Consider the following 143140-nt stretch of genomic DNA (forward strand, 5'->3'; position numbering starts at 1 on the left):
CATATAATGCATTTTCATATACTTGTAACAGAACTTGCAACAAAGAATGAGCTTCGTTTCCAAAGTATGATTAGCAAGTGTCCATTCTATTCTTTCTTTCTTTTTTTTTTTGCAAAGCAACTGTAAATAAAATGGCTTTTCCAGGGGGAAAAAACAAAATATCCAGATGAGTTGTGATGTGTACTCAGTCTTAGATGGGCTTCCATTCTAAAGCTTTATGTCCTACACACACATTCTTATGGCCTTATTTATTATTTTGGAATAAGGAAAGGTATGCAAATCCTCCTTAAATAAGTGTTTTACTTTTTTTTTAGTTTACAGTTGTTTACAGCTTTTTCCACCGCTCCGACTCCACCTCTTCTTTATTTACTGTGAAGCTTTTTGTATCTAAAATCTATTCAAATACATAAAAGCTGTCCTGGAATTGGGTCATAGGGGGATTTTGAAACAGACTAGGGGCTCTGAATTGGAAATATCAACTGATTCCATTAGGGGAAAAGGTGTTACGCTTTTTTTTCATTATCTGGCTGAAAATTTGGGCTCTTTTCTGTGTTGCCCAACCGAGATAGGTTTAATAACAACACTTCTCTCTCTCTCTTATCCAGCCAACTTTCCTACGACCGCCTCGTTATCAGCATTCCCAACTGAGGGCGGAAGCGGGGCAAAAAAAGTACCCGCGAACAGCTACCGAGGCAGTTCTCGTTTAAACGTCGCGAGAATCTTTCGCCGAGTTACTGGGCAACTGGGGAGAGCGAAAGTGGGGTGGACGGCCGGCGCAAGGATTACGTAATCGCTACGCGCCGGCTGGAGGGCAGGTTCAAGATGGCGGCGGGTCCACTCCGAGGTTTTGTCCGGTGTGTGTGGCGGCTGGAAGCCGGCCGGTTGTCGGCACCTCCACAACGAGGCTTCCGGTCGTCTGGGCCTGCTGCTGTTCAGGTACGGGAGGTCGAGCGAATTGTTAAGGAAAGATTAAAACACCTTTAAAACCTGCGGAAGCAAAGGTCAGTTTCTCCGCAAATTAAGGGAGACCCGAAAAGATGCTTGTCTGGATGGAGGCGATCTAATTGGGCTTTACTTGGTTGACCTAAAGGGAGAGCAGATGCGAATGGGAGCATTTGCTGAGTTTAATTTTTCAGACAAGGTTAGTTTAGCATCCTATATTTCTCCAGTTTAAATCTGGCACCTAATAACACCTATTTTGTTGGGTTGGAATATTGGAAACGTCCTGGGAGAAGTGAGATAATAACTCCTGAGTAATTTGTTAAAAAATGTTCACCCCAAATCAGATGAATTGGACACTGCCACTAAAAAGGTTAACATGAATCTTAACCCTCCATCTTAGAAATAATATAATTAATAGAATATAACGTTAAGGAATGGGTATTGGCACCCAAATTGCTAATATAGGTAGTTCTTGGTTAACAAGCACTTAGTGACTGCCCCTGTAGCTGTTTGTGGGCATTGATTGCACATACTTGCAATTGTGGCTGTTGCTTGTTGTTTGGCTTGAGTTAGGACATAGCAGCACTCCATCTCAGAAGTAGAAAGGAGTAACTTTATTTTCACTTTGAATGTACATTAATCGGCATGCATTAAAATAAAATTTTGTTGCATACAGTTCTCAAAGGGTCACCTCCAATATACATTACATAACCATCACAAAATACATGAATACGAAATTATACATATACCCACATATATGACACATTCCATTTCATTGAACATTTGCAATTTTTGTGGCTGGCTTTCTATAAGCAATGAGGGAGCTGGCAGGAAGTTGCAAATAGTGGCCATGTGACATAGGATTCACTTAACAACAGCAATTGGGACTGAAATTTCCACTGCTAAGTGGTGTGGTCCTGTGATGTACTATGTTGCTTAATGACAGAACAGAATAGAATAGAATAGAATAGAATAGAATACTTTATTGGCCAAGTGTAATTGGACACACAAGGAATTTGTCTTGGTGTAAATACTCTCAGTATACATAAAGAAAAGGTACATTCATTAAGAATCAAGAATCATAATGTACAACACTTAATAGGGTACAATCAACAATCAAATCATACTAGGAAACAGTCAATATAAATCATAAGGATACAAACAACAAAATTACAGTCCTACAATCACAAGTGGGAGGAGATGGGTGATAAGGAGTGATGAGAAGATTAACAGTAAAGTAGTATACACTTTGTAAATAGTTGAACAGTGTTGAGGGAATTATTTGTTTAGCAGAGTGATAGCTTTCGGGGGGAAATCTGTTCTTGTGTCTAGTTGTTCTGGTGTGCAATGCTCTATAGCGTAGTTTTGAGGGAAGGAGTTGAAACAGTTTATGTCCAGGATGTGAGGGGTCAGTAAATATTTTCACAGCCCTCTTTTTAACTCGTGCAGTATACAGGTCCTCAGTTGAAGGCAGGTGGGTAGTAATTCTTTTTTCTGCACTCCTAATTATCCTCTGAAGTCTGTGTCTGTCCTGTTGGGCTGCAGAACCAAACCAGACAGTTATAGAAGTGCAGATGATAGACTCAATAATTCCTCTGTAGAACTGTATCAGCAGTTCCCTGGACAGTTTGAGCTTTCTGAGTTGACGGAGAAAGAACATTCTTTGTTGTGCTTTTTTGATGATGTTTTTGATGTTAGGTGTCCATTTTAGGTCATGTGATATAGTAGAACGGTTTTGAGTGTGTTCAGTTCCAGATTGTTCTGGTTATACCACGAGGCAAGTTGTATAACCTGTCTGTATGCAGATTCATCGTTGTCTCAAACGAGACCAATCACTGTTGTGTCATCAGCAAACTTCAGTATTTTAACAGATGGATCGTTTGAGATGCAGTCATTGGTATATAGGGAGAAGAAAAATGGAGATAGCACACAGCCTTGGGGGGCCCCTGTGCTGATTGTACAGGTATCGGATGTGATTCCGCCTAGCTTCACCTGCTGCTTCCTGTCTGTTAAGAAACTTATGATCCACTTACAAGTGTGTTCAGGTACCGCTAGTTGGTTTAATTTACTTAGAGGAGTGTCTGGAATGATGGTATTGAATGCTGAACTGAAGTCTACAAAGAGGACCCTTGCGTAGTTATTTGGAGATTCAAGGTGTTGTAGGATGTAGTGCAGAGCCATATTAACAGCATCATCTGTCAATCTATTTGCTCAGTATGCAAATTGCATGGGATCTAACTGGATCCGTGATGGTTTTCAGGTGGGACAGCACAAGCCTTTCAAAGATTTTCATAACTACAGATATTAGAGCAACTGGTCTGTAGTCATTCAGTTCCTTGATGGAAGGCTTCTTTGGCACTGTGATGATGATAGAACATTTGAAGCAGGAAGGAACATAGCATATCTCTAGTGATCTATTGAAGATTCAGGTGAAGATGGGGGCCAATTGGTCAGCACAGACTTTTAAGCAAGAAGGAGTTATCTTGTCTGGCCCTGGTGCTTTTCCTGGCTTCTGTCTGTGTAATAGATCTTGCACTTCTTTTTCTGTGATCACCAGAGGTTGTGAACCCAATGGATTGGGGCCAGTTGTAGGAGGCTTGGCCGTTATTGGTGTGTTTGAGATGTGGGTTGTGGAGATAGGTTGCTGTAGTTCCTTTTCAAACCTGCAATAAAACACATTCAGGTCATCTGCTAGTTGTTGATTTCCTTCTGCCTGGGAAGGAGGTTTGCTGAAGCCAGTGATATTTTTAAGAGTTTTCCACAAGTTTGCTGGTTCATTTGTTGAGAATTGATTCTTTAACTTTTCAGAGTAGCTTCTTTTTGCTGCTCTGATCTCTCTTGTTAATATGTTTCTGGCCTGGTTGTATAGCAATCTGTCACCTTTTCTGTAGGCTTTCTCTTTGGAATGACGTAACTGCTTAAGTTTAGCTGTGAACCAAAGTTTATTGTTACTATATATTTGCAGGTTCCTTGTTGGTACACATAAGTCTTTGCAGAAGCTAACGTATGATGTTACAGTAACTGTGAGCTTATCTAGGTCTGCAGAGGCATCTTCAAAAACATTCCAATCAGTACAATCAAGGCAGGCCTGGAGTTTCAGCTTTGCCTCATCCTACCAAATCTTCACTGATTTAATTGTTGGTTTAATGGTTTTAAGTCTTTGTCTGTAGGCAGGTATATGCAGTGGTCAGAGTGTCCCACAACTGCTCGTGGTAAAGACCTATAAGCCTCTTTTACTGTTGTGTAGCAGTGGTCTACTCTAAAGTATTTTTGCCTCTGGTGGGACAATTTACATGCTGGAAATATTTTGGGAGCTCTTTCCTTAAATTTGCTTGATTGAAATCTCCTAAAATGATGGGAAGGGAACCTGGGTGTTTGGCTTCATCCTCCAAATTCCAATCCCAGTTGCCATTATTAACCAAGGACTACCTGTACGACCAATCTAACCATTTAGTTTAAAAAGATTATATGGTAATTAAAATAACAGTTTTAAGCAAGTATACCAAACAGGAATTGAAAAAAGTTGTTTATTGTATGTACCCCAGTTATGTTTGGGTGTGTGTGAAAGCATATGTACTTTTGTATGCAGACAATCATGTTAATGGTCAAGAACCTGAATAATTTGCAGCAAAGTTTAGATTGTGTGATACTACAAGGAAAGCGGACATGGCAGTTAATATGGAAAAGAGGTATGTAGTTGTGCTTGACTGGAAAAAATGAAGTAAATGATTATAAGTGAATAGAAGTAAAAGCAATTTATGCATCTTGTTAGAATATTCATTGACGGAAAAAGGTTGGTGACATTGCAAAATGTGCAAATACAGATAGAGATGCTACAATAATTCACAAAAGTTTATGGGAGCTATTTCAGTTTTAGCAGGCCAGAGATGTGACCATGAACTTCCTAGTCTCTAAACATTTATCAATGCCTTCAGAAAGGAGCTAGTTATGTGGCTAGTTCCTCTAGGTCAGGGGTGTCCAACCTTGGCAACTTTAAGACTTGTGGACTTCAACTCCCAGAATTCCTCAGCCAGCAAAGCTGGCTGAGGAATTCTGGGAGTTGAAGTCCACAAGTCTTAAAGTTGCCAAGGTTGGACACCCCTGCTCTAGGTGAAGGAGTTACAGCCATCAAAATAAAGGAAGTAATGGTATTACTTGTCTGAGATTTTGATCAGCTGGTATTCCGTTAGAAATATTTTCTATACTAATAAAGGAAAATATTTGCAGTTGGGGTTAACATGAGGGGTCTTTGGTGTTCTCTGACCTTGCTTGTTTTCTTGCAAACATTTCATTACCCAAACTAGGTAACAACAGTGCTAGTAAGGAGTGCCATTTATATTCTAGTGGCTTACCTTTCAGTGTTGGTGGGAGCCATCTTAGAGACTCTTTGGTTGGATTGTTTGCTGTTGGCTTTGGCAGTTTGATTGGGGTATTGTATGCTGGATTGATGATCTGATATTAACCTTGAATTTAATCTGTGCTGATCTGGGTGCTGATTGCTGGTGGAGATATGCTTGGGTCTTTTTGTTCCTTTTTGGGTAGGATAATAGTCTCTTTTCATTTTCTATAGATGTTGTTACTGTCTAAGTGTCTAGTGATGGCTGAATTGTTAGAGTGCCAGGCTTCTAGAAATTCCCTAGCATTTTTGGACTTGGCTTGGTTTAGGATAGCCACAGTTTCCCAATTGAAACTATGGTTAAATTTGTCTATATGTTGTGTAATTAAAGAATTTTCATCATGTCTTCTGACTGCTTCTGCCTGTTTGTCCTACGTAGTGGTTATTACACTTCTTACCTTGTATGTTGTAGATGACTCCTGTTTTTTCTTCTGGGGTTGTTGGGTCTTTTTATCTGCTTGGGATGTTTTGAAGGACTTTAGTTTGTTAAAGAAACTGCCAAAGAAGTCAACAGCAAACAGCCCAATTAAATAATCTCTTAGACCATCCCTACCAACACTGACAGACAAGCCAGTAGAAAATAAACTGACAGCAAGCTGCACTCCTTACTAGCACTAATGATGTTACATAGTTTGGGTAATAAAATGTCTGCAAGAAAACAAGCTCAGAGAGCACCAAAGACCCCTCATATTTTCTGCAACATGGTAGTTTAGTGAGGGGTGGCTATCCAATTGTAAATGTGCTAGGAAGGAACCTATTACCGTATTTATATCCATTCAATCTATCTTTAAACCTAGAAGTTACATGGAAATAGCCTAGGTAAGGAATGCTAGCATAATGATCCTTCTGGATTTTTCAGATTTTTGACACCACTGATTATTTGTGGAGCAGCTGAGCAGTTGTAAATTAAAGGCATGGTATTACTGGTGTCTTATTTATAGGACCACCACTAAACATTAACATGGGAGAAATACTAGTTTAACCGCAGTACAATGTGTATTCTGAGGTTGTGATTAAAAAAATAAACACAATTTTTAAACTTTGCATACCACATAGTTTTAGTGCTTATAGAAGTGGAAATTTTTGCACACTGAGACCCAGCTGCTGGCTTGCCATTTTGCTGTTATGGTAACAATTGTAAAAGGTGCGTTGTAAAAATTGTGTAGGTTAGAAGTGAATTGTATTGCAAAGTTTTTACATTTTTTTACAAAGGTTCCTTGAGGCCTAAACAAATATTTAAGGGTTTCTCCTGGGTAAAAAGCTTGAGGAACGTTCTAGAGCAGGGGTGTCAAACTGGTGGCCCGCGGGCAGGATGCGTCACACGCAGGCCACGCCCACCCCAGCTCTACGAAGGGAAAAATGTTGTGAAACATCATGTGACGGCACTGTGATGCCACGAGTTTGACTCCCGTGTTCTACAGTGTGTTTTGAGTGGTCTTAACTATTCAGAGAATAGATGCTATTAATGCCCAGGAGAAAATTATTAATGATCATGCTGTCTCAAAATGTGATTTGCTTAGTCTTAATTTAGCACGTTTTTTGAATCCGGATTGTGATTTGTAAACCATTATTTTTACCTAAGTTTAATGTATAAATCCAAAGAGCTGCGATTTATTGAATCAGTAATAGCAATCAGGATTTAACATGAAAATGCACAAAAGAATGTTAACATACATTAAAAATACAGATAGCCCTTGCTTTAAGATTATGACCGACCTCTTCAAAGCTACTTATAACCCAGTTCCAGAGTTCCGATTGCTACACACATCGCTCCCCCTGTGTACATGTGATCACATTTTGGGTGCTTGGCAACTGGCTTGCCTATACAACCATTTGCAGTATTCTGTGATCATGTGACTGGTTTTCTGCGATTTTTGCCAGTTTCTGGCATTTGCTTCCAGTTTCTGGCAAAAACACCCATTTAGTAAAATGAGTTTGCTTAACAACTGCAATTTTATGGTAGTAAAATCGGGCAATCATGTGGTGACCTGCTTAATGACCAACATAACTTACAAGGACTAATTGTAGTACAGAATAATTCAGAAAGTTCTACAATAATCACATAATCTTTTCCCCTGTACAGAACTGAGACAGATACCCTTTACCTGTTCAGTACATTCTTCTCCAGGGCGGAGTTCTTTCTAATCCTTTGGTAGGATACCAATAGCAATAGCACTTAGACTTATATACCGCTTCACAGTACTTTACAATCCTCTCTAAGTGGTTTTACAGAATCAGCCTATTGCCCCCAACAATCTGGGTCTTCATTTTACCAACTTCGGAAGGATGGAAGGCTGAGTCAACCTTGAGCCTGGTGAGATTCGATCTGCCAAATTGCACGCAGCCAGCAGTCAGCAGAAGTAGCCTGCAGTACTGCACTCTTAACCGTTGCGCCACCATGGCTCTTTCATGTCAGATTGGTGTAAAACACTTACTCTCAACTATTGAAATTTTAATCCAAATTCCAGTTAAAATATTGCAGTTCTCCCTCCTCTCTTGGGACAGTAACTACTAGAAGCAACGGTTTCTGGATTTTGACTTAGATATCTTATCATCACAGGTCACTGTCCGTGATGCTTTAAACCAGGCCTTAGATGAGGAAATAGAGAGGGATGAGAAAGTTTTCTTGCTCGGAGAGGAAGTCGCGCAGTATGATGGTGCATACAAGGTAAGATACCTATCAAGGCATTCTAATTATTAGTATAATTATTTAAAAGGATATTATTTGCAGCAATTTGACCTCCTTTTCCAAATCTACAGATTAGCAGAGGACTTTGGAAGAAATATGGAGATAAAAGGATAATAGATACTCCTATATCAGAGGTAGGAATTCAGAAAATATTTTTAATCTTTTTATTTTAGTCCTTGGCTTTAAACAAATTGGCTTGCAAGTTAGTTCATTGATATCTGTAAATCTTATTTCATAAAGTGATAGTTTACGTGTTTGTGAATTCCTTAATTTGCTTGTTTTCCTTTCCTAGATGGGATTTACTGGAATTGCTGTTGGTGCTGCCATGGTATGTATCTCCCATATGTTATGAAGGAAAGTATTTTCAGTAGCTTTAAAGGACACCTTAGTTTTTGTTTACATACCCACCAGATTCATTAAAAGAAACAAGATTTCTAAAGAAACTGTTCTTTAAAAAAGAATAAGCACGACACTTCTGTATTTGAAGGGCTGGCAGTTCCAATTAGATATAGGAAATGAATAGAGGAGTATATGGAAGAAGGGTTAAGCCAGAATAAAGTGTGTGAATTTGTATCTTAATATTAATCCAGTTGGTTTGTTTTACCAGGCCGGCTTGCGACCCGTTTGTGAATTCATGACCTTCAATTTCTCCATGCAAGCTATTGATCAGATTGTAAACTCAGCTGCTAAAACCTACTATATGTCTTCTGGGTTGGTATCCGTCCCTATTGTCTTCAGGGGTCCCAATGGTGCCTCAGCAGGAGTAGGAGCCCAGCATTCACAGTGTTTTGCAGCCTGGTATGGGCATTGCCCTGGATTGAAAGTAGTTAGTCCCTGGAGTGCCGAGGATGCAAGAGGTCTCCTTAAAGCATCAATCAGGGATGATAACCCAGGTAAACAAATCCCCAAAACTGCTATGTAATATGAATACCCTGCCTTCTTATATTTTATCTGCATCAAACCTTTTCTGTACTTTCTTATGAAACCTAAAATACAGGTGAAACTTGAAAAATTAGAATATCGTGCAAAAGTTCATTTATTTCAGTAATGCAACTTAAAAGGTGAAACTAATATATGAGATAGACTCATTACATGAAAAGCAAGATAGTTCAAGCCGTGATGTGTCATAATTGCGATGATTATGGCTTACAGCTCATGAAAACCCCAAATCCACAATCTCAGAAAATTAGAATATTACATGTAATCAATAAAACAAGGATTGTACATAGAACAATATTGGACCTCTGAAAAGTATAAGCCTGCATATGTACTCAGTACTTGGTTTGGGCCCCTTTTGCAACAATTACTGCCTCAGTACGTTGTGGCATGGAAGCTATCAGCCTGTGGCACTGCTGAGGTGTTATGGAAGACCAGGATGCTTCAGTAGCAGCCTTCAGCTCTTCAGCATTGTTCAGTGTCATGTCTCTCATCTTTCTCTTGGCAATGCCCTATAGGTTCTCCATGGGGTTCAGGTCAGGTGTGTTTGCTGGCCAATCAAGCACAGTAATCCCACGGTCATTGAACCAGGTTTTGGTGCTTTTGGCAGTGTGGGCAGGTGCCAAGTCCTGCTGGAAAATGAAGTCAGCATCCCCATAAAGCTTGTCTGTGGAAGGAAGCATGAAGTGCTCCAAAATCTGGTAGACGTCTGTGTTGACCCTGGACTTAATGAAGCACAGTGGACCAACACCAGCAGATGACATGGCTCCCCAAATCAACACAGACTGTGGAAACTTCACACTGTACTTCAAGCACCTTGCAGTGTGTGCCTTTCCATTCTTCCTCCAGATTCTGGGTCCTTGGTTTCCAAATGAGATGCAAAAGTTGCTCTCATCAAAAAAGAGGACTTTGGACCACTGAGCAACAGACTAGTTCTGTTTTTCTTTAGCCCAGGTAAGACGCTTCTGATGCTGTTTGTTGTTCAGGAGCAGCTTGACAAGAGGAATACGACATTTGAAGCCCATGTCCAGGATCTGTCTGTGTATGGTGGCTCTTGATGCACTGACTCCAGCCTCAGTCCACTCCTTGTGAAAGTCCCCAACACTTTTGAATGGCCTTTTCCTGACAATCCTCTCCAGGCTGCGGTCATCCCTGCTACTTGTGCACCTTTTTCTTCCACACTTTTCCCTTCCACATAACTTTCTATTGATGTGCTTTGATACAGCACTTTGGGAACATCCAACTTCTTTTGCAATTACCTTTTGAGGCTTTCCCTCCTTATGGAGGGTGTCAATGATGGTTTTCTGCACAACTGTCAGGTCAGCAGTCTTTCCCATGATTGTGATTCCTACTGAACCAGACTGAGAGACCATTTAAAGGCTCAGGAACCCTTTGCAGGTGTTATGGCTTAATTAGCTGATTAGAGTGGGACACTTTGAGCCTAGAATATTGAACCTTTTCACAATATTCTAATTTTCTGAGATTGTGGATTTGCGGTTTTCATGAGCTGTAAGCCATAATCATCGCAATTATACCATATCACGGCTTGAACTATCTTGCTTTGCATGTAATGAGTCTATCTCATATATTAGTTTCACCTTTTAAGTTGCATTACTGAAATAAATGAACTTTTGCACAATATTCTAATTTTTCGAGTTTCACCTGTACAGTCCTTGTTTAGCAACCACAATTGGGACCAGAAACTTGACTAAGGGAAACCACAATTGTGCTGTCAATCTTCAGCTGTCCTTTGCTTTACAGACCTGCGTGGATTGGTTGCAAAGTTATTTTTTCATCATTCAGCAAGTCATTCTCTACAAAAGGACTGTCTGTATGAATTGCTGGATTTTTATTAGAAAGCTTCCACCTGTGTATTAGAAATCTCAACATCTTATAATCATTTTCCAGATTCAGGAAGTTTGTCTTGGGCTATCATATGCTTTTGTGAAAGTTTTCAAATCCAGGTGGTTTATAATTGTGTGGACCTAAGCTACTGTACTGCCCAATAAGTGCATTTTTTTCTTATGATACAATTAGAATTTTGAAGATTGGAGGATGGTTGGAAGAGACCTGATGGTTTTCAAAGGCAAACTTTTATGGGTAGAGGGATGAAATATCCGGAAAATCCCCACAAAATACCGTATTTGCCGGCGTATAAGACGACTTTTTGCCCTGAAAAACATGCCTCCAAGTGGGGGTCGCCTTATACGCCGGGAGGACTCGACTCCCACTTCGAGCTTGAGTTGCAGCCGGGAGGAGGCTGGGGGAGCTGTGTGTGTGTGTGTGTGTGTGTGTGGCGGTGTCACTCGCCACGCGCTGCGCAACCTTTCCCCCTCTTCCTTCCTTAGCGGTGTGGGGAGGAGAGGATTCAAGATCCTCACGTGCGGCGTACTTTTCTTTTTCTTTTTTTCTTTTGCACGCAGGTTTTGCATGCGGGCGGCTGTAGGTTAAGGATGGGGAGCCCCGGTGGGTTATCAGGTTTTACGGTGCTTCCAACATGTGCGAACGGTGGGAGAGCGGAGAAGAGAGCCAGCGAGCGCCCGCTGTGTGAAATCCTGCCGTCAAAGCAACACTGGGGAGGCAGGGTATAAATTTACCAGGTTAATGTAGCAATGGTGATTAATGCCCAGAACATTGTTTGCGGGTATTGGGGTGTTTGTGTGTGTGTGGTGGTGGTGAGGAGAGGTTGTCCTTTGAATGCGGAAATGTAGGTGTGACCTTGTGTAGGAAAATAAAGAGATCCTTTTAGCGTGTTTGGCTTCTTTGCCTCCCCTCGCTCGCTTTGACGTGGAGATAATGGCCTTCGGGCGGGAGGGGAAGAAAACGGTAGCTGGATCATTTCAAATTTCACTTACTCTCCTGCCTCACTTCAATATGTCTGAGCGACTCCAGATACTGGAAGACTTTTTGAATGAAAGTGTTACCTCCATTTTTTTTTTTTTAAAGAGGGCCACTTGGGGAAAAAAAAAGATTCTAAGGAATTCCTTGTTTCTTGATTAAAGAGAAGGCATTGAATATACTGTTCCTTGGCAGCCTTTTCAGTGTCCGGGTTTTGGGTGTGTGTGTGTGTGTGAGAGAGAGAGAGAGAGAGAGATCAGCTGTATTGAGAAGAGAACGTTTCCTGTGTTCTCATTTTATTTACAACATATTTTACGCTTAATGGTAAGCAATGAAAAATATTTTTAAAACTCATTTCTAAACTCCATAGCTATTTGCATATTCTTGGTTCAAAATTGGATTAGCTCATTTCAAAATTGTCCAAAGCAGAAAAGTGCGTCAAAAAAAAAAAAGTGCAAAAGTGGAAGGTGTGTGGAAGAGGGGTAGTCTTATACGGGAGTATATAACAAACTCTATATTTTGAGTGGAAATGTTGGGGGTCGTCTTATACGCCCAGTCGTCTTATACGCCGGCAAATACGGTATACCCTTATCAAAGGAACCATTTCAGGAAAGTTGCTATTAACCCTTTGATTTTGGATTTAAGCGAACATTGTCTGAAAGTTTCAGGAGTATTCTGTTCTCCTGAAGGATTAATAACCTGTAAAATCTTTTGCATATGCGATGCATAATTAATTCATTATTTGCATAGATTTAGTTGAAAAACTAGCAATGTTTACTTGGCTATTTTAAAATTAAAACTAAAAATCTAATTTGAATTAAATAACCAAGTTCCACTTGTGATATGTAAGGAGGTGTTTCATGGTAGAGAGGCACAGATCAATTATTTTAGGCTTGAAATATTTAACATGGGAGCTTCTAATACACTCTGATTCCCATTTGACTATTTCTGATATTCGATATTAAAAACATCCTAAGAATCTTGCTTTGCATGAATGCACACAAGCTGCAGAATTTTGACTTTTGGAACTAACATGAACTCTTGGCACTTGGGTTTCATCAGATATTTCTTTGTATTTTAGGTTTCACTCCAAGGTATCAAGCTTGTAAGGTGCAGGCTCTATTGTGTTTTAAGAATATTTCATTGTAAAAGTACTCTGTGATGAGCACAAGAATTTGACTGTGATTAAAGTAGCACTCCTTTTTTATTCCTCATAGTTGTCATGTTGGAAAATGAGTTAATGTACGGCGTGTCCTTTGAGTTGTCTGAGGAAGTACTTTCAAAAGATTTTATCGTTCCTATTGGAAAGGCCAAGATAGAAAAGCAAGGTAAGCAAGCATACTATTTGCATTTAGCCTTCCCAACTTCTCTGGGTGCTCTAGAGCAAGGGTGTCAAACTCAAGGCCCGTGGGGCGGATCCGGCCCATGGGATGCTTAGGTCTGGCACACAGGCCCACCCTGGAATCAGCAAAGAACCGGCCCACAGTGCCTCTGCCAGCAAAAACGGAACTTGGGGAGGCTACGTGAAGCCCATCCGTGCTCTGTTTTTGCTGGCAGAGAACTGCAGGAGACTGTCATGGCCGAAAATGGAGTCTCGATGAGTGACATCACGCTGGCCACTCCCCCCCCCGGGTCAAACACTACCCTGATGTGTCCCTCAATCGGGTTCCCCCTGCTCTGTAGAGTGTTTAAACAATTTGCTTTATTCTGCAAGTATTATTTTTTTTAAAGAGAGATTCTGAAGTAGTTTTTAAAATCAGCCGGGTTTTCTTTTTCTTTCTTTTTTTTAAAGTAGCTTCCTTTCATCATCAAACTTATTGAATTTATATACGGCCTGGCTCCCAAAGCAAAAAGAAAATAGACGGTAGAATTACTAAAGTCAGATAGAAACAGAGAAAAAGAAAAGGGGGGCTTTAAAGGCCTGGGCGAAGAATAGAACAAACTGAATTTGCAAGCTTCCAGAATTCATCCTACCCCTAATGGTCACCCATTATTTCAAGTCTTAAAAGATAACATTATTCCTCGTGTAGAAGTATGTTTACAAACTCATTGAGAATGGAAACAATCCAAAACCTTGGGCATTCATTGATTTTAATTTTTGAGAGGTAGCTTTTGAGGGTGCATGATTAATCCTACGTTGGCTAGCCTTGTCCAATGTATACACTCCTATATTGTTAAGTATGCTTCCCATTGATCCATCATCTGCTTTTTTTTACTTTGGCGATAGAAGTATACATAAACATTCATTGATCTTTTTCAAATTGATTTTTCCCTTTTCATTTCTAGATGGTTCTAAAATATTCACACATATAGAAATTCTTCTAATTTGCTGAGTTAGGAGAATTTCAACTCCTATGTTTGACAGTTCCTGTAGTCCTCAGATTACAACCGTTCATTCAGCAACCATTCAGCGTTACAGTGGTGAAGGGGATTTATGACTAATCCTCAAAATGTTACAGCATCCCTGCAGTCATGTGATCACCATTTGCAATCTTTACTGCCAGCTTCTCATAAGCAAAGTCAATGGGGAAACCAGCAAGTTGCATGTTGCTCTTGCTGCTTTTTTTAAAACCTAGCTACATGCTGTATAGCATCCACCCAAAGTGCCTGGCCACCTGCCCGTAGCTTACAACCACCAGCCCACTTGCCATTCCCGCGGCTTCCTAATTCAATTTTCTCATTTATTTTATTTCACTTATTTTATTCACAAACATTTCACTAAATTACACTATTTTATCCCTCATTTTAATCATACGTTGTTTCCAATTTTCTATTTCTATTACTAATCTAACAATACAATCTTATGTACCTTTACAGAATCCTTTTTTCAGTTAGATTTTCACCCATTATCTCTAAATAGGTCCTATTTCTCTATATCTTGCTCCGGTCCTTTGTAACTTCCTTTCCTTTCTTTCTTCCCTGTCTTCTTCTCTCCCCCCTTTTTACCCCCTTGTCTCTCTACCTCTATTTCTCTCTTCTGTATTCCCCTTTTCTGTTGCTTTCCAGTATTATACTTATTTTTCGAATTATTTTTCTTTTCTTTGGTTGTTTTTTTAAGTCTTAAATTCTCCATTCTCTTTCCCCCCTTTCCTTTTTCTTCCCCACATAGAATTACTTGTTCATTAAAGATGGCTTCTTCTTTGTCCCAGTCTTGTTTTGCAGTCGTTTCTTCTTGTTTCTCATAGTTCCAAATCTCCATTTCTAAGAATTGAAAAACGAAGCCAAAAGAACCCTGCCCTTCTTGTGCATCTTCTTTGAATTGAAAATGGAACTTAAAAAGTACATTCAGAAGTGGTGCCATTGTATAATTTTTTAAACAACCACCCGATTGATTTTAGTCATTCAAATATAATAACCAAAAATTCAAAGATCACCAAGTAATCCAAATGCACGCAAGCTGTTTCTTTTTGCTCTTTTTTTCACTTTCTCTTCCTGGGGTTACTATTTAGTTGCAAAGTTTCAGTTAAAATGTATCTTTTAGAAGTCTTGTTGAAGTTTTATTTTAGATTCTTTTTAATTCCAGGCAGTCTCTTCCCTCTTCCAGATCCTGCCCTTATTCTTTTTCTCTCCCTTCCTGCTTATGAAAAAGAAAGTTTTTAATGTCCAGAAATCTTTATTATCCCTTTGGCATTTTGTTTTATTTTCAGCTTAATTGCCTATTGATGCCAAAGCGGATTTTTCCGATTTCTTATTTAAGTCTCTTAGTTGTCAGTATAGGGAAGGAGAGAAATAAAAAAAAAGCCAAACCTTTCCCTTTTCACTTTCCTTCGCTGCTTCCGACTCTTCTTTGGGAGCGATGTTATTTTTTGTAAGTTTAAATTCCAGGGTACCTTGGTTGTTGCTTTTACAATTTAACCCGGTCAGCCAAAACTTTCACTTCTTATCTTCCTCCTGCACGTTCTTTTCCAGTCGAGTTCTTTGTGGTGGCCATTTCTGACCACCGCTGCAACCGCCTTCGGGAAAGGGAGTAATGGCCAGCTGAGGAGGAGAGATGCGTCTCTCCTCAACCCTGCTGGCGGTCTCCCCCCTCTTCACCACCTCTACGGGGTGGCTTAGCCCTGAAACCAGCTGGCTCGGGGCGCTCCAGCGGCGAGCCGACAGAAACCGCGCACGATCACGGATTTCTGTCTGTCGCCGAAGCCCTTCAAACCGGAAGCCAAAAACATTATACATTTTTGAGATAAGTTCAACTTCAAGGTTTTAAAAGTTGACGTGATGGTGACTATTGGATAATCCTTCTTTAAAAAATTTGAATTTAGAACAGATCTCTGCCCACGTTACAACTCTCAGTCACCAATTTTGTGTTTCAGGAACCCATATAACCTTAGCGGCTCACTCAAGATCTGTTGGCCACTGTCTCGAAGCAGCTGCTGTCCTTGCCAAAGATGGAGTGGAATGTGAGGTACAAATGATTTTGTTGGGATACAATTCATGAAAAATATAACTTCAAAACTTGTTTCCTACTTTTCAAATGTGTTAAAGAGTTCTGCTGGTTCCTACTTCCCCAAGCAACAGCAGCAGCCTTATCAAACCAGCTTTGATGAAAATCTCCCATCATTCACATATTTGCAGGTAACATATTAACAACTAGTCAAGGTAGATACTTAGAAGGAGAACAGTTATCTACCATGGCTAAATAATTTCCAAGATTTCCCAAAGTAAAAAAAAAAAAAGGTACACAAGTGTGGTGCACAAGTGTGGAACTGTGCCATTCTGTGAATTTTCTCTATTTACTGAGAAAAAGTTATGAGCTTAATTTATTTTCCAGACTATAATGGAACTGACAACTGGTCAATTTCTTAAATCTTTCTCATAGGTTATAAACCTTCGTAGTATTCGGCCGTTGGATATTGAAACTATTGAAACTAGCATCATGAAGACCAATAATTTTGTAACGGTAGAAGGTGGCTGGCCCCAGTTTGGGGTGGGAGCTGAAATCTGTGCCAGAATTATGGAAGGTATTTGAAGAGTCATGCTTATGATGGTTGTTCTTAACATCAGGACGTTGGTGCTCTCTTCTTTGAAGCTTCCAATGAAAGTTCAGTTGCCCTCATCTTTCATTAGAGTGAGTTTCTCTTTAGACTGCAAAGGCCATCCAATCTGCAAAGAGCCAGTTAGGTCAAGTGGTTAAGCACCAGGCTAGAACCCCGGAGACTTGAGTTCTAGACTGGCCTTAGGTTGAAAGTTGGCTGGGTGACTTTAGGCCAATGACCTGGAGACTTGTGAGTTCTAGTCCCATTTAGGTATGAAAACCGGCTGGGTGCCTTTGGACCAATCACTCACTCTCAGCCCCTCACACCTCATAGGGTGGTTGTTGTGGGGAAAATTGGAGGAAGGAGTATTAGATATGTTTGCTGCCTTATTTATAAAAATAATAATAAAGGGATAAAATAAAATCTGAATGGATAATAGAACTTTCAAACTTACAAACCCCTATTTGACATATCTTCAACCTAAATAAATGACTTTAGTTCCCCCCCCCCATTAACTCTGTTCTAGTGGCCACAGTACCTCTTTCTATCCTCTTGTTTTCTGAGGTAAATGATAGTTTAAATTTGAGGGTGCAGATTCTTGGTTCTATAAACTTTCACAAGCAGTTTCTTAGACATACCAGGCAACTGGCTGAAAATATCCAGCTTAAACTTGAAGGATGAATTTCAACCCATTCTTCTGATTTCAGGTCCTGCTTTCAATCATCTGGATGCACCCGTGGTTCGTGTCACAGGTGCCGATGTGCCAATGCCTTATGCAAAGATCTTGGAGGAAAACTGCATACCCCAAGTAAAGGACATAATAGTTGCTGTGAAAAAGACGCTCAATGTCTAGATCTTGTGTGAAAATTCTGTTCGGGAATTTATCTTTAAAAAAATATTATTTATGGAGCATACTGCAAGCCACTGTATCCAGAGTGGCACCTTATATTGCACGTGGATTGGGATAAGGCATTACAAAAGGAATAATAGAAACCATGTTTGTTACAGACCATGTTATCTCTGTGTGTCTCTCTCAAGAAGCCAATGCAAAGGGAGATGAATTAAGGAACTTTCATTATATGGTAAAATGTCTTGTTATTGCCTACAACAGGGGTCTTCAAACTTGACAGCTTTAAGATTTATGGACTTCAACTCCCAGAATTCCTCCAGTCTTGTTAGCTCAGGAATTCTGGCAGTTGAAGTCCACAAGTCTTAAACTTGCCAAGTTTGAAGACTCTTGGCCTACAAGGTCAGGTTTGTTCTGATGAGCAGCCTATTATATTGAGAATTAGCTTGTGCTTATTTTGTAACTTATATAGCTTGTAATAAAGATAATAACTAAATTATGTGTTGTATTTCTTCCTTTCTCCCTTTTTATCACAGAGAGCACAATCATTCCCCCTGCTATTCTTTCTTGCAGACCAGCTAGGAGAGGGGAGGGGGAAGAAGAGGGGATGGTTTTGCATGTGAGCACAACTCTATATGTGCAAACAACATTCACGTGCGCCTGCTGTTCACGCAATTGTTGCATGCATGCATGAATGAATGTAAGCTCACCCACTGCTCACATAAGTGGGGATGCATGTGTGTGCTCACCTGTTTCAATGACCTGATTCCAAACACCTCATGGCCACTTGTGGGCCACGGCCCAGAGGTTGGGGACCTCTGCTGTAAGCTACTGATGTTGAACCTTTGGGGCTGGCATGTCAAAAATTTGGAAAATGCCTAATGACTTTTCTGGCGTGTCTCACACACACCTCCCCAAACAAAAGAGAAACAATTCTCTTCTTCCACCATCACCCCAATCTAGGCCAATTTGGACCATGGCATTCAGTGGCAGTATGGAGGGTGGGCCTGTTTTTTAAGTAATTTTGGAGAATGCTCTTCCACGGCTATGCAGCTGCCTAAAACCACACAAAAGCATATCCATTCTCATGCAATTTGCAGAGGCTGCGCAAGAGAACACCCTGTTTCTGTGTGGCATCTGCAGCCTTCAAAAATCGTATGAGAATGAGAAGTAGTTTCAAGAATAGATGTTGAATGTTGGTGAATGCCGGCATGCCACCCAAAAAAATGGCACGTCACCTTTGACACACATGATAGGTTCACCATCACTGCTCTAAGCTGAAGATCATTTTAGGTACATTAGCTGTAACCAAGATCTTTCCCCATCTTAGCTTAATGGATATAGGGTTGCTACGCTCAGCAACTGGACTTTCAGATTTTCAAGGCATTTATGTTTTACCATGTGTAGCAGTACTACTGAAAGATTAAGCAGATTTATTTTCTTCCAACATCAATGAAATTCTATTGACCGTTTAATAAAAATATGAGTATATTTCAGACTACATGAACTCTTCTACACAATGACATTGTCTGTATAGGAACAAACACTGACACATATTTGACTTTAAAAATGGATTACTAATAATCCTTAAAGTGCAATTTAAGATTTTCAACAAATCAGAAAAATGACATTTTTTCACTAAAACATTAAAGTTATGTAGGTTTTTTTAAACACCCAGCCCAATAATAAATCATACATTGAGGTTAAATTTGAAATAATGGAAACTCTGCATATATAAGTAGCTTGATACCCAATTTAACCCCAAGTCTAATGGCATCATAATTTAATGCCCTCTGTTCTTTCTAAATTGAGTTGTATTGGGAGCTGTACTTCTGAATGTTGAATAATCCATGGATTACCTGCATTTTGCAGGACAAAAATAAATAAATAAAATCTCAGCATTGCCATATTTCTCAACATAGCTGAAGTAACTTGGTATTTAGTACAGCTAACGCCAATGGGCCAGGGTTTATAGTTCAATCTATTTGGAAAGCAAGCCTCAGAATATAAATGGTCACTATCAGAAAAAAAAATATCTGCCCCAAGGAAGATTCCACAAAAGAAATCTCTAAATGGGATCTTTTCACCCTTCAACACAGCCAAAGACACTCTGATCATAGTTATTCAATTATATTACTTCAGGGGGAAAAGTTTGAAACGACTCTAAACAAAAGAGTGGCTAGATCAAATTGTTAGTGGAAAAGACTGGTTCTGAGAACAGAAATAGAAAATATATCCAATTTGATTTGTAAACAACTTCAGCTGATTCTGGGAGTACTGTGGTCACAGGTTTCTGTTTTTTTCAAAGCTGCTTTCTGGAAATTCTGAATGGAACTGAGCAAGGTGCTCCTGCTTGTGCTGTTGACAGGCTGCAGCTGAGGGGGGGTTGGCACATCCAAGTTAGGAGGAGGACCAGGAGCTGCTGGTGGTGAAGGAATTGCTGAGGCACCTGCCAGAAAGAAAGAAAGTTAAAGAGTTGAACTAGAAGGAAATGCTGCTGGCAAAATGAGGGATAACAAGTATGATCTGGAGAAGCTCAATACACACACACAGAGGTAGAAAATCATACAATGTAAAAGTAAAGAAGGTTTAAAATAAGGAGTAATGACATAATGCAAAAAAGTGCAGGTATTTTTTTAAAAAAATCAACATTCTGTACAATTAAGGACTGACAACCCTTAATATGGTGAAAGTTTTGTGAACTCTTTAGAACCATCTGTAATCATGCAGTAGTATAATCTACAATGTTGTCAAAAGCTGCTTCTGAGCCCTATTAAGAGAGAAAATATTCTGGTTAAGCAATACCCAAAACTCTGTCCAGTCTTTGGTGGCATCTTCTTTAGCAATGTTCAATGCAAACATTTCTGTACCTGTTGATCAATCCACATATTTCTTGGAAGTATTTTAGTAGTCCATCCCTTTTTTTTTTTAAGCGGTCAACTAATCGGTATTATTTGACTGTCAGGCATGAATTGTTCACTTCACTTGTCCTACATTTCAACTGAGTTAAGTTCAGGGCTTTGACCACCCATTCAAATATATGAATGGCTTCAGCCATTCTATTGTAGATGTATTTATTTAGGATATGTGTCCTGTTTTTTTAAATCTTCACCTCATAGACAGTTATTTTGACATTCTCCTGTAAAATTTGCTACCACAATTCAGAATTCCTTATTCTCTCACTAGTTTCTGACTGATCATATGTAGATTACAGTATTGTTTGATTATAGATCTCAAAAAGTGTTCATAAACTTTCATCACTGAAGGAGGAATTTCACACCTGATCCCATTCTTAGGCAGAAAAGCTAAGCTATAAGATGGTTTACATTATAGATACCAAGTTTTAGGGTACTTTAATACTATTTGATAAGCTAACTTATTCAGTTTCCAATTTTAAGTAGATATTTGCTTAAGGCTAAGTAAACTACTATTAACTGTATTTATAACTTATCTGATTAATAAAAGCACATATTCCTGTATTAAAATTGGCATTTTTTTCTCCATAAACCCATTAGTCAGTTCTTACAAAAATTAAATTAAATTGAATTGCCACCAATCTCACTATCAAGTGACTCTTTCCTTGTTGTAAGGAAAAATATGAACATTATATATGATTTATATCTGATTCAGGGCAGTGTTTTTCAACTGCAACACAATTCTTTTAAGAATTCTACAAATTGATACATCTTAAAGTTATTCAAGTTGAGAAATACTGAGAGGATTTATTCCAAAATAATTTTTATAGAAAACTGTTTCCCATGTGTAACATGTTCAAATCTATGAATCTTTGTCTCAGTTTGGGAATATGGGCCTAGTAATTTTCAGAATGAACTTTAAAATGCAGTTCCATTGCTCAGAAAAGCAATATTATTCAAGTATAATATCAAAGCTTTAGGACTTTTAATGAATGAAAGATTAATTACCTTCACGAGAAAATAAAAAAAATGTTTTTATTTTCTCATGTACAGTAAGTCCGTATTATTTATTAACAATAGAAATCTGGGGAGAAAATCTATCAGTTATATTCTCCTAAACATGAGAATAGAAAAATATTCCAGGGTGGACAGATTAAGTAAAGGAGTTTCCTATAGATCCACTCTTTATCAAAGTGGCTCTTTCTAAGGCATTATAATGGCAGGCTCAAGTGCTTAAGACATCAGGCTAGAAACCAGGAGTCTGAGTTCTAGTCTCACCTTTTGCACGAAAGCTGCCTGGGTAACTTGGGGAAATCTCTCTCTCTCTCTCTCAGCCAAACACACTTTACAGGGTTGTTGTTATAGGGAAAATAGGTAGAGGAAGGAATATTAGGCATGTTTGCAGCCTTGAGTTATTTATAAAAATAAATAAAAGCAGGATAAAATATCTTTTAAAATGTTCCTCAGTAGAGAGGCTAACTCCTGCCAATAGACTTTGAAGCAGGCCTGGTAAATCAGCACTGTATTTAGGTGCTCATCATCCCAACTGCAGTAACTCTTCTGTTACATGAGCCTAATTTGATGAACCTGCTGAGAATGGTCAGTGACTCCATCTTTTTAAAAAGAGGATTTTGAAGTGCAACCTCAGGTAAATAAGCTTTATCAATGTGAAGCTCTTGCTGATAATTATTAGTGTGTGAATTCTGTGTTGTTAGGACAAACTAAATAGGAAGAAGTAAATGCTGCAGTAAAAGTTGACTGGTGTATAGGATGCTCAGGGTAGAAATCCAAAAGAATATGAATTGGAACTCAGCGCCAAGTTATACTGGTTACAAATAACAGTCCAATGAATTTTCCATCACTTTCCAGTTATATGATGAAGTTATTGGGGCAACTACAGTTTTTAACTTTGGTCTTACACAGATGTTTCCTTTACTAACCCTGATTTTATTCCAAGGACAGTTTTTTCCCAGCCCAAAACCTGAGTGGCCTTTTTCAAGTGAAAAATCAAAACAGCTGAGGGACCCCAAGCTATTACCTCTAGTGACATTCTGTTGCTATGCTTCCCGTTAGCAAATTTGACCATTTCACTAGTAAACTGTGCATGGAGTTCCTGTCAGAAACAAAAGTTGCCATGGCTTCACCAGCACTGAGCAGCACAACCTTATCACATGTGATATTTTTTATAAAAGCACCCCCTGCAAAACAAAAACTCCCAAAAGCTAACAGTGCTCCATTGTCCCTAACATATCATCCCAGAAACTATGTTTGATGTTTAGCTCCTTTAAATCTATGCCCTTCTTTCCTTAACAAAAGAGCACCTCTCTTGTTTTCAAAGATGTAAATTGCCTTCCTGTGGAAACCCAGCCCTACAGCAAAAATATTCCCCCAAGTATCTTACATAACTCCTGCAATACCAGCAAACAGTATGTTTACATGAACATGGCAGCTGGAAGTACCTGGATGTTCTCTCGTTACATAATGCTCATGTAAATAAATGAATTGCTCAGGCTGCTAAATAGGTTGTGTCATCTGCTATTCCTAGCTACCATTTCATCTAAAATATTTTTCTAGACACAGAGAGAATGTACTTAAGCAGCATTTTCAATTATTTATTAGCCCAGTTATTTCATAAAGACATTAAAAACATCAATAATTCAGCCTAGATCTATTTAAAAAAGGTTTAAAACTGCAAATCGTTATTTGCTACATAGTTGGTAGGGCTAAAATAGATGGGCATACTTCCAATGTCCCTATATCCCTTCATTAGTGAATATTTTGTATTCCTTCAAGAAGTAACTTACGTAGCCCAAATGTCACTCTGCTATTGGTACATTCACTAAAATTTATTAACTTCTATGGAAGAATCAGACATACTCTGATGGGTTAAATTAGGTTAAAATGACCTAGTACAGTTAAGGCAGCTTTTTACCCAGCATTGCTTACTCATTTCACTACACTATGGAAAGTTCTTAATCATTTACAGACCTTTTTACTATAGTGTGGTACGATTTACCTTTTCTCTGTAAAACACCAAAATATACTGAGTTATCCCTGAAACCTGGTCCTCCATCTTTATTTCTGACATTTTATAATTTTATAATATTGGATTAATCTTTTTAAAAGTTTAACAACTTAGAGCAGAGGTCTCCAAACTTGACAACTTTAAGACTTGTGGACTTCAACTCCCAAAATTCTCCAGCCAGCTATTCTGGGAGTTGAAGCCCACAAATCTTAAAGTTGCCAAGTTTGGAGACCCCTGACTTAGATGAAAGGCTTCTTGGATGGTTTCTTCCAGTTTCTTTTTTGCTGTAATTTCCTCAGCTCCTCTTTTGTTTTACAATTGGCTAGGGAAAAACATTTTTAAAATGTTAGCAGTGTATACGTATTGTTTGCTTATATATTTATTTGAAGAAAGCATCTCCTTCAAATTGATTGAATATTGGATAATCCTAATACTGACAAACCTAAGGAGGAGTTAATAAAATGTTTTCTCCAAAGAAAAAAAAATTGTTTAAAAATGCAGGTGCAACTTTGATTCAGGGAAGTTAGTAGGGAAAATGTTCTGGCTTTTAACATAATTCAAAAAATTATTTAAATCAATGTTTCATATTTTTCCTTTCAGCATTAATATTCTCATACTCTGAAATATCGTTTTTTTAAAAAGGACATCAATATCGGATTACTTTACCGAGAATTCATGTTCAAAATGGCGCATGCTCTACTGAAGACAGAAGAAAGGAAGAAGAAAGGAAAAAAAGAGCACAACAGTCAGTATTCCAGCATTCAGTTATATCCATTCAACAACAACAAGAGGAGAGAAATACAGATATAAGTAGCTTGATATACAGGACCCAATGCACATAACTGCATTAACTGGTCTGCTGATGTGTTTGCCTTATCCATAGGTACAAACAGGTGCTTGTAAGAAATAAGTGTAACCTTGGGACGCATTCGAAACATTTCCATCTTTTTTAAACATTAAAAATTGCAGTGAACATATGAGGCCACTTAATATGATTAACTATGCGCCAACACTGCCCTGATTTGTCCATTCTGATTGGCAGAAATTTTCCACAATCTCCAGAAAATGGAGTTTTCCTCAGCCTTTCTAACTGGAGATGCTAAGAACTGAATCTAGAAAAAGAACATAGTTTATGAACTACAGTTTCTATATTACCAGAACGACTATAAAAATATGGAGGTACAATGGCTCAGTGGTTAAAGATGCTAAGCCTGTCAGCTGGAAGGCTGACAACCCAGGTTCAAAACTTGAGTGCCACGCAATGAGGTGAGCTCCAGTTACTTGCCGCAACTCCTGCCCACCTAGCAGTTCAAAAACATGGAAATTTGAGTAGATAAATAGGTATCACTTTGGTGGGAAGATAACAATGCTCCGTGTGCCTTGGCCTACAGCTATGATGGCTACATGACCACGGAAGTGTCTTCAGACAATGCTGGTTCCCTTGGCTAAGAAATAGATTTGAGCACCACCCCCTCAAGTCAGATTTGACTGGAAAGGGGAAACCTTTACCTTTACTATAGAAATACTCTGCCAAACTTAATTGTATAAAATTACATCCCTTATAGCCTGTTTTGTCCGATTCAGTCCTGGAAACAAGATGCCTTGAGGAGGTATCATGAATAAACAACCTTGACATTGGAAAATAAGGTGAAAAAGTACATAAATACAGGTAGCCCTGGATTATATGTTTTGTAGCGTTTTTTTGTCTTGATTGGCTGGCAACATTATGTTTCCTGTATTGGAGGCTTTTAGTGCAGCTTGGCTTCAAGTAAACGGACGGCTATCATTTATTAGGAAGCTAGGTTTCATTTGGGTGCCTGGTTGGGGTGTGTTTGAGCTGGAGGTATCTAGGGGGGGGTCTGTTTGTGCCCAGGTGTTTGCTTGGCTTGTGGTGAGGAGATTTTTTTGTTTGTGAGTGCAGGCTTCCAGATAATTGACTCTGGTGGAGTCATCTCTTGTATTCATGCTTTCTTCCAGAAAAACAGACAGAAGCTACTAAACAGACAGAAGATATTAGAAACACCAATCAAGCAGAACACAGCAAACTCCAAGACCAATAAACACAGACCAAGACTCCCAACCAATCAGGATGAAGAAAAAAACCATTCTAACACAGCAATAGGCTAGCACCAAATTTAAAACAGAAACGGCTGTGAAAGCCTGACTCACAGACGAACACAATACAGAAGCCTGATGATGGCAGATGAGATTCTGCCGAAACGTCGCTACAACTTTAAAAGCACAACTATAATGACGTGGGAAAATACCCGAACAAAGCTGAATACCATACATATACTCGCAAAAACTTAAGAAAACATACATACACACACATACACACACACAGAGAAACCTATTTTCACACAGTTGTTGTCTCCGACTAAATCAGCAAGTGTCTGTAACAAAATTATCTAAGATATGGCACTACTGATCTCCATCACTAGATGTCAAGGTAAATTTACAATGCAAACAGCCTCAAAAAAATTTAAGACAGGCAATAGGTCCATGTTACTATCACCAAATGTGGAACTTAAGAATTGTAACTAAGTCAGAATAGATATCATAGGTTAGTCATATGGGAGCTTTCTCTCATTTATTCTCCAATTTGTCTCTCCTTAATGCTTTTGGCAACCCCACTTGATTAGGAAAGTAGGAGAGAAAAGGAACAGTTTTGCAACCAAGATCAAAAACCATGTAGTATAATAACATGAATATTGTATAATTTCTATGTTGGGTTCAATGGGATTTATTCTTGAAGATTGCAGCTAAGTTTCAGCTTATCTGATTTAAGGAAGATAGACATTTGTGAAAAGTTCTTTTTTATATTGCAGAACTACTCACCTACTAGGATCAATGACAAACAAGCAATGTTCATATGTCTCCTCCCCTTGAAAAATATGAAACTAATCACCTAAACTAAATGTATTGCAAACATATAACCATAAACACTCACATATCACTATCGATATTGCGATCACAGAAATTAATTAAGAACAGGGTTTAAGAACATCCAAAATAGCATATTTTCCCAAAATCTTGGTTAAAGGTATACAATCTTATAAGAAAGACCAAGAATACTTTAGATCAGTGGTCGCCAACCAGTGGGCCGGGGACCACTGGTGGTCTGGGAGAAAATTTTGGTGGTCCGTAGAGAAATGTCACTGCCAAAGCAACCCCCAAAGCAATTAATCCAGGCTGAGAGGGAACACAAGGCTGTGCCGCCCACATGGCCCGTGGGAACACAAGGCTTGTGTCACTTGCATTGCGAACAACATGAGGTGGGGAGGGGGTAAAGGGCAGAGGGGGGGAACTTGCCCCACTCACCCCATGTGTCTGGCCTGGCCACTGGGCTGCTTCTTTCAACTTCTTTTCACTTCTTTCTTCTTTTGCTTTTGGCTGCACACAAGGAAAGCAGCAAAAGTCTTTCTCTCCCCCAAACTCGCCAGAAATGAGTCTTTGGGACCCTGCAAGGCATCCTGCTCCAAGAGGCTCATTTCTGGCAGAGTTTGGGGGAGAGAAAGAAAGCTTCTGCTGCTTTCCTTGCATGAAGCCAAAAGTCAGTCAGTCAGTCAGTCAGTCAGTCTCTCTCTCTCTCTCTCCCCCGAGAATGGAGCTGGAGACAGTATCCTGTGATCCCAAATAAAGAAGATCGATCAGTAGGAAAACGGGGTGGGGAATTTTCCTGCAGACTTTTGGGGGGGATTTTCCCAGGGTCTCTGGTCCACGGGGTTTAAAATTATGAGGTCCAAAAGGTTGGCAACCCCTGCTTTAGATAAACAAATTGAGATTAAAGCCGATCGCAGACCAGAGAAGGACCCTACCTTCCAATGTACATAGTTCCCAAATTTTTTAAAAAAAGTTATTTTAAAAAGTAGCTGAAATCTCAGCAATGTTGCATAAGATCTTTGGATGACATCTCCAAAAATCTTATGAGAAGGCAACTTTTTAAACAAATGTATACATATATTATGTGATCAAGCCACAGTGCAAGATGAAATGACATGGCACAACCCTGTAACTTCAAACTATAATTTGTCTTGAAGTAGACTATGTCAACAGTCTTAGCCAACACGTTACCTATTGAAGTTTTTTAGGCAGAACAATGGTCAGACATGCCCAGGCATATTGTGTTAGTTTTTTAATCACCAGTTTAAAATACAGCTTTACAGAGAAATGATATTCCATAGTTGAAGGATTTAGAGATTACTGCTTACAGTTTCCAGGATGGCTGCATGGGCTGGATCTGACCTCATTATGGGCCAGATCCAGCCCACGGGCCTTGGATTTGACACCTCTAGCTTAGAAGTACATAGCACCATGTACTGTGTTCTGTCTTTCATTTAAATTAGTTTTGTTTTTATTTGTATACACAACTTCAGTATTATGGCACAGAGGGTGGTTTTAAAAGCCTAAATACACACACATCATAAGGGCACACAAATTCTGTACAATTCAGACAAAATACAGCTGCAATAGCAATAGCAATTAGACTTAGCCCTCTCTAAGCAGTTTACAGAATCAGCATATTGCCCCCAACACTCCGGGTCCTAATTTTACTGACCTTGGAAGGATAGAAGGCTGAGTCAACCTTGAGTCGGTCAGAATCGAACTCCTGGAGTGAGCAGTGAGTTAGCCCTGCGGTACTGTCTTCTAACTACAGTGCTACTTACTTTCAATCAGCTTTTCCTTCAAACAAAAGTTCTAGTATTCTCTTTGCTATGACTAGCCGAGGGACAACTTCTCTCAAACTCAATTTCTTAGAATTCAATAACACTAACATGAATTGATATAGACAAGATCATACAGTTCCCAGGCAGGAAGAATAAATATTTATTGGGTGAATTAAAACATACATTTCACCACAGGTTTAAATTTAGTGAGTGAATTTAAAGCAACTCATCCGTGGCTTAACAAGACAAGTAAGCGCTTGCTTCAAAGTCTGTAGAGATTCTCAGTCATCCAGATCATGGTCGTCCCTTTTTTCAAGAAGCAACTGCACTTCCTTGTTTTTTCTTTTGAAGACATTTCGCTTCTCATCCAAGAAGCTTCTTCAGCTCTGACTGGATGGTGGGGAATGGGAGGATTTGATAACCATGGGATAACCATGACCTGGATGACTGAGAATCTCTATAGACTTTAGCTATGCAATTTGGGATAAACACCCTTTCGAATGGTGTGGGAACATGAATGGATTTCCAGAAAAATTGCAGACTACAGGAACCTTTAGCACTAAACTTCCAAGGGCTTAAATGATCTTCAATGATCTTCAAAAAGGATGCAAATGACCAGTTGTCTGCAAGGAATATAAGCTTCAGAAGCTTTCTGGATGAGAAGCTAAACGTCTTCAAAAGAAAAAAACAAGAAATTGCAGTTGCCTCCTGAAAAAGCACTTTTGGGGCTTGCTTCAAAGCTTCTGTGCTTTGGGAAATAATAAAAGGATACAGTATTTCAGAGAAGGCTATCTCTACCTCTCCCCATTTTCTGTTATACGATTGGAGGTTTTTTCAATGAGCAAAAGAAAAGAAAAAATTTAAATTCTTATATCTAATTCCTTCAGTAATCATTTTCATATAATGGATAAAGATATTAAAACTCAGCACTATGCAAATCTGGAATACTATGGTGTAATACAGTGGCCCCCAACCTTTTTTGAACCAAGGACCGGTTTCACGATTATTTATTCTTCCACGAACTGGTACCTGAGTAACGCGAGACTCCACCGCCATCGGGACGGCTCTTCGTTCAAAGACGCCCCCCCCCTTCGACGAAACTAAGGCGCGAGCACCCAAACGCCGCTTTCCAACTGAAAACCCGGAAGCAACCGAAAACCCGGAAGCAACCGAAAACCCGGAAGCGCCTTCAAAACAAGATGGTGGCGCCCAAGCTTTGCGGCCCGGTAAAAAATGATCCACGGACCGGTACCGGTCCAGGGACCGGTGGTTGGGGACCCCGGTGTAATAGATTAATCTTTAAACTACAAAAAAATTAATAGTTTTTCGCTATAACACACTAATTATGGCAACTATTAGAAAGACAATGTAATGTGATTCATATACCACATTATTATTATTGATAATTGACTTGCAAACATTTTCTAAGCCAGCTTTCTCTGATCTTTCTGTGATCATTCTACTATTTATCACCAGTCCCTTCATTAAACATATCTATTAATTTAAATTTTGGATGTTTCCACTCCACTGTTTATTCCTCAAACTGGCAGCAGCAGTTTGAAAGAATTCTACTATTATTAATTTTTATCAGTCTGAACTGAAAGAGAACAAAGGACAAAGACAATCTGGCGATAACGAAAAGCGTCTTGCCCCACAGAAGAAACAGGACAGATATCAGCATTCTCCTTTAATGAAGAGAAGGGGAAATTAAAACAAAAACTCTTCTCAATATAATTTATTGACATTTCATCTGGGCTATTGAGGAGGAAACTGATGTAGGTTAGCATGCTGGCCAGATTTTATGGGCTTTAGTTTTTGGTAATGTTTTTATTGTTGTTTTTCACTTGCTTCTCCCCCTCTCCCCAGTTCTACATCCAGTATTTCTTTGACAGGCCCCGGCACTCATACTCTGCGAAGACAGGCAAGACAGATGCTCTGTCCACTTTGCAACTACATTTGAGTTTAAAACAAATAGCTCCGCCTTCCGATGTTGCTATTACTGTGGTCTTCAGCTGCTTTCAAAGGGCTCTAGAATCTTAGTAGATTCCTCAGTTCATTACTGCAAGATGCATAACTGCTCTTTTACACCTATGCAAGAAGCAACTCCTTTTTTCAGTCTTTGCTACTTTTCCAAAAAACATATCCTGGCAATTGCTGAGATAGCACATACAATCCAATAGCATCTCAGACAGGCAGTGAGATGCTAAAGAATGAAAACCGGATTTTTACTCAGATACACTTGTGTTCTATACAGATGTCAAAGCTTTAAAGGGCCTCAAACATCTTTTCTACTTCTTGAAACTATTCTGTGTAACAGTTCAGAACTGTGATCCTCAAATTACAAAGGAAGAACAGAAGGTGGCTTACTAAAGCTACCTTATGGCACAGACAAGGTTTTCTGATTTATAGTTCAGTTTCTTAATCGCTATATTGTGTAACTATTGAACTAGAACCAGCTATTGCCACTGCAGGAAAAAGCAGCTTCAAACTCCCTTTCCTCTTGCTAGAAACCAACTCCCCAAGTTTCTGGATTTATTTCTTTTCCATGATGATCTTCTGTTGATATGCCAAACAAGAGGCGTGTGTACTATTGACACAAAGGGAATAAATTATCAGTCTTATTGCACACAAAGGACAAAAGCAGAGCACCCAGATACATGGCACTACATATTACTCATTTTGATCAACCCAGTTTGATACATATGGATTCTTCCTAAAACTTACAAGGAAAACAGATTAGGTTAACACAAATTATGCAGCAAGGACACTTCCCCCCAAAAAGGAAGTTGGAAAACTAGAATGTGGAAATATTTTCCTTCATTATGAGAGAGAAAAAAACTTATTTAGTTTCATTTTTACAGAAGCCAAAAGCCACCACATTTCATGACCCATGAAGGACAAGGTTAGAAGCCAAACCATGTTAGATGAGCATGCAGGGTACTGATTCTTCAACTCACCTGCTGTAGGAGGAGGAACAGGAGAGGAAGGTGATGTTAGAGGGGAACTTGTGCCAGACCCTGCTGGATAAGAAATATTCACAATTAGCATGAAGGTAATTTCAGTTTCAACATCTATTTTTTTTAGTGAGAAAGAGACTTCCAAACTAAGGGGCACACTCCAAAGTAGTAATATAAAAGGGGCTTTTGGCCAAACTGTATGTACATATATATGGTCAATTTGCTGAATTTATATACCATTGAAATCACAAATAGTTTCTCCCTTAACGCTCTTGTAAATTGGGTCAATTCAGGTCAGAGGCGATTGCTTTGCAGGTATGATAGAATCTGGAGCTGGCTTGCAAGAAGAAGGGGGCTCTTTCTCAAAGAACTAAAAGATATATCACCCTTGAGTCATTGGAATGTAGCAAGAGGCTCGAAAGGGATCCTCCCTAAAACTTTCATAGGATTTAGCGGATTGTTATGCAGAATGTATTTTCATCAGGCAAGATTCTTGTCTGTAGGCGAACAGCAACTAAGAAACTACTCTGTGCAACTCATCCTGTCATTCTTGGTTTCTTGAAGGACATTAGTATTGCTGTTATTTGTTCCCAAAACCAGGAACCTGTTGATGCACTGTGAACCAACTATAATTTGTGAGTGGCTTTTGAAGGAAGTCCCATGTATTGTCAACACTGCCATGTTTTATGTGGCTAGCAGCGAGGGTACTACCGGTACTCTATACCACGTAAGATCCCAAATGGCACATCAGCTGAAGTTGAGCAACGGCCCTTCTAGCCAAGGCCTCTAATTGTTGTTTCAATAGGACCTGTGAATCCAGGAAAATCCTAAATTGCTAATCTGCTCCTTCAAAGGTAGTGCCTGCTTGTCCAGAGAAAACTGGTTTACAAATAGCTTTGTCTTGTTTTCTCCATCCAGATTTTCACAGCCTCCAAGCCCTGAAGAACATCAATAGCATCTCCCCTCCAACCTGAAGGGGGTGATGTATACCATCAGTATACTCAAGTTAGCACTCCGGTCAGTTGATTGGCCCAACAATTTTATATAGATGTTAAATGGCAGGTGAAAGAGGACTGACCCCTGGTGCACCGTGCATCACATATGGCAAGGCCTATTGGGCTGACTTCTCAACCTTCACCACAACAGAATAAAACTACATATTGAAGGAGCATAACAACTGCAGAAAAGTGCCTCCAAACCAGGATCTTCCATTCCCAATCCCAGCAGGGGTTTTGTCTGCCAATAGATTTGTCTCTTACAAAGGGATTCTGGCAACCTCCAGGACCCAGGGTGTCACATCTCCATGCATTTCTTCAAGCAGCCACAATGGGCAGGGATCCAGAGTACAATTGTCAATAATGTATTTATTTAGCGTATGGTGATGGTCCATTAGCCAGGAGACTATAGGGTTAGTAAGGGACGTGGTAGCTCAGTGACTAAGACACTGAGCTTGTAGATCAGAAAAGTCAGCAGTTCGGCAGTTTGAATCCCTAGCGCCACGTAACAGAGTGAGCTCCCGTTACTTGTTCCAGCTTCTGCCAACCTAGCAGTTCGAAAGCATGTAAAAAAATGCAAGTAGAAAAATAGGGACCACTTTGGTGGGAAGGGAACAGCGTTCTGTGCACCTTCGGCATTTAGTTATGCCGGTCACATGACCACAGACACGTCTTCGGACAGACATCTTCGCTGGTTTTTCGACTTTGTGCTCCATAAAATTGCTAGTCCGTTTGGTTCATGCTCTTGCACTATCCAAAGTACACCACAGGAGGGGAATTAGATCTGTACTCAGAATAGTTAACATGATTCTGAAACATCATCCAGGGCTTTTCCCTCAACCAATGTCGCCTCACATTTGAGTGCTACATTTGGGCAAGTCTGGCACTGGTCGAGTTTGTACTCAAATTGTGTAGATAGTACTTTATCCATATCCTTAAAATTCTTATCTTCAGAGACTAAAAGGAATCTCCAATAATATAGCAAAATATAGTCACCACCAAGGACTCTGCCCATTAGGAAATAAGACTTCAGCTGAAACTAAAAACATCTCAGCTGGCTTTCAACAGCTTAGCTCTTGGCCTCAAAGAGGTCAATTGCCCAAATCAGATGTTATAAACAGAGATTTGCATGTACATTTGCATGTACACACCTCAGTATTCAAACCATTAGAAATGAAAGGCACAATCTAAATTGAATACTTTATCATGCATATACCAAATATAGCCTAGCTGCCATAGGAACTACTGGAGGAGAGAGCGCTCTTTTGGGAAAGTGGCACTGGTAAGTAATCCCTGCTCTTTATTTTCATCATAGGAAAGACTAAACATCATGAGTTTCTACAGGTGAAACTCAAAAAATTAGAGTATCGTGCAAAAGTTCATTTATTTCAGTAATGCAACTTAAAAGGTGAACCTAATATGTGAGATAGACTCATTACACACAAAGCAAGATAGTTCAAGCCATGATGTGTCATAATTGAGATTATGAAAATCCCAAATCTACAATCTCAGAAAATTAGAATATTGTGAAAAGGTTCAATATTCTAGGCACAAAGTGTCCCACTCTAATCAGCTAATTAAGCCATAATACCTGCAAAGGGTTCCTGAGCCTTTAAATGGTCTCTCAGTCTGGTTCAGTAGGAATCACAATCATGGGAAAGACTGCTGACCTGACAGTTGTGCAGAAAACCATCACTGACACCCTCCATAAGGAGGGAAAGCCTCAAAAGGTAATTGCAAATGAAGATGGATGTTCCCAAAGTGCTGTATCAAAGCACATTAATAGAAAGTTATATGGAAGGGAAAAGTGTGGAAGAAAAAGGTGCACAAGCAGCAGGGATGACCGCAGCCTGGAGAGGATTGTCAGGAAAAGGCCATTCAAAAATGTTGGGGACTTTCACAATGAGTGGACCGAGGCTGGAGTCAGTGCATCAAGAGCCACCACCCACAGCCAGATCCTGGACATGGGCTTCAAATGTTATATTCCTCTTGTCAAGCTGCTCCTGAACAACAAACAACGTCAGAAGCATCTTACCTGGGCTAAAGAAAAACAGAACTGGTCTGTTGCTCAGTGGTCCAAAGTCCTCTTTTCTGATGAGAGCAACTTTTGCATCTCATTTGGAAACCAAGGACCCAGAATCTGGAGGAAGAATGGAAAGGCACACAATGCAAGATGCTTAAAGTCCAGTGTGAAGTTTCCACAGTCTGTGTTGATTTGGGGAGCCATGTCATCTGCTGGTGTTGGTCCACTGTGCTTCATTAAGTCCAGGGTCAGCGCAGCCGTCTACCAGGAGATTTTGGAGCACTTCATGCTTCCTTCTGCAGACGAGCTTTATGGGGATGCTGACTTCATTTTCCAGCAGGACTTGGCACCTGCCCACAGTGCCAAAAGCACCAAAACCTGGTTCAATGACCGTGGGATTACTGTGCTTGATTGGCCAGCAAACTCGCCTGACCTGAACCCCATAGAGAATCTATGAGGCATTGCCAAGAGAAAGATGAGAGACATGAGGCCGAACAATGCAGAAGAGCTGAAGGCTGCTATTGAAGCATCCTGGTCTTCCATACCATCTCAGCAGTGCCACAGGCTGATAGCTTCCATGCCACGCCGCATTGAGGAAGTAATTGCTGCAAAAGGGGCCCAAACCAAGTACATATGCAGGCTTATACTTTTTAGAGGTCCGATATTGTTCTATGTACAATCCTTGTTTTATTGATTACATGTAATATTCTAATTTTCTGAGATTGTGGATTTGGGGTTTTCATGAGCTGTAAGCCATAATCATCACAATTATGATAAATCATGGCTTGAACTATCTTGCTTTGCATGTAATGAGTCTATCTCATATATTAGTTTCACCTTTTAAGTTGCATTACTGAAATAAATGAACTTTTGCACGATATTCTAATTTTTCAAGTTTCACCTGTATATATTGGAGCTACCATTACGAAGAAAGCTTCCCCACGCCACAACCTGAACAACAGCAAGTCTCGAGACTATCTCTATGACAAAAATAGATCACTTTGGTGCCATGTATCACAGGAAAAGCCACACTTGGTTACCTGAATTGTTTGAGTTGCTGTATTTCATCGATTGATCCTCTCCACTCTCAAAGGCTGAGCGTTTAGATTTCTTCAAACAGCAGAAAGAAAAGATTCATTAGTTTCCGTTTGCTTGATAAATTGCTATTCATACACCAGGTTGCTACCGGATAAGGTTTTATTACACAACTCCTTTTTCTTCCAAGAACTTTCCTAAGAATAATTAAACTGTCTCCCACTTGTAGCCCTTCCTTGCTTTCTATCCATTTTTTCTGATTTCCTAAGTTACCAAAAAGAAAAGTATGAAAGGGGATTAAAGATTTTGATTGGTAGCACTAGCCATGAGAATCATTCTTGATTTTAATCTGCCATTCATTCCATTCCATTCTAATTTAAGTAATGTTAACCCTGTTAGCATTTACTGTACAATTAAGCATGGTTTGGGTTTGCAGACTATGAATAGTAAATGAACACCAAAGTTTAACTGCAGTTGCTGCTCATCAGCATTAAAGTTGCATTAAAACTTGGAGTCCAAGTCTTCCCATATCATCACATTTGATAACTGACATTTTTTCCTTATGCAGATAATGTGGAAAAGAGATAGGTGTCACTTTACAGGAGCAGAAAATTTCCTGCAAGTGCGGATTTTTTTCATGGAAAACTCTTTCTAGGAGTACTAAACTGGCTCAGAATAATGTGATATGCCACATGAATATCAGATGACTAATACACACTGAGAGCTGCTATTTCAGGATATAATGTCTATCTTTTGATGAGCATTTCTACACAAAAAAAAAATGAAACTATAACTTTATCTTAAGAAAGGAGTACAGGTGACATAGGGTTATTGCAAGTCAACGAGGAATGGCAATATCCAAATATCTAAATCCCAGGTTATCCCCAAAAACTATATGGTTTTTCTCACTAGATTTTGGAAGAAAAGAAATTCACTTTTCAAATTTTCTACAGTACTTCAAATTCTTCAAGGGAAGAGTTGATATAGTAGTTCATGATTGTTTAAATATTTGATAAGAAAACTGGTTGGAAATATGCTGCGTTTATTTTAAATTGGGCTGGGGCTTACTTTCCGTGCCAATATTTTCCTCTTTTTTTTCTCTTCCTCTGACCCATGATGCGACTGAGCTCTTGTCAATCTTCTGTGCTGATGAATCTTTCAGGGGGAAAAGAAAAGTATGGACTTAGGACAAAGCATGCTACATTTTAAACACTAATGTCTCCTTAAATCTCCTTTGGTACATTTATTTATTGGTTGGTTGGTTTGTTTATTAAATTTCTATGCTGCCCATCTTGTCAGAGACTTTTTTTTTCTTAAAATGACTTTTGTTTCTTTTTATCAAATGGATGAATCCTCAAGAACAGTCATCTAATGCTGCTGTCATTGTTTCGTTAAGTAGAGGACAGGCCTCTCCATGAAAACACAGGCAATCATGTTTGCACGTTATTTGCTGTGCTTCTTATTACAGCATATTACAGATTTTAACTATGGGAGCATAGAATAAAATTGGTAAGTTACCAGTTTCTGTTCTTCTACTAGCCTCTTCTCTATACATTCTTTGGCAATTCTTAAAGCTTCTTTTAATTTGGCTGGAATCTGATAAAGAGAGAAAAGTTTTCAAAATTACAGTCATAGAAACCGACACCCTATGGATATTTCCATGTTAATTAATAATCAAAGGAAGCACTGTGGCAAAAAAAAGGGCTTATCTTTGCATAAGAGGCAAATTTATTCTGATTAATTTAATACAAAGCGGGATTTTCTCTCCATAAAGAAGGGTAAAGTAAGATCAGAAGCAGAAGAACTAAATATTGCAGTAGTGAAAATATTTACTGAAATAAAAGGAAGAATCAGTTAAGTTTATTAATGATTTCAAAAATGGTAATTTTTGTTCCATTCTATTTTATTCCATTCTATTCCTCCCCTGTCTTACTGAACCATGTTATGTGAAAGTCTCAATTCAGTGAAGTCACAATGGGTACCAGAGTTCAATATTTATGGTCCATCTCGTGATGCTCATGCCTAGTAGAATGCTGTATTGCAACTTGGAATGTAAGCAAAGTAAACTGTAAACAGCATGAATTATCACATGAAAGAGTGAGAAAGAGTGGGTCTCTGTGATGCTAAAAGCGGAGAAATGGAAAAGGTCTGAATGCAATCCTGTGTTGTAGAGTTGATGAATTCGTGCAAGAAAGTACAAGCATAGCTTTAATTAAAAATAAATATGCTAATATGTATGTTAGAACACAGGAACCACCAAGATTGTTATAGATGCGGTAGGAAATCAGAGAGGTGTTATAGGCATGTTAAACTCTCGTGAAAGATATAACAAAAGAACCAGATATGAGTTTTAGGAGAAAAAAGTGCATCATTGTGAACAAATAAGATCCAAGGAAAAAGCTTTTCATTCATTCTGACATACAAATGAATTGTATGAAAATGAGTATTTATTTATATCCTGCCTTCATTATTTTCATAATTAACTGAAGGGAGCAAACATATCCAAGATGCTTTCCTCCTATTTTCCACACAACAACAATCCGGTGAGGTGAGGTGGGCTGAGAGGGAGTGGGTGGCCCAAAATCACCCAGATGGCTTTCATAGCTACAGCTGGACTAAAACTCACAGTCTCCTGCTTTCTAGCCTCATTCCTTAACCACTAGACCAAACTGAGAGTTCCTATGAAATGAGTGGAAAAGGATTACTAGTCTGTTTAGAAACTCCAAAATAAAAGAGAGGAATGGTTTAGAATAAAATTGGTTTGTTTTGAATACATGGCAGACTTAGTAGAAGGCACAAGTGTGATCAGAGGTTTTGTGGGACACACCATTCATTCATTTCTTGATAGCATGAACATCAGGCTTTAGAAAAAAAACACGAGAAAAAGGAAAACGGTGAAAAAAGTGAAAGCGGAGGAACTTCAGGAAATGAAAGTACAAGTTTTGTATGAAAAAGTAGTAGGAGACAAATTTCTCCCCCAATAGAATAGAATGAATGGGAAATGGGCATGGAAACTTCACGGGACAAAAATGAAAAAGAAATGTTTACAGAATGCAACAGAAGATGTTAAATTATGCTACTAAGAAATATACAAAAGGCTGTGGAATGGAATGATAAAGTGGGAGACATTGATGAGAAAAAGGCCCACAAGTGAAAGATAGATAAAGAGGAAAGAAAATGATATAAATTGTACAAAGAGAAAGTTATAGTTTCAAAGAATGTGGTCAAAGAGAGCAAAGGGCAGTTAAAATTAAAACAGAGAAAGGGTGGAGTGATTTTTATGGAAGTTCAAAATTATTGGAGAAATAAAAGAAAAATATATAGAAACTAAGTTAGGATTAAGTCAGTTTAGCACTACAGAATTGCTAAAATCCCGAAAAGATCAAAGTCTGGTGCTGTTTTGAAGCAGATGCAGAATCCTAATGTGAAAGTGACCTAAAATGACATAACGATCTAGAACAATTAATTGCTGGAGAGATAACAATGAGCTAATAATAGGATGTTGTGTGAAGCACTGCTAGATAAAACATACTACCCAAACCAAATAATATCATTCAAACTGTACCTTAAACTGTGTTTTTTCTGAATTTGTTAGAAGAACATCACTGAATAACCTAATGGAAATTTTTTAAAAAAAAAAATCAAGTTACCTAGAAGAAAGCATAACCATCTTACAATTTGCACTTTGACTTAAATTGTTCCTTTTGCACAAACTTACAGGAAATGTACGTGATTTTAAACTAGTCGGGCACTGCAGCTTCAATCAAAGTCTATATAGGTAGTCTTCCGACTTATAACCATTATTTTAGTGACGGTCGAAGTGACAACAGCACTGAAAAAAAAGTGACTAGGGACTGGTTTTCCCATTTACAACTGTTGCAGCCTCCTCGTGGTCACATGATCAAAATTTGAGGACTTGGCAACTGGCATGTACTTATGCCAATTGCACCATCCCAGCATCGTGTAATCATCATTTGTAACCTTCCCAGTCAGCTTCTGACAAGCAAAGTCAATGGGGAAAGCCATGATCCACTTAACAACTGTAATGATTTGCTTAACATCTGTGGCAAAAAGGTGGTAAAATGGGGCAAAAATTGACCTAATAACTGTGTCCGCTTTGGAAACCATATTCCACGCTGCCATATAGTTTGAGAAAGTGGGAGGGGGTGATTTCTATTGAGTAGTTCTAAGTAGACAAAATAAAACTCTGCTGTTAGTTCAAGGTTAAGGCACAGGATGAAAAAAGGATCTTACACTGGGACGGATCCTGATTGGTCCATGTGATGTGATGATGGAAAAAGGGAATGGATTGTAAGTTGGGACATTGTGGGAAGTCTGGGGAAAACTTTTAGTTTCGATATTCCACAGATGTGCCAGGTGCTATTCTAATAAAGGTACTTTTGAGATTATGCTTGTCTCGGAGTTACTGATTGGAGTGGAGGTTCCCTGGAACACTGACAAACTGGCTTGAAGTAACAACAGAAATGTTGGGCCCAATTATGGTCATAAGTTGAGGACTTATATTCTGCTTAGGTTTCTGGTTCTTCAAATCATTTCTCAATATCTCAATGCTCTACTTTTTTGCTGTAGACTTACGGCATTTGTAGCAGCCTGGAGACAGTTGGCATACCGTTCTTCATGGCCTCAGGAGAAATAACAGATTCTAAAACAGTCACTAAAAAGAGAAGAGAGGAGGAACAGAGATTCTAATATAAAGTTGGACACAATGCACCATTCTCATATAGGCCTTACAGTATCTTTTTAAAAATTAGATTATGAACTTGGCTCAGAGGCTTCATTGACTTTTAAGTTAGCAAAAGATAAAATTTATTGTACAGGCTACAATCACATATTGGGAGAGAACTGGGGGCGACAGATTAAAACTTTCCTCCACACATCTCCTACCACCAGCCCCAAGATCTAGCTTTTCATTACAGAAAAATATCTATGTAGCCTAAGTATTCTAAGCACCTGAGGGCAGGACAAAGAAGCAATGGGTGGAAACTAATCAAGGAAAGAAGCAACCTAGAACTAAGGAGAAATTTCATGACAGTTAGAACAATTAATCAGTGGAGCAACTTGCCTCCAGAAGTTGTAAATGCTCCAACACTGGAAGTTTTTAAAAAGATGTTGGATAATCATTTGTCTGAAGTAGTGTAGGGTTTCCTCCCTAAGCAGGGGGTTGGACTAGAAGACCTCCAAGACCTCCCTTCCAACTCGTTATCCTATTCCTATTCTATTCCTATTCTTGCCTATGGCGCTTGGGATATACCCTTGATTCTATCAGGAGATGATTCTACTCTCTCATGTGCTTTGACTTATATCTTAGCCTTAACATATGGATTAAAATTATATGAATAATTCATGTTTCTGTTTAAAATAAGATGAGCATTGATCCAAGTTTTTCACTGACCTACAGACATGGATGGTGCAGGAGGGAAGCTATCCATGGGAATAGAATCTGGGGGTCTCCCATATGTCATTTCGTATAGCAAATGTCCAAAGCAGTGTACATCTATAGCTTCTAAAGTCTACAAGAATGAAAACAAAACAGACTTGGTAGAATAATTTAACAATATCACATTCTCAGTTTGGATGAGTGATGCTGAACATTTAGGACCCAATTATGTGTGGGGGTAAATTTAAAAGTATGAATGGTAAACATCAATACACATGGACTTATTTAGAGCAAAATCTTGCTAAAGTGGAGATTGAAGATATTTGGGACACCTAATTTTTCTAGTCCCATACATGGAGAATGCTTGATGAAAACAAAAGAGATGGAACTGTGGGAGACTACTCCATACTTTGGAATTTTTTTATTTATTTAAATTAAGGTTGCCTGTTCCAGCAGATTTTAGGTAGCTTACAAAATCCAATCTCCTACCAAAATAGTAAATCCTATGAAAATGTTCCTATTTTTGTAGGCATTTGGTATTCATGCTCAACAGTATCCTTTTAGTGTATTTTAATTATTCAATTTACGTTGTTATTATAATTTTGTCTCTTAAAATATATTGTTAGTTACTTGGAGCAGTGTTTCTGATGGATTACAATAATTATAAATTGAACAAACAGATCTTTGAAGTAGTGCAGGGGTCTCCAAACTTGGCAACTTTAAGACTTGTGGACTTCCAACTCTCGGAATTTCTCACCCAGCATGCTGGCTGGGTAATTCTGGGAGTTACAGTCCACAAGTCTTAAAGTTGCCAAGTTTGGAGGCCTCTAGAATACAGTACTGTAATGTAAGAAGATTCATATATATTTAGGAGATTCTGCTGGCTCTTAAGAAACTCGAACAAAAGAACACTGATACATTTTTACACCGTTTGTTCAATAAGACTTTTAATTATAAATATGAAGTACAAGTCAAGATATCCTCTGTCTCTCTGAAAGAGCTCTTACACAAAAATAGGTGATTTTAGGATTAGCATTATAACAGAGCTAGAAAGCCTTTCCTAGTTACTTAAAAAAATCCCTCCGCAAACTGTTATTATCCTTAATCGCATAATACTAGGATGCACAATTTTGAAACACAAAAATTACACCCATCCGAGTTGTGTCTTGCAAATCATGCCCACAAACTAACTACGCCAAAATATAAATTAAAATTTATCTTTCCAAGATAAATTTTGGCCTTTGGACTACAGGTTGTGCATCTCATTTAATAAGTGAGGTCTCCATAACTACATCTTTAGGAAAAGACAACTGGCATTTGTGCAGCCAATGAATTGCAACTGTATGCTTCTTGTGCACTAGAAGATTAATCTGGAAAAAAACGGGACTGTAAAACTGCATTTCAGTTAGAAGATAATAGTTCTTATTCTGATGCTTCTAGTCGCCATTTGTGTAAAATTTCCTGTTCTTTTTCTTCCTAAACTGAAAGATGAACTCTTCATGTTGAACACAAAAGGCCAGAAATGTATGATTTACTTTGTACTTCATGTTTATATGGAGTTGTTAAGCTCTCAATAGGCCCACTCAACCCATTGGTCATAGGAACCAGGGTACATGATTAAACTACCTTAGAGAAGCATAATATATGAACCAATCCAACATTTCTGTATGCTTCTTGGATTAAATTACTTTTCTCGCAACATTAGAAAATGGTTTGCTTTGTTTTAAATAGACTATTGGCATGTATCACATTCAAAATTAATTCCCATCTGCAAAGATATTTGCTTGCACTTACATTAATTTTACGGAATTGTGTGAAGTAGGATCGGTAGAAGGACGGGAGCCCCAGTAGAGAATTCTCCAAATCCAGTAATCTACACGTGTCCCCTTCCAACACAACATTGGAAGCATGAAGGTGACCATATGGGAATCCTTTCTCATGCAAGAACTTTAAGACCTAGAACACCAAACACAAAAAATGTTTCAGTCTGACAATCAGAAAATAAACATCCATCTACAGCATTTTGCCATAGAGATATCCCAGCTTCAAATGCTAAAAACACCCACTGGGGAAAACAGATGGCATTCATTTAATGAGCAAGGATTCGCTTAATGACTACTACAAAAAGGTTGCAAAATCAGGCACAGTCATATGGTAGTCAGCTTAACAACCTCTACGACTTATAATTAATTCTGGGTTTAGTGATGGTTATAAGCAGGGGTGGGTTTCTACCGGTTCTGTCCACCTCTGTAGAACCGGTAGCTCTGAAGAGCAGCAGACATAAAACCGGTTCTATGTCTGCTGATGTTTTTGCCCACCCGGGCTCTTACCTGATCTTTATTTCCTGATTTTTCAACTTCAGCTGCCGAACAAGGCACAGCTGCAGTTACAAAAGCAGGAAAACAGGACTGTTTCAAAGGCTGTGTCTCTGCACACAGCATGCTGATGACCATTTACAGGCGCGCGGCTCACAGCGTGCAGGGAAGCTCATAAATCCCGAACCAGTAGTTAACCCTGTCGTATGCCACCCCTGGTTCTAAGTCGAGGATTACCTGTATCAAAGTTTCATCTCATGTTATCCATAGCAGGCTATATTGTTTCCCTCTAAAGCCAACACTGTGTTCCAAATTTGGCATATCTCCCTTCTGAATTTTTTGATTAGTTTTATTTATATAACTAAGATATATCAGATGATTTAGAGAAGGATCTAGTGTCATTTCTTTCAATACTTTTTTTTTATCCTAAGTATAACAAGAAAGGACAAAATTCTCTAAAAAGCTGGAGGGGCGGGAGGTTTAGACACAAAAGTTGTGATTTTAACTTATATAATGTTACAATGGTACAGTGAAATATAGTGTTTGGTACACTTGTTATCAGCCTCTGACAGATGTAATTTTTTTGGTCTTTCAACTGATCATGACTTGAAACCATATAAAAATTCATGTAGAGGATTAAATCTTTTTTACCTCCAATATTTGTCGGCCAAATGTTTTAATTTGTTGGAGTTCAAGACCTTGAATTTTCTTCGGGTTGCAGTACTTCTTCAGAAACGGATCTTTTGGTTTTGCCTTTCAAAAGAAATCCCTATTATGGTTACAAGTTTCAAATATATATATAACAAAAGATCCTATTGCTAATAGCAGATAAAAAGATTCAGAATTGACACACCTCAACTATGATTTCTTTAACTATTTAAATATGGTTAATCATTAATGAATGTTGAAATTCCCTGGGTATCCCAGAAATGTAGGTTTATTTGTACATTAAACAAGACTTTTAAAAGAACACAAGAATTTACTTTGGTTTGAGACACCAGTATAATAACAGAGGCAATATTAAGTGCAGAGCCTGTCTCTTGGATAAAAGAGAAAATGCCCCTGAAGATGGCACTTTCCAGCTCAATGTTGTGTATATTTATTTATTTATTCAATTTTTATAGTCGCCATCTCAGCCAAATGACTATGTATGTGTATATGTGTATCTAATGAATCAGGATTTACCTTGGAGTCAGGAGGGACCTTGGAGGTCTTCTAGTCCAACCCCCTCCTCCCTACTCAAGCAGGAAACCCTATACCATTTCAGACAAATGGTTATCTATGTCAGCGTTCCAGGGAAAATCTATTCCTGTCAGTAACTCCAAGACAAACATAATCTCAAAGTACTCTTATTAGAATAGCACCTGGCACATTCTGTGGAATTCCAAAACTAAAAGTTTCCCCGGACTTCCCACACTATCCCAACCTACAAACCATCCCCTTTTTACTCATTATCACATCACATGAACCAATCCCAAAGTAAGTTCCGATTCTTTCTGCGCCACAAGCTTTAACCTTGAACTATCAAAAGAATTATATTTTGTCTACTAAGAGCTACTCAATTAACATCACTCCCTTCCCACTTTCTCCAGCTATGTGGCAGCAATGAATCACATAGCTGACAATCTAATCTCTTCTTCAAAACCAAGGTTAAAGATGCTGGGAGATGAAATTCCCCAGAGTGCCTATTATAGAAAGGGAGGATAAATTTATGTGTATTTTACTGCCCACAAAACAGAAGAACTGTTATTAATTTATTAAATGTTTACATCTCCCAGCATCTCTGGATGGTTTACACTTACAAACACAGAGGATGATAGAATACCACAAAACAAAAGGTAACACCAAAGCAAATATATTAATTAAGCTGTACTCTTAATCAGTTAAATCCTAAATATACAGTACATGTTGCAAATGTATAAATTATATCGCCAAAGCCATGTTATGCACATTACCTTATAAATAAGGTCTTTTAGAGTTCCTTTTTCACTGAAGTGTCTAATTACTAGTGCAGAAGATTCACTGGCTGTGGCAAAAATGATTTTGTAAATATAAGGATGCTGTCCAGAAAAGAAAATGAATTAACATTACCTTCATGGAATACATATTTACATAAAATGTTTCCCAATCCCCATTCCTCAGCAACTTAAATGAGACTAAGTCCTGCATTGGAGTGCATACGATTGCAATTCAAAATATACTTTAAGTAGGCTTTGATAAAACTTTTGTCTAAGTTGGCTTGAAGCATACAGACTAATACTAGTCATATTATAGATGTGAAGTAGTAATACAACTTTAGTCTCTGAGCTTAAGGCAGAAAAAAGCTTTCATTTTTAAAACATAAAATAAAAATCTTCTAGTGAAAATCTGCAACTGGAAGATTGGGAGGAAATGAGATAAGGACAAGAGATCATTACGAAGAATCAGGGTTTCTTCTTCATAGGTTAACTCAGATGGTAATCTATAGGCCAGTCTCTAAAATCAAAATGAATCATGGACAAATCTTCATTGGTGACCTCTAAGTAATCTATGTACAAATACATATTTGCCTGTTTAAAGCTAATTAACTACTTACCGAACAGGAAGAAAGAAGCTTGACAGCACATTGAAGATCTCTGTCAGCTAAATATTTATCTGGACCCAGGTCAGCCTAAAAATATTTATATATTAAATGATGTGATGCATAAAAATATTGCTATGTTTAAATTATTTAAACATTTACTTTTGACGTCATTCAAAAATTGATTTTTCTCCCTTAAGAATACAGAAACACTTGAGATATGTGAAAGCAGATAAAATGATCATATAAATCCCATTTATATGATCCCAAATGATTATATAAATCCCATTTTCCCTCTTTTGTAAATGCAACTGGACAAGACAGAAGAAGGAATTTTGCTTGTCACGGAGGGAGTTTTAACTGATTCTAAAAACAGAATACGTCTAGGAATGCAACAGAAAATATTGTCACAGTGTTCAGGATCCATATGCTACATAACATAACATAACTTGCAAAGATTGTAGAGGAAGGAACCAGCTAACCTCGCTAATCCTCAAATTACTACTGTAATGTAGCCTATGACAGTCATAGGTTTTTATTTCCTGTAAGCCCCCTTGAGTCGCTGTGACCAAGTAGGCGGCAATATAAATTTTCCAAATAAATAAGTCATAACAGTTGTAAAGCATGACCGACCCAGATTTTACAATGTTTTTGCAGGGTTGGTTAAGTGAATGCAGCAACCGTTAAATGCAAATGCGCAGACATTAAAAGAACAAGGTGGTTGTAAGGATGAACCTATTGTTTCACATTGGTATGGTTTGGCCCAAAACCAGAAGTGCTAGTCAATCACAAACACTGTCACATGATGAGGGGGAATAGCGGCCAAGTTGCCAAGTGCCTGAAGTGAAGTCATGTGACCGCAGGAAGGGGGAAGGAGATCATTGGAACTTCAGATCCAGGTCATAAGCACCCTTTTCCAGCTAGGTTGGTACCCTCAAACAGTTGCTAAGCAACCAGTCATAAGTCGTACACTACCCGTCTCTTATTTAGCACTTGTTTTCCATTTCTCCAATTGCTTTCCCAGTTTAGCAACAGAATAATTGCCAATCAACACAAGGTGGTCTCTTTATATTCCTCATTCTTAACGTCAGGAGGCAGGGTTATTTTTTCTTTACAGTAAACAAATTATCTAGCACTCCATTATTTTTGTATAATGTTGATTTAGCAAATCAGTACTGTACAAATTATATTATCAGTACTGTACAAATTATAACCTGACTGAATATGTTGTCTAATCTCTCTGCCGATTAATATCTTCTCACAAAAATCAACTCTTCAAGATAACCAAGGTCAAGAAACAGACCTGCAGGAATACCAAGAATCATATTTTATCGTTGTAAGATATAATAATAGATTCTTGAAAGCCTGTCCTAGTTTTTCTTCTATCTTATACTAAAGAAAATCAAAATGACTAAACTGCTGAAATGAGTAAACTGACATTTGAAGTTAGAGAATAAGAAGATAAGCAATTTTATATGATATGGGATTTGTTTTATCAATGGTTGGATAAAAAGGCATGGTAATATAATAGACTAGATAATTTTGTGATAGAAATCTAATAGATTGATATAAAACATAATACAGATATATACAACCACTGGTTAAAAGTATAACATAAATTTTAAGATAAAATGTGGAACATCACGTATAAAATGATGGAATAAATAGTTTAGTCATGGATGATTAATAACTGATAAATATATAAACATATGTTAGTTTGACAATGTGAAGATTGATATAAATTGTGAGTAAATGACTACAAAAGTATAGCACAAAAGATACGTAACCAACTGACACACTGTATGTATATAAAATAGAAGAGGATTTTAAAAAAAAATCAAAATGGATCTATTTTCAGTTCCTGTCTCATGTTTTCTTGGTTCTCTAGATGATGCAATTGTTTTTTAAGTGCCTTTACAACCACTATTTCATATTTTCCCCAAAATATTTCCTCACTAAACTCTTTACAATGGCACAGTAGTTGCTTAACTTTAGAGACAGTGTTCAGAGTTTTCTTTTAAAAGTTAGTCTCATGCACATAAAGCAAAAATCAAGGTTGCAATTTTGGTAAGAGATAATGCCCCCCCCCCCCTACACAAAAAACAAACTAACCCAACTTAGGACTAGTCGCTCCTTTGGTTGATTCTTAATCTTCATTAAGAAATACTTCTTTCGGATCCTCCAGCCTGAAAAACCATATAATTCATCAAAATATGTTAAAATTAGTTGTAACTGCTGTACATCATGCAATGTAATACACTTGTGAGAATGTGGGGGCATACACAAGAGACAGAAATAGAGAGAGGAAGAAGGGGAGAGAGGGGTATTACAAGTAGTCCTCGACTTATGATCACAATTGAGCCCAAAATTTCGGTTGCTAAGCTAAACAGTTAAGTGAGTTTTGCCCCATTTTATGACCTTTCTTGCCACAGTTAAGCGAATCACTGCAGTTATAAAGTTAGTAACATGGTTGTTATGTGAATCTGGCTCCCCATGGACTTCGCTTGTCAGAAGGTTGGAACATGTGACCCCGGGACACTGCAACCGTTGTAAATATGAGTCAGTTGCCAAGCGTTTGAATTTTGATCACGTGACCACGGGGATTCTGCAATGGTACTAAGTGTGAAAAACGGCCATAGGTCACTTTGCAAAGTTACAGTGTAGCTGTTGTAATGTTGTAAGTCGAGGACTACCTATAGTAGCATTGAAAAAAACATTTTAATTTTTTTACTTCTGACTGTACAATTCAACAAGGCACATTCCAAAATAAAAAGGAGAGCTGCTGTTTTAAAATACGGTGCAAAATTTAACATTCAGTAGCATAATATGGGATAAGGGTCCAGTCCACACTTCCAGTTACTAAGATCTTAAAGACCGGAAAGACACTTTGACGTAAGGTCCAAGGAAGATACAAAAACACAGCAATTTGTAAATGTTTGTTTTATAGATTAGGACTCTGCTTGGTGGAAGTAGGGAAGAAAGATAATTTGGGGATTTAAATCCTTTGTCCCCTGTTGAAGTCTAGAGGTGGATCTATAAGGATAAATCAAATGGCAGCAGAATCTTGATTCTGACAATCAGGAATTGCATCAAGTATGCTCTCTATGTTTGCTTACAAAGCAATCTATGTTACAACACAAAACACAATATAGAGGTGGACAGAGCAACAACATATTCTGATGTCTGTGATGTATAACGAATGTTACATATCTAATAAAACTAATGTTCTTACCAATATCTTTTAATGGTTCTACCACTTCCCACTTTGGTTCCGACCGAAAAAACATTGAAACATGCTGTAAGGCAATTTCTGCAGAGAGAGGGATTTCAAAAATGCTATTTCAATATTGACAAATGTCTACAGTAAAGTTAATTTCAACTTTAAAATTTTATCTGTGTGCCAACATTCAATAGTAAGTTATCTCTAGGTTGGCTGATAAAGGTTAAACTAAAATTGGAAAGTATATCTACAAACAACATGATATAGGAGGAATTTTCAAACAATATGGATGAAGGTATCATAACATATTTTTCCAATTTCATCAATACAAAATACTAGAAAATACATGTATAATTTGTGTGGCCAAAAAAGCCCTGGATTTTGTACATAGGCATGCATGTATCAGATCTTGAGAAAATATTTGTATATTTCTTATATTCTTATATTTCTGTAAGGCAACACATATTTTCTATCATGCTGGTTCAGTGAATTAATAAGCATGTATGGGCTTCCCCCCAGCCAGCCATGCCAAGAAGTGAGAAACATTGCAAACTGAGAGACATGTTTAGAGATATACAGAATCCAGGCACAGAAAATCCTGCATGAGATACAGCAAGATATTCTATAACAGTTTCCAATTATTTTTTGAAAGGACACATTAAGATCAAATGCGAGGATAATGTCTCATCTGCCTGAAATATATACTATTCACTAAATTTCCTTTAGTATGATTTGCCAGCATGGAGTTCAGTAATGATAACATTCCGTGAATAAACACTGAAGCCAGAATCACAAGGGAGTCCAGGAAATTCAAAAGCTACAGGCAGCATTCCACTCTCAGATCATCCTACTGCGTTCAGGTGTTTCATCTTTGAACATGAAAGCAATGCTCAGTGGGGGTGAAATCCTTGAGCTGTGAAATGCTTTAGTAAAATAGACCAACAAGGACATCACGTCTATAGTGCTGGCAATTCCATGAGTTGACAGAACTGACATATTTTCACTTCATTAGTTTCAGATATGCAGAGAACTAGTCTTGCATTCTTCTGGAGAAAGGAGAGGAAATAGGTAATGATATCTGTGCTGTTTGAAATATTTGATTTTTCAATAAATAATTTTCAAAATTGTCTCCTTACCAGTGTAATTAATAGAATAGCTGTTTGGATCCAGAAATTTTTTTACTAGTTCACAGTTGGATAGGATATGATTCGAAGTAATCACATTGAGATAGTTCTGAAGGCCCTTCTGTCTTTCAGCAATGAATTCACGGTCCATATTTCCAATCAATTTTTTGGGAGGAAGAGGTAGGCTAAGAGCAGAAATCTTGAAAACAAGAACAGGCCTAGTGAAAACTACTAGTACAAAATATAGTTCTTTACATCTGCAACAAAAAAATGCAACCAATATCCCATCTTACGAAAGTATTGACTGGGTTCATACATTGCAAAAACTTTATTTGTTTGTTTGTTTGTTGTTGCCGCCTATTTGCCCATGGCGACTCAATGATGGTTTGCTGGTTTACTGCAATACACTAACATAGTCTTTCTGATGGTTTCTAGCTTAAATGTAAATTAGGCGCTGTGGCTCTTTCAATGAACCAAACTTACAGAAAATCATGGTGTTCTGACCCAGCTCCCCAAACACGACCCACCCTCTGAAATTAACTCAAAGATTCCTTGATTCAGAGTGCCAGCAGCCCTGGCAAAAAGTTTCTCTCTCAATGGAGGCTAACAAGTCCATCTGGCTGGAAGATGAATAGATGTCTGCCACATCTATTCATCTCCGCCCCCTGCCTTTTATCCCCAAAGCTAGGGTGGGGCTTCGCAAACAGCAGTGGCTCTTCCATCCCAAGGATCGGCTCGCAGATTTCCACTGCTCTCCTCTCCTCTGCTTTCTGTACATCCGCATGTCAAGTACTGGACCCAGTTGTTCCTCCTCTTCCTCATCAGCCACCTCCAGACCTGGGGGCTGACAGACGGCCCAGTCTCCATCTCTCTTCTTATCTCTCTCTCTCTCTCTCTCTCTCTCTCTCTCAGCTCCATTCTCTCTTTCCCTTCAGAGCTCTCAGGTTGCCTTGATGCTGATCCTGACACCCACACTTCCTCCTCCTCTAATTCAGCTGCTGGAGGGGCCGGCGGCCGATAGGCCACAACATATGACTTCAAATGTCTTGATAAACGAAGCATGTTGGTTTCTATAAGAAGGTATACCCATAATCCTCAACTTATGGTTCAGTACCTGTTCAAAGTTATAACGGCACTGAAAAAAGTGACTTATGACCATTTATCAGTTATGACAATTGCAGCATCCCCATGGTCATGTGATCAACATTTGAATGATTGGAGACTGGTTCATATTTATGATGGTTGCAGTATTCCAGGGTCGTGTAATCAACTTTTGCAACATTCTGACAAGTAAAGTCAATGGGGGAGCCAGATTCGTTTAACAACTGTGTAACTAACCTAACAACTGCAGTGATTCACTTAACAATTGTGGCAAGAATGAGGTAAAATTTACTTAACATCTATCTTGCTTAGCAACAGAAATTTGGGGCTTAATTGTAGTCCTAAATCAATGATTATGTATATCTTCCCACAGATCTAACCACCCTTTGAGAGTTGTATGCAATGAAATTTCATTTTAATGTATGCCGATTAGAGTACATTCAAAGGGACAATAAAGTTATTCTAAGTCTAAGTCTATCAGGACGTAGTGAAGGATGCTGTTCAGTAACATGAGAGGGTCAAAGGTTCTCTTTGCCCTACAAAGAATAAAGGCTTCCGATTAAAGATTTATATTAATTCATTAGCAATAAAATGGCTGGTTTTAGTAACAAAGCAAAGATACATTCCTAAATATACTCTGATGGTTTTATGTCACCTGAAGAAACTACATCACGTAAAGCAAATGAAACAGTATGGCAGCTTTTGGTCAAAACCTTGGTTTTTTTGGGGGGGAAAGTGGAATGAAGATAGACTGTGCATGTCAGCAGTCTCTATATCTTTAGCAAAAACTATAGAAAAGATTTCAAAATTATTTCCTGTCAGTGTTTGACTCATTCTTTCATATTAAGGGAAAACAATTAAAGATCTTAGAACTGCTAGTTCTAGGGAAAATGGTTTACATTGTGACGTACTTCTATTATCGCTAACTCATCCACCTTTTTAGCTCTTTTTTTGACTCATTATATACATTAATGTAATTCAGAGAACATCATAGCAATTAAAGATGTAGATGTGATTAATGAATTAAACTAAACATATGAAATAACTCTTTTGAAGCCTGGGGTTTGGCAAAGGGAATAATCTTGTACACTGTAGAGAAGAAATTTATAATCCAGATGTTACAGAGTAGATTCACAAGATGTGCTGCTTATCAATTTTGGAAATGTATAGATATATTAAAAATGAAAAGATGGAGCAATGATTTTACATAGTCTAACTGTAATAATATACTAAAGAACTGATTCTATATTAATTAGTTCTATGCTGCTAGAAATAAAAAGGATCCATATTTTATGGTCCCTTTTTATTTCTTTAGTACTGTTGTACTGTTTTGGTTTGTTTATATTTTTGTTGTTACATTCCACCAAATTTTTAATAAATCTACATTTTAAAAACCACTTAACCCTTAAGTCATTCACTGTTATAGAATATGGAGAATAACTTCACTTCTAGCACATAACACAAAATTAATATTTATAATGGGATGGAAGTTTTTTTGATATTGATGTAAAGAAAGGTATCCTCAAGATGCAAAGGATGGGGGTGAATTAGGGTGTTTTGGGGTCTTAAGGTACACTTAATTATTTTCAGAAACAGCTATTTCTTTTCAAAAAGGGAAAAGAAAGGAAAAAGGATAAAAAACAACCCAGATTATCAGTTCATACAGAAACAGGAAGGAAAGTTCAGAGCTTTTGTGAGTACAGCAGAACTGTTTCTTCCCTTAATCGCAGGAATGTTTTTGACAGAAACTCTGAAATCATTCTCAGAAAAGGAAATCATACATTTGATTAATGCATTTCTCAACAGTTTTGAAATAACAATAAATTCTGCTGAAGCTAGCTGAGGAAATGTTTTATATTTCTGTTATATTTATCTAAGTCTGAACAAAGCTGGAATGATTAACTTCCAGGATGCCCGTGTTGATCAGAAAAAGCAGGGATGTATACAGAGACAGGATTCAGAGTCATCATTATACATCCCTCAGGAAAATTTGTTAATGCTTTAAGTCCATGCTATCATGTCCGCTGTGTGTTACACAACCTTTATCCAAAAAAGTAGTGTAGCAATAATTACTTATAGTACTGAATTGCAGTACTATTGTGAAAGAGCATAATTATCCTTGAACTTAGGAACAATCTAAAAAACAAACTGTACTCAGTGTTGGAGGAAGTTCTTTTAAAAGAAATTGTTTACTGATGCCAACGCAGAAAAAATATTGATTTTTAGAATAGTGCATCTAGTGTCTTGTTCATTCATTACAACCAAAGAGGAAGATGGCAGGTTAAAAAAATTTCTTCTCACTTGTTAAAATTTTCACCTTCCCATGGAAACAATGAATTTAAGTCAGTCAGTCCCAGAAGTGACATAAATTATATTACGCTTATAGTCCTGTAGATTTATCTTGTTACTTGATTGCCATTACTTTCAGAATAGCGTAAGCAACAATAAATGACCACCACTATGAAAGGACATGCATAGAGATGAAAGCCTCCAATATCTAATGGTCTCTCAGATTCCCAATGAAACAATATAAAATGGGCGTTGGTAGAAGTTACCGTGAACGCCCTTTCTATCTATGCTGCGAGAGAGCCCAGGATGGGTTGACTCCTTCCTATGACATCATAGCTGAGTCTGTACTAAGATATAAAAGCCAGCCCCCGGGAGAGACCCCAGCTTTGGTGAAGATACTTGACAGACTGAAAGGTGTCTCTGAAAGCCCAAAATAAATACAGAAATATGTCTTACCCTCTCCGGACAAATCAAGGGAGGGGCTGGGCTCTCTCGCAGCATAGATAGAAAGGGCGTTCACGGTAACTTCTACCAACGCCCATTCTCCTCCATGCTGCATCGAGAGCCCAGGATGGGACATACCAAAGCCTGCATTGTCCACGGGCATGTCCTCGTCTGGCTCATCACACCGACTGTGGAACCACTCGTTGAAGCACCCGTCTGCCGAAGGCTGCAGTCGCCGAGGCAAAAGCATCCAGACGGTAGTGTCTGATGAAAGGAGACGGGGATGTCCATGTGGCCCGACAAATCTCCTCCAAGGATGCTTGGGTCGCCCAGGCCTCGGGGAACTGGAAGGGCAGCAGATTTGTAGGCCTGCTCAATGCAAGACCTGACCCACCTGCTAATAGTAGGAGAAGAGGCCTTGTGCCCCAAGTGAGAAGGGAAAAAGGAAACAAACATGGCTTCTGACTTCCTGAAGGAGGAAGTGCGCTTAATGTATATTCTAAGAGCTCTTCTTACGTCTAGCGTGTGCCACTGCCGCTCTAAGTCATGGTGTGGGAGAGGACAGAAGTCAGGCAAAACAATGTCCTGGGACCTGTGAAACCAGGTGTTAACCTTCGGAATAAATGAGGGGTCCAGACGAAGAACAACCCTATCATCGTGAAAGGAACAAAGGTCCTGTCTGATGGAAAGAGCAGCAAGCTCGGAAACCCTCCTGGCAGAAGTGATGGCAACAAGGAACACTACCTTCAGAGTCAGGAAATGGAGAGACACTGTTCTAAGGGGTTCAAAGGGGGGCTTTGTAAAGGCATTAAGGACCAAATGAAGGTCCCAGGAAGGATACCTGTGAACCACCGGAGGGTGCAGGTTGGAAGCCCCTTTCAAAAACCTCCTGACTGAAGTGTGATGGGATAAGGAAGGAAGCGAACCCCATGAAAGGACCGAGGAGAGGGCCGCAACCTGCCTGCGTAAGGTGTTGGGGGCAAATCTTTCTCCAGCCCATGCTGAAGGAAGCTAAGAACGTCTGCCAACTGGACTGAAGCAGGAGAAAGACCCTCCCTGAGGCACCATCGGGAAAAAGCCTTCCAGGTAACATCATAGACGCGCCTTGTAGAAGGTTTGCGAGAAGCCAGGATAGTGAGGATGAACCCTTTCTGGAAGATCAGCCTCCTCCAGCCGCCGCAAGTGCCACATGGTCAGCTTGAACCACTGGGGCTCTGGGTGGAGCAGGGCCCCCTGGTGAAGGGAGATTAGATGGGCAGGGATCCTCCAAGGAGAAGCTACCGATAGGTTGACCAGGTCCGCAAACCAGGGCCTCCTTGGCCAATAGGGTGCCAGGAGGAGGAGCTCCGCACGTTCCTCCAACATCTTCCGAATTACTGCCGGAATGATGGGAAGCGGGGAAAGGCGTAGGGGAAACCCTTGGGACATCTGCACCGAAGAGCATTGGTCCCCTCCGCTCCCTGGCAAGGAAACCTGGTGAAGAATCTGGTGACTTGGGCGTTTTGAGGAGTGGAGAAAAGATCCACCTCCAGTGTTCCGAATCTGAGGGAAAGATCCCTGAATAGAGACGGAGGAATGGACCATTCTGCCTGGTCGACTAGGTTCCTGCTGAGCCAGTCGGCCTGGGAGTTGTCGAACCCGGAGGTGTAGTCCGCCGAGATCGATAACAGGTGTTTCTCTGCCCATAACCCCATTGTAGAGCCTCTCTCATGAGGGCTTTGGACCTCGTCCCCCCTTGCCGGTTGACATGAGCCTTTGCGGCCATTTTGTCCGTAAGGACTAGAACATGAGAGCCAGTCACTGATTGCCTGAAATGCTTGAGAGCCAGAAAAATGGCTCTGAGTTCTAGCCAATTTATGAGAAGGGTCTGTTCCGATCTGGACCAAACGCCCTGGGCTATCTGGCCCTGCATATGGGAACCCCAACCCAGGAGGCTGGCATCGGTGGTTATCACTAGCCTGTCTGGGTCCCTGAACAGGAGTCCCCTCCAGATAGATGGGGAATGCCACCAATTGAGAGATCTCCGGATTTGTGGCGGGAGTGGGACCTTGATGGATGAGTGGCTGGTTTCTGCTCGTTGGTAGGGAAGCAGGAGCCATTGGAGGGCTCGGGAGTGGAGCCGAGCCCATGGGATGATACCAATACAGGAAACCATCTTCCCCAGAAGTTTGGACAGCAGTGACAGGGGGACAATTTGATGTTGCTGGATCTGGCTGATGATCTCTGCAAGCTCTTTCCACGAGCTGGGGACAGGACAACCTGGCATGACATGGTATCAATGGCTGCTCCCAAGTGTTGCAATTTGGTTGTAGGAGAGAGCTGGCTTTTTTGGTGTTGATGGAACTAACGGGAGCGGAGGGAAGGCTATAGGAGCCCTGGGGGCCATGGGCAGCGCAGAGCGTTGTGATTCTCCGACCTGTGAGACGGATACCGGGGAGAAGAACCGTGGAAGCTGAGTGTTGGTGGGAGGCGAAGAGGTCCACCACCGGAAGGCACGAATATTCTGGACGCTTCCTCGGAACAGGGATGGATGGAGACGCCATTCCGCCTGGTCCACCGTGGCCCTGCTCAGCCAGTCCGCCTGAGTATTGTCTACTCCGGAGATGTGTTCGGCCTTTAGTGATAGGAGGTTGGATTCTGCCCAGCGGCAAAGGCGCTCGGCTTCCCTCATTAGCTGGATGGACTGGGTGCCCCTTGCCTGTTGATATGGGCCTTGCCGTGACGTTGTCCTTTTTGGTGTTGATGGAATCTGCCCTGAGCAGGAGAGCTCGAGTCGAGATGAGCGCCCCAACCGGATAGGCTTGCGTCCGTAGTGACGGTGAGTCGTTGAGGTTCCGCGAAGAGGTGGCCTCTGTTGATGGCGGGATTGGTCCACCAGAGAAGAGACGTGAGGACCCTTGGAGGGACCCTGACTTTGACCTCGAGTTGCTTCTTCCGGATCGTTGGAACGGGAGCAGGAACCATTGGAGGGATCTGCTGTGTAGAGGGGCCCAGGGAATAATGGAGATGCATGATACCATTTTGCCCAACAATTTAGAGAGGTCCAACAAGGCCACCCTCCTTGAACGCCTGATCTGATTGACCAGGGCTTGAATGCTAAGGAACCTCTCCGGAGAGAGAAAACTCTCTGTGACACCGAATCAATTATGGCCCCAAGTGGTTAATTCGAGTAGAAGGGGTAAGTTGGCTCTTTTGCCAATTGACTAGAAAACAGTGTGCCCGTAAGGCGGAGAGGGTGACCCTGGTATCCCTGACTGCCTGGGATTTGGACGGGGAGAGAATAAGAATATCGTCCAAGTAGCAGTGGAGGCGGACGGGAACGGTCCTGAGATGGGCCGCCAGGGCCGCCAGGACCTTGGTGAAGGTCCGGGGCGAAGCCAGACCGAAGGGTAGGGCCACGTATTGATAATGAAGGTTATTATGGCAGAACCTGAGGAATTTGTAATGGGAGGGCCTGATTGGAATGTGGAGGTATGCCTCCGAAAGATCTATGGAAGATAACCAGTCTCCCCGCCTGGTGCCTAAGAGAATTGATTGCAAGGTGTGCATCTTGAATCTACGCTGGATGAGGTGACGGTTGAGCCGTTTCAAGTCTAGGATGGCTCTCCAACCCCCAGAGTGTTTGGGCACCACAAAGAGATGGGAGTAAAACCCTTTCCCCTCTGGGCCGGAGGGACAGGTTGAATGGCCTGGATGTCAAGAAGATGATGGATGGCTGCATCCATTAGAGCCCGCTTGGAGGGATCCCTTGAGGAGGGGGATGGGATGAAACAATCAGGGGGGCGGACCTGAACTCCAGGGCGAGACCAAACCTGATTGTGTCCCTAACCCATGCATCGGAGGTGGATATGTCCCATTGGGCGGCGAAGTGGCTGAGGCGGCCGCCAATGGGGAGGGAGGAAGAGGATCTACCTTCTACGGTAGGGCCTTCCTCCCGATCCCGGAATGGTCTCTTGTAGCCGCCACCGCGCCTGGTTCTGTCACCGGGTCCGAGCGGTCCTGGGACCGGAAGGAAGGAGGTCTAGGGTATCTGGGCGGGAAGGGGGTTGGTAGAAGGGCGGGGAAGATCCTCCGAAGGGCTGGGGGCCCCTGGTCTCCGATCTTCGAAAAAGGGAGGGCAAATACTTTCTCTTACTGCGGCCCTCGACCAGCAGTGGTTCCAAAGCTGGGCCAAACAGTTTGTCTCCGTAATGGGAGCAGTGGCCAGCTTGACCTTATTCTTTACGTCCGCCTGCCAGTGTTTGAGCCATAGCATGTGGCGAGCGAAACGTGCGACGTGATGGCCCTGGAAGAAAATTTTACCGACTGGTAAGTGGCGTCAGCCGAGAACTCGGCTGCAGCCACTAACTTCGCTATATCCTGGTGAGCTCTCAGATTGGAAGCAGGGATGTGGTCCTTGAGCTGACGTAGCCAGCGGATGGAAGACCTGGTGAAAAATGAGGCGGCCGTAGCCGATTTAATGGCCCAGGCGTCAGATAGGTGGGCCCTACGCAGCGCCAGCTCCGCCCGCCTGTCCTCAGGCTTTAAGGCCTCTAGGGCCTCACTAGGGGTAGAGGAAGAAGCTAGACCCACAATGGGGTCATCAACCTCCGGGATATTCAGAAGGTTAGACAGAGCCGCATCGAGATTGAAGAATCTCTTGTCTTGGCTAGATGGAGCAGGAGGTGTCCCTGAGGAGGTAAGTTGCTTTGCAACCAGATCTACGAAGATGGGAGGGGATGGGATGACCTCGGCTTCCACCACTGGTTGGGTGAAAATGGAGTCTTCTGGGCCCTCTTGGACTGGGGGGTTCAGCAGGGGACTGGGGAAGAAGGCCAGATACATTCTTGGCCTTAAGGAGGAGGGACTTGAACATATGTGGTTTGAACAGCCCCCAAAGGTGGGTTGGTCGGGGGAAGGACCCTCGTCCTCCGACATCTCCCCTCCATGATGTCAGCCTCTAAGAGGGGTTCACTATAGCGGGAGGATCCCATCCGGGAATCCTCTTCCTCCTCCCTGAAATCCCCAAAGTCCCCTTCCTCCTCCATCTGGGCCCCAACGGTGGAGGGCTATCCCTCTGAGAGAGTACCTGATCAGTTGGGGGACCGGTTGTGGAAGGGATCGGAGTGATAACGAATCGTGTTCAGAGGCTCGCGGAGAGAAGCCTGATCTGGACACGTGTTGTAGTGCCTCTGCTATGCCCTGGCGGATGGCTGATTCCATCCAAGCCTTGATGTGAGGTGGAACCTCGGAGGTAGAGGGTTCATCCTGGCGCAGACCAGCGGCTGTGGGTGTAAAGGTGGCTTGGGGGTCCGTCTAGTTGGAGGTCCGGGGGTCGGAAGACCCTGAAGCGAACTGCGCCTAGGTAGGGAAGAAGGGTCTGAGGGGAGAGGTAGAGCAGAGGTAGAAGGGGTTGGAGGAGGAGGTATAGGCGGCTCCGAGCGGGACTCCTTGAACGCCGGTCGAACTCTTTTTCTAACGCTTTGTGGCGCCTCAAGGCGCTCACGTTGGGCGGCCTTGGAAGGTTCCTTGTCCTGTCTGGAGCCCTTAGGTTCCTTGTCCTGCCTGCGCAAGTAGTGGGACTTTGCTTTAGCCTTCAAAGAAGGACGTTTAGAGGGATTGTCGTCTGCCATGTTAGGTAACAATACTAGCAAAGGCGGTTGGCTCGCCCAGAATAGGCCTGGATGAGGCCGGGTGAAGGTGAAGCTGGCCCTCTCCCCTTTTGGAATTTGTAGTGTACAGATTATAACAGTAAGGTATCTAAATAATATAGTATGTACAGGAAAAATAGATACTCTATTTGTAATTCCTTTGATTTCTTTTTGTTTGTTCTTTTTATCTTTTTCTCTTTTTTTTTTTTTTTGTACCCAATATATATACAGGTTATCCGTAAATATCTATATATCTATGAAAAAAAAATATTACTGTACAAAAAACAGAAATTATTATTATTATTATTATTATTTTGCAAATATATTCCTTTTATTCTCGAACAGAAGCAGTAACTGGGTATCTCAGTACAGGCCGGATCAGTCAAATAAACGCCTGAGGCCTATGGTAGAAGAGGGCCTCTGGCAGCAGGCCTCCAGACAAGAGAAAACAAAACCGGAGGGGGCTGCAACTTCGCCCGAAACGGACTGCGGGAGGCCAACTAAGATAAAAGAGCGAGCCAGGTAGAAAGAAATGGGCAGCAAAGCTTTGACCCAAGGCCTGGGGCTCTAATTCACCGCAGCTAGAACCAGAAAAAAGGCCCCACCACGAGGCGGAGCCAAAATGGCGACCGCGAGCTGAACGTCGGGGACGCCTTCGGGACGGAAAAGGAGGGCTTTGCCGGTCAGCTCGGCACGCCTAGGGCCTTAGGGACAATAACCCTCCCGGTCGGCGTTTGGGGTGGGGGAATCCAGCAGTAAAATGAAAGGAAAACAACGCGTGCCACGAGGCAACGCGGAGGCAGCAATGCGATCTGATAAGGATGGGGGTAGCGCTAACGCGCTGCGAGCCCGCAGCTTCGCCTCTCAGGGACGAGGGAAAATTTTCCCTTAAGTCCAGACCCTTTGCGCAGGAGGAGAAAGAAGGCAAACCTTATCAGAATGTGAAATAGGAAGGAAATCTGCGATCAGCCAAGGAGCTCTCTAACACACCGCCTGACTCTTCGAGGCTGAGCAAAAGACTGGGGCGCTCCGCGATGTCACGTGAGGGGCGGAGCGTTTCCTCATCTAAAGCTCAGCCTGCAAGAAGAGGACTCGGAAGCACATCCCAGTCTCTGGATGCTCCGAGCGGCTCGAAGGAGAATAGCCCTGATTTCAAGAAGGTGCTGAATGGCCTGATTCATGAGGGCTTGCCTGGAAATGTCCTGAGACACAGGACAGATCAAAAATATTTGGGGTGGGGTGGGGTTAGGAAGTCCAATTGTAACCCCGACCTAATAGTGCTGAGCACCCAGGCGTCCATCCCATTTGGAGGCAAAGAAGGCTAGGCGACCTCCGATGGGTGGGGAGAACGAGGGATTACTTAGAGCAACGGAAGGAACGACCCCCTCTCCCCCGAAAGGGCCGTTTACCAGTAGAAGGTTGTTGCCTGCCAGATGTTTCCGCCCATTGGTCTTGGCGTTGGGAGTAGGCCTGTGCGAGCGGGGGAAGCGAGATGAGGTCTCCGCTCGGAAGGCAGGAGGGCGATAAGGAGCAGGGCGATAGTCGGCTTTCTTCCCAGAGGAAGAGAGAGAGAGAGAGAGAGAGAGAGGAGAGAGAGAGCCCTGCTCTCCTGGGAGCTGCTTGAAGAGAGGAAAAAAGTACTGAAGATCGCTGGTGATTGCTATCTAACAGAACGCTTTCAGAGACACAGCTACTGACTGAAAGGAGCTGAGTCAAAAGCTGGGGTCTTTCCCTGGGGCTGGCTTTTATATCTTAGTAGAGACTCAGCTATGACATCATAGGAAGGAGTCAACCCATCCTGGGCTCTCGATGCAGCATGGAGGAGAATTGTTTATATATACCGGTAAGCTTTCATTTTTATATTTGCGATATATTTCTTATACTGTCCATCAACAAAGTACTTGAATGCTTCACAAATTAGACCTGAAAAAATATATCCATCTTTGAAATTCAACATACTGTATTTTTTAGTCCAGCCCATGCTGAGAATGGACACAGACTAGTAATGTGCATTTCCACTATATGGCAGGGTCAGTGAATGAAACCATATTAACACAACTCTTCTGCTATTAGTATCTGACAAGGCATGAGTAGCAGCAAGGGAATTGTTGAAAACAACTATAATGTAGCTACCAACTTCCTTCTTCTGCCTGCAAACCACTAGACACTTTAATATACATTCTCTCTCTGGTACTTTCCCACACACGCTAAAAGAAACCAGTGTCCTGGAAAGTAAAAACACACAATTACTGCAGTGTTTAAAAAGCAAAAGGACACTATTTCACTGCACAATAAATAGCACCATTCAGAAAGGCCTTTCAAAATTGATAAAATGGTTCTCTACCCTGCATGTCAGGACTTCATATTAAAAGATCAATATGACTTTCGCTTTTGTAGCAATGAACAAGAAGAGACTTTAAATTATTGAGTGTCAACACTTGCAACTTTCCCACATTCAGATTTTACTCTTCCGTAATCACTTATAGATTGTTCTAATATCTATAGCCTGGCTTAATCACTGAATTAACACTCAGCTAGCCGCTAAGATTTCACATCTTGTTTTCAATTTTCTCAAACACTTCTTGTCTCCCCAACAGTTAATCCCGATTATATAAATATCTATTTTGAGATAATTTCAAAAGAGATATTTAAAATGTATGCCTGTTTACTTATTTAAAGTACAGATTTCTATCAGAAAATGTAATCACAAATCAATGTAAAAATTCTGAGTGAACACAAACAAAATTGATATAGCTACCATATACAAATCAAAAAATTAAAAACAGTTTTACATAAAAAGAAAACTAGTTTACCTGCAAAGTGTTATTCAGCAAATCAAAATCACTGTATCTTCGTATAATCTGCAAAATAATATTTTATTATGAGTTGAGTACAACTCATTCAAAAATACACTTTAAATCTCATCTAACATGTAATTCAGACTTAAGTTCAAAATTATCCTATTGGCCCACGTTTGGAAGATTTCATGACAAGAAGGATAAATGCCAATATCAGACATGAAATTTTTCAGGAATTGGAAAAAACAAAAACTACTTTCTCCTCTACACAGAGCCTGTAAGAGCAAAATTGTTTCAATTTAACTACGCAAGGAATAATAGAATGTGCATAGGGAAGTTTAATGCTTGACTAATGAGATGAATAATGAGTAATTATTTCCACGTGCATTTACAAAATTGGGCCTCTTTTGTCTGGAACAAAGGAAAGAAAGAAAGAAACGGAGCAGCATGATAAAGGTGTTTAAAATTAGGTATGGTTGAGATAACAGACTTTGTCTTCATTCTCTTATACAATACAGCTAAAACCTGAGGTCATTTAAACTAAAATGCAGGATTATTCAGGACCAATAGGAGGAAGAACTTGTTCATGCAATGGATAGTTAAACTGAGGAATTCACTGCCGGTAATTGTGTTATGGTAATTAATTTGGGTAACATTAAAAGATGACTGGATAGGTCCTGGAAGATTAGACTATCAATGATTCCTGATATTAATACTGGTAGCTGTTTACCATCTTAAGAACCATAAGTAGCACGTGCCTGAAATCTTCCCTCCTGGGAAGGAGTATCAAAAGGAAAATTTGGAGCATCTGGCAACATTGAGACTTGTGACTTCTCAAAAATATCTGGGCCCTTCATAAAGAACGCTAGACTAGCTGAGATTGTGTTCTAATCCAGCAGGGCTCTTTATGGGCAATAAAAATATTTCTCCTATGAAATCTGTGCCTCTGGAACAACTAATATCTGCAAGGATGCTAATTAGCAGCACCCTCTGTCCTTCTGAGATAAAATACAGGACCAGCTTCTTAAAACAACACTGAAAACTTTGGCATTCTCGCATATCACAGGCCTGCTAGTTTCAAAGGATGAAGCTATCCGGTTTCTCCCTGAGGGTGATACATCTTTTCCTTACTCCATCTCCTCCTCTTATCAGCTATAAAACCATTTCTTCTTTGTATCTGTGTCAGTCAAGTATGCTACATGTCTTTGATCAGTATCATAAATAAGAATTATGCAGCCTTATAACTCTTGCTCATGGCTGTTCTGGATGCAAGCAACCAATGATTCATTATATCTTGCCAGCTTTAGATTTTTTTTAAGAGTTATGGGATCTTCTCCAGGAGTTAGCATTTCATGGATGAGTTTTTCATCACAAGAGAAAAGCAACGCTTTAAAGATATTTGAAAAAGAGCAAAAGAAGATAAAGATGATTAATGTTGCCTTTCTCCTATAGCAGCAGGTGGAAAGATCATCTGCTAACTGTATAGAGATTCCTATTCACTCCATGCTAGATTGGTGAGACTCAGATAGCACCAACCTACTTTCTTCAAGACAGACAATGCAAAGAATCTGGCTACTGTTCACATCCATTAGGTGAGAGAACTTTTATTTTAAATAAAACTTTTGGAAGGGTTCTTATTCTGCCATCATCTGCTGGTCCTGTCTCTATGCTTGCTGCCTACTGTAGCCTGGACTTCATAATTTGAGAGAGGACAGGGATAATAAAATCATTGTAAGCCGGTCATGTCCTAGAGTTAGCTCCATTACTCTTTAAAATAGAGTATCCTTATTACTAGCAAACCACAGAAAAAATATCTTATGAAAGTATAAGTTTAACACTAAGGAACAGAATTCGGTTTATCTCAATATGCACTGGGGCTCTTATTCCAATTTCAAGATCAGGGGGAGAAAAATCTATACAGGTAGTCCTTGATTTACAACCGGTGGTCACTTAACAACCACTGGAAGTTATGACAGGCTTTTAAAACAACTACTTACAACCTGTCACATTTCAGGTACTTGGCAACTGCCTGGCATTTACAACTGGTTATAATGTGCTGGAATCATATGATTGCAATTTGTTTTCTGCTCTTCTGTGCCTATTGGATATACTAGATTCGTTTAACAACTATGTGGTTTACTTAACAACTATAGTGACTTTCGTTATGACCATTGTTAAAATGGTCATAAAATCAAATTTGGTCACATGATGCCTTGATTTTATCACCACAATGACTAACGGTCAAACTCCAAGCTTCATCGTGATAAGGAAGTCAAGGGCTGCCTGTAATAGACTTTGGCTTTACTGGTCTTAATTACTTTAGAGTTACATAAAAACTAGTGATGATTTAGCATGAACCAACTGAGTTATGGCCAAAGAAGACTGAATGTGAGAAAGAGAAAGCAGAAATAATGAGCTAAGCTCTGATCTTACCCCACAACTTCTTTCATTCAAAAAATATTTATACGAAATGATTCTAAAAAAACTGGTTATACAGCAAAAATACTGGATTATCATAGTTCAGTTGAAAAAAATCTGTTACAATTTATATTAAGAATTCAAGTAGTTTACCTGCCAGCTGTTTTCCATTGAAATCCCTCTTTGTACACGAATAATATATTCCTGGAAATTACAACACATATAACATGTTATATGATCTGTCAAATGAAATTCAATAGTGCTTTTAAAATAATTTCAGTGTATTAATGGATTAAGACAAACTAGGCCCTTTAAAAGCCACTATAGCCCTGAGCTTGCTTGACAACTATGTAATTTTCCAATGTTAACATTAGGGCCCATCTTGCAGCCTACTCACCTGTCTGTACTAGTTTATTAGGGCATGTTTTATTTCGTTTCTTCACTTGTTTTTTTTTTTCATCACAATGAATTGAACAGTTGGATTCCTCATTATAAAATTAAAATCTCTCCTACTTTTAGGATGAACAAGACAATTCATACCTCACAAGTCATTGTTTCAGAGACATTTATTTACCTAAACAGAGAAACAAAATGACCATGGGCAGGCAAAAAAGCAGTGGGAGCAGGAGTGACTTCCAACTTCCTGTTGGCTTTCCCACTGAGTTTTTTTGTGGGGATCTGGCAAGGAGCATTGGCCATGTTCCTAGCAAGCAGGGAAGTGGCAGGATGGAGGGAGGAAGGGATTGTGAGACTGGCTGGGAAACTGTCACAGAATGTTGAAAATGAAAATCACATAACCACAGCAGCAGCCAGTAGCACTGAAACAGCCACAACTTTGTGATAATTCACTTCTTCAGAATCTATGGGGCCTGGATTTTGGACACTTATTAATTAATCCATTTTGAGGAACCTTGGTTTAAAAATTGTTGCCTTATGGTGTATTGTTTCACCCAGTCATGACATCATTTCACCCAGGTCATAACAACATGAGTTTTAGTAGAATATAATGTTTGGAGAGGAAGGGGTTCCTTCCAGAAATTTCACACCAATGGGATTAGGCAAGACGCGTCTGCTAATTGGGATAAAATTATGATAAATGTAAACAAAATATTAAAATGCAAAAACATCACAATAACGGTATGAACTATCAGGGTCATGTAGCATGTTGGTATGAAAGCTGAACCATCAGAAAGGCTCAATGAAGCCAAATCGATGCTTCTAAATTGTAGTGTTAGAAAAAATTGCTGAGAACACTTTGGACCACAAAGTGAATATTGTCATTAAGGTTACAAGCCTAAATTTACAAGGTCCCAAAGAAGCAGTTATTGGTAAACCTTGGTTAACAGTGGGAATTGGGACTGGAAACTCCTTCACCAAGCAACACAATCATAAAGCATGATTTCATCGATTGCAATAAAGTTACAACAGCAGTTCCAGCTGTAGTCATTATGTGAATCCTAAAACTTACTAGGTACAACATCACGGGATCTTTATTTGCAACCTCCTGCTGGCTTCTCCATTGACTTTGCTTTGTCAGAAGCTGGCAGTGATGGTCACAAATGGCAATCGAGTGATCACAGGATGCTGTGATGGCCACAACAGTGAGGACTGGCCATAAGTCTTCTCATTTAGCACCATCCTAACTTCAAACATTCTCTGAATGAATGCTTGTTATCCAAGGTCTACCTCCACTGAAAGGCAAACTGATGTTGCATTGTGTCAAAGGAGGAAGAAACTGTATGACAACAATATCCAGGTGGCTATTTCTCCCACTGTTTCTTAATACTGCATTCTTAAGCCATTAAAAACAAGCAAATTTCAAGTAAAATGTACCAAGAATGTAACATATACAACACATGAGTATTACACCAAGTATTTATTTTGGATTTTACCTCACATGACAATTCTTCTTGAACATATAATTCTCCTTCACCTCTACTGGATGGACTACTACAGGTAATCCTCAACTTTCGGCCACAATTGAAACCAAACTTTCTGTTGTTAAGTGAGACATTTAAGTTAGTTTTGCCCCATTTTATGACCTTTCTTGCCACAGTTGTTAAGTGAATCACCGCAGTTGGTAAGTTAGTTCCCCATTGATTTTGCTTGTCAGAAGGTTGCAAAAGGACCCCGGGACACTGCAACCGTCATAAATATGAGGCAGTTGCCAAGCATTTGAATTTTGATCACATGATCACGGGGATGCTATAAAAGTCCTAAGGGTGAAAAATGGTCATAAGTCAATTTTTTCAGTGCCGTTGTAACTTTGAACAGTGACTAAATGAACTGTTATAAGTCGAGGACTACCTGTATTAGTATGAGAACTCCAATATTCCAAATACTAAAGACAGAAAGCATGGAAAACACCCTAACATTTCTGTATAATGTAATATCCTATGAAATGTTTCTTCTGCCTTCTGCAGTAGAATATTTGCTTGCCAAAAGAATTATTATACCATTCGTTTTTAACAGATAATTCAGCAAGTAATAATTTATATTCTTTCTATCTATTTTTGAAGGAAAAATCTTACCAAAGATCTAATGGTAATTTATGGTTCCATGCGACCTCAATATATTCATTTCTATTCATCTATTGAATAACCAACTCCACAAGACCCTGGGCTGCATGTAACATTAAAAACAATGTAAATAAGAATAATAAAAAATAAAACATTCAACTAATCTATGAGGACTTGAGTTGTTAGTTGATCATGTGAGAGCACATTTTCTCTCCTGCGTCACTGATTTTAATAAAATGTTAGTACTACAGAGAGATTAACTACCCAAAGAAATATTTCTGATTGCCATTCTTAAGAATCTTAAGTACTCATGTTTAGCCACCCCAAGAAAACTGCTTCTGGCATTTCAAACAGATCTTTATCTGTAATCACCAACATGTGAAAACAGAATGAAAATGACATTTCAGTGCATCAGTGGTGAAATGGTAAACTTATATAGGAAGCAAACAGCATTTTTCTATTAAAGGCAATACTAAAACTTGTAAAATTAGACTGTTCATCACTATTGATCATCTGCTACATGACACTTAAAATCTCAGCTGTCTATCTCCATTGCCCTCAGCTGTCAAAAAGAACTAAATAAAGCACCAAATTTATGAAGAAATTCTAAAAACAAACTTACTACAATTCTGCATGTAGTCAAAAACAAATAAGCAACAGATAGCTGATGTGTACCATAAAAAGCTAGCTATTTGTTATATTGCATAAATTATAATCCCTGTATTAAATGGTTAATATCTCATGCTTAAACATTCTGCTCTATACACAGACTTATCAAATTTCTCCTATGATCTTTAGCAGAGAAAGTGTTTTGCTGTCTACCATTGATAATTTAGATTTTGCTCTACAAAAAAAACTAGCCAATTACTTTGGCCCACGAGTAAAAAGCTTATATAGAACAGCAGATAGAGCTTTCAGAAGAATCTTTTCCCTTTTGTACCTAAAGATAATTGATATGTTCAGGTAGCTCAACAAATAAAGCATATTATTGGGAAAGGGGTTAATAAATTGCATGCCTTTATTTACAATTAACTAATAATTTACTGAGCCTAATAATATACATCAAAATAAAGCTGAGAAAGCCAAATAAAACAAGGAGCAATTAAGGGAATGAACCAGAAATCTGAGATTAGATCAGGACAAAAGCTTATTACAAGTAAACCAACTTATCTCAGCTACACAGGAAAAGAAAAACTTTGTATGTACAGGTCAATTAAAGGCCCTTATTTCAATATTCCCAAAACTAGATTGCATTGCAGCTCCTAAGGGCGTATTTCCTGACTCAGTACTGAAGCTAAACAGGTCTGGAACAGCTCAGCACCCAAATATGAAATTGCATAGAATCCCTGCCGTGGATTCCACAGAAGAAAAACAGAAATATAAATGAATAAATCATTCAGAGATGTAAACAAGCACAAATGTGATCACGCATGACTAAACCCAGCCTACTTTAGTCTTCTCTTCTTCCGAAGTTCATGTAACATCTTGCTCCTCATATGATGCTAGCCTGTCTCACTGCTCTCATGCAAGTCATTTGCTCACTGATCATATGATAAAAGCAGCTGTGATCAAAGATCTGTTGTAAGAGAAGAGTAATCTGATACATTCATCAGAACACACAGAAACTACCAGATAATAGGCAACTGCTTAGCATAAAATATTGTAACATTTAACTGAGCTCTATCCTGGTTCATGGTGCTTACAGATAGACTGAAAGGAAAGTTTCCTTTAATGTTCTGGTTGTTGTTTAAAAATGGCTCATTTATGGAAATATTAGGGGATATTGTTTCCAGTGCCCACACACTGAAAACACATGATTTTATTCAGCAAACTCATATGATATTAGGAAGCCAATTTTCACATATTTAAAGTCAAGTTTATGGAAAATAAGGTTGTGAACTGACTGCTCAAGCTGGTTGTTGGAACAGCAAATCGGAATTGAACATTGAGTTACGAGCCAGGTCTGTTTTCTGCAGGGCTATCAAAAAAGAAAACCAAGTATGTTTTATGAATGGTAAGGCAAATGTGTCAATGTTTTTTATTTAGTAGCTGCTTCTGCAATTTTGAGAACATGCTGCAAACATTCTCAGAAAGTATCTTGGAAGGACTGCCTATTCACAAAAATGGTTCAGTTAAAAGCATGACCAGAATACAGCCTAATGAGATTTCTATCCCTCATTTCTTATAGATCCTCACAATCACTTTATTACTAGTGCTTATCTTCAGTTTTGGTTTTTTTCTGGGCAGGTGAGCATTTTTCCACCAAAGTATTTGTCTATAACCACCTGATAACAATACTTACGAGGTCTAGGTAGGAATCACAGAAATTTTGTAAATAAAGAGACTGATAGTTGGAAATTTAGTTTGCAGCATGCTTTTGTTTTTTTGCATAGCTCAATTCAATTCAGAATAGAGCTGAAAGGGACCTTGGAGGTCTTTTAGTCCAACTCACTGTTCAAGCAGGAGACCCTATACCCGTGATGGCGAACCTATGGCATATGTGCCATAGGTGGCACACAGAGTCATTTGTGCGGGCACAAGAGCCCCAGCCAAACTTACCTGCACTGCACATGCGCGCGCCTCCCAGCTGATTTTCAGCCTGTTTGAGGCCTTTTTCTGTGTCCCAGAGGTTCGAGGAAAGCCTCTGCAGCCTTTGGAGACCGAAAAACAGGCCAGTTTCATCATTTCCTGTATTTCTGGAAATACAGGAAGTGATGAAACGGGCCTGTTTTTCGGCCTCCAAAGGCTGCAGAGGCTTCCCTTGAGCCTCTGGGAGGCCGAAAAAGGCCTCAAATGAGCCGAAAATCAACTGGGAGGCACATGCATGTGCAGTGCAGGTAAGGTGGTGGGGGTGGGGATGCTGCGCATGCATGCGCGGGGGCGCATTGCATTGTAGGTGCCAGCATAATCACACACGCACACACTTTCAGCACACCACAACAAGGTTTGCCATCACTGCCCTATACCATTTCAGACAAGTGGCTGTCCAGTCTCTTCTTAAAACCTCCAGTGATGGAATGCCCATGACTTCTGAAGGCAAGCTGTTCCAGTGATTAATTGCCCTCATTGTCTCCTCGAGTTTCCATCCACTGCTTCTTGCCCTGCCCTCTGGTGCTTTGGAAAATATGTTGACCCCCTCTTCTTTGTGGCAAATCTTTAATTGGACATGATTAATGAAAAGTATCTTTAAAAAAGAAAGGGATGTATTAGGCACCAAAGGAGGGATCCTTTGACACTATATTGTCCACTGATATTTTTATCCTTCCATTATTTTTACAAATATCTCAAGGCAGTAATTATACCCTATACTCCTTCCTCTACCTATTTTCACCACAACAGCCTGGTCAGGTGAGTTGGGCTGAGAAAGCGACTGGCCCAAAGCCACCAAGCCGGCTTTCATGCCTAAGGCAGGATTAAAACTCACATTCTCCTGGTTTCTAGGTCAGCACCTTAACCACTATACCAAACTATCTGTCTGACTGACTTCCTACCCTTTCTCTCTCTCACTTGTTTTTATATACCCACTTTTGCAAGTTGTACTGTAGGAGAATCCTAAGTGGACTGCAGAATGTAAAACAACAGATCTTGCAATCAAGCCAGCCAAAGTACTAGAAAGAGCAGCAGCAAACCTTCCTAAAGGATTGAGCATCAATTGAAAATCAACAGTACTTCATATCCTATTCAGAATGCACATTACAGGCACTTTTGTTCCTGGACACAAATAGAAGTTGATCAATGCACTATTCTATCCTAGCCGAACACTGATGCAACCTGACATTAATGTTTATGCACACAAATATTACACATGTCCCCCCCTTCATTTTGACCATGAGGCACAACTTCTGGTAGTATCTTGCTTAAAGATGCATTCATAACCAAAGAAGCATTGATCTGGGATTTGACAAACGTAACATTGATGAAGAGTGTATGTTATGATGGGTGGAACCTATATTTGTTATCACTGAACAACATTTTGTTGGATAAGGTCCAATTTCAAATTGGTCAAGATCCTTTTGAATCTTGAGCCTATCTTCTGGCAGGTTAGTAATCCCCCCTTCTCTCAGCTTTAAGCCATCTGCAAATTTTATGAGTATCCCTTCAGTTCTTTCCATCTAATCTAATTCATTTATAAAGCGGTTGAAGCGTACTGGGATGAATGCTGAAGTACATCACTGCATACTACTCTATGTCCAATTGGAAATCCATTTTGGGTAGTGCAACTATTCCATTCCATATTAGCAATAGCACCTAGACTTATACACCGCTTCACAGTGCTCTGCAGCCCTCTCTAAGCGGTTTACAGAGTCAGCCTATTGCCCCCAACAATCTGGGTCCTCATTTTACCAACCTCGGAAGGATGGAAGGCTGAGTCAACCTTGAGCTGGTGAGAATCAAATCTTACATCAAATGCCTTATCTTTAAGTAGACTCTGTTTACAGCATTTCCTTTGTCCACAAATACAGTCACATTGTCAAAGATTTGTCTGGCATAGTTTTTATTGGTTTTACTGCTGGTTTCTGGTTATCAACTTGTTCATTTCTTTGTGCTTGCAAATTCACTTGTTTATTTTTCTAACACTTTCCTAGTACAAGATAAATTCAAGCTTAAAATAGTTAAAGAGAGGGGGGAGATATTACAGGGAAGACATGCTATGGCCTGGATAGTTAATTTTTTTTAGAATAGAATAGAATAACAGAGTTGGAAAGAACCTTGAAGGTCTTCTAGTCTAACCCCCTGCTTAGGCAGGAAACCTTACACCACTTCAGACAAATGGTTATCCAATCTTTTCTTAAAAACTTCCAGTATTGGAGCATTTACAACTTCTGGAGGCAAGTTGTTCCACTGATTAATTGTTCTATCAGGAAATTTCTCCTTAGTTCTAAGTTGCTTCTCTCCTTGATTAGTTTCCACCTTTTGCTTCTTGTCCTACCCTCAAGTGCTTTGGAGAATAGCTTGACTCCTTTATGGCAGCCCCTGGGATATTGGAACACTATCATGTCTCCTCTAGTCCTTCATTAAACTAGACCAACCCAATTCCAGCAACTGTTCTTTATGTTTTAGCCTCCAGTCCCCTAATCATCTTTGTTGCTCTTCTCTGCAATCTTTCTAGAGTTTCAACATCTTTTTTACATCGCGGCGACCAAAACTGGATGCAGTATTCCAAATGTGGCCTTATCAAGGTATTATAAAGTAGCATTATGACACTTCACGTGATCTTGATTCTATCCCTCTGTTTATGCAGCCTAGAACTGTGTTGGCATTTTTGGCAGCTGCTGGCTCATATTTAAATGGTTGTCCACTAGGACTCCAAGATCCCTCTCACAGTTACTACTATTGAGCAAGATACCACATATACTGTACCTGTACATTTTGTTTTTCTTGCCTAAATGCAGAACCTTACTTTTTTCACCATTGAATTTCATTTTGTTAGATAGATGTTCAAGTCTGTCAAGGTCCTTCTGTATCTTAAGCCTATCTTCTGGAGTGTTGGCTATTCCTGCTAGCTTGGTGCCGTCTGCAAATTTGATGAGTTTCCCATCTATCCCCTCGTCCAAATCATTGCTGAAGATATTGAAAAGTACTGGGCCTAAAGCAGAGCCTTGGGGGCCCCCCACTTCATACTTCCCTCCATGTAGATGTAGTTCCATTGAGGACTATATGTTGAGTGCGTTTGGTCAGCCAGTTACGAATCCATCTGGTGGTAATGCTGTCTAGCCCATGTTTCTCTTTTATCAAGTTGTAGGTTATGGTCTACTTTATCAAATGCCTTACTGAAGTCCAAGTAAATTATATCGACAGCATTCCTTTGGTCCACTAATTTTGTCACTTTGTCAAAGAATGCAATAAGATTAGTCTGGCATGATCTGTTTTTGACAAACCAAATTTTAAAAGTGTAAATTCTGCCAATGGAATTATAAAAAGAAAAGAGTAGAGTTTTGAAGATCATCTAGTTTAACTCAGTGTAAGAGTAATTATTAAATCATCTCTGATCGGCAAGTTGGATTTTGTAGGATTATTAAATAGATTACACGTGTATGGTAAATCTATAAAAATAATGAAATCTCATCCATTTTCATAACTATTCCAGAGTTTCATTTGTCTAATACTGATAGTCTGGAAAACAGTATCAATTTGAAAGGTGCTTCCTGACCTAATGGATTTCATAAGTTGCTAAAGGCGAAGAGAAAAATGGTTTACAGGCAAGTTATTCGTGGCTTATAACAATGAGCCTTACCTTCTAATCCTGTGCTGGTAAAAAGCTAAAAGGAAGTGCAAGGCAGCAGTTTCTGGTTCCCATATGGAATTCGCATAAAACCTTATTAACTTGGGTATTGTACAGATAAAGAATTCTAAAATATCTGCTGCTGAGTAATTCAGACATTATCAGTGATGGAGAGGAAGATAGAAAGATCTTGTTTCAATAATTCTAAGCTCTATTCAGAGCCAAGATCTTTCTCTTGAGTAGACCTTTATAATTTGATAAAGAAAGGAAGGAAGGAAGGAAGGAAGGAAGGAAGGAAGGAAGGAAGGAAGGAAGGAAGGAAGGAAGGAAGGAAGGAAGGAAGGAAGGAAGGAAGGAAGGAAGGAAGGAAGGAAGGGATTCTGTAAACATTAACTATGACATGTTTTGTATTTCCAGGTGTAATACTATCTGGTTTAGCGGATGGTACTACATGGGAGTCTTACATAAAAAGGATTAAATAGAAAAGTTAGAGTCACTACTATAGAGGCAAAAAATAGGAGTCTGGTAGCACCTTTTCAGCCTAATGTATTTTATTAACAGGTGTAGGCTTTCATAAAGTACCTTATTAACAACTAAAATATGTTGAAAACTTCATTTGTTGAGCTCTTTTAAGGTATGTTTCAACAATCCCTTGCTGTTATAGTCTCCATTTTCAAAATGATCCCTTTGAGATCTGCAATAGCATGCTGTGGGAGTTGAAATACTCCGATGTACTCTGAAATGATGTGTCCTTTTTTGAGTCTTGCTATCAAACTTGTGTCCATTCATTCTTTTGCACAAAATGTGTCTCATTTATCCTACACAGAATTTAAAGGGTCACTGCTTGCAAGTGACAGCATATATTATATCAGAGAAAACTTCTGAAGGCATCTCTAATTTTGTATGTTTTTGGTTGGGGCCTATGATGGCTCTCTTGGTGTAGATATGGAGACAACTAGTTATCTGGGTTGGTAACAGAGTCTGGTTCACATGTTAGCATAATTATGTTGTTACTTGAGAGCAATTGCTCAGGCTGGGTGGTTGTATGTATGCATTTCGACAAAATGGTGAAAATGTCACCAATCAAGGAGGAGCTTCAGGGAATAAGAGTTGATAAAGTGTTGTTCCAGATGAAGATGTTGTGCAGCTATGTGTCTACACATGACTGATCCATTGATTTTCAGGCATATGTTACTACATGTAATAGTATATGAAAAAAAAAACCTTGGGAGACTGGGGAATGGGGGAAATACTGCCTAAGGAACAGTCAGATAAGAGTAGGCATAGCCCACAGCCACATAAGGGGTAGACCAAGAGGCTCAGAAAGGGAACCTTCATAAGTTATCGAACTGTAAAAAAGACAGCAAGAGATTTGTACTTTTGGACTTGCAAGATTGTTAATGTAACCTTACAATAAAGTAGTGCTAGCTTATCTGCTGATGTTTCTTGTTTGGTAAGGGAAGGCTTAGGAAAGCTTGCACTACCAAAGGTAGAGTAGTGAGTAGAAAATTCACTGTCTGCTGGCAAGTCATCCTTCGTTGGCATCAGTGATTACGTTTTTGATGGCTTGAAGTTCATATTTGTGGGGGGACTTCATGGATAGTTTCTCAACCTCCATGGTGGCTTAAGTGGCATTATTAAGGAGATTGTCCCTGGAATTCAGTCTTATAAGGAATCTGTGGTGTCTTTTATGTAGCTGGGAATGCTGGTGGCTGAAGGTTTCAGTATAGAGCCCTTGAAACATGATAGTCCAGCCATGATTATTTCAATGGGACAGACTAGATTGTCTGGTTTGTGTACTTTGGGAAGTAGGTAGAAGGATTGCTGGAGTATTTCCAGTAGATACTGTCTTGTATGTCCTAAAGAAATTGTTTCATCAGATTATGTAGTTCTAAGTACAGGTAGTCCTTGGTTTTAACATGGTCATTTAACATGTAAAATTCCAACTGGCCTACTTAAGGGTTACTTACAACCTGGATTTGATGTCCTGATGGTCAACACCCACATGGTCATATGGCCACACTTCAGATACTCTGCAACTTGGATGCATTTATGAGCCATCTGCAGTGTCCCATGGTCATGTGACTGTGCTTTAGGATTGTTTTGCCGAAAATCCAGCATTTTGGTTTCAGCAAAAAATGCATCCACAGCAACCATTGGTTGTGGTTAACAACCACTGTGTTTGCTTTACAATCTCAGCATTTGCTTAATAACTGTTGCAAAAAATGTCATAAAAATGGATCAGTCACATGATTGACTCAGTTTATAACCATCATAAATTGCAACCCTGACAGGCAAACTTCATTAGGGCTGTAATTTGAGAACAACTTACTATATGTTGCTGTGAAATCTGAGAAGTTGTATAACATTGTGTTGGAGTTGCCTCTCAGCTTCTTTGACACAATTTGTTTTATTATAACAAGGGCCCCCTCCTTTGTCAGTTTGTTTGACTATGATGTCGTTATACTAAGACTATCAATAGCATTTTGTTCTGCTCTGCTGAAATTATTGAATAAGGGGAGGTTTTCTGATTATTGTGGGGCTAGCTTGTTGGTGAAAACATTTGGTGTAGGATGGAGAATAGCTTGGTAACAAATGCCTAAGCAAGCAGCACAAGTGTTGCTCTGGCATTACATTTCCGAGATTAATATACAACTTTCATAGCAGTGAACATACCTAATACTCCTGCCTATTTTCCCCTGGGAGATGGGCTGGGTTGAGAGACAGTGACTGGTTCAAAGCCACCCAGCTGGCTTTCAGGCCTAACATAGGCCTAGAACTCCCAGTGTCCTGTTTCTAGGGCAGCACCTTAACTGTTACAAACTGGCTCCCTATTATTGTAAAAAAAGGCAAAGGTTTCCCCTGTCCAGTCATGTCCTACTCTAGGGGTGATGCTCATCTCCATTTCCTAGCTGAGGAAGCGAGTCACTGCTTTCTTTCCTCTCCCCATTAGGGCCACCAATCTCACCCATTTCTGCAAGTAAAAATGGCACTGAAAAAAATCTCATTATTAGCTCCTTTTACAAAACAAATTCAAAAATGATTGGTCCGTGCTGGGTAATAAAAAACATAACCAAGAAGCCAATAATTACCATTCCCAATACTTTAAATTTACCTTGTATACAACCTACATTTAATTTTTAAGTTTTGTTTTTAGTATGGGCAACATTTTAAATTATTGATAATCCAGTATGCCACTATCCAAAAGACTCAGTCCCCAAAGACAAAGAAATGTATACATTTTTTTTCTTCACTAAAATCTACCTGAATACCATAGCAAACACTGTCTAAATATAACTATATTGGTCTTTAAAATCCTCATTAAATATTGGTTTTTCCCTCAGGCTTTGGAGCTTGGATGACTGGAGCTTGGATGTTTTGGATTTTAACTTAATTGTTCATCTTGCTTTTTAATTTATTATTATACCATCCACACAGAGTCACAATGTCTGAGTTGGGTGGCTCGACAAATTAAAGTTGCTTCCAGAAGAATAAATCAGATTAACCTTTTCCTGTGCTCAGCTAAAATACATTTCATTTTCAAGGTTTATCCTCACTCCCTAATAGACTCTTATTCCTCCTTTCCCAGCTGGCCTTTTCAACCAGGGTTTCCAGCTGAATCTAACTAAAAACATTTCCCTCCTCACTTTGCAGGAACTGAGTTGGTTTCCGTTGGTTTGCCACTTTTTTCAATGCAAGCCTTGCTAGAAAATATTTTACATTTTACACGTAGTAGCAAATCATCAAACGCCTATCCTGTTAACCTATGTACTTTAAAAGGGCAAGCGATCCTCAGGGCAATCTCGTCCTGCCATATGGAGCAGCGTGCTTTCCCGAAGGCTTTCGTTCGCTTTCGTTTCAATCATGATCTCCCGGAGGAGCGCGGGGGGAGAAAACACCGGTAGAAAATTTCCTCCAGGTAGCACTGTTGTCAGACGCGTCCCATTCGGGGATTTGTAACATTTTACAAATTGCTCCGCACCTACATTTACCAACACTTGGCGTGGCCGCCCATCGTATCGGAAGCGTAAAAGAGCCCCCGCAGCGAAACTCTACGAAGGCGCCTTTTCGGACCCCGCCGAGATTTGAACCCGTGTCCCTCCGGGAAGGAGCTCAGTTGCCCGGATCAAACGGCATCCTCCCTCCCCTTGGAAAGAAAGGCTCCTTTCGCGCCCACGCTTGCAACCAGCCTTCCCCCCCCACCACCATCGGGGCCCTTCCAGATGGGGTTGCAGCTCGGCGTCCATAATGCCCGGCCGGGGCCCCCGCTCCGCAAGAAATGCCCGACGGTGGAAAGCCAGGGCAGCGCCGCGCAATCCTCCGAGGAACTTTCCGCACGCACTCCGTATTCTCCGCGTCGCGCTCGCGGCTTCTTCCAGGGCGCCCCACGCCCTCCAGCCGCCCCCGGGGACCTCCGCCGCCGCCGCGCTCGTGCCGCAACCCAACCGGGGCCCACCCGCTCCGCTCGCCTGGCTCACCGTGTGCGAATGCAGGCTCTGGCTCGCCTCGATGACGGCTGTCAGCGGCACCGTATCGTCCAGCAGCACTTTCCCAGCCGGCGGCTTCTCCATGAAGGCCATGCCGAGCGCCCGGGGCAGAAGCCCGGCGCCCCTCGCGGTGCCTCGCCAGGCGGCTCCCTCCGGCTCTGAGCGACTCCTGCGGCTGTCAACACAGGAACCGCCTGTCCGGAGCCGTCCCTCCTCCGGGTCTTAAAGGGCGCCGAGTAGGCAGAGCGTGGCGCCCTCCCCCGGCCAAGGGACGGCCCCACGACGTCAGCTTGGTCGGCGCAGCGCTTGGCCGAGGAAGGCCGGGAGGATACGGAGGCCCTGCCTTGCAATAGCTTGCGAGCGTGCAAAACGCCCCACCGCTCCGTTGCAAAACCGTATTTTCCTCTTCGTTTACTCCTCCTGCACGTTGAATTGCCCGAAACAGGAAACAACGCGTAGTATCTTAGGGACTGGCGCATTATGGCCAAAGAGTTTACGGCTTCATGGGAGGCAAGGGGCTTTATTTTCCCGCGTAAGACCGCCTATACTTTTATAACACACTCTTGGAAAGTTAAAAACGGCGAATGATGGCTAAGGAAAGGGAGGGTGAGTTGGCAGGTGAAATGAAATCAGTTGAGTGGGCAATTTGACATGGTGGCCTGGCTCAGGATTACATTCCCAGAAATATTTTGGTCTTGATGATAATTCATCATTCTTGCGTGTTACCCCAGAGGTCAATACATTTGAGAAAACATGACAACTTATTCACTTAACCAAAGGTAACAGTGTTTCTCAACCTTGGTGAAATTAAGATGTGTGAAAGTCAATTCCCAGAACTTCCCAATTAGCATGCTGGCTTGGAATTAAAGTCCACACATCTTAATGTTGCCAAGGTTGAGAAATATTTTTTATAGGCTGCTTACAAATTACATCATTTTTGAACGCAGTGCTAATGGAGGAAAATATTTAGAAACATCAGTATAGAAAATAACACTTGCATAAATGTGCAATGCTGTACGAGGAAACAGTTCCTGAAATGTTTAAGGAGACTGTGTGTTTAAGCAAATTAATCAGTTTTTGACAGCAAAGACTTAAGTCAGGTTTCAAATAACATCCCATGAAAATTTGGCACTTAGTGATATGTACAAGGAAAAGTTTTTAAATGGAGGAATGTAATATGTCACAAGACTACATATCTTATTCAGAAATTATAGGGCTTTTAAAATAAAAACGGTGATCTGTAAAAATTGGACAAAGATCATCTTTCTACACACAATGCTGCTGTTAATTATAGTGCAGATGTCTCACATTGGTTAATTCTTTGGACAATGTTTTTTTTTGTAGCCTACAGAGGCTGCGAATTACTCAACCCTTTCCTAGAGAAAGGAAACTGAGATGATAAAGACTAGGAGAAAGGAAAGTGAAACTTAAGTAGTTCAACTATTGTCATGCCAACCTTTACATATTTTAAGATGCCTCTTGATTAAATACTTTAAATTAAATACTTTAAAAAGCAAACAGTAAATTAGATAAACTTTTGTAGTATTCTCATTGTTGTCCAAAGTTGTATACATTCATCATCTTTGGAAAAAAAACTTTCACAATTTGACGTGCTTGTAATGGATTGAAAACAAAAACAAACTTTGCTAGTATTTAATGAGTCCAGGAGAGGATTAAGAGGTCTGCTGGAACAGGTCTCCTGGAACTGATCCAAGTTCCTACTTGATAGTGTAGGGTGCTATTACAATAACACTGTTCAGACCCTCTTTAAACACCTCCAACTATAGAAAACAGCTCATTCTGTTAAGTGTCATCTCTTAATGTTAGCCAGAATCTTCTTTCTTGCATTTTTCAGCCATGCTTCCTGCATGAACAGGTCTTGTGCTTAATACCAACTAACATGTCTCCCTTTAATTTTGTCTTGTGATAAATGTAATATTCTGATTTTTTTAAATGTTTCCTTTCCTAACTCGTTTAACTTGTTGGCTGTCCTCCATTTCCTGAATGACACACGGGCAATACTGCCACCACCATAGAATCCAATGGAATTTTAATCCTATTCAACAATTATTTAAAAAGTATGGTCTTCACCAGTTGGTTTATACTTCCAACCTTCCTAAATTGAGTGGAAGAGAGATTGAAAACTCTTTGTGGATTGGGGAGATCTAAATGCATTGCCTTCAGCCAAAATCAACCTGTCCAAAACAGACAGTTCAGGAAAGAATGTGCATGTTTCTTCACTTTATGACATTTTCCTATTATGACACTGCTACAGAGCACCCTTCACCCAGAAATTCAGTTAATATGAGAATATAATGTTTTGGGAATATTTCCCTCTTTTTACAGTTTTCAGACTGAAAATTAATTGGGGTGGGGGGGTTTCTATTTTTAATTGTGCTATGGACATTTTTTTAATCATGGATGTATGTATTTGTGTTACCAAGAAACTTATGATTATGACTGTATAGAAAGTTAATATGCATTAGGGCGGAAACAACATACCAAGTGGATTTGTCTTCAGGGTTTTTGAAGTTATGCCAGGAACAAGTCTTAGTAGTAGTTTTTTCTTGTGATCTAAACATTATACATATATTAATGATAATATATGAGAGTATGATCCATAGGTGCTTATAGTTGTAGGTAGTTAGGGGCTGTTTTCAGGCAAGACAAATGTACTATATACCAAAACTTGTGCAATATACAAACAGGCTCATTTACTGTACACACAAGATCATGGAAGCCAGGATACATATACTTCTTTATCATCTTAATATATAGGTGATTGAGATGCTCAAAGTGAGTAAGAACCCCTGGAAACAGCATTTCTCAGTGTTCCTTAATTAATCCTCATTTGTTACCTGGCTACTGTCTCTAGGGAATATTAAAAATCCTATGAAGATGAAATACCAGATAACTAACTATAGTGTTCTACCTGTTACCTATTTTCAAAAAACCCATCTTCAAAAAAGGAAGAAAACCAGACCCAGGAAACTTAAGCACCAATCAGCCTAACATCAATACCTGGGAAGGTACTGGAAAAGATAATAAAAAAAAAATAGATCTGCCAACATCTAGAAATAAGTAAAGTAATAACTAGCAGTCAGCACGGATTTGTTAAAAACAGGTCATACCAAACCAATCTTATTTCATTCTTCAACATAGTGACTAAATTAGTAGACCAACAAAATACTGTGGACTTAGATTTCAGCAAGGCATTCGATAAAGTAGACAACAACCTACTTCTACGTGATCTAGAAAAAAGTAGGATAGATAGCACCACCACCAGATGGATTAGCAACAGGCTGACAAACCATACTCAACAAGTAGTCCTTAATGGGTCTAAGTCTACATGGAGGGAAGTAAGCAGTGGGGTGCCACAAGGTTCCGTCTTAGGCCCAGGACTCTTCAATATCTTCATTAATGACTTAGATGAGGGAATAGAAGGGGGACTTACCAAATTTGCAGATGATACTAAGCTGGCAGGAATAGCTAACACCCAAGAAGATAGGCTCAGGATCCAGATGGATCTTGACAGACTAGAACACTGGGCCGTATTTAACAAACTGAAATTCAGTATAGAGAAAAGTAAAGTCCTATACTTGGGCAAGAAAAACCAAAAGTACACCTATAGACTAGGTGAAATCAGGCTTAATAGCAGTAACTGTGAGAGGGATCTTGGAGTCTGAGTGGACAACCAGCTAAATATGAGCAATTGCATTAATAGAGGGATACAACCAAGATCAAGTGAGGTAAACCACTCTATAAATCCTTAGTAAGACCACACCTACAGTACTGCATCTAGTTTTGGTCACCACACTATAAAAAGATGTTGAGGCTCTAGAAAAAGTGCAGAGAAGAGCAACCAGGATGATCAGGGGACTAGAGACTAAAACATGAAGAATGGTTACAGGAACTGGGCATGGCTAGTCTTGTGAAGAGAAGGACCAGGGGAGACATGATAGCAGTGTTCCAATATTTGAGGGGCTGCCATAGAGAGGAGACGGTCAAGTTACTTTCTAAAGCACCTGTAGGCCAGACAAGGAATAATGGGTGGAAGGAAAGATTTAACCTGGAAATAAGGAGAAACTTTCTGACTGAGAACAATCAACCAATGGAACAGCTTGCCCTCGGAAGTTGTGGGAGTATCATCACTTTTAAGAAGAGATTGGACTACCACTTGTCAGAAATGGTATAGTGTCTCCTGCTTGGGGGGGAGTGTTGGACTAGATAACTTATAAGGTCCCTTCCAACCGATTATCTGTATCACTTAATGAATTCATTCAGTTAATCTTCACATTTACAGCTCTTTCAATGTCTTGCATTGTTTCTCTTTGCAGAAATCTACAGAAAACATACAGAATACACTAAAAGTTATAATAGCTTTATAAAGAAATCATCTGACTATATAGCTTCTGACTTTTCAGCTGCAGAAAGACACATCCACTTGTGTTACTACATTTGTTCTTCTCTTTCCCACATGCAAATAAGGAAGTTATTTGGGAAACAAAGGTATAATGATCGCCATTTGATTCGTTTCACAATAACCTTTTCTTTCAAAAACTGCTTTGAAACAATTCTTAAAAGTGATCTGGAAAGTCAAAGGAACTGCATTTCAAGGAAATATAATTTTTAAATAATTTATGTTGATAAGCATTATCATGACTGTATCAACTATGCCTACTAATACCTGTTTGACCAGATGTGGTGAAGTTGAAAAATACAGTAGCTATCACATATTGAATTTACATTTTGTGTTATTTCACTTTGTGCTATCCATTCCATCAATATGTGATGTCTGATGTTAGCTCACAATATACATAAGTGATATGTTTTTGTTCATTTATTCATATTACTTCTAGGGCAAGTATCAGGTGTGTACCTGTGGTACATACCTTTAATTCAGTGTTGACTTCTCATGCAGTTTTCTTGGCAAGATTTTCATAAGCTCTTTGCCCTTGTCCCCTCCTCCCTAGAGCCCAAACTGTCTGGCCCAAAGTGACCCAACCGGCTTTGTGTCCAAGGCAGAACTAGGATTCAAGGTCTTCTGGTTTCTTGGTTGGAGCTTTAACCACTGCACCAAACTGGCTCTGGTATATTGATTATAGCATTGAGCTGTTTACTGTTAGCAACCACCTAGATTTTTTTCCATGATGATCTGGTCTTTCAAATTTTCCAATGGTGCATTCATTGCCACTGTAACTGAGTCCATCCACCTTGCTGCTGGCTATGCTCTTCAATCCTTCTACATTTCCCAGCAGGAGAATTCTTATTATTACTTTCCTGTCTTCTATCTGTTGATATAGATCAGTCACAATAAACTTAACTCTTACCTTTTCCATTTATTTCAAATTAACTCCCGTAGGTACATGTTCTCCCTGAATCATAGCTTTGATATAGAACCTGGATGTTTTTGCATCTGAACTCTCAAGGATACTGTTAAGAATGCCCTGTTTCTCCTATCCAGGTATTATGAGGGATACTGTTTTTTTAACAATAAATGGCAGTTAAAATGTGATCTGTTATTCTGAAGCTAAATGCCTAGCAATACAGGATGTCCTTAAACCATACAGGAAGATGCCAGAGAACCTCATCTACACTTCTTTTCAATGCCAACTATTCCTGTGATAAGATCAAGCTAGTGCCTATTTAACTCTCTGTGAACCCTGTGTTGGGGGCCCCAACCCCTCGGCCACGGCCTATTGGGAACCGGGCTGCCCAAGCGGCAGGCAAGCATGCGAAGCTGCATTTGCGCATGCGCAGGACTTAGGTTGCATGTGTGAAACCATTCCCCTCACACACACACACAGTTGCTGCCAATCCACAGAACCAAAAAGTTTGGGGGACCCTGCAGTATATGATCTGCACTCTTGAAGACCTTGCTGGCTGGGAGCTCAATAACCACTATAGTTTTATAGTTTAATAAAGAAAACTGGTTTGGGCTTCTCCAGTTGCTTTTGTTTTATTCTTAAGGTTTTTGTCCCATCAAGATATATTGTGGAAGGATTGCAAACTGCAGCCATAGTATAATTACATAACAGAATTACCCAGATCATGAAGAGCAACAATACAAGTTTCTCTTATCAATTAGGAAAGTTAATACAGAAGGAAGATAAAAGAGCTGTAGTTGAGAATAACATTCCAGAGAAGTCAAGTGTTACTTTGTGTAAGAATACCAGGCTTGTACTCATTTTTTTTTTCAATAAGAGAATTTGAGGAAATAACATTAAGTTCTTAATCTTATTTGTCAGCTTATACTATACCAAACATATTTATATAAATGACATACCGGTATGTGGGAGGAAGCAGAGGAACGATCTACAACATACTTCTAGGTAATAAGAGGATGGATTGCACCAACTTCCTAAGCAATAAAACTCACCTGGGTGGTTATTATTTGAAAAATTGCAGAGCTAATGGAGTCACTGGTCAAACCCAACATGACAATCCCTAAATCTGTCCAATATATAAATCTAAGGTAAACAACTCAGGGCATTTTAGATGCCGATTTTTACCCCAGCATTCTTCTGAAGCTCTCATTCTATCTCATTGTCACATTGAGAAAAGGCAAAGCAATCTTTTAAATCAGATCAACATCAAAATGTTGGAATTAAACTGTTTCAAATTCCTCATAGAGTAAGGTGATTACAGCTAAAAGCATATCTCAGCTACCAATAGGACACGCTGTACAATCAGGTCACAAGTTTGTGATCTTCAGGCACTACAACTTTAACAATACCCTCCATGACAAGTTTGCCACTTTGGACAACTGTACATGACACTGTAATGTAAGCAAGACATCGCTTCAATTTCTTTACTTCTGCTGAAGCCAAGACTTCTTCTCCAACATATAAAGGAGATGGAAAATTAATTTCCTGAGAAAGGAAGATACAGCCAGGCCCAGGCATTTTCGTACCAAGGACAGCTGAAATAAGTCCATTGATCAAAACACCATGTACAACTGTTCTCCCAAACCTTGATTGCTTTGCATATTCTTCATCCAAGTGTAATGGGTTAGTATCCCCTGTTAATTCAGAAAAGGTAACAATATCCTTTGATGTAAATTTCTTAATTATTTCAGCTTTGTCTCCAACTTTTATGTGTAAAAGCTGAACACGGTGTTGAGTGAAGAATGGCATGGACATGCTTGGCTTTATGGAAAATATTCTCCCAAGTCTCACACAAAAAAATCTGCATTTGGGCAATGGCATCAGCATCATAGTGTTTTTACAAACCATAATCAACTGAATAATTAATCGAGCACCATTTCTCTGCTGTTCCCAGCTAACGCAAGAAGAAATGGAGAAGTCTAGAGAGAAAGGAGGAAAAAATCAAATAGAAGCACAAAATCAATTCCTTTTGCATAAAAGAACATTCAGGCATTTTCAAGCAAATAAATGGCAGTTGATTAATTTCCTTGGAGACCAAATTTAATAACTGAAAGCCTAGGACAGGATGGTTAAGTGGCTGAACTCAAGCATTTCAAGTAGAATGAGATGAAAGGAAATGATGCCATCAATAATGGTGGATTTTAAGAAATACAGTATAAGTTGCTAACAGCAACAGGCTATTTGTATTCAGAGACAAACAAGCTGGGATGAAATTATTCTCCCAAAAAATTGTAATATAATAAAGCAATCAACAGTAAAGCAGCAGACAGTAAACTAAACATACCTTTAGAAAAATATATTTATCCTGTTTCTTATGCACACAATTATCTGACTAGGTTAAAAAACTATTGAAAAAATATACATACACCCATACACAATGTAAGTCAACTCTAATACTTTAAGGAAAGCATAGGATGAGAAGTGCATGTGAATATAATCTACAGGTTGCCCATCTTCAATATAAAATCTAAAAGTGCCAGAGCAATAATTTTACTGAATAAATAAAGCTTTCAACTGATTATTTCTCAATTCTTACCTGTATCACTCTAAAAGCACATTTTCTGTTCTGGTATGAACCAAGCAATGATAGAGCACTCCACAGTTTTACATGGCCACTGTATAAATAATAGCATTGGATATATTAATGGAAATGACTAATCAGTAGGCAAGTAAAATAAGTCATAAATATTTTATGGTAAATAACAGATAACAGATAATCAGATTTGGAAGGAATCTTGTAGGTCATCTAGTCCAAACCCCTGCCCAAGCAGGAGATCCTCCACCATTTCTGACAGATGGGAGTCCAATCTCTTGAAAGTCTCAAGTGATGGCGCTCCCACAACTTCCGAGGGTAAGCTGTTCCATTGGTTGATTGTTCTCACTATCAGAAAGTTTCTCCTTATTTCCACGTTAAATCACTCCTTGTTCAGTTTCCATCCATTATTCCTTGACTGGCCTTCAGGTGCTTTAGAAAATTGCTTGACCCCCTTCCTCTCTATGACAGCCCCTCAAATATTGGAACACTGCTATCATGTCTCCCCTGGTCCTTCTCTTCACTAGACTAGCCAAGCCCAGTTTCTGTTACCATTCTTCATGTTTTAGTCTCCAGTCCCCTAATCATCCTGGTTGCTCTTCTCTGTTTTTTTTAGAGTCTCAACATATTTTTTATAGTGTAAATAGAATCAAGGTTCAATGAGCTGGAAGCCATATTTATCCAGAAATCAGATTCAAATAAACTTGAGGCCAAATTTCCCAACACTTATACTAAGATAACTGCTTTCCTGATAAAACAATTGCATTTAATGTAATTAAGGTGACCAATCATCCTCCTTTAGGGAGGACAGTACTTTTGTAAGTTCTGTCCTCTCTCGAAGTGTCTTCCTTTTCTGTAAATCTCTGTATTTGATTGATGCCAATCCGATCCGTTGTGTGTGATGCGACGTATTTGACATGACGATTCATCAAGGCTTGGTACAGTGCAGCGAGACACGATTATGAGACACATGCACTCTGCACAGGAGAATTGTTTTGAGAGTGCGCCGCATGCAAGAGTGCAGTGCACGCAAGAGTGTGGTGCATGCAAGTGGCTTTGTTTTTTTCTCTTCAATTTGTGTCCTCATTGTAAAAAAGTTGGTCACCTTAATGTAATCAACGGTAGTGAGTATAGAGTCTGTCCATTTATATACAGCAGCGTGCCCTACCAGTATTAATGAGTGTGGCTTTCTCCTTGGTCATTTCTTAATTCAGTTATTGTTTTCTGCTTTATTGTTTGACTGGTGTCGATCCCTGTATATCTGGATATAGGCTGCGGGAGAGGATGAGCAGAGTGCAACCATGAACAGCAACTAGTAGTCAGAAGACACAGAAAGCTCCTTAATCTTACTTGAACAGATTCAACCAGTTTCAACTGGGAAATCCTAAACAATCCAGATCAAGCCAAACTCAAAAGCGCTAGAGAATTTCTGGAAACTAAGCCTTCAGACAAACCAGCCATCAGTGGACACATAAAGATAAGCCACATTTATAAACCATTCAAGAGACTATACAAATACTAAGAAGGAAATAGAACACATCCTCCACCAACACTGGCAGGATAAGCTACAGTTTATAAACAGGGACCAAACACCACACTCACTATCCCTGATGATGTTAGCTAGTTAGGTAATGAAACATCTGCAAGCAAACAATCAAGCTCAGAGAACACCAAGAACTCCACAAACCAGTGCTTCTCAAACTTAGCAACCTTAAGATGTGTGCCCTTCAACTCCCAGAATTTCCCAGCCATCATGGAAGAAGTATACACATCTTAAAGCTGCTAAGTTTGAAAAACAATGGCACAAGACTTATGATATTTTACTTGAATTTAAAAAGAATTAACTTCATTTTTATTATTATGCTAGAGACTATTCCTTTATCTAACCACATTTCCCAAGAAAACACATTCAAAATGTCTTACGCATTAGATACTCTAAGTATGGCAGTCAGTGTTTCTTCCTCGTATGTCAAAACATCAACAGGTAATGCAGCACCAACCTGAAAGGAAACATGCCACTGTTACTAAGATGCACTTTAAAAGTCTCAGTCATTAAAAAAGCTCCCATAAGAAGTTCAATTCTATTCCACCACTACATTTAGTTTAATTTGATATAATTACAAATCTGTTATTTAAGGTAAGCTTCATAAAGAATGACCTGCAAGTTTGGTCAATATATTTCATTACAAGTCCAAACTTGTAGGATGTAATGGAGAATAATGCACAAAATGGGATGATCTTGAATGTTTGTTTTCATCATTTTCATTTTTTAATCTACTTTTCTTGTACACATGAAAATCATCAAGGCCCCTTATATCTGGGAGAAACAGCTGGTATTTGTAATCAGAGACATCGCCTGATCCTACCTTATTTAAAATGACTCTTTTGCTGCCAAAAACCAAAAATGAGGTTTGGGAAGGGTTGTTTATCTCTTTAACTACAAATGACAGCAAGGAACAGGGCAGTAATGCAATATCATTAATGGAATTTAAAATTTTGTTGACTGGAGTGTTTTCATTAAAACAGATGCACGGCCAATCAGCATTTGACATCTCTTACCCTTATTATTTTTCCCCATATAACAAAACATTGCTGTCATTTGATACTAGATTTTAATAATGAAGTTATTATGAAACAGGAAACAGTGCCAGAGTGTAAAAAAGAAACTTAAGTGACCACTCTGTTTTAAAGGATATTAACTAATAGCAGATAAAGGCTGATATGCAAAGAACCACTTTATTAACAACCTGAATCCTAGCTCAGCATGGTATACAACTACAAACTGCAGTTAGTAAAAGTCTTCCTAAATACAGAGATTTCAATCAAACTACTTTTTACAGTCTTCAGTTCCAAATCACTCCCTTCTGTATATAAGGTAAATAAACCAGAAGTTGCAAAGGATTCATAAATTATTACCTCAACAATAATTCAGACAAAAATGACATACCTCACCATGGAGCCGTTTCAAAGCAGAGATGATAAGTTGTTTGAAATCAACAGGACTTAAACTAATGCCAGCTTCTTCAAACTCCCTATAATTCATTTTTTGTAAAAAGGTTTATTAGTAAGTATAATATGCCTCAAACATGTTAAAGTTATACAGAACTGAACAGAAATGGAATGGGAATATTTTAAAAAAGGGATTTGAACTTACAAATGGATCTTCAAATAACGGTATTCAGAAACATCATTCAGGACTATTTTTTCATAAGCAGTAGGCTTGATGCTCTTTTTTCCATCGTCAAATTCAGACATCGTAGGATGCCCGCTTCTAAAAGACAGAACAGTCCATTCTGACATATTGCCAAGTCTTAAGCTCAAAATCACAAACTCTTAATTATGATCAATTGTAACCTACACTTTAAAAATATATGCATTGGCAGGGAGGGGAAATGACTTATTTTTCATTTTATTGGTTCACTAGGCAATCTAAGCCAGGTTGCATAAATTTGTTAATAGTTATTCCCATACTGACCATAGGTGAGTCCAAAGAAGCAAGTGTTGGAAGAAATAACCTTCGAGGTTCAGTTCCAAGTGGGGGAAAAGACACTGGATTCATGGAAGTTGCTTGGAAAGAAGGTTTAATGGTGGACAAGACCACATGTCTTGGAGCTCCTGAGCGAAGAAGGGAAGAGATGTTGAGAGTCCCTTGGTTTTATGCCCCCACTAAGCTTTGTACTTCCTGGGGCACAGGAAGAATATCCTGATTGAATGCTGACAGGGGTCATAGCTAGCTTTGTAGGTTGTATGTGTGCCAAGCTTGGTTGAATCCTGCTGGGTGATGTAATCTTCCCAGGTGCCATGTGGTCAGATGGGTAATCTTATGTTCTGAGGACCATGTCTTAATTCCATCACCCTGGAGCTGAAGGGGGGGGCAGGGAGCTGCAGGGAGCTGCTTTGGCTTTAAAGACATGTTTCTCCTTTTTCATCCAGGGAAATATGATATTCTGCCTTTTTAATATTTCCTAGAATATTTCATTCTTCTTCTAGGAGAGGGGTGGGTGCTAACTTTCTACACAAGCTTAGAGACTTAGAAGAGTGAGTGTGTGTCCATAGCTTAATTGGTGTTCCAGATTCAGTCATGGGCATCTCTTCAATTAAAGTGATCTGGTGATACAATCTGTCTGATCCAGAACAAGAAGCATCTTAAGCTGTCAAGCTTAACAGAAGCTCACTTTTGCTTTACTGTAGCCTAAAATAATTTAAATGTCAATGCAAAAGATCAGATAAAAATGCAAGCTTGTAATTTTGTGGGCCACTCTATGAAGTGATAAATTAAAAGCAGTGTGATTTCAGGAAAGAGACTTGGCTCCTCAGAATGTTTCCACCTGGAATCTTGCTCTGCTAAAAAATCACTAAAATATCTTTACCCAAACTACTTTCTTTGTTATATCCCATGAGTGATATGAATACTTTTTCATTACATCCAAACAATACATAGAGTACACAATTTAAACACACAACTTTTACCTAGAAAGGTTGAGTAAAAAAAATGTTTAAGTGTTACCACTAAAGGAGAGTATTTGTAGCCCAAAGTTGAAATGAGGTGCTCGCTGTCTTGGTTGTTTTCTTGCAGACATTTCATTATCCAAACTAGGTAACATCATCAGTGCAAAGCAGAATATATCTCTAATGAGATGCCTTTCAGTGCATCATCCTACATCATCCTACTCTCATCATCGTGGGCCAGTGGCATTGATGGGAGATGCATTGATAAGACATCGGGAAATGGAACTTAAGGACGTTAATGGAACTTTTTGAATTTTGTCTTGATCAGTTTTCTGCATATTATCCCCTAAGCAAAGCTCTGCGCCTCTCACAGCTTCTGCCTAAATGCAGGTCATTGAGCTGGGCCAAAACTGATGTTCAGATAAGCTTAAGTGAGTATGAAAGATGGCAGGGTGCATTTCTTCCTCCCAGTTGTAAAATCCGCCAGTCCCTCCCTTCTGTTAAAGATCATCGCTACTTACACCGAGACCTTACAACGAGCGCGGATCGCTCAACCTCACGCATCCCCAACATGTGGCCAAACGGAAGCATTAAGAAGACGGGCCTCCAAACGCATTAGCCAATCGCAGGCCGACATTTCTCTTTCTGACCAATGGGAGTGCTGGAGTGTATATTTAGCTTAGAAATTAGGTGCTATCTCTTTAAGGCATTGCCTGCTGGGAAATGTAGTTCTTTATCACGTGGTTACATCTGTACCTCTGATTGACCACTGGGTCAGTCTTCCGATTGGCTGAGGAGGCCTACTTGAATTCCAATTTACAGATGGCTGCACGTTTCTCAATGTGGGGATGAAATCATTCTCTTTTTAAAAACCTACATGACTAAGATCAGATTATTGACGCTTTCAGAAGAATCTTCTTATAATGTGAGATATATCTAGGATGCCTGAAATAAATCTAATTTGGATGATATCTTTCATGTTGAGTTAAACTGTAAGGAGAAGTATGCAAGCAGAAGCAGAAACTTGGAGCAGAACAGTAAAAAAAGGTTGCAACAAATCCCTCTAATCGCAAGAAAAGAAAGGAGGGATCCATTTGGGTGAAGCAAATAGTGACAGTTCTTACCCTTCTCTCTCTCTCTCTCTCTCAGTATGCTTGAATTTGCTGCCTTGAACCAAGAACAAGCATGTTAATTACCTTGAGAAACTATATTTACAAGTGAAAGAAGCTGATTCAATCCTTTTGAATCTGCTTGGAAGATACAGGGAGGGGCCATTATCTCCGTCTATGGAACAAGGCAGGAAGAGGGTTAGTTTAGCAAACATGACTGCATCTTTTCTGGCTCTCTCCCTGTGACCGTTTAAATGTGGTATGTCTAAGCAATTGTTCTCAGCTCTTTGCAGAACCATTCAGTTTGAAGTTACACTGATCCATTCCATTGGCTTAAAACAAAGAGAGAGAGAGAGAGAGAGAATACGCTTCAGTGGGGCCATGAAAGGAACCTCTCCCTGGTTGCGTTGGAATTTATGACACAGGTCCCCATAGCAACCAGCCATAAATACCTCTGGCTGAGCTATTGAACTCTGCATGGACAAGCCAACCTGAGAAACCCCAGCCAAATTAGAGAATCATTGTCGAGGCTCTCTTCTTTGACTCTTGTTTGGAAAATAAAAACATCTGAAAGAGTCAAGCCTTCAGAGTTTGCACGCATTCAGTCCAAGCTGGGAACCCCAGAACTGGAAGTCAGCTCTGCAAGCCCTATCAAAGGGAAAATGCCAAAAGCCTAGTTTTACTCCAAGCTTAGTCTGCAACCCACTGCAGTGGTTAAGTAGCAAATTGCAACAATGTCTCCTAAATTCAGCTACCGGCTTGCAACCTACCCCAGTAGCTTTGTGGTTTACTGCATCATTGGAACCTAATGTTGCGTTCCAATGGTGTTGGGCTGCATAAACTAATTTTGACAGTGTGTTCATTTAGATCAACATTCCTTAGTGTGGTATGGTAATTAGAGGCTCTCAAGAGTCTGCAAAATATAAATTATTTTCCAGTTATTTAAGACAATTGCAAAAAAAGTCATTTTTATTTAGAATTTTCATGAAATATTTAATGAGTTCAATATTGTTTTTACATGAATGAAATCTACAAATGCATCAGTTTTAATTTTAAATGGTATTTTTTAAATGTTTAAACAGTGATAAATGTACAAACAAAAGTTATTTGGGCCTTTTTTAAAGAGGGAATGGAGCCTGCAAGCAAAAGGTTTAAGAAACACCAATTCGGACTTTTGTAACTCTTCCTTCCTCTGCACCTTTCTGCACCTGTCGGTATATTTTATTTGCTTGCAAAGGTAACTCTTATTTTTACAATGTTATTAGGCAAAGCATGACTATAGGAGAATGGATGATCTCCCCCAGCAGTTCCATATAGATATCATGGCCCTGTTGGATCCCAGTTAGGAGGGGGGAGTTGGTATTGGAACCATCTGATGAAGGATGGCAAGTCTCCTCTGGAACATCTGGGGAGTCCAGAGCTGGAGGACATTTTTGTCCCAGGGCCCTCTGGCATTGGGGGAAGTGGTCAACTGGACAGGAAACTGCCTGCCTTCACAAGCACAGGAGGATGGGCCACAGACAATGGGCCATTTCCAGGCAATGGAAATGAGTGACAACAGATCTCTGATGAAGAACAGCTGCCTCCTCCACCCCATCTCACTCCCCTGACTTTTTGGAAACCTTGACTTCTGGACTCAGACTCTTGTTTCAGCCTCTGGATTTGCATATCTTGCTTTATCGACTCTGACTCTGGCTTGTGGCTTATAGATCTTATTTTTTTCAATTTCTGCATCAGGTTTGTGGACTTCGCCTTTCCTGTTTGGGGGGCTTGTTTCTGGCAACTATTGGATTCAGTTGGTGGGTCTGTGTTACACTGACTGTGCGTGGCTGGTTGTTGGGCTTTCTTAATTCTATTGCTCAAGGTTCCTTGGCATTTTGGCCAAGACCCCTTTTCTTGCAATGCTTCAATAAAAGCAAACAAAACCGGCACCTCATGTCTGGTGTTCTTCGTCAGCCTCGGAACCAGGCTCAGACCCAAATTGGGGACAACAATTTGGGTCTGTTCAGTTGAGGACCACTGTCCTCTTTTATGGGGTGCAGAGTCAAGATAGGATTATTTTAAGTCTCTTGAGTGAAAAGAAAGGCAGAGTTCCATTTCTTGTCTTTTCCTTGGCCACGTTCTATGCAGGGATACAACTTTCTCCAGATGTTCTTAAATATGGAAGGTTGCGGATAGGTCTAACATTGTTAAAAGCACTTGGGTTGAGAAGGCTTCCTGATCCGGGTGGACATGACAAACACCTGGTCCCCATGACAAAGATACCTTTCTTCCTTCTTTGAATTAGTACCTGCAATGTACATACAATCCACCAGGAGCTCCCTCTGCAAAGAGAAAGCAACATCCATGCGTTTCAGTACTGAACCACTGGAGGGCCACAGGTGGATTCCAGAGGAGGATGAGAAGGTAGTAATGTGCTTAATCTTGCCACTCTAGGACACTGCACTCTCTCTGTTTAACCCTTTGAGTTTTGTAGGAAGTAAAACTGGAGGAAAGCCTTGAAGGGAAGAGATCCAGCTGTGGTCCTGGGTGACTGATGGATGTTTTCCCATTCAAAGGGAGGTAGGAGGTTCTCACGCTGAAGAAGTAAGAGATATATGCCCTCATGCAGGTTCAATCTTCTGAGTCCCAGGGATGGGGAGAGCCCAGATCCCATGCTCCCCTGGCCTCCCTTTCTATGCTTGTAAGGGGTGGGGAGGAGGGAGCAGACCTCCAGACAAGCTGTTTGCTTCCAGTTGTGTTGTCCCAGTGGTGGTATTCGACCGGTTCTGGAGAGCCGGTAGTGGTGATGAGCAGTGGAGACCGAACCGGTTCTCTTTGCTGCCCTGTGGTTGCCCCACCTGTCCGCCCGGGTTCCCATACTTACTTTTATGGCCAGAATTCAAAGCGCAGCTGCTTTGCGCGGTGCAGAACATCGCCGCGCGGCAGCTGCTGCAGCGACCACCATCGTGCAGGCTTGCAGGAGGCAAGTTAGAACGCCTCTGCGCCTGCGCAAAGGGCGTGTTTGGCGCGCGCATGCATGCAAAGTGTGTGCATGCGCGCAAAACGTGGCCACTAAGCCACGCCCACCGAACCGGTGGCAACTTTATTTGAATACCACCACTGTGTTGTCCCCAGAAACAAATCCAGATTCCCAGGAAGGAGGAGGGTATCCCGGGGGAGGCAATCGCACCTCATTTCCTGGGAAAAGCTTGGTAGGGGGAGAGGGTGGACTTGCATGGCAAATCCCAAGCAGGAAAGAAGAAAAGCTTTACAAGGAAGGAGGTGCAGAAGATTGTGCCTGCATTCTTACTATGTGCTGGATGACACTGAAAATAGGGTTTGGATCCTCTGCAGCTCATTTTGTCTTAGGAAGGTAAGGGAACCCAGGAAATCATCTCAATCTACGTTCCTTCAACCCTTGTGTTTCACACAAACTCACCACCTGCAGTTACTGTTTGGGCTTAAGGCACATTTTGTGAACCTGCCTGCCTATAATAATGTAATCTGACTCTTTAAAAAGCAAACCCCCAAGAAAGGGAAATGTAACATCCTAAACAAGACTCACTTAGCTGGATTTCATTTTATGTGAACTTTCATGGTTTGTTAATGTGTTCGGGGATTGGCATGTTGTGTGAACCCTGCCTGCAGGTATATAGATGTAGAATAACAAGAGTTGGAAGGGACCTTGGAGGTCTTCTAGTCCAACCCCTTCTCAGGCCTGATGCCCTGTACCATTTCAGACAAATGGTTATCCAATCTCTTCTTGACAACTTCCAGTGTTGGAGCATTTACAACTTCTGGAGGCAAGTTGTTCCACTGATTAATTGTTCTAACTGTCAGGAAATTTCTCCTTAGTTCTAAGTTGCTTCTCTCCTTGATTAGTTTCCACCCATTGCTTCTTGTCCTGCCCTTGGAAAATAGCTTGACTCTCTCTTCTTTGTGGCAGCCTCTGAGATATTGGAACACTGCTATCATAGTCCTTCTTTTCATCAAACAAGACATACCCAGTTCTAGCAACTGTTCTTTATATGTTTTAGCCTCCAGTCCCTTAAAACATCTTTGTTGCTCTTTTCTGCGCTCTTTCTAGTGTATATATATTTCTTGGTTTTAAAAAGCAAGCCCTTCTTTGGGGGAGAAAGAAATAGGGAAAAAAATGTACTGAAATGCATTTATTCAGTGCATTTCATCCCAATTTTTGCTGAGGGTCAATGCCATAGTTTGCAACACACACACAATCGCGCACAAAAACTAACTGCTCAGTGCCACTGTAATCCTACACTAGCTCAGAAACACCCTTCCAGGAGTAGGATTATTCCTGAATGGTTAAATGCACCACTTTCTAATTCTTGGCATTTATTTGGTTTTCAGTCTCAGATACGTCAACTGGAAGCGATTTGTGCAGCCTTTCATAGAGACAAAGTTCTCTTCAACGAAGAGGGCTGAATGGTTTGTTCTGGTTAGTCCTGAGGCTAGATGAATGCTCCAATGAATGAAAAAGCATTTGGAGATCCTCAAGATTCCTTCAACCTATTTGGAATTATATCATAGGACAGAGAAAGATGGCAAGCCATCCTTTAGCAAGTGGGGGAACCGGAAAAAGCCCTTCTGGTGCTCAGCCTGGGAACTGTGGGGAGATCTGGGCAAGAACTGGGCAGAAGATCCTGGAGGAGGAAACCATCGTTTCACAAGTTCATGCCTGGAACTTCAGGAGCATCCAATATCAGGGGGATGAAGGTCCCCGAGGACTTTGCACCCGACTCCACTACTTTTGTAATCGATGGTTGAGACCAGAAAAGCACACAAAAGCGCAGATGCTGGACCTGGTTGTTTTGGAGCAGTTCCTGGCCCTTCTGCCCGTGCAGATGCAGAGCTGGGTGCGGGAGTGTGGAGCAGAGACCAGCTCCCAGGTGGTGGCCCTGGTGGAAGGCTTCCTCCTGAGCCAGGCGGAGGAGAAGAAGGAGCAGGTTGAGTTGCAGGTGAGATAATTTCATATCAGGAGCCTAGAAGGGGTTTAAATGTCATAAACAATGTGTTTGAATTCTATGCTCCTCATTACCAGTGCTCTGGTATTCATAAGATTTCACTAATTCTTGGAAGGACATTGTTCCATTATCCATTTTTAGAAGAAAGATTTGGCACAGCCTTTTCTTTCCAACCTAACTGGTGGATATTGGGTGCTTTCCAGTGGTGTTGAAAAAACAGAACAAGATTCCATGTCATGGTGTGTGTTTTCCTTTCATTCTTCTTTTCTCTGGCTTATATTTCAAGTCCTTCACTGTGGAGATCAGAGATCCTGAGGGAAAGAGGCATCTATCGGATACCCCTCAGGAACTATTTTTCTTGAGGACTACTCAGGACGACATAAATCAAGAAACATCCAGAGGTAATTCAAGACTCTCCCATTCCCCACAGAGATCTTAGCTGTCTCATCTTCTCTATGACTTTGCTATTTATAGTACACCTCCTATTTTGTTAATTTTGCATTTTAAAATTCTGTCTCCCTCACAGGGAATAATAGGCTGAAGCTGACACTTCCTTATGATGAAGATGAAACAATGGTTGAACCTCCAACTCAAGTAAGAGAAGGAAAATTATTTATTACATTTGTATTCTCCCTTTTCTTCTTCCTTTTTCTTTCTTTACATTGTACTGTCTCCTTCCATTTTTCCCTCTTGTTTGGGATGCCTTATTTTAATGCTCCCAAGCAACAAAAATTCAAGTGAGATCCTTATTTAAAAAATTTAAAATATCAATACTTCTAAAAAGTACTCTTTATACTAATTATAATGCATACATTTCAATAATTTTTTTTACAAAATCCTTCACAATGCCCATTCTTTTTGTCATTCTTTGACTTGATTTATGCAAGACTGCTTTAAAAAATGACATAATATTCATAATGGCACATTACCATTTTTAAAAGCTTTGTTACAAAGTTCATATTGTATTTTACAAATACAATGCTTACATTACAAAGACATAAGAAAACAAAGTTCATCAGATTAAAAGATAAGACTGTTAAAATTGACTGAAAGTGACTCATTATAAAAATTGTTCTGAAAGTCCCCTTTGGCTATAAAGGTTAAGAAACGTTCTCCTTAGGCAATGTTCTGTTTGTCTCCCATTCAGCCAATGGTTCAGACTATTAGCAGCTTCCTTTCTATATGAAGAGTTTTGTATCTCTGGATATTGATGGCACCTTATCAAATCTTCCAATACACACATTTCCTTCTGCAAACATAGGGAGGATTAGAGTCACTAATAGGTGGTATTTCTAAGGCCCACCTGCCAGTTGATTCTCTCCAGATGCTGAGGGTCTTTTGATGGTGGGTGGATTAATGGGTTGAGAAGAGTGTTTTGAGGGTAGATGGTAGATGGTAGATGAATCAGTCCAGAAGGAAACTGGGGTTACTTTCACTGAATGACACTAAAAGTCTGTAGTATCAATCAAGTTAATAAAAGCCACTTAAAATATTTTTTCAGTCAAATGCTTTTTGTTCTGTCCATTTTCTCATCTCAATCCTGGAATCCTACTCAGCATAGACCTTAGTGCATAACTTTGCTTTGGGCATTCCTAAAGAATAGGGCAGATCTTGCAGTCTCTCCCAGGTCTATTCTGTACTTTTTTTTTTCAGGAGGGTATTGTGCCCTTTGAGGAGGTGGCTGTTTATTTCTCTGATGAGGAATGGTCTCAGCTGGATCCTCACCAAAAAGCTCTGCATCGGGAAGTCATGCTGGAAAATTATAGGAATGCAGCTTCTTTAGGTAAGGTTTCCTATTCTCCAGTCAGAGTTGATGCCATTGGCTGTTTCTTATTTAAAAATCTCCAAATAAAGGTCATCTCTTGAGAAGGAGAAGGAAAAAATATGCTGTTCTACTGCTCCTACTATGGAAATAGATCAATGGCTTTCTGCTTAGATGCCTCATGCTATTTGTCATCCGTATTTCTATTTCTATTTAAACCAGTGTTAAATAATTCCTTGGTTTGAGATAACGCTAAACTCTGTTACACAGATTTCATACTTTTTGGCCCAGGTGTTTCCGTATCAGTACTACGAAGGATTGCAATTCAATTAATTTTGGGGCTTAATGGGCTTTGCTTCCATTTCCTTTCTATCCTGAGTCCTGGAATTAGGACAAACTAGTGCCATTTTTCTGTTGCAAACATGCTGCTTAGGGTTAATGCAAGAACTCTTTAAGTTTTTTCTCTCTGCAGTCATGATCTTTGGCAGGAAAAAAATTAAAAACACAAATGGAAGGTAGGTTTGTATAGGAAGAAAAAAAATACGTTTCAAAATTAATTCTCACAGGGCTCTTCTGGAATTGGCCCGCCTCCAATAAACGTTAGGTTTTCTACAAATGCTTTCTTGGATGTTTCTCTTAGTTTTTAAATTAAAATTTTGTTTCAGATGTTTGAAAGCTTTTATGTCTCATGAATAGAGATATTATAATTTATATACCATGGCATTATAAGTATACAACTATGCAATATATTGGAATTTGGCACAATATCAGAGGGAAATTGGTATGACTTTTGGAAGATTGACCTTTTTTCTTAATCTTGCTAACATTTTTATTTTTCTTTTCCTTTGAAGGTAACAATGGGCAGGAGAATACAGAGTCAATTGAACCATTCCAAAAGTTAAGACTTGGGAACAGAACAGAGAAGCCTGCAAATCAAATGGAACAACAAAGGCAGGAGAGAAACCTGTCAAATCATTGGAATAAGGAAAGCTTATCTTCAGTTGATGCTCAGTTGCAAGGCTTTCTTGACCAACTAGGAAAAATAAAGAAAAAATATACTGGGACAGGTTTAGGACCATTCAAAGACATATTAGACGTAAATGAATATTATCCAACCCAACCCAAACCAGAAGACTACATATGCAATGACAACGGAAGAAATTACAATGGGATTTTCACTCTTTCTAGAGAAAGAGCGACATTCGTAAAAGGATGCACATAGGAGAGAAGCCATTTAAATACATTGAGTGTGGAAAGCACCAACATGGTCATCTTACTTCCCATAACAGAAGTCATATAGGGGAGAAGCTATATAAATGCATGGAGTGTGGAAAGGGCTTCAGCCAACACAGTAATCTTCTGTCCCATGAAAGGATCCACACAGGGGAGAAACCATTTAAATGCATGGAGTGTGGAAAGTCCTTCACCCAACGTGGTCATCTTACTTCCCATAACAGAAGACACATCGGGGAGAAGCTATATAAATGCATGGAGTGTGGAAAGGGCTTCAGCCAACACAGTAATCTTCTGTCCCATGAAAGGATCCACACAGGGGAGAAACCATTTAAATGCATGGAGTGTGGAAAGTCCTTCACCCAACGTGGTCATCTTACTTACCATAATAGGATGCACACAGGGGAGAAGCCATTTAAATGCATGGAATGTGGAAAGACCTTTGCTTCCAGCAGCCATCTTACTTCTCATAGAAGGACCCACACAGGGGAAAAGTCATATAAATGTATGGAGTGTGGAAAGGGCTTCAGCCAACAAAGTAGTCTTACTTCCCATAAAAGGGTCCACACAGGAGAAAAGCCATATAAATGCATGGAGTGTGGAAAGACCTTTACTTATAGCAGTCAACTTGCTCCTCATAAAAGGATGCACACAGGGGAGAAGCCATACAAATGTTTGGGTTGTGGAAAGGGCTTTAGACAATACAGTCATCTTACTTCCCATAGAAAGATCCATACAAGGGAGAAGCCATATAAATGCATGGAGTATGGAAATACCTTTCATTACAACAGTTATCTTACTTCCCATAGAAGGATCCACACGGGGGAGTAGTTATATAAAGGTAGAGCACATGCAAGACCTTTACTTACAGGAATCAACTTGCTGGTAATAAAAGGATCTATACAGGGGAAAAGCCATACAAATCCTTGGGAGTGCAGAAAGGGTTCCAGCCAAACTAATAATCTTACTTCCCTTAAGAAGATCCATACAAGAGAGAAGCCATGTAAGTGCATGGACTGTGGAGAGAGAGCTACAGGAGGAGGAAACATGTAATTTCCCCTACAGAGATACATTTGGGTGAGAATCTGTTAATTCTAGATTTAATTAGTTAAATCCATGGATTTTCTTTTCAGAAGTAAGTTTCCAGTTCTTCAGTTGTTTCTTCCCCCTTGATCACCCTTAAAGTGTTTAAAATATCCTTCTTTTGACTAATCTTCTTAGAATTGTTTCCCCCTTCCTTCTTATTCCTTAATACTTTCTCATTTTATTAAACTTATGCTTCTCTATTCTCACAATAAGTTGCACAATTTCCTTGTCTGAAGAGGATGATGAAATCCACCGCATCTGCTCTGATAGAAAGGTAGGACCCTCAGTTAAAGGGAAAAAAACCTTTCTGGTGTGCCAGGTGTGAGAGAAATCACCCTAGATCACAGTGCAGGTTCAAAGTAGCTATATACCAAGGATGTGAGCGAAAAGGGCACATAGCAAGGGCCTGCCGGGCATCTCAGTCAGCTTCACGCCGGCAGAGACAACCTAATTCCCCTATGCAACCATATGTCTCACAACCGGGAGCCCGCAGATCCTGTTCATTAAGCACAAACGAGGGGATGACCAAGCCGCTGCTATGGGAGAAGAACATCAGACAATTGTTGGACATTCTGATGCATATCATTCAAAAAAGATCCATGTATCAGTCCAGATTGAAGCACTCCATGCGATATAGAGGTGGACACAGGATCTTACTTATCCATGATGCCCTGGAAGAACATAAAAAAGCAGCCTCAGAAATAACCAGACAGCAACTAAAACCTCAAAAGATACTTTTAAAAGACTACCAAGTAAACTGCATTCCAGTGCTAGGAAGCGGAGTTTTCAAAATTGCATTCAAGGACTTTGTGCATCATCAAATTGACCATCATGGTCAAGGATTTTCCCAGCCTGCTTGGGATGGAGTGGTTTGATGCCCTGGGGCTGGAAGTGACTGGCATCAATATTATCCAAGAAGATGACATCTAGGAGAAACTGCTGCAGGAGTTCCAGGACGTCTTCAGTGGGAGTCTAGGCAAGTATAAGGCGACCCCTATTTCTTTCAGCCTAGACCCCACTTCTGCCCCTGTCAGAATGAAGCCACGTAGGGTTCCTTTTGCTGAGCAATTAGATGAGCAATTAGACAAACTAATTGCCCAGGGGGGTTTGGAGCCGGTTGACCACACTAGGTGGGAGATACCTATAGTTACCCCAATCAAGCCAGATGGCTCAGTCTGCATATGCGCCGACTACAAATGCACCATAGATTGAGCATTACAACAAAGCGCCTACCCCATGCAGGTTGTACAGCAACCTGTTATATTCCCTGGGAAAAGGAAAAACTTGCAAAACTTGATCTAGCCCAGGCATATCAGCAGTTACCAGTAGATGATGCCACCACAGAAGCATAGACTATTTTAACTCACAGAGGAGCATTTAAGTGCCACTGGTTGCAATTCGCGGTGAGCATGGCTCCAGGACTTTTCCAAAAGATAATGGAATGGCTTCTAAAGGGCATTCTAGGGGTGGTACCTTACTTTAATGTCCTTGTGTCCGCCAGCAACAAAGAGCAATTAAGTCATCGGTTACGAATAGTATTAAGCAGATTTCAGGAAGCCGGACTTAAAGTTAAAAAAGAAAAATGCCAGATAGCCGTGCCCCAAGTTGAATTTCTGGGATATCTAATTGATGGGACGGGCATACACCCTACCAGCAGCAAATTAAAACCTATAAAGGAAGCCCCCACTCCAACAATTAAGACAGAACTTCAGGCATTCCTCGGCTTATTAAACTTTTACAGTATTTTTCTGCCACAGAAAGTGACCGTTGCTGAACCCTTATACAGACTACTTGATAAAAGGGCAGACTAGAAATGGGGATGAAACGAAACAGCCGTATTCACTGCCATAAAATAATTTTTAACTTCACATTGCATCCTTGTACAATACAATGAGACTTTGCCCCTCCTGTTAATCTGCAAAGCCTCCCCTTTTGGAATGGGGCGGTCCTTAGCCACCGGATACCAAATGGTAATGAAGCCCCAATTGCATTCTGTTCCAAAACATTTTCCAAAGCCGAACGGAACTACAGCCAGCTGGATAAGGAAGCGCTGGCTGCAGTGGCAGGGGTCAAGGGATTCCATGAGTACTTTTATGGATGGGACTTTGAATTAATTGCAGGCTATAAGCCTCTCCTTGGTATCATAGCCAGGGACCGACCAACCCCAAACATTTTATCCCCAAGAATGACAAGATGGACTGTGTTCTTAGCTGCTTATCAGTAGCACCTCATCTATTGTCCAGGCAAAACCATTGACAATGAAGACACACTCAGCCACTGCCCACTTCCAGACCTTGTTGAGGACCCTACCCCAGCCACATCCATTCTCCTAATCAAAAACTCTGAGGACTTTGCGAGCGGCTCTATTACAGCAGCTAAGATTGCAAGATGGACAGACAATGACAGAACTTTGGCAACAACTTTAGATTAGATTAGAATTCTTTATTGGCTAAGTGTGATTGGACACATAAGGAATTTGTCTTGGTGCAAATGCTCTCAGTGTGCATAAAAGAAAAGATAGATTCGTCAAGAATCATAAGGTACAACACTTAATAATTGTCATAGGATACAATAAGCAATCAAATCATATTAGAAAACAGTCGATATAGATCGTAAGGATACAAGCGACAAAGTTACAGTCATACAGTCACAGGTGGAAGGGGATGGGCAATAAGGAGTGATGAGAAGATTAATAGTAGTGCAGACTTTGTAAATAGTTGGACAGTGTTGAGGGAATTATTTGTTTAGCAGAGTGATGGCATTTGGGGAAAAACTTCTTGTGTCTAGTTCTAAGGAAAGGAGCGTCGTTTTGAGGGAAGGAGTTGAAACAGTTTATGTCTGGGATGTGAGGGGTCTGTAAATATTTTCACAGACCTCTTTTTGACTTGGTGTGATTTTAAATTTAAGATTTTAAACTTGGTGTGGAGGGGGAGGCAGGAGGGAAATGTAGAGAGTGAATTCAAACCATTCAAAACTCGCCAAATGGAATTGTCTGTACTAAGGGGGTGTTTGCTATGGGGGGACAGAGTTGTAATACCCCGACTATTAAAGGACTCGGTATTGGTAACATTGCATATGGGTGACCTGGGAATTGTTAGAATGAAGGCATTGGCCAGGAGTTATGTTTAGTGTCCGGGAATGGATAAGGAAATTAAAGGAATGGGTTGCAATATGCTGGCCATGCCAGGAATCCAGACCAGCACCACCCACAGCACCCATACACAAATGGGAAACCCCTAAGGCACCATGGTCCCATATACATGTAGACTTGGCAGGGCCAGTGCAGGGACAGACATTCTTAATAGTGGTAGATGCCTATTCCAAGTGGCTTGAGGTAGCTATCATAACCACTACCACGGCAGAAGCAATCATTAAGTATTGAAACTCATTTCCACACATGGCCTACCCAATGTTGTGGTATCAGACAATGGGCCCCAATTGACAGCAAATCAATTAGTTTCTTAGTGGGACAAGGAATCCACCATGCCCTCTCAGCACTGGCACACCCCTCGAGTAATGATCAAGCTGATAGGATGGTGTGATCAACCAAGGAAACATTGGCCAGAATGAGCCCCAGAGATTGTCAGGAAAAAATAGATAAACTATTACTAGTTCAACATATCACCCTTAGTGCCACCACACATAGAAGCCCAGGGGAACTTTTAATGGGCCGGAAAATAAGATCCCAACTGGACAGGCTGAACCCAAACCAGTGGTGGTATTCAACCGGTAGCTGGTAAAAAGAATTTGGCATGGGTTGCCGAACTGGTAGTAAGTTCTGGCTGGTCACGCCCCCAATCCAGCCGCCCTCCTGCCCAACGCTCACTTACCCACCTGCCTGGCATTCGCCTACGGTATTTCTTTTTTTTCTCCTTCCGACAATCAGCTGTGCATAGATCAGCTGTGCCAGGATTCCCCTTGCTGAGGCTCAGGAAGGCAAAAAATGGAGGGAGGAGCTCAGCCCCAGAGGAGCCTTAGGGGAGCAAAAACGCCCCCCCAGAGGCTCTTTGAGGCTAGGAAGCTCCCAAAACGGAGCTTGGAGGGGTGCTGCGCGCCCCTCCTATGCTCTGTTTTTTCCTTCCTGAGCCTCAGAGGAGACTTAGGGGAGCAAAAATGGCTCCTCTGAGGCTAGAAAGCTCCCAAAAATGGGTGGGGGGAAAAAACAACAAAAAAAAAAAAGCCACACCCACCCAGTCACATGGCCACACCCACCAAGCCATGCCCACAGAACCGGTAGTAGAATTTTTTGAATCCCACCACTGATCCAAACTATACTACGGAAGCACCCATGGACTCGACCAGCAAATGCCAGTCATTTAATGTGGGCAATCTAATCTATGCCGATAATTACACAGGAGGTGCTACTTGGGTACTGGCCAAAATAGTCCAGATTACAAGTCCCTGATTTTACCGAGTAGAGTTAGAGGACGGTAAGATCTGGAGAAGGCACATAGACCAACTCCAGGGATGACTAGACAATAATAGCAAAAAAACAAACGGGAACCGCACCGGCCCTGACAACTAAAACCACTGAAAATCAGTTTAGTCAAATACCAACACTATCCTCAAACCCAGAGTGTACATGCAACTACTTAGCTGAAGAACTGGGTGTCCAGCAAAGCAGTTCTGAGGATCCTGGACCGACAGAGCCAGCCATGCCCTTCGAGGCATTTCCACAAGCTGACCCTGGAGCAGCAGCAGACCAGTCTACACAGGTCGATGCTGCCGAACCAAATGAACTGTGCAGGTCAAGTCGTGCCCCGTGAAGGCCTGGCTACTTGCGTGACTACGTACAATAACACAAACCTGATTGGGTAACCCCGTTCTAGGAGGGGAGGGGTGTTGAATATGCCATGAGAGCGAAGGCTGATGTAGACTTCACTCATTGGTTCATTTTCCAGGTGGGAAAATAAACAGCTGTCAGTGGCTAAAAGTATCGGACATCTCCGTGTTAAAAGGAGCTGTCGAGATGCACCGCCACAGAGTTTTGTTACCAGAGCTTTAATAAAGAACTAAGTTCTTGCTACTGCTGTCCTGCATCTTCACTTCACCCACTATTTTAACAGATTCCTATACAGTCAGTGGAATAAAAATCTAGACTATTGGGGAGGGGGCAGACGGAGGATGACATGATACCCGTGTTCCAGTATTTGAGTGACTGGCACTAAGAGGTGGGGGTCAATTTATTTTCAAAAGCACCAGAGGACAGAACAAGAAACAGTGGAGAGAAGCAACCTGGAATTAAGGAGAAACTTTGTAAAACTGAGGACAATTAACCAGTTGAACAGCTTGCCTTCAGAAGTTGTAGGTGCTTCAACACTGGAGGTTTTTAAGAAGAGACTGGACAGTCACTTGTCTGACATGGTATAGGATCTCATGCTTGAGCAGGGGGATGGACTAGAAGACCTCCAAGGTCCCTTTCAGCTCTATTCTGATTCCATCTAGAAACTTCAATGTGCTAGAGGCACCACTGGCTTTCTTAAGTAGGGTGTTTTTGCAATATTGTGTTTATTTAATTTCACTGGTTCTTATTTTACAATGCCTTGAGATAAAATAAAGACATTTGTTAAGGGCAATTGATCAGTCATTGTTTATGTACAAGTTTCCTCAAAAAGAAATCCTTTTCCTCCACCTCAATTATCCTTTTAATCCTTGTAATTTAAAAAAGTTTTTCTGCATGCACAGGCAGTGAAGAAGTAAAAACTATTATTATTAATGAATCTCAATCTCAAAAGATTACATCTACATGGAGGGAGGCATCTACATTATATCTATGTGTACAGTACATATGTAAATCTATAATGTAGATGTACATCTACATCTATAGGGAGGGAAACAAGAAGGGGCTTAACTCTGTCTGAGGCGCAGTACTCTTCAAAATCAAAATCTTCATTAACAATTTAGATGGGAATAGAAGGAAACTTATCAAATTTGGGGACAATACACAGCTAGATGGAATTGCTAACACTTTAGAAGATAGGCTCATGGTCCAGAAGGATCTGGACAGATTTAAACACTGGGCCTTACCCAATAAAATGCAGTTCAGGTTTTAAACTTAGGCAAGAAAATAATTAATGTACTAATACGGAAGAGGTGGTATCTGGCTCAACAGCAGTAACTATAGAAAGAGTGCAAAGAAGGGCGACTAAGATGATTAGGGGACAGGAGAGTAAAACATGAGGAACATTTGCAGGAACTGGGTTCTAAGGAAACGAAAAGAAGAACTAGGAATGACGTAACAGGAGGAGCCTTCCAATACATTAGGGGCTGTCACAGAGAAGATGTTAACCTGTTTTCCAAAGCACCAATGGTAAGATAAGTAATAGATGAAAACTTATCAGAGATATCCAGACTAGAACCAAGGAGAAATTTCCCGACAGAACAATTAACTAGTGAAACAGCTGGTCTCCAGAGGTTTTGGGTGCTCTATCACTGCAGCTTTTCAAGAAGACATTAGACAGGCATTTCTCTGAGATGGTACAGGGTTTCTTGGTCCAAAACCTGCAAGGTCCTTCCAACTCTGTTACTCTGTATTCTATATTTTGAAACTCTTAAATAAGAAGAAGGCTGAATCCTATTTCTTCTCTGTCCCTTCGCTCCCTGTATAAAAGGATGTAACTTTCTACTGAACTCTTCTTAAACGTGAAAGGGTGCACATGGGTGTAACACTGTCAGAAAAAATTGGATAAAGAAGGGTTATTGATCAGAGGGAAAAACAACCTCCTTCTTTCTGGGCCCTGATGGAAAATGCAGTTTCCACCATTTGCATAAGCACCTTCCGTGCACACAAGAATCTGCAGGTCAGAAAATAGAAGCGATTCACCATCCGGCCACTGGAGGGCGAACGCCAGAGGTGATTTACCATAGGAGAATGGGAGGGAAGTGACCTCACTGGATCTGACGCATCGCTCCCCGTCTCTATTTAACCCTTTGAGTTCCGCAGGAGGTTTAAATGGGTGCCGGAAAGTCTTGAAGGGAGGAGAACTAGAGGTGGGCAGGGTAAGTGGCGGGAGGGAGTGTGCGTGTGTCTCCGCGTGCAAAGGGTGGGGGTGCAGAGGGTGCTCGTGCTAGAAAAGGAAGGGAGAGAAGCCAAGTCCCCATGCAGGTTCAATCTCCGGAGTCCTGGGGGTGGGAGAGCCCGGATCTCATGTTCCCCTGCCGCCCCTCTCCACGCAAGTGGCAGGCAGAGGGAAATGGTGCTCAGGGCGAGCCGCGTTGCCCCGGGAACAAATCCCCAAAGAGGAGGAAGGGTCCTGGGAGAATCCTTCATCCCCCCATAGCCTGGAGAGAGCTCCGAGGTGGGAGATGGGGAGAGCTTGGAGGGCAAATCTGGAGGAGGAAAGAAGAACATGGTTGCAAGGGAGGAACTGCAGGAGATTATCCTTCTGTGCTGGAGGACACTAAAATAGGGTTGGACCCTCAGCACTTCATTTTGTCTTTGGAGGGTGAGTGAACCAGGACCTCACCAACCCCTGTGTCTCATGTGAACAGTTGCTTAGCTTCTTTGTGTTTGGGGTACGTTTTGGGAATCTGCCTGTGTGTAATTGTGATTTGACTGTTAAAAAGGAAACCCTGAAGAAAGGGAACATCCAAAGCAGGTCATTTTGGGGCATTTCTTTTTTTCTTTTTTTAAAGTGAACTTTCACAGTTTGTTTACGTGTTAGAGTTTGGCATGTTGGGTAAAACCTTCTTTATAGGTAAATGCAGATCTATGTTTTTATAAAGCAAGTCCTACTTTGTGTGAAAGAAAGAAATTGAAAAATTGATCCAAAATGCATTTATTCAGTGCTCCAAATCCTTGAGCAGTACTGCAGGCCACTTCTGATTAGAGTGCAGTTACTGCAGGCCACTTCTGCTGACTACTTGCTGCCTGTAATTTGGGAGTTCAAATCCCACCAAGGTTGACTCAGCCTTTCATCCTTCCAAGGTCAATAAAATGAGAGCCCAGATGGTTGGGACAATATGCTGACTCTGTAAAACCACTTAGAAAGCACTATAATAAAGCAGTATTTAAGTACTATTCTTATTGATGGAAATAAATCCCAAATTTTGTGCAAACACACATTCCTGCACGAGTGCTGCTCAATGCTTTTCCACCCTGTATTATCTTAGAAAAATGTATCTTTCCATTAGAAATGAGTGTTCGTCAGCTGTTAAATCCACCACTTTCCATTTAATCTCACATACAGAAATTGGAAACCATTTGTACTACTTCTCTTGGAGGCAAAAAATTGGACAGAACACTGGATTGGAGATGTTTGGAGATCCAAAACATTTCCTAAAACTTATTTGGAGTTGCAGGACAGAGAAAGAATGAAAAGCCAATCTTTAGCAAGTAAGGAAATTGGAAAAGGCCCTTCTGATGTCCAGTGTGGGAGCTGTGGGGAGATCTGGGCAAGAGCTGGGCAGAAGATCCTGAAGGAGAAAACCATCCTTTCAGAAGTTCAGCTCTGGAAGTTCAGGAGCTTCCAACACCAGGAGAATGAAGGTCCCCGAGGACTTTGCAGCCGACTCCATTCCTTTTGTAGTCGATGGTTGAGATCAGAAAAGTACACAAAAGCACAGATGCTGGACCTGGTTGTTTTGGAGCAGTTCCTGGCGCTTCTGCCCCTGCAGATGGAGAGCTGGGTGCGGGAGTGTGGAGCAGAGACCAGCTCCCAGGCGGTGGCCCTGGTGGAAGGCTTCCTCCTGAGCCAGGCGGAGGAGAAGAAGGAGCAGGTTGAGTTGCAGGTGAGAGACCTTCATGTGGGAGCTCAGAATTTATTAAATCTAATTGTTTAAATCTGTGTTTGAATTCTTAACCCTTGCCTACCAAAATTCTTTGGCATTCAGTATACATGGAAATATTTCTAATTCTTGTCAGACATTGTTCTGTTTATTTGCGATAGTCGTTCCTTTCCTACTTTCCAACCTCACTGATAGACTTCTGGGACTTTGGAGGGGTGTTCACAGAAGAAGTATCCACTTTTTGATGTGTATTGTCCATTCATTCTTGTTTCCTGCCTACTTTTTCAAGTCCTTCATGGTGGAAATCAGAAATCCTGAAGGAAGGAGGCATTCATCAAGTTCATCTCCAGAAATGTTTTTCAGGAGGATCTCTCAAGATGATCTAAATCAAGACACAACTAGAGGTAATACAAGGCTCTCCCATTCTGCAGAGAGATCTCAAGCAGTCTCATCTTCTATATGACTTCTCTTCTATAGAACACCACCTCCTACATTATGAATTATGCAGTTTAAATTTTATCTCCCTCACAGGGAAGAATAGAGGAAAGTTGGCCCTTCCTGATGGTGGAACTGACACAATGGTTAAAACTCCAGTTCAAGTAAGAGGAAATTAATTTATTAAATTTGTATGCTTCCTTTCCTTCAGAAAGTCAAGCTGATGTACATAGACAGTCTCCTTCCATTTTTCTTTCTTGGATCAAAAGTTGAAGTTGATTCTTTTTATAAAATATTTTTTTAAGATTAGTACTTTAAATTTCTAATTATTATAATTGTACTCATTTATTTATTTATTTATTGAATTTATATTGCCGCCTATTTGCCCATGGAGACTTGAGGTGGTTTACAGAATGTGAAACCATATTTAAAATAAAATTTAAAGAAAATAACAAAAAGAATCAAATAATAAAGTACAATAGAGCAAAATCTGGAAAAAAAATAAATAAAAAATCAACCCCACGCCCCAACAACAGCAGATCTCACGAGCCATTTGATGGGCTCCATCCCGTTCTGGGTTCCCCAGGCCCGCTGGCAGAACCAGGTCTTTAGTGCCTTCCGGAAGACTATTAGAGAGGGGGCCATTCTAATCTCTGGGGGAAATGATGTTCCAGAGAGAGGGAGCCACCACAGAGAAGCCCTTCTTCTGGGTCCCATCAGGTGTATCTCCCTCAGGGATAGGACCCACAGCATTTCCTGCCTCCCTGCTCTCATGGGTTGGGTAGATATGACCGGCAAGAGAGATTCCCTCAGATAACCTGGTCCCAAGCCATGAAGGGCTTTAAAGGTGACAAACAGCATCTTGAATTGCACCTGTAAGCAAATCGGCAACCAATGCAGCTCCCGCAGGAGAGATGAAACTTATGCACACCGGGTTCTGCACAAAACCATGTGGGCCGCTGCATTTTGCACCAACTGGAGCTTCCAGATGTTCTTCAAGGGCAGCCCCATGTAGAGCACATTGCAATAATCAAGATGGGAAGTGACTAGGGCATGAATCACTGTGAGTAGTGACCGTTTGTCCAGGAAAGGGCGTAACTGGTGCACAACCCGCAGTTGCACAAAGGCCCTCCTGGCCACAACTTATGCTAATTACTCACTTTTCAAATAATCCTTTAGAATGCCCATTTTTTGGTAACTCTTTGCCTTGGTTTGGTCAATGGTACAGAAAACTGTCTAAATATTCACATTGGCAACTCTAATGACTTGATTGATGCCTGAATTTGGAGGCTAAACAGTCCAGCTTTGCAAAAGCTAAAAAATCCCCTCGGGAAGTTCCTTTTGCTTTGTTATCTTCCATTTAGTCGATGTCTCAAGATTACAAGCAGCTTCCTTACAATTTGAGGAGGACCAGAAACAAATTCCTGGATGATCTTTCCCAGCACTTTCATGAAGGTGTTGAGGAGAGACAGGGTTGCTCTTCCTTGGGACACCATGAGACATTTACTAAAATGCTGCAAGGAATCCTCCCCCCCGCAAACACAGAAACGTTTCCTTCTGCAAACACAGGAATCACTGATAAATGGAGTTTTAGAACCCCAGATACCAATTGATTCCAGACATCTTCGATGATTGTTGGAAGGTGGATGGGTGGATGGATGGATGATTTATTTTATTTATTTATTTTATTTGTCAATCGCTTACAAGATAATAGGTATAAGGATAAACACAGTTATGAATATAAGAAATGAGTACACATAAGAAAAATAATAAGAAAATAATAAGAAAAATAAAAGAAACAATAGGGCAGGGACGGTAGGCACTTTGATGTGTTTATGCACGCCCCCTACAGACCTCTTAGGAAAAGGGTGAGCTCAGTGATGATATCAATCGATCTAGAAGGAAACTGGTGTTACTTTCACTGATTTGTACTGAAAGTCCTGCAGAATCAATCAAATTGACAAAACGTATCCAAAACATTCCTTCAATCCAAACCTTTTCTCTGTCCAATTTTTCATATAAACCCTGGAATGCTATTTAACAGAGCCATTTACTTTGGTGCATAGCTTTGCTTTGGGAATTTATAAACAATGAGACCGGTTTTTTTTATAATTCCTCCTGTACCTTTTGTGTACTCTCTTTCCCTATCAGGAGGGCCTTGTCTCCTTCGAGGAGGTGGCTGTGTATTTCTCCATGGAGGAATGGTGTGAGCTGGATCCTGACCAAAAAGCTCTGCATTGGGAAGTCATGCTGGAAAATTACAGGAACGTGGCCTCTCTTGGTAAGGGTCTTTCCTATTCTCCAGTCAGAGACTTCAGGAAGATATTTTGTAGTTGGATACCACTGGCTGTTTCTTATTTTAAAAATCTCAGATAAATTTTATTTCTGGAGATGAAGCAGGTAGAAATACGCCATTCTCCTGCTCCTAAGAAGGAAATAAATCTGTGACGTTCTCTTTAGATGCATCATGTGTCATTTAGCATCTGATGTATTTTCTATTTCTATTTAAATATGTCAGTGACAAAGTAACTGACTTGCTTGCTGTAATGCTTGCTTGGCTTGCTGTAATGCTAAACTCCATCACAGATTTCAGCTTTTTTGGCTCAGATAATTCCATATCAGACCTGTGCCACCATGATGGTGCAGTAGTTAGAATGCAGTACTGCAGACTACTTCTGCTGGACTGCTGGCTGCCTGCACTTTGGCAGTTCAAGTCTCACCAGGCTCAAGGTTGACTCAGCCTTCCCTCTTTCTGAGGTTAGTAAAATGAGGACCCAGATTGTTGGGGGCAATATGCAAACTGCTTCTGTTTGATTTCTCTCCTGCACCTTGGAATTAGGGATGAAATGATTTTCCATTACAAACATGCAACTTAAGGTTAATAAAAAAAAAAACCACTAGGCTTTTTTCCCTCTTCAATTATGCAATTTTGGTCAAGGGGAAAACAAAATGCAAATGGAATATATTTTGTAACAGAAAAAAAAATGAGTTTCAAAAGGAATTTCTTGCAGGTCTCTGTTGGAATTGGCACCCTTCCACTACATGTTAGGTTTTCTTCAGAGCTGACTCTTCTTGAGATTTGAATGTATGGATAATTATAAACAAAAAGAATGTTTGGTGTCCTGAAATCTTTTATGCTTCATTAATGTGGGAATTATCATTTATACCATTGTAAGCAATCAATTGTAAGTAATCTTAGAATTTGCAAAGTTTCAGAAGGCAATCATGATGACTTCCAGCTGGTCCCTTAACCTTGCTATCATATTTATTTCTCTTTCCCCTTGAAGGTGATAATGAGCAGGACCATAAAGAGCCAAGGGAATCATTCCGAGGGTTCATACATGGAGACGTAATGGAGAAACCTGCAATTCAAATGGAATTCCAAAGGCAGGAGAGAAACCCCTCAAATAATTGGAATAAGGAAAGCCCATCTTCCATTGAGGCTCACATGCAAGAGTTTCTTGAGGAAGCGGGGGAAATACAGAAAAAATATATTGGGAAAGGTGTAAAACTATCCAAAGACACATTACAGATCAATGAACATAATCCATCCAAATCCAAAGGACATGATAATAAATGCAAAGACAATGGAAAAAATTACAATTGGTCCTTGCATAAAAGTCTTCCCATCGGGGAGAAACTGGAGAAAAGCATAGAGAATGGAAAGAGCTTCTGCGAAAGGAAGACTTTTACTGCTCAGGAAAGGAACCACACAGGGGAGAAGCCATACAAATGCATGGAGTGTGGAAAGAGCTTCAGCCAATCCAGTGGCCTCGTTATTCATAAAAGGATCCACACAGGGGAGAAGCCATTTAAATGCATGGAGTGTGGAAAACACTTCACCCAAAGTGGTCATCTTAATTCTCATAAAAGGATCCATGCAGGGGAAAAGCCCTATAAATGCACAGAGTGTGGAAAGACCTTTACTTATAGCAGTTACCTTAATTGCCATAAAAGGATTCATAAAGGGGAGAAGCCATATAAGTGCATCGAATGCGGAATGACTTTTACTCGGAGCAGTCAACTTACTCGCCATGAAAAAATCCACACTGGAGACAAGCCATATAAATGCATGGTGTGTGGAAAGACCTTTATTCAAAACAGCCAATTAACTTCCCATAACTGGATCCATACAGGGGAGAAGCCATACAAATGTTTGGAATGTGGAAAGTGCTTCAGTCAAAGTAGTTCCTTCACTTCCCATAAAAGGATCCACACGGGGGAGAAACCCTATAAATGCACAGAGTGTGGAAAGGAGTTTCGTGATAATACATCTCTTGTGAGACATAAAACGATCCACACCAGGGAGAAACCATATAAATGCATGGAGTGTGGAAAGGGCTTCAGCCAACAGAGTAAACTTACATCCCATCAAAGGATCCACACAGGGGAGAAGCCATTTAAATGCATGGAGTGTGGAAAAAGCTTCAGACAACCCAGAACCCTCATTATTCATAAAAGGATCCACACAGGGGAGAAACCCTATAAATGTAAGGCGTGTGGAAAGGGCTTTCGTGATAATGCATCCCTTGTGAGGCATAAAAGGATCCACACCAGGGAGAAACCATACAAGTGCATGGAGTGTGGAAAGGGATTCAGCCAACACAGTCATCTTACCTCCCACAAAAGGATCCATTACAGGGGAGAAGCCATACAAATGCATGGATTGTGGAAAGGGCTTCAGGAGGAGCAATAACCTAACCTCTCATACCAGGGTCCATTTGGGTGAGGATCCATGTACATTCTACATTTAGTGGGCTAAATCTATCCTTTTTTTTTTATTCATGTATAGGAGGAAAGGAAAGATTTCCTTGAGTCTGACAACTGGCAGCTCCAGAGAGATGAATTTACCAATGAAAAGAAAAAGAATGGTTGTGTGCCATTTTAATTATGAATTGTAGATTTTTGAAGGTAGCCAATGCTGTTGCACATCAAAAAGAGAAAAATCTTGTTTTTTAAAGTTTATATTTATTCCACCTGGGAGCCAATTCCAAGCAATTGACTACTTGGGATTCTGAGCTATGTGGCTTTATGAAGTTTTTTTTTAAGAAGTGAATTTCTTGCTCCCTAATTGTTTGCTCTTCCTGCAAGATCATAGTTCTGGGACGGATGTGAATACATTTCACAAATGCTGCTTCCCCAAGCAAAAAAGGAGCTGCATTTCCATGATGCATCTTTTGAAGGCAAAACTTTATTAAAGTTTCTTCCATTGTAGCAGACATACAGGTAGAAATTCAACATATTCACAGTCAGCTTAAAGACTTTACATTTTCCTTCTATAGCCTAATCTTACAAATGCTCCTTCCGCCATCTTCCTCATTCCTTAATATATTCACCATTTATCAGAGTATGCTAAACTTCTCTGCCCTTACAAGCATGTCCAAAAAATAAAGTCCAAGGCATCCATTTTCCATTTCAAATCCATTTATTAGGAACACATTAAATTGGCAAGGACTTGGTGTAATTCCGACTCTAAACCAGATCTGGAATTATACCCAATGAAAGCAAAAGTGTGAAACTTTCCCCCTGAGTCACAGTTTGAAATGATGCAGCAGGGAGATTCTGGAGTCTGAATCGATATTATAATTAAAGGGAATTCAAATTCCATCAACGCTCACAGTGTGAGGTAGAATATTCTATTGAATTGCCCTACTGTATAATAGTAATATATTAAAAGTAGTAAGTGATTTTGTGCTTTAAATTCCCCCCCCCTCTCTCCCACTCTCCCTGTCTCTTTTGTACAAAGTTAGGGATAGAAAGAAGAATAAGAATGAAAGTGATTCCAGTGTGCTAAAGTTACAAATGATCAACCAAGAAGGAAGACTTTTGGAAATCAGTGGGGATCTACATAACATAACATGACATTAAGAACAACTACTTCAGAAAACTACTTCAGTTTCTCCTGACCAAACAAACAGAAATGGAACATGGAATGTGAATATAATACAAATAATCAGACTTATATCCACGGTGTAGAACTGAGACCTGAGTGAACCAGTATGAAGATTCAGTCAAAGTCCTCATGAGAGAATTGTCATTTGCAGATGAATGTACAGTGTGTGGGAACAGCTGAAAGGATCAAGAATTCCTGTCTCAACAAAGGGAGCCAAAATGACAAGAAACCTCCAAAATGCACAATGCCGAAGACTTTCAGACATTAGGGCCATATTTTGCTTTGTATGATGTGTTGAGGCTAAGAAAAAACATTTCATTTAAGTAAAACTAAACATCAATTTGTGGTTACTTTTCTGACATATTTTCTTTATCTTCAGTTGCATTTACAGTTATCCAAAAATTTGGTAGGATTTGGGTGGGAGAGCATATTTCAGGTTTCAGAGATTCGTGCTGGTTTGAAGCTGTTGACAGGCAGTCCTTGCTCAATGACCATTCATTCAGTGACCTCTTGGACTTGCAACAGACTGAGCAAAGGGATTTATGACCAGTGCCCACAGTTAGGGCCTTGCAGTGCCCTTGCAGTGACATGACTGTGATCTCAGCTATTGGCATCTGGTTTGTACTTACAATGGATTCCCCCCCCCGCCCCTCCCCATCGTGTTTGCCATTTGCTATCTTCTCTTCTGGCTTCCTCAGAAAATGAACAGCAAAGACAGCAGGGAAGGTCACAAGCCACTGCCATAGTAGAGGGTCTGGAAGACGCTGTTGCTATGCCCATGTTAGGTTGCAGTTAATCTTGGAACCTTGAATTAAATTGATTAAATTGTCCACAATAATTGCAAAAAGAGATTATCATTGCAAGCACGTATTGGAAAAATATGGGAAATTTCTCCTTGACCACCAGATGGTGCTGTAGGCTGCTTTGCTTGAGTCTATTGTGGGGGGGAATGAACCCCAGAGGAATTTATTGTTTCCTTGCTGGAAGAAAAACCAATCAATCGAATACAACACTCCAAAGGTTTGCTTGCAGTGTTATATGTTTTTTTTAATTGTTTAATAAAGATAGGGGAACATGAAGAAATTTTAAGGTTTTGAGCAGAAAGAGAAATTGTTCTTTTTGAAAATGTTGCTAGGATAAGCCTTCTTTGCTTTGAAGATGGTCTGTCAGTAATGAATTATGACCCCAAATAAAACGGCCAGAGTAGTTGTAAAAATAGCTGGAGAGGCTTCTCTTATTGCCTCTGAGCTGGAAAAATGCAAAGCCTTTCAGCTGGAATGAGCAGGGCAAAGTTAGTTTTCCTTTCTAGAAATGGCAGCAAGATTTCTGAAACTTTCTCATTGCATTTGGAAAGGGTTTGTAATTGTATGAATACAGGGATGGATGAGAGATACTTGGCCCTTCCCTTTGTTTTACAGATTGGTTCTTCCTGAGTTAGGAGTTGTAATTTGAGACACAGCACTTCTTTCACTGAAGAGAAAAAGGGGGGTGAATTTGCTTCCTGCAACTATGATGTGTCATTATCAGGTTGTAAATTGGCTGGAGAGGGTCTCTTTTATGGCTTTGTCCCCCTTCCAGATAAGCAGAGCAGAAACAGCTTTCATTTCCGTTTAAGAATACAAACAAGATTTCTCAAACTTTCCTACTGCGTTTGTAAAGGGTTTTAAGACAGAGGTTTGATTTTCCTTTGAGAGCTGGGAAATTTCTGGCTCTCCTTGTTATGCAAATGGAGACTGAGATAGCAGGAAGACAAATTGAGTAGGGGGGGGGATTACTGGTTTTCAACTCTGTGGTTAGAAAGTTCTCTCTGTTTCTAGCATGTGGGGGAATTCCAACCCCTCCCACCATCCAAACAGCATGTAAAGAGTTTTTATGCTCACACACAGAGAGAGAGAGACGATGAGAAATGCAGGCTTAGATTAACATTGCATATTCACTCCTGGCTTCAATATTACTTTGCTTTATCACAAATCCAAATTAACTGTCTTTATACTGATGGGCTTCAGGACTTCAAATTAATCATCTTTTTACTGTTCTGTATTCTGTACAGTGATGGATTTGTAAGCTGTACAGATGCAGATAGATAAACTCAACAAAACATCCATAACAAAGTACATTTATTGGTTCATCAGGTATCCTCATAACTCACATTTATGATGAAGTTCTTATTTAATGACCATTCCTTTGTATATCTGCCTTATAGGTAAAAAGATGATTATCTTCTATCCTTTTTCTCTCATCTTGTGGCAATAGAGGTAGAACAGTTACCACGAGTCCGTGAGTTCAGCCAAGTGTGAGGAAAACTCCTACCCATCGAGGGTCAATTTAGTGACCAATCAGGATTACAGATGTGGTCACGTGATATGGACTACATTTCCCAGGATACCTTAACTACATTTACCATGATGCATTCCCTTAAGGGGACAGCTCACAATTGCTACCTAACTATCCAACTCCCATTAACTCTAAACTGGACCAACTCTCTTCATACTCTACATAAATGACCTCTGTGATCATATTAAGAGCAACTGCGTTCTCTTCGCTGACGATGTAAAGCTATTCAACACCACAGACAATACTGCTACCCTTCAAAAAGACCTCGACTATGCATCAGAATGGTCAAACAAATGGCAACTTCAAATCTCAACAAATAAATGCTCTATCTTACATATAGGCAAAAAAAAATCAGAAAATAAAATACAGTCTGAATAGTCAAGACCTTGCTGATGATCCAAACTCTGTCAAGGATCTTGGAGTACTCATCTCTAATGATCTAAGTGCCACTGTAACTACATAGCCAAAAAGGCATTAAGAGTTGTTAACCTAATCTTACATAGCTTTTTCTCTGGTAATATTACACTACTAACTAGAGCATACAAAATATTTGCTAGACCAATACTTGAATACAGCTCATCAGTCTGGAACCCACATTACGTATCTGATATTAACACAGTTGAGAAAGTCCAGAAATATTTCACAAGAAGAGTTCTCCACTCCTCTACTCATTGCAGAATACCTTATGCCACCAGACTTGAAATTCTAGACCTAGAAAACCTAGAACTGCGCGGCCTTCGGTCCGATCTAAGTATAATATATAAAATCATACATTGCAATGTACTACCTGTCAATGAATACTTCAGCTTCAACCATAACAATACAAGAGCAAACAATAGATACAAACTCAAGGTTAATCGCACCAAACTTGATTGCAGGAAATACGACTTCAGCAACAGAGTGGTCAGTGTCTGGAATACTCTACCTGACTCTGTGGTTTCTTCCCCAAAACTTTAACGTTAGACTTTCTACTATGGACCTCACCCCTTTCCTAAGAGGTGTGTAGGGGGCGTGCATAAGTGCACCAACGTGCCTACCGTTCCCGTCCTATTGTTTCTTTTATTTTTCTTATATGTATCCATGTATTCATAACTATGTTTTTACTTATACCTATTATCTTGTAAGCAATTGACAAATCAAATCAAATCAATAAATCTATTCCGACCAACCTCTTTGAGAGCAAAAGGGCTGCCTGTTAGTTTGATTTCTGCCCGCGTGGGGCAGAGTCACTTGCAGCTATTCCACTATCAAAGACCACTAACTGGAAAAGACCTTTCCATCCCAGCTGGAAAGCCAGCAAACAGTTTCTGAAGGTAGAAAGGCTGGAAAAAATGCTCTTATGGTTCAAAAATTGTATTTGCCAGCTGGTAAGCTAAGAAATGCAATGTTTTTAAAGGCTAGAAAAGCTAATGCACAGAGGGTAGGGAAACCCATGCACTTCTGCCTAGCACACTGGTTCCCCTTCTATTTGTGTGCGTGTATGAGAAATGAAAATGCTATTTTGGACTGGAGTTCTGTATACAGATAGGTGCTGCCTGCCCTCTTTTGCCAGGCAGATCTTTTCCTTTGTCCAACAACACCAACGGTTACTTCTGCGATGGCCAGAATTGTCATGAATTACGAACAAAATTCAAATTCTGGTAATATACGGTTCTAGGTCAAACTGGAGAATGATTTGGGGGAATCCAGGAGGTGAGTCCCTCAGAAAAGAGAAAGAGACACCGTGCGATTCAACATTCGGCCACTGGAGGGCGAACGCCACAGGTGATTTACCATAGGAGAATGGGAGGGAAGTGACCTCACTGGATCTGACGCATCGCTCCCCGTCTCTATTTAACCCTTTGAGTTCCGCAGGAGGTTTAAATGGGTGCCGGAAAGTCTTGAAGGGAGGAGAACTAGAGGTGGGCAGGGTAAGTGGCGGGAGGGAGTGTGAGTGTGTCTCCGCGTGCAAAGGGTGGGGGTGCAGAGGGTGCTCGTGCTAGAGAAGGAAGGGAGAGAAGCCAAGTCCCCATGCAGGTTCAATCTCCGGAGTCCTGGGGTTGGGAAAGCCCGGATCCCATGTTCCCCTGCCAACCCTCTCCGCGCAAGTGGCAGGCAGAGGGAAGCGGTGCTCAGGTCGAGCCGCGTTGCCCAGGGAACAAATCCCCAGAGAGGAGGAAGGGTCCTGGGGGAATCCTTCAACCCCAGCCCTCCATAGCCTGGAGAAAGCTCCGAGGTGGGAGATGGGGAGAGCTTGGAGGGCAAGTCTGGAGCAGGAAAGAAGAACATGGTTGCAAGGGAGGAACTGCAGGAGATTGTGCCCGCCTTCTCCTTCTGTGCTGGAGGACACTAAAATAGGGTTGGATCCTCAGCACTTCATTTTGTCTTTGGAGGGTGACCTCACCAACCCTGGTGTCTCATGTGAACAGTTGCTTAGCTTCTTTGTGTTTGGGGTACGTTTTGGGAATCTGCCTGTGTGTAATTGTGATTTGACTGTTAAAAAGGAAACCCTGAAGAAAGGGAACATCTAAAGCAGGTCACTTTGGGGCATTTCTTTTTTTCTTTTTTTAAAGTGAACTTTCACAGTTTGTTTACGTGTTAGAGTTTGGCATGTTGGGTAAAACCTTCTTTATAGGTAAATGCAGATCTATGTTTTTATAAAGCAAGTCCTACTTTGTGTGAAAGAAAGAAATTGAAAAATTGATCCAAAATGCATTTATTCAGTGCTCCAAATCCTTGAGCAGTACTGCAGGCCACATCTGATTAAAGTGCAGTTACTGCAGGCCACTTCTGCTGACTACTTGCTTCTGTGCTGCCTGTAATTTGTGAGTTCAAATCCCACCAAGGTTGACTCAGCCTTCCATCCTTCCAAGGTCAATAAAATGAGAACCCAGATGATTGGGACAATATGCTGACTCTGTAAAACCACTTAGAAAGCACTATAAAGCAGTATTTAAGTACTATTCTTATTGATGGAAATAAATCCCAAATTTTGTGCAAACACACAGTCCTGCACAAGTGCTGCTCAATGCCTCTGCAATCCTGTACTCGCTCAGAAAAATATATCTTTCCACTGCAATGAGTGTCTGTCAGCTGTTAATTTCATCATTCTGTGTTTAATCTCACATACAGAAATTGGACACCATTTGTACTACTTCTCTTGGAGGCAAAAAATTGAAGAAAGATGGCTTAAAGACATGCCTGACCTGTTGCTACAAGAATAGTACTATGAATACAAAGGTGTTTGGAGATTCAAAACATTCCCTTAGACCCATTTGGAGTTGCAGGACTGAGAAAGAATGAAAAGCCAATTTTTATCAAATGAGAAAATTGGAAAAGACCCTTCTGATGTCCAGTGTGGGAGCCATGGGGAGATCTGGGCAAGAATTGGGCAGAATATCCTGGAGGACAAAACCACCCTTTCAGAAGTTCAACCCTGGAACTTCAGGACCTTCCAACACCAGGAGAATGAAGGTCCCCGAGGACTTTGTAGCCAACTCCATTCCTTTTGTAGTCGATGGTTGAGGTCAGAAAAGTACACAAAAGCACAGATACTGGACCTGGTTGTTTTGGAGCAGTTCCTTGCACTTCTGCCCCTGCAGATGGAGAGCTGGGTGAGGGAGTGTGGAGCAGAGACCAGCTCCCAGGCGGTGGCCCTGGTGGAAGGCTTCCTCCTGAGCCAGGCGGAGGAGAAGAAGGAGCAGGTTGAGTTGCAAGTAAGAGACCTTCATTTGGGAGCCCAGAATTTATTAAATCTAATTGTTTAAATCTAACTGTGTGTTTGAATTCTTAACCCTTGCCTACCAGAGTCCTTTGGCATACATTATACGTGGAGATACGTCTAATTCTTGTAGAACATTGCTCTGTTTTTTGTGATAGTCGTTCCTTTCCTAATTTCCAACCTCACAGATTCACTTCCGGGGCTTTGGGGGGGTGTTCACAGAAGAAGAATCCACTTTTTAATGAGTATTGACCATTCATTCATTCTTGTTTCCTGCCTACTTTTTCAAGTCCTTCACGATGGAGACCAGAGATCCTGAGGGAAGGAGGCATCCATCAAGTTCATCTCCAGAAATGTTTTTCAGGAAGATCTCCCAGAATGATCCAAGAAAAGACACGACCAAAGGTAATACAAGGCTCTCCCATTTGCTCAATTGTTGCATCTTCAGTATATCTTCTCCTCTATAGAACACCGCTTCCCTACATTATGAATTATGCAGTTTAAATGTTTGTCTTCCTCACAGGAAAGAATAGTAGGAAGTTTACCCTTCCTGAAGGTGGAACTGAAACAGTGGTTGAAACTTCAGTTCAAGTAAGAGGAAATTAATTTATTATATTTGGAAGCTGATGTACATAGACAGTCTCCTTCGATTTTTCCTTGTTTGGGTTGGCTTATTTTTGTGTTCCTGAACAAGATTAATAGTTAAAGTAGGTTCTTTTTAGGAAATCTTTTTAAAGACCACTACTTTAAATAACTGCTAATAGTTTCCAATTGTTATTATAATTGTACTTATGCTAATTACTCACTTTTCAAATAATCCTTTAGGGTATCCATTTCTTTTTGTAACTCTTTGACTTTGATTTGTGCAAGGATGCTGAAAACTGTCTAAATATTCACATTGGCAATTCTAATACCTTGATTGCTGCCTGAATTTAGAGGCCAAACAGTCCAGCTTTGCAAAAGCTAAAAATCTCCTCCTCGTGAAATTTCTTCTGCTTTGTTACTTATCATTCAGTCGATGTCTCAGATTGTAAGCAGCTTCCTTACAATGTGAGGAGGACCAGAAACAAATTCCTGGCTGAGCTCTGCCAGCACTTTCATGAAGGTGTTGAGGAGAGGCAGGATTGCTCTTCCTTGGGACACCATGAGACATTTACTAAAATGCTGCAAAAAATCCTCCCCCCCAAACACAAAAATGTTTCCTTCCGCAAATGCAGGAAAGCTTGGAGTCACTGATAGGTGGAGTTTTGGAACCCCAAAATACCAATTGATTCCAGACATCTTTGATGGTTGCTGGAGGGTGATTGGGTGGGTGAACGGATGGGTGATGGTAGCTCAATCAATCCAAAAGGAAACTGGTGTTGATTTCTCTGAATGGCATTGAAAGTCCTGTCATAAAATTACTAAAACTTACCTGTTCTGTCCGTGTGCTGCTCGACATGCAGCAAAGTCAACTTGTCATCCAATAAAAGAGACCATGTGCGTAGATCTGAATGCTTTATTGGAAGAACAGGGTATGGTGAAACTGAGGGATATAGCAATATAGTGAGAATCAAATATAAGATGGACAGTATTGAGTTACTGCTGAACATAACAGTGAATAAATATAAGTGATCCTCTGTGTGTGGGATGTGAGTTTGTCCTTGGATGACCATGTGCCACAGATTAAAATGGCTGCTTCTGCCTTCTCCAAATGTTAAAGGAAATGGAGTCTGGCTTCCCAGCATGCACTTGGTTTGAGAGTGCGGGTTGATTGGTAAATGGATGGAGTCAGCTCCAAACAATACACACTTGGGGGCTAAAGAGCAACAACACCACAACATTATATGCAGTGGTGGGATTCTACCAGCTCGGACCAGTTCAGGCGAACCGGTAGATCTGCTGAGCATTTGGTCCCGCCCCTGTTATTTCCTGTGCTTTATTTCGTAGTTTTTTAGCACAGCTGACTCGCGCAGTAAAGCGGTTTGATGCACCTCAGCTGTTTTAGTCACTGGGGCTGCAGTAGAATGTAAGATATTGAGTTGAAAATGGGCTTTTTTTAACAAGAGGTGCACATCTGTGTGCAAGGCGTGCGCTCACCAAACCGATTGTTACACTGGTTGAATCACACCACTGGTTATATGTTGTGGCATGACATTACATTTCTACAATCCAAACCTTTTATCTGCCCGATTTTTCACATAAACTCTGGAATGCTACTTAGTGAAGTGCATTTCTTTGCTTTGGGAGTTTATAAACAATAGAATCATTTTGTGTTTTTTTAACAATCCCTCCTGGACCTTCTGTGTACTCTCTTTCCCTGTCAGGAGGGCCTTGTCTCCTTTGAGGAGGTGGCTGTGTATTTCTCCGAGGAGGAATGGTGTGAGCTGGATCCTGACCAAAAAGCTCTGCATTGGGAAGTCATGCTGGAAAATTACTGGAACGTGGCCTCTCTTGGTAAGGGTTTTTCCTGTTCTCCAGTCAGACTTCAGGAAGACATTTTGTAGTTGGATGCCACTGGATGTTTCTTATCTCAGAGAATCTTAAATAGATGTTATCTCTGGAGAGGAAGCAGGTAGAAATACGCCGTTCTCCTGCTCCTAAATAGGAAATAGATCTGTGGCGTTCTTTTTAGATGCATTGTGTGCCATTTCACATCTGGTGTATTTTCTATTTCTATTTAAACATGTCAATGGCAAAGTAATTTTTTTGGCTTGGTGTAATGCTAAACTCCACCAAAGATTTCAGCTTTTTTGGCCCAGATAATTCCATATCAGTCGTGGGTAGCCATGATGGCGGAGTAGTTAGAATGCAGTACTGCAGGCTACTTCTGCTGCCTTCTGGCTGCTTGCACTTTGGCAGTTCAAGTCTCACTGGCTCAACGTTGACTCAGCCTTCCTTCTTTCTGAGGTTGGTAAAATGAGAACCCAGATTGTTGGGGGCAATAGGCTGATTCTGCACACTGCTTAGGACTGTAAAGCACTGTGAAGCAGAATAAGTCAAAGTCCTGTTGCTATGGCGCCTTGTTGTTCAGATATGTGGGTTAACTACTTCTGTTTGATTTCTCTCCTGCGCCTTGGAATTAGGGATGAAATGGGGCCGGTTTTTCATTGCAAACATGCAACTTAAGGTTAATAAAGAACTGTGGCTTTTTGCTGCCCGCACCCTGGCGACGGCAGGGTCTGAGTTCAGAGCCCTGGGCCTCTCATGGTAAATAAATAAACACACGGACACAATGTTTACTCGGGATGAAGGCCCTGAACAAAGGGCAGGTACCTCCTTTTATTAGGTTGCTTGCAAGCGTCATAGCAGGAACAAGGAAATTTTCCTTATAAGGTAATCTACATAATTATGCTAATGCAAAAACTATACCATTGCTGGGGTCTTATCACCTCCACTCTTAGCCCTGCCCAATTACTTTCTTTTCCCATAACTTTCGTTTCTCCAGCCAGTATTTTTCCACACAGTCAGCACTTTACCACATAGCAACATTACTGTCCATCCAGCACTTCTACAAGGTTGACCATTGCAACATTAAGCGTCCATTTATTGTTGTATATTGCAACAAAGAACACTAGCTTCTCCCCCCTTCAATTATGTGATTTTGGTCAAGGAAAAAACAAAATGCAAAGGGAACATATTTTGTGTGAGAAGAAAAAAATGAGTTTCAAAGCGGATTTAGTTCTCACAGCTCTCTGTTGGAGTTGGCAATACATGTTAGGTTTTCTCCTAATACATCTTTGGATGTTTCCTCTGATTTTGCTTTAACTCAGAGCTGACTCTTCTTGAGATTTGAATGTATGGATAATTATAAACAAAAAGAATGTTTGCTGTCCTTAAATCTTTTATGCTTCATTAATGTGGGAATTATCATTTATACCATTGTAAGCAATCAAACATATAATCTTAGAATTTTAAAAGTTTCAGAAAGCAATAATGATGACTTCTGATTGATTGGTCCTTTTCTTTAACCTTGCTATCATATTTATTTCTCTTTCCCCTTGAAGGTGATAATGAGCAGGACCATGAAGAACCAAGGGAATCATTCCAAGGGTTCATACATGGAGACGTAATGGAGAAACCTGCAATTCAAATGGAATTCCAAAGGCAGGAGAGAAACCCCTCAAATAATTGGAATAAGGAAATCCCATCTTCCATTGAGGCTCACATGCAAGAGTTTCTTGAGGAAGGGAGGGAAATACAGAAAAAATATATTGGGAAAGGTGTAAAACTATCCAAAGACACATTACAGATCAATGAACATAATCCATCCAAATCCAAAGGACAAGATAATAAATGCAAAGACAATGGAAAAAACTACAATTGGGATTTCCCATTTTCTCAGGAAAATGGGTCTCTAACATTACATAAAAGTTTTCCCATCGGGGAGAATCCAGAGAAAGGCATGGAGAATGGAAAGAGCTTTTGTGAAAGGAAGACTTTTACTTCTGAGAAAAGGAACCAGAAGGAGAAACCATATAAATGCATTGACTGTGGAACGGGATTCCATAAAGTTGCATCCCTTGTGAGACATAAGCTAATTCTCACATGTGATGCGCCGTATAAATGCATAGAGTGTGGAAAGGGCTTCAACAAAGAAAGTAATCTTACATCCCATGAAAGGATCCACACAGGAGAGAAGCCATATAAATGCATGGAGTGTGGAAAGATCTTTAGACGCAGCAGCAATCTTACTTCCCATAAAAGGATCCATACAGGGGAGAAGCCATATAAATGCATGGAGTGTGGAAAGAGCTTCAGCAAACACAGTGATCTTACTTCCCATAAAAGGATCCACACAGGGGAGAAGCCATATAAATGCATGGAGTGTGGAAAGTGCTTCAGACAACCCAGAACACTCATTATTCATAAAAGGATCCACACAGGGGAGAAACCCTATAAATGCATGGAGTGTGGAAAGAGCTTCAGTGTAAACTGTTCTCTTAAATCCCATAAAAGAATCCACACAGGGGAGAAACCATACAAATGCATGGAGTGTGGAAAGAGCTTCAGCCAATCCAGTGGTCTCGTTATTCATAAAAGGATCCACACAAGGGAGAAACCATACAAATGCATGGAGTGTGGGAAGAGCTTCAGCCAACCCAGTGGCCTCATTATTCATAAAAGGATCCACACAGGGGAGAAGCCATTTAAATGTACGGAGTGTGGAAAGTCTTTTAGTCAGAGCACTCACCTTACTGGCCATAAAATGATCCACACAGGGGAGAAGCCATTTAAATGCACAGAGTGTGGAAAGGGCTTCACTTTAAACTGTTCTCTTACATACCATCAAAGGATCCACACGAGGGAGAAACCATATGACTGCATGGAGTGTGGAAAGTCTTTTAGTCAGAGCAATCACCTTACTGGCCATCAAAGAATCCACACAGGGCAGAAGCCAAGATAAATGCATGGACTTTGGAGAGAGCTTTAGGAGGAGAAATGACCTAATTTCCCTTACAGAGATACGCTTGGGTGGGAATGTATGTTAATTCTAGAAAGTTAGTTACATGTATTAATTTTTGTATTTAGAGAGACTGACCTTGCAAAGGAATTTTTTCTTAGCTCGATCCTTCCTATTGTCTGACCAAGGAGTATGAATTTACTAGTGAAACTAAAAACAATGGGTAGGTGCCATTTTAATTATGACCTGGATTATTGAAGGTTTATATATTTAAGTAAGATTTATTTCCTTCTCAAAAGTAAGAGTCTTACTCCCCACTTGTTCTTTCCACATGATCACATTCAAAAGGATTTAAATTTCCCTTTTCCCCCTAATCTTTCAATTGTTCCCCTTTCTCATTCATTAATAGACACCCAATGTATTAGTGTGCTTTTCTCTATCCTCAGAAAAGTTGGAAGTGGTGCAGCAGAGAGATTCTAGATACACACACACACTGCCGCATGCATCCTTTTGGCACATGGAATCAAGGTGACGTACACCAGATCAAACTTTGAGAATGAGAGTGATGCACCTGAAAGAAACATTACCCAAAGAGGAGGCATCCTCAGTGGTTTACCATATTAACTGCAGTAACTGTTCAAGCAACTACGTAGGGGAAACAACTAAGCAGTTACAGACTAGCGTGCACAAACATGAATTGGCTGTCCGGCGCAAACAACAGTGCTCCCAGATCTGGACACACATGAAGGAGCACAACCATATGTTTAATTTTCAAGAGACTGAAGTTGTTGCCTGTGAAGCAACTAACGGGGGACACCTACGGAGAGAAACCTGGTTTTCCAACAATTTCATCAATAGACACCTCTAACTGCTACCGGCTTACCAAGCATTGAGGCACCAAGAAAAATCCTGCAGGATGAGGAGAGACTTCTTCCCATCGAGGAGTGGGGACTAACGACACCCCCTCCCCTTTGGATATGTAGATTCAGTTTGCAGAGGCATAGCCAGCCCTGGCCAAATACAGAGGAGCCCAGCAAAGCTGCCTCAAGATATGGACAATGAGGAAAGAGCCGGGCTGATTACAAATCACAGGCAAAACAACAAATTAATCTGGTTGATATATCAAAGTGAGGCAGAGGTCCATTGGTGTGAGGGAGGGCCCCCCCCGGAGAGAATGCTGTCAAAGTAACAGCTGACAGTTTAGCACCATTTCCTGGGGGTGAGCAGCCTAAGCGGGGCGTGATTGGGAGGAAGCAACAGGAGTTAAGCTTCCATCAATTGACATGTCTGAAGTAAAAACAATAGAGCTAATCATAGGTGGGAGGCAGGTGGATGGGCCTATTACACGCGCAATGACTAAATTGATCAATGATGCATAAAGGGAAGAGAATTCAAGTTCTATCAAAGTTTAGAGAGAGGGAATTTGATATGGAATTGTCCTATTACGTAATTGTGATATTGCATTCATGGTGAAAAGTAAGAGGTTTTCTACTTTTAATTTTTCATGATTCCCTCTCTCTCTCTTTTTGTCCCAAGTTTGGGATACTCACTAAAATAACAAAGTGATGCCACTGTGCTGACATTGCAAATGGATCAAGCAAGAAAAGTGCCAATTGCAAATCTGTGGGACCAAAATAAATAAGCTTGAGGTTAAAAAAAACTACTTCAGAAAACTACTTCTGATCCTTCTGACCAGAAATGAGACGGGGAGCCACCTGTGTGATGTGAAGAATTCCAAAAAAGACTCTAAAGTTGCATCCACGGTGTAGAACTGTGACTGAGCCAGGTACTGTATGGAGAAGCATGGAGCCTTATTTAGTGAAAGGCCTCATAATCTGAGGGAATTGTCACATGCACATCAATGTACAGTGCGTGAAAAGAGCTGAAGGGATGAAGGATTCCTCTTTCTCTAAAGGACATAGAATGATCAGAAGCCACCCCCACCCCCCAAATGCATGTGTAAAATATTTTTTCAAGCATTATGACCATATTTTACTCTTCTAAAGTGTGATGAAGACTAAGAACTCTAAATTTTATTTAAATAAAATTAAATATCAATGGTGTAGTTACTTTCTAGTCATCTATTAAGCTCTTTTTCTCTTTAGTTGTATTAAACATATAGTAACATTCAAATATGTGGAAGTATTTGGGTGCGGGCATAGTCAGGATTTCAGAGGCTCATGATGGTTTGCATTTGCTTATTCAGGACTGTTCATTTTTGAGGCCTCATTGAATCTATACAGATCCTTCAGAGTGGCTGTTTTGGAGGAAAGTGAGTTTTGATCCTCCACAGAAATTTAATACTCAAAAGATTACAAATGATTCCTACACAGTAAGTGGAATAAAAATGTGGGGTAGACTAGCGGGGGAAGGGGGGAGACAGAGGACGACATGATCGCAGTATTCCAGTATTTGAGTGACTGGCACTAAGAGGCGGGGGTCAATTTATTTTCAAAAGCAGTTGAGTGCAGAACAAGAAACAATGGAGAGAAGCAACCTGGAATTAAGGAGAAACTTCCTAACAGGATAATTAACCAGTGGAACAGCTTGCCGTCAGAAGTACTTCAACATGAGGTTTTTTTTAAATCAGGTTTTTAATTTTATATTACTTATACATATCAACGCATGAACAGTGTGATATCTAGGTACCATACATTTAGTGTAGATAAAGAATGTTGTAACTTGGAGTTATTTCATTTTCATTGTTTCACATTATGTAAACATATCTAATACTACTGCCATTCAATTTCTAGACATCCCTCTTGTTATTACATAGATTTTCTTATCTTCAAATACATATATTGTTGTTCCCCTCTTAATTCAATTTCTATTCTTTCTTATTTTTCCCATTGGTTCATTTAAGCATACATAACATTTCTTTTCACCATTATGTATTATCCCTTTGATATTCTGAAAAATACTCATTTTTCCACCCTGCTTTCAATATCTCAAATATCCAGCACTACTAATCAATCCAAATATTAACAGTAACAAATACCAAGTTTACATCTCCCACTCCCCACAATTTCTAATCCTTAAAGTTTAAAATTCACAATACATTTTAACACACTGTTAATAATACCATTAAATTCCCTAATCCTAAACTTCCACCTTCTACCCTTAACTTATTTTTAAATAGAGTAAATTCTATTTTTCTATTAGTATATATGCTACTGTTTTCCTTGTTTATATTTCTACTTTTCCATTTTGCTAATGTGTTTTATCGCTATCCATCATCTCTTGGTCTCTTTGAAGTTCCATCATCTGTTTGCTTCTCAATCACCCCCCCCCCTCTCTCTTGGCACATGGACTTCAATTCCCAGAATTCCCAAGGTAGCATGTAGTTCACCCATCTTCAATTTGCCAAGACTGAAAAATGCTGATTTACAGAGAGGGACTTTCCCATTCCTCTTTTACTGGTTCTTATTTATTTATAAGCAATCATAATGTATAATCCTCGCTTACACTTACACCAACCAGTTCGCTGCCCGGTTGCTGGGTGAGCGTTGCCATGGTGGGCATGGCCTACAGAAGTTCCTGTTTCCGGCTTCCGGTGGGCCTCCAGAACCTGGGGGAGGCCGTTTTTGTCCTCCCAAGGGTGCAGAGGCTTCCCCAGGGCCTCTGGGAGGGCAAAAACAGCCTTTCCCAGCCTCTGGAGGCCCACCGGAAGCTGGAAATAGGCCCATTTTGCCATTTTTGTTTTTTCTGGGAAGGCCATTTTTCACCCTCCCAAAGGTCCAGAGGCCTTGCCCAGGCTGCTGGGAGGGCAAAAACAGCCTAGCCTGGGCTCTGGAAGCCCTCCGGAAGTTAGAAACAGGCCTGTTTCCAGATTTCCAGAAGGCCCATTTTTCTCCCGCCCAGAGCCTCTGTGTGGACCCTGCAGTTACCTCCATGGAAAATGGGCTGCATGGAGACTTCTGGCAGGGGAGGGGCGGGGCAGGAGAGACAGGGCCAGCCGGTCAGTTGAAATGCCAGTTCGGCGAACCAGCTGTAACTTTAACATCAGGTTATCCCGAACTGGTCCGAACCGATAGAATCCCACCCCTGCTTCTACCCCATCCCAGAGCAACCACCATTCCCTCACTAACCTGCTTTCCAGCTCCATTTTCCTGTGTGCAGGGCAACAAAAGAATTATCATTTATACCATTGTAAGCAATCAAACATGTTCTCTTACTGCTCATAAAAGAATCCACACCGGGGAGAAACCATATAAATGTAAGGAGTGTGGAAAATGCTTTCGAGATAATGCAAATCTTGTGAAACATAAAAGAATCCACACAGGGAAGAAACCATACAAATGCATGGAGGTTTGCTGCGCTCAGCCAAAGGGCTGCCTCAGTGGCGGGGAGGGGGGGGACATGGTGAGGCAATGGGGAGGGAGAGAAAAGGGGAGAAGAGAGAGAGGAAGTGGAAGAGAGAAAGAGAGAGAAAGAGGGAAAGATTGAGAAAGAGAAAAAAAGAGGAGAGAGAAAGAAAGAAAAGAAAGAAAAAGGGAGAGAGAAAGGGAGAGAAAGAAAGAAAAGGGATAGACAAAGAAAGAGGCAGGGATGGAAGGAAGGAAGGCACAAAGAAAGAGAAAGAAAGAAAGGGATAGAGGAGAAAGTGAATGAGATATATGAATGCATGGATGAAGAAGTAGAGGGAGGGAGGGAGGGAGGGAGAGAGAAAAAAAGGAGAGGGAGGAAGGACACAAACCCTGGCTTCAGAAGACTCTTTGAAACAGCACAGCAATCTAGGGCTAAAAGGAATCTCGGAGGTCATCTATTCCAACCCACTGCTCCAGCAGGAGATCCTTATAGAATCAGAATAGCAGGGTTAGAAAAGTGTGAGCATGTGTGTGTGCGCGTGCATGCGTGCACGTGTGTGTGTGTGTGTGTGTGTGTGTGTGTAAACTCCAAAAACAGGTCAAGTAGCTCTGGGGAAGTCAGTCGTAAATGAGACCACTTGCTAAACAACTGGCTATTAAATGAGGACCACTTGTCTTTGGTTTGCCAATCACACAGCCACCTGGTTACGCCCAACCATCATATGACCACCTAGCCATGACCACCTAGCCACGCCCACCAACTAAGCCACATCCACGAACTGGTTGTAAAAAAGAATTGAATCCCACCCGAGTTAGGGTCATCTAAAGGTTAATTTCACTTTAACACAGTTAACACTATATGCATTCAATACATAGCAAACACATTCGTTGAGGGCAATGGGAAAGTCATTGTTTATGTACAGGTTTCCTAAAAAGAAATTCCTTTTCCCCCACTTCAATTATCCTTTCAATCCTTGTAATTAAAAAAAAAATTCCTGCGTGCCTAGCCAATGAAGAAGAAAAAACTTCATTATTAATGAATCTCAATCTCACAAGATTACATCTACATTGATATGGTGGGAAGCATGCAGTGGGGTACCCCAAGGTTTTACCTTAGATATTGTACTGTTCAAAATCTTAATTAACCATTTAGATCACGGGTCGCCAACCTTTTGGACCTCAGGGACCACTAAACTCATAACTTTAAATTCCATGGACCACTAATATGAATTTTGACTGATGGTGGCTTGCTGACGTTGGTGGGAAAATCGGTCCCATATTCCAGAGCTGCAGTAGTCACAGGACTGGCCCTTTGGTCATCCCGGAGCAACTGCTCCTCCACCCAGGTGTACCTGCCTGCCATGGACTGGAGGAGCTGCTCCAGGATGACCAAAGGGCCAGTCCTGTGACTACTGCAGCTCCGGAATATGGGACCAACTTTCCTACCAATATCAGCAAGCCACCCCCAAGGCTAATTTCCCTCCCCCGCCGTTGGTCTTGCCTTCCAGTTCCAGCTCGCGTGGCTCTACTCAAGGTAAGGTTTGTGCTCGGCTGAAGGATGGGAGCTAGTGGGTGGGCAGCCTTGTGTTCCCGCGCAGCCTGGATTAACTGTTTCGGGAGGGAGTGCTTTGGGGCGGGACATTTCTTGCAGACCACCAAAATTTTCTCATGGACCTCCAGTGGCCCCTGGCCCACCGGTTAGCGACCACGGATTTAGATGAGGAAGGGAACTCATCAGGTTTTGGGATGACACCAAGCTAGAGGGAACAGCCAGCACTTTAGAAAACGGCTCGTAGTCTAGAAGGATCTTGACAGGCTTGAACATACATAGCCAAAAAGGCCTTAAGAGTTGTTAACCTAATCTTATGTAGCTTTTTCTCTGGTAATATTACACTAATAACTAGAGCATACAAAACATTTGCTAGACCAATACTCGAATACAGATCATCAGTCTGGAACCCACATTACATATCTGATATTAACACAGTTGAGAAAATCCAGAAATATTTCACAAGAGGAGTTCTCCACTCCTCTATTCGTTACAGAATACCTTATGCCACCAGACTTGAAACTCTAGACCTAGAAAACCTAGAACTACCCCGCCTTCGGTCCGATATAAAATCATACATTGCAATGTCCTACCTGTCAATAATACTTCAGCTTCAACCATAACAATACAAAAGCACACGATACAAACTCAAGGTTAATTGCACCAAACTTGATTGCAGGAAATACGACTTCAGCAGCAGAGTGGTCAATGTCTGGAATACTCTACCTGACTCTGTGGTTTTTTCCCCAAACCCCAAAAACTTTAACCTTAGACTGTCTACTATTGAACTCACCCCTTTCCTAAGAGATCTGTAGGGGGCATGCATAAGCGCACCAACGTGCCTACCGTCCCTGTCCTATTGTTTCTTTTATTTTTCTTATACGTACCCATTTCATGTATTCATAACTATGTATATACTTATACCTATTATTTTGTAAGCGATTGACAAATCAAATAAATAAAAATACAATAAATAAAAACTCCCTCTGCTGAAGGCAAAAAAAATTGGACAGAGAGCTGCTGAAAGAGGTGCCTGACCTGTAGCTACAGGAATGGTACTATGAATAGAAAGGTGTTTGGAGATCCACAAGATTCCCTGGACCCATTTGGAGTTGCACTATAAGACAGAATAAAAATGAAAAGCCAATATTTAGCAAGTGAGGAAATTAGAAAAGGCCCTTTTGGTGTTCTGCCTGGGAGCTGTGGGGAGATCTGGGCAAGTACTGGGCAGGAGATCCTGGAGGAGAAATCCACCCTTTCAGAAGTTCAGCCCTGGAACTTCAGGGGCTTCCAATACAAGGAGGATGAAGGTCCCCAAGGACTTTGCACCCGACTCCACTACTTTTGTAGTCAATGGTTGAGACCAGAAAAGCACACAAAAGTGCAGATGCTGGACCTGGTTGTTTTGGAGCAGTTCCTGGCATTTCTGCCCCTGCAGATGGAGAGCTGGGTGCGGGAGTGCGGAGCAGAGACCAGCTCCCAGGCGGTGGCCCTGGTGGAAGGCTTCCTCCTGAGCCAGGCGGAGGAGAAGAAGGAGCAGGTTGAGTTGCAGGTGAGAGACCTTCATTTGGGAGCTCAGGACTGGTTAAATATAATAGTCTAGAACAGAATAAAATAGAATTCTTTATTGGCCAAGTGTGGTTGGACACACAAGGAATTTGTCTTAGTGCAATACTCTCAGTATACATAAAAGAAAAGATACATTCATCAAGAATCATGAGGTACAACACTTAATAATAGTCATAGGGTACAATAAGCAATCAAATCATACTAGGAAACAGTCAATATAAATCATAAAGATACAAGCGGCAAAGTTTGTCATACAGTCACAAGTGGGAGGGGATGGGTGATAAGGAGTGATGAGAAGATTAACAGTAATAGTAGTGCAGACTTTGTAATAGTTGAACAATGTTGAGGGAATTATTTGTTTAGCAGAGTGATGGCTTTCGAGGAAAAACTTCATGTGTCTAGTTTTTCTGGTGTGCAGTGCTCTATAGCAGTGATCCTCAACCTTTCTTATGCCGCGGCCCGGTATCCCCAACCTTTTTATGGCGCGCCCGGTACCGGCATTAGCTGGCGCCGCCATCTTTTTGATGAAAAAGTGCTTCTGGTGACCTCATTGGAAGCACTTTTTCATCAAAAAGATAGCGGCGCTTCGGTGAGCTTTTCCGGTAGAAATGGCTTTCTACCCAGAAAAGCTCACCGAGCGCTAGCGCCGCCATTTTTTGATGAAAAGTGCTTCCGGTGAGCTTTCTACCCGGAAAAGCTCACCGGAAGCACTTTTCATCAAAAAGATGACGGCGCCCAGCAAACCAGTGGCCCAGTAGGACTTGTTCCACGGACCGGTACGGTCCGCGGACCAGTGGTTGGGGACCCCTGCTCTATAGTGTCATTGATATGAGGGGTCTGTAAATATTTTCACAGCCCTCTTTTTGACTCGTGCAGTATACTCGATTGAAGGAAGGTTGGTAGTAATTGTTTTTTCTGCAGTCCTAATTTTCCTCTGAAGTCTGTGTCTGTCCTGTTGGGTTGCAGAACCAAACCAGACAGTTATAGAGGTGCAGATGACAGATTCAATAATTCCTCTGTAGAACTGTATCAGCAGCTCCTTGGGCAGTTTGAGCTTTCTGAATTGGTGCAGAAAGAACATTCTTTGTTGTGCTTTTTGGATGACGTTTTTGATGTTAGGTGTCCATTTTAGGTCATGTGATATAGTAGAACCTAGAAATTTGAAGGTCTCTACTGTTGATATTGTGTTGTCTAGTATTGTAAGAGGTGGTAATATGGGAGGGTTTCTTCTAAAGTCTACCACCATTTCTACAGTTTTGAGTGTGTTTAGTTCCAGATTGTTACGGTTATACTACGAGGCAGGTTGTATAACCTCCTGTCTAAATGCGGATTCATTGTTGTCTTGAATGAGACCAATCACTGTTGTGTCATCAGCAAACTTTAGTATTTTAACAGATGGATCATTTGAGATGCAGTCATTGCTATATAGGGAGAAGTGGAGAAAGCACACAGCCTTGTGGGGTGGGGGCTGTGCTGATTGTACAGGTATCGGATGTGATTCTGCCTCGCTTCACCTGCTGCTTCCTGTCTGTTAGGAAACTTATGATCCACTTACAAGTGTGTTCAGGTACTGCTAGTTGGTTTAATTTACTTAGAAGAATGTCTGGAATGATGGTATTGAATGCTGAACTGAAGTCTACAAAGAAAACCCTTGCATAGGAATTTGGAGATTCAAGGTGTAGGATGTAATGCAGAGCCACATTAACAGCATCATCTGTCAATCTATTTGCTCAGTATGCAAACTGCATGGGATCTAACAGTGGATCAGTGATGGTTTTCAGATGAGAAAGCACAAGACTTTCAAAGATTTTCATAACTACAGATGTTAGAGCAACTGGTCTGTAGTCATTCAGTTCCTTGATGGAGGGCTTCTTTGGCACTGGGATGATAGTAGAGTGTTTGAAGCAGGAAGGAACATAGCACATCTCTAGTGATCTATTGAAGATTCAGGTGAAGATGGGGGCCAATTGGTCAGCACAGACTTTTAAGCAAGAAGGAGTTATCTTGTCTGGTCTAAATCTAACAGTGTGTTTGAATTCTTAACCCTTGCCTACCAGAGTTCTTTGGCATTCATTATACGTGGAGATACGTCTAATTCTTGTAGAACATTGCTCTATTTTTTGTGATAGTCATTCCTTTCCTAATTTCCAACCTCACAGATTCACTTCGGGGGCTTTGGAGGGGTGTTCACAGAAGAAGAATCCACTTTTTAACGAGTATTGACCATTCATTCATTCTTCTTTCCTGCCTACTTTTTCAAGTCCTTCACGATGGAGACCAGAGATCCTGAGGGAAGGAGGCATGCTTCAAGTTCATCTCCAGAAATGTTTTTCAGGGGGATCTCACAGGATGATCCATATCAAGACACAATCAGAGGTAATACAAGGCTCTCCCATTAGGCAGAGAGATCTCAGCTGTCTCATCTTCTGTACATCTTCTCTTCTATAGAACACCACCTCCTACATTATGAATTATGCAGTTTAAATTATTCCGTTTAAATGTCTCCTTCACAGGGAAGAATAGAAGGAAGTTCACCATTCCTGATGGTGGAACTGAAACAGTGGTTGAAACTCCAATTTAAGTAAGAGGAAATTAATTTTTGGATGCTCTCTTTCCTTCAAAAAGTCAAGCTGATGTACATAGACAGTCTCCTTTCATTTTTCCTTCTTGTTTGGGTTGGCTTATTTTTGTGTTCCTGAACAAGATTAAAAGTTGAAGTAGGTTCTTTTTAGGAAATCTTTTTTAAAGACCATGACTTTAAATAACTGCTAGTTGTTTCCAATTATTATTATAATTGTACTTATGCTAATTATTCACTTTTCAAATATTCCTTCAGGGTGTCTAATTTTTTGTAGCTCTTTGACTTAGATTTGTGCAAGGATGTTGAAAGCTGTCTAAATATTCACATTGACAATTACCATTTTTTTTAAAAAAAGCTTTTTAATCAAGGCATTTTTAGCTTGCAAATAAATTTTAACACCTTGTTTTATGCCTGAATTTGGAGGCCAAACAATCCAGTTTTGCAAAAGCTACAAAAATCTCCTCGGGAAATTTCTTCTGCTTTGTTAACTATCATTCAGTCGATGTCTCAGACTACAAGCCGCTTCCTTACAATGTGTGGAGGACCAGAAACAAATTCTTGGCTGAGCTCTGCCAGCACTTTCATGAAGGTGTTGAGGAGAGACAGGATTGCTCTTCCTTGGACATCATGTTACTAAAATGCTGCAAAAAATCCTCCCCCCCAAACACAGAAACATTTCCTTCCACAAACGCAGGAAGGCTTGGAGTCACTGATAGGTGAAGTTTTGGAACCCCAAAATACCAATTGATTCCAGACATCTTTAATGGTTGCTGGAGGGTGGGTGGGTGAATGGATGGATGATGGTAGCTCAATCGATCCAAAAGGAAATTGCTGTTGACTTCACTGAATGGCACTGAAAGTCCTGCAAAATCAGTAAAATTGATAAAACCATTCCAAAATATTGCTTCAGTTAAAGGCTTTTGGCTCTGCCTGTTTTCTCATGTAAACCTTGGAATCATAGCAAGCATAGCCATTTACCTTAGTTACATAAAGTTGCCTTGGGAATTTATAAACAATAGAACCGGGGTTTTTTTCACAATTCCTCCTGGACCTTCTGTGTACTCTCTTTCCCTGTCAGGAGGGCCTTGTCTCCTTCAAGGAGGTGGCTGTGTATTTCTCCGAGGAGGAATGGTCTCAGCTGGATCCTGACCAAAAAGCTCTGCATTGGGAAGTCATGCTAGAAAATTACAGCAGTGTGGCCTCTCTTGGTAAGGGTCTTTCCTATTCTCCAGTCAGAGACTTCAGGAAGCCATTTTGTAGTTGGATACCACTGGCTGTTTCTTATTTTAGAAAATCTCAAATAGATGTTATCTCTGGAGAGGAAGCAGGTAGAAATACGCCGTTCTCCTGCTCCTAAGAAGGAAATAAATAAATAAAGAGCTAATCTGAAGAAAGGTATTCGGAAGGCCAAGACTGATTATAAGAGGAAGATTGAGGATAACAATGAGGCAGATGTGGTGAGGGATTCAACAAATTACAAGCCATCAACTGACCAATGCCATCCCTGCTGAGGGGAATGCTTCATTGGCAGAGGAACTGAATCATTTCTTTGCTCGCTTTGAAGTGGAGACATCAGAGACAGATAAAATACAATCACCAGCCAATTGTAGCCCCTACCTCATTGTGGAAGAACAGGAGGTGAGGAGCATTCTGAGGGCTGTGGACCCTAGAAAAGCTGCTGGTCCTGATGGTACCTCTGGCCTAGTGCTTAAAGACTGTGCTGATCAGTTGGCTGGAGTCTTTACCAGGATCTTCAATCAGTCTTTATCCCAGTTCACTATTCCATCTTGTTTGAAGGCTTCCACCATTGTTCCGTTGCCAAAGAAGTTCCCTATCAATAACCTCAATGATTACAGACCAGTGGCACTCACTCCTATCATCATGAAGTGCTTTGAGAAATTGGTCTGCCGGCACATCATTTCCGCATACATTTGATAAACACCAGTTTGCATACAAAAAAAAAAATAGATCTACGGAGGACACTATAGCCATCACTCTTCACACTGCTCTGACTCATCTAGAACAGTGGGGGGGGGCTATGTGAGGATGCTTTTTGTGGATTTTAGTTCTGCATTTAACACAATTCTTCCACATAGACTAGTGTCTAAACATCCAGACCTTGGACTTTCTAATTCAATCTGCCTTTGGATTATGAATTTCCTGTCTGGCTGCTTACAGAGGGTCAGATAAGGTAATAACACCTCTTCAGCCCTTATTCTTAACACTGGTACACCACAGGGTTGTGTGTTGAGTCCCTTACTCTATACTCTTTATGTGCATGACTGCATTCCCACTCACGCTAGTAATACTATTGCTAAATTTGCAGTTGATACAACAGTGGTGGGACTTATCTCTGGGGAGGAATGAGTCTGCCTACCGAGATGAGGTGGACCAGTTGCTTTTGTGGTGTGGAGACAATAACTTGGTCCTCAACACCAGTAAGACCAAGGAGCTTTTAGTGAATTATAGAAGGAACAGATCAGACATCCAGCCCTTGCTTATCAATGGAGACCAAGTGGAGCAACTGGCCAGTTTTAAGTTTCTGGGTGTTACGCTAAAAGAGGACCTGACCTGGAGTGCTCACATTGCAGCTCTGGTCAAAAGGGCCCAGCAGAGATTATACTACCTGAGACTTCTCAGAAAACAACAACTGAATGAAAAATTGCTGGTGACCTTCTACCGCTGCACCACAGAGAGCATTTTAATATACTGCATGTTGTGGCTCCGGGTTTGGATTCTGCTCCTGTGGCAGATATGAGTTCAAGTGATGAGGACATGGCAGCAAAATATGAGCCGGCATTGCTTAGTGATTGGAATAGTAACCAGGATGAGGAGATGGATGTAACAAGGGAAGACAGACCTGAAGTATTAGAGTTGTCAGGACCTTCGACCTCCTCTGGTTCTTTATCTGATCAGCAGCCGGGAATGGCTGACAGGGAAGGCATAAGAGAGTTTTCCAGCGGAGATGAGAATCTGGAAAACTTATGGTTAGACGTCAGGAACAGGAGGAGGCTAAGGAGACAAACCCAGTTAGAAAGAAAGAGGAGAGCGAGTAACTAATTAGGCAAATTAGCACATTTCCTAAGTGAATAAAAGGACACGGCTGGGCTGTTGGAATTCGCCAGAAGCAAAGTGACTAATTGGGAGTGAAGACATTGCAGCCGAAGCTCTGAGGCTTGTGATTTACTGCCACGACAGAATTGCCAACAGAGTAAGGATTTATGACTGTGTATTGGGACTCGAGCCAGCCGTTCTCTTGTGGGACTTTGTTTTGGTTTGAATTAGTTTTGAAACGGCTGCTTTTCGTTTTCCTTGCCTGCAATTAAAGGGGAGACATAACAACTGCACCTCTGTATGGTTTGCCAATTGCACAGTGGCAGATAGGAAAGCACTCCAGAGGGTTAACATCATTGCCCAGAAGATCATTGGTTGCCCTCTTCCCTGTTTGGAAGAGCTTTATAGCTCCCGCTGCCTTAAGAAAGTTCAAAACATTCTCAAAGATCCATCTCATCCTGGGAACCCTTTTTTTGAACTATTACCATCTGGCAGACGGTACAGAAAAATAAAAACAAGGACAAATAGGCTGAAAAACAGCTTCTATCCCAGGGCAGTAGCTCTTTTGAATTCTGCTGTATAGTGCAGAATTTATGCGGTGTCGGGGGTTTTCGGTTCAATGTGTGGAGGGTGAAGGATATGTGTTTGTGTTTATTTTCATGGTTATGATGTGCATTGAAGATGGTGTTTGATTTCATTGTACAAGGTGCAATGACAATAAAGTAAACTAAATTAAACTAAATTAAAACTGATGCATCATGTGCCATTTCGCATTGGATGTATTTTCTATTTCTGTTTAAATATGTCAGTGACAAAGTAATTCCTTGGCTTGATGTAATGCGAAACTTCATCACAGGTTTCAGCCTTTTTAGCTCAGATAATTCCATATCAATGCTGTGAAGCCATGATGGCACAGTAGTTAGAATGCAGTACTGCAGGCTACTTCAGTTGCCTGCCGGCTGCCTGCACTCAAGGTTGACTTAGCCTTCCCTCTTTCTGAAGTTGGTAAAATGAGGACCCAGATTGATGGAAGCAATAGACTGACTCTGTAAACAACTTAAAGAGGGCTGTAAAGCACTGTGAAGCAGTATATAAGTCAAAATGCTATGACAACCGGGCGTTGGCATATGAGGATTAACTACTTCTGTTTGATCTCTCCTGCACCTTGGAATTAGGGATGAAATTTCCATTGCAAACATGCAACTTAAGATCTACAGAGGACACTATAGCTGTACGAAGAAATGTAACCCGGGATTATGCTACTTTCAAAAAAGATGTTTTATTTGTATTTGTTTTCTCTTTGTGAAAACTCAAATAAAATTTACCAAAAAAAAAAAAAAATCACCAGATGAGTCCCTCAGAAAAAAGAACAGAACACATGCGATTCACCATTCGGCCACTGTAGGGCGAACGCCAGAGGTGAATTACCATAGGAGAATGGGAGCGAAGTGACATTCTGCGTTCCGTCTAGGACCCAGCACTCTGTCCCTTTTGCACCCTTTCAGCACCGGAAGAGGTTTAAACGGGTGCTGGAAGCGGTGCTCAGCACTAGCCGCGTTGCCCCGGGAACAGATTCCCAGAGAAGAGGAAGGGTCCTGGGGGAATCCTTCACCCCATCATAGCCTGGAGAGAGATCTGAGGTGGGAGATGGGGAGAGCTTGGAGGGCAAGTCTGGAGCAGGAAAGAAGAACATGGTTGCAAGGGAGGAACTGCAGGAGATTGTGCCCGCCTTCTCCTTCTGTGCTGGAGGACACTAAAATAGGGTTGGATCCTCAGCAGTTCAATTTCTCTTAGGAGGGTGAGTGAACCAGGACCTCATCAACCCCTGTGTCTCATGTGAACAGTTGCTCAGCCTCTTTGTGTTTTGGGAATCTGCCTGTGTGTAATTCTGTTAGGGAACCCTAAAGAAAGGGAACATACAAAGCAGGTCACTTTGGGGCATTTAATTTTTTTAAAAGTGAGTTTTTATGTTTTGTTCACTTGTTAGAGTTTGTGTAAACCCCCTTGTAGGTAAATGCAGATTTAGGTTTCTGAGAAAAAGAGCAACTGAAAATGATCCAAAATATATTCGTTCAGTGTTCTGAGTCCATGATGGAGACCAATCTTAAAGTTTTTACCAAACACACATTCATGCACACGGATTAAGTGCTCAATGTCACTGTAATGGAGCTCAGGAAAACATACCTTTCCATTAGAATGATATTATAATTGGGGATTAAATACACCACTTTCTAATTAATCTTAGATACAGAAATTGGAAGCCATTTGTAACTCCCCTTCTGGAGACAAAAAATTGGATAGAGACAGCTACAGGAATGGTACTATGAATAGAAAGGTGTTTGGAGATCCACAAGATTCCCTGAACCCATTTGGAGTTGCACTACAGGACAGGAAAAAAAATGAAAAGCCAATCTTTAACAAGCGAGGAAATTGGAAAAGGCCCTTCTGGTGTTCAGCCTGGGAGCTGTGGGGAGATCTGGGCAAGAACTGGGCAGAAGATCCCGGAGGAGAAATCCACCCTTTCAGAAGTTCAGCCCTGGAACTTCAGGGGCTTCCAATACAAGGAGGATGAAGGTCCCCGAGGACTTTGCAGCCGACTCCATTCCTTTTGTAATCGATGGTTGAGACCAGAAAAGCACACAAAAGCGCAGATGCTGGACCTGGTTGTTTTGGAGCAGTTCCTGGCGCTTCTGCCCCTGGAGATGGAGAGCTGGGTGCGGGAGTGTGGAGCAGAGACCAGCTCCCAGGCGGTGGCCCTGGTGGAAGGCTTCCTCCTGAGCCAGGCGGAGGAGAAGAAGGAGCAGGTTGAGTTACAGGTGAGAGACCTTCATGTGGGAGCTCAGGACTGGTTAAATATAACAAACAGTATTTCTGAACTCTTAAACTTTGCCTACCAGAGTTTCTTAGCATTCATTATATGTGGAAATAATTCTGGTAGGAGATTGTTCTGTTATTTGTGATAGACATTCCTTTCCTTCTTTCCAACCTCACTAATGGGTTTCTGGGGCTTTTGAGGGCTGTTCACAGAAGAAGAATCCAGGTTTTAATGTGTATGGTCAATTTATTCTTCTTGTTTCCTGCCTACTTTTTCAAGTCCTTCACGGTGGAGATCAGAGATCCGAAGAGATGGAGGCATCCATCAAGTTCATCTCAGGAAATATTTTTCAGGAGGATCTCTCAGGATGATCCAAATCAAGACACAACCAGAGGTAATACAAGGCTCTCCCATTCCGCAGAGAGATCTCAGCAGTCTCATCTATTGTATGTCTTCTCTTCTATAGAACACCACCTCCTATAGTATGAATTATGCAGTTTAAATTC

General features: G+C 40.7%; 9 protein-coding genes and 2 pseudogenes across 25 annotated transcripts in view; 8 read left to right on the forward strand and 3 right to left on the reverse strand.

Annotated features, from left to right (window-relative positions):
- The first annotated feature begins 721 nt into the window (after positions 1–721).
- PDHB (pyruvate dehydrogenase E1 subunit beta) lies at positions 722–18119 on the forward strand. The gene is made up of 9 exons (XM_087953700.1): positions 722–936; positions 7899–8006; positions 8099–8161; positions 8320–8355; positions 8635–8920; positions 13019–13129; positions 16112–16203; positions 16618–16759; positions 17482–18119. Exons 1-9 carry the CDS (start codon positions 823–825, stop codon positions 17625–17627), a joined length of 1098 nt encoding a protein of 365 aa, XP_087809826.1. The 5' UTR covers positions 722–822; the 3' UTR covers positions 17628–18119.
- Positions 18120–19074: 955 nt separating this feature from the next.
- PXK (PX domain containing serine/threonine kinase like) lies at positions 19075–77960 on the reverse strand. Of its 10 annotated transcripts, none has more exons than XM_087953682.1 (19): positions 77756–77960; positions 64689–64739; positions 62133–62180; positions 49868–50054; positions 48744–48821; positions 47624–47697; positions 45527–45601; positions 44907–45011; positions 43603–43704; positions 42431–42592; positions 40652–40769; positions 39835–39913; positions 38804–38852; positions 36757–36834; positions 36307–36393; positions 35244–35313; positions 31186–31245; positions 24228–24257; positions 19075–20070 (listed from the first exon to the last, which is right to left on the reverse strand). In XM_087953682.1, the coding sequence occupies exons 1-18, from the start codon at positions 77855–77857 to the stop codon at positions 24241–24243; spliced, it is 1542 nt and encodes a 513-aa protein (XP_087809808.1). In that variant the 5' UTR covers positions 77858–77960; the 3' UTR covers positions 19075–20070; positions 24228–24240. The 10 variants fall into 10 exon arrangements, with proteins under 10 accessions (XP_087809808.1, XP_087809807.1, XP_087809806.1 ...); XM_087953681.1 differs by having other exon boundaries at positions 24228–24260; XM_087953680.1 differs by having other exon boundaries at positions 31186–31248.
- On the forward strand, positions 66085–72921 carry LOC148131915 (uncharacterized; annotated as a pseudogene).
- Positions 77961–83697: 5737 nt separating the features above from the next.
- On the reverse strand, positions 83698–84999 carry HTD2 (hydroxyacyl-thioester dehydratase type 2). The gene has a single exon (XM_087953721.1). It carries the CDS (start codon positions 84997–84999, stop codon positions 84454–84456), a length of 546 nt encoding a protein of 181 aa, XP_087809847.1. The 3' UTR covers positions 83698–84453.
- RPP14 (ribonuclease P/MRP subunit p14) lies at positions 83698–94267 on the reverse strand. Of its 5 annotated transcripts, XM_087953731.1 has the most exons (7): positions 90655–90729; positions 89200–89299; positions 88839–88955; positions 88632–88716; positions 87608–87684; positions 85688–85766; positions 83698–85070 (listed from the first exon to the last, which is right to left on the reverse strand). In XM_087953731.1, exons 2-7 carry the CDS (start codon positions 89241–89243, stop codon positions 85014–85016), a joined length of 459 nt encoding a protein of 152 aa, XP_087809857.1. In that variant the 5' UTR covers positions 89244–89299; positions 90655–90729; the 3' UTR covers positions 83698–85013. The 5 variants fall into 5 exon arrangements, with proteins under 5 accessions (XP_087809857.1, XP_087809858.1, XP_026538639.1 ...); XM_087953732.1 differs by lacking the exons at positions 89200–89299; positions 90655–90729 and adding an exon at positions 94109–94267; XM_026682854.2 differs by lacking the exon at positions 89200–89299 and having other exon boundaries at positions 90655–90780.
- On the forward strand, positions 92183–103354 carry LOC113422115 (zinc finger protein 202-like; annotated as a pseudogene). The gene is made up of 6 exons (XR_015747192.1): positions 92183–93828; positions 95593–96200; positions 96493–96607; positions 96733–96800; positions 97860–97989; positions 98820–103354. The product of XR_015747192.1 is annotated as a zinc finger protein 202-like (transcript).
- A 3852-nt stretch (positions 103355–107206) lies between these two features.
- Positions 107207–115692, forward strand: LOC113431941 (uncharacterized). 2 transcript variants are annotated; one of them, XM_087953648.1, is made up of 7 exons: positions 107207–107286; positions 108477–109017; positions 109304–109418; positions 109546–109613; positions 111601–111730; positions 112737–114174; positions 115196–115692. In XM_087953648.1, exons 2-6 carry the CDS (start codon positions 108601–108603, stop codon positions 114143–114145), a joined length of 2139 nt encoding a protein of 712 aa, XP_087809774.1. In that variant the 5' UTR covers positions 107207–107286; positions 108477–108600; the 3' UTR covers positions 114146–114174; positions 115196–115692. The 2 variants fall into 2 exon arrangements, with proteins under 2 accessions (XP_087809774.1, XP_087809775.1); XM_087953649.1 differs by having other exon boundaries at positions 107207–107277.
- Positions 115693–119599: 3907 nt separating this feature from the next.
- LOC113431024 (uncharacterized) lies at positions 119600–128817 on the forward strand. The gene is given in 7 exon segments (XM_087953607.1): positions 119600–120108; positions 120788–121371; positions 121667–121781; positions 121900–121967; positions 123683–123812; positions 125363–126756; positions 126758–128817. Coding segments are annotated over 6 exon segments (2214 nt in total). The 5' UTR covers positions 119600–120108; positions 120788–120954; the 3' UTR covers positions 126848–128817.
- A 4802-nt stretch (positions 128818–133619) lies between these two features.
- Positions 133620–143140, forward strand: part of LOC113430684 (uncharacterized) — a 38903-nt gene continuing 29382 nt past the window's right edge. Inside the window, exons 1-2 of one of the 2 annotated variants that reach the window (XM_087953615.1) lie at positions 136594–136765; positions 137844–137973. In XM_087953615.1, the coding sequence (XP_087809741.1) occupies positions 137940–137973 (34 nt within the window). In that variant the 5' untranslated portion in view covers positions 136594–136765; positions 137844–137939. Of the gene's footprint in view, positions 134168–136593; positions 136766–137843; positions 137974–143140 lie in introns of those variants that run through there. The other variant, XM_087953614.1, reaches the window with a different exon arrangement.
- Positions 141306–143140, forward strand: part of LOC113432609 (uncharacterized) — a 5016-nt gene continuing 3181 nt past the window's right edge. The window contains 3 exon segments of the mRNA XM_087953653.1: positions 141306–141617; positions 142065–142635; positions 142914–143028. Coding sequence (XP_087809779.1) covers positions 142219–142635; positions 142914–143028 — 532 coding nt within the window. The 5' untranslated portion in view covers positions 141306–141617; positions 142065–142218.
- The window catches only part of LOC113429262 (uncharacterized), a 77485-nt gene continuing 76443 nt past the window's right edge, over positions 142099–143140 (forward strand). The window contains exon 1 of the mRNA XM_087953735.1: positions 142099–142154. Within this exon, the coding sequence (XP_087809861.1) occupies positions 142143–142154 (12 nt within the window). The 5' untranslated portion in view covers positions 142099–142142. The remainder of the gene's footprint in view (positions 142155–143140) is intronic.

Source organism: Notechis scutatus, chromosome 2, assembly GCF_049901735.1.
Source record: "Notechis scutatus isolate UNSWTSFEM ecotype Mainland chromosome 2, rNotScu1.2, whole genome shotgun sequence".
Classification (NCBI taxonomy): domain Eukaryota; kingdom Metazoa; phylum Chordata; class Lepidosauria; order Squamata; family Elapidae; genus Notechis; species Notechis scutatus.

Bases quoted from the DNA above. Each gene is read 5' to 3' on its own strand.
- PDHB (XM_087953700.1), top strand. From the start codon at position 823: ATGGCGGCGGGTCCACTCCGAGGTTTTGTCCGGTGTGTGTGGCGGCTG. The intron at 8,007-8,098 runs GTAAGATACCTA...CCAAATCTACAG, and splicing joins AGTATGATGGTGCATACAAG to ATTAGCAGAGGACTTTGGAA. The intron at 13,130-16,111 runs GTAAGCAAGCAT...TTTGTGTTTCAG, and splicing joins GGCCAAGATAGAAAAGCAAG to GAACCCATATAACCTTAGCG.
- PXK (XM_026682856.2), bottom strand. From the start codon at position 77,857: ATGGCCTTCATGGAGAAGCCGCCGGCTGGGAAAGTGCTGCTGGACGAT. The intron at 45,602-47,623 runs GTTAGTTTGTTT...AAATATTTTTAG, and splicing joins AGCGACTAGTCCTAAGTTGG to GCTGACCTGGGTCCAGATAA. The intron at 45,012-45,526 runs GTAAGTAGTTAA...TTTTCTGGACAG, and splicing joins AGCTTCTTTCTTCCTGTTCG to CATCCTTATATTTACAAAAT.
- HTD2 (XM_087953721.1), bottom strand. From the start codon at position 84,999: ATGGTTTGTAAAAACACTATGATGCTGATGCCATTGCCCAAATGCAGA.
- RPP14 (XM_087953731.1), bottom strand. From the start codon at position 89,243: ATGAATCCAGTGTCTTTTCCCCCACTTGGAACTGAACCTCGAAG. The intron at 87,685-88,631 runs GTATGTCATTTT...GTTTCCTTTCAG, and splicing joins TGAAACGGCTCCATGGTGAG to GTTGGTGCTGCATTACCTGT. The intron at 85,071-85,687 runs GTAAGAATTGAG...CTTTCTCTCTAG, and splicing joins GTGCTTTTAGAGTGATACAG to ACTTCTCCATTTCTTCTTGC.
- LOC113431941 (XM_087953648.1), top strand. From the start codon at position 108,601: ATGAAAAGCCAATCTTTAGCAAGTAAGGAAATTGGAAAAGGCCCTTCT. The intron at 109,018-109,303 runs GTGAGAGACCTT...TACTTTTTCAAG, and splicing joins AGGAGCAGGTTGAGTTGCAG to TCCTTCATGGTGGAAATCAG. The intron at 109,419-109,545 runs GTAATACAAGGC...TCTCCCTCACAG, and splicing joins AAATCAAGACACAACTAGAG to GGAAGAATAGAGGAAAGTTG.